The sequence below is a fragment of the Stenella coeruleoalba genome, assembly GCF_951394435.1.
Source record: "Stenella coeruleoalba genome assembly, chromosome: 1".
NCBI classification, from domain to species: Eukaryota; Metazoa; Chordata; class Mammalia; order Artiodactyla; family Delphinidae; genus Stenella; species Stenella coeruleoalba.
The window spans coordinates 18,760,770-18,882,216 of NC_137169.1; the positions used below are offsets into that span (position 1 = coordinate 18,760,770).

The 121,447-nt window shown below is 45.7% G+C and overlaps 2 protein-coding genes across 8 annotated transcripts; one reads left to right on the forward strand and one right to left on the reverse strand.

Moving 5' to 3' along the window:
* Positions 1-4,665: 4,665 nt before the first annotated feature.
* Positions 4,666-57,832, reverse strand: STPG1 (sperm tail PG-rich repeat containing 1). The gene is made up of 11 exons (XM_079933540.1): positions 57,699-57,832; positions 56,967-57,167; positions 53,907-54,025; positions 46,353-46,493; positions 38,581-38,699; positions 29,234-29,335; positions 24,714-24,884; positions 19,663-19,771; positions 15,748-15,913; positions 7,352-7,551; positions 4,666-5,566 (listed from the first exon to the last, which is right to left on the reverse strand). Exons 4-11 carry the CDS (start codon positions 46,423-46,425, stop codon positions 5,490-5,492), a joined length of 1,017 nt encoding a protein of 338 aa, XP_079789666.1. The 5' UTR covers positions 46,426-46,493; positions 53,907-54,025; positions 56,967-57,167; positions 57,699-57,832; the 3' UTR covers positions 4,666-5,489.
* On the forward strand, positions 53,981-107,785 carry NIPAL3 (NIPA like domain containing 3). 7 transcript variants are annotated; one of them, XM_079933487.1, is made up of 14 exons: positions 53,981-54,090; positions 54,776-54,874; positions 59,024-59,167; positions 61,193-61,525; positions 79,767-79,835; positions 81,418-81,589; positions 84,152-84,211; positions 86,982-87,127; positions 90,777-90,873; positions 93,429-93,564; positions 95,462-95,550; positions 97,585-97,648; positions 99,370-99,464; positions 103,903-107,785. In XM_079933487.1, exons 4-14 carry the CDS (start codon positions 61,433-61,435, stop codon positions 104,100-104,102), a joined length of 1,221 nt encoding a protein of 406 aa, XP_079789613.1. In that variant the 5' UTR covers positions 53,981-54,090; positions 54,776-54,874; positions 59,024-59,167; positions 61,193-61,432; the 3' UTR covers positions 104,103-107,785. The 7 variants fall into 7 exon arrangements, with proteins under 7 accessions (XP_079789613.1, XP_079789612.1, XP_079789610.1 ...); XM_079933486.1 differs by lacking the exon at positions 53,981-54,090 and having other exon boundaries at positions 54,592-54,874; XM_079933484.1 differs by lacking the exons at positions 53,981-54,090; positions 54,776-54,874 and adding an exon at positions 58,043-58,135.
* Positions 107,786-121,447: the final 13,662 nt, after the last annotated feature.

Here is a 121,447-nt window from a genome sequence, read left to right on the forward strand (position 1 = left end):
CACCCTTTGGTCAGTTGTTAACTTGAAAACACTTGATTTCTAGTGCAAATGACTTTTGAAAGACACTGTAGTGGATATACTCTCCTCATAGATGTACTTCCTCAACACCAGACAGCAGTCAGAGCCGGCCGACTGGAACGAAGTGGCCTCGGTGTAAGACGACCGCCGTGCCTGCTCACTACTGTACACATTTCTTATTTACAATTTTCGTTTATGTTTTATATATATAAGTATATATTGTGTATATAGGCAACATTTTATATTTTTCATGGATATGTTTTTATCATTTCAAAAAATGTGTATTTCACATTTCTTGGATTTTTTTTTAGCTGTTATTCAGTTATGCATTTTGTATACTCGTATGGTATTTAGTAATAAAATTCTACGTATGTATTACTTCAAATGCTACACTAGTTCCTTTTGTGAAAGTCTTCCAGAAGGAGAGGGTGAAAGCAAACAAGGCCTCCCTCCTTCTCTATCCTGTAAGTGGTTTGCCTCGAACTTGAAGGGTGCTGGTAAGTGCTGGGCCCTGGTGAAGCAGAGATGCCGCCATGGAAGGCGGCCGAGTCCTGATGCCCAGCCTGTCCTGTGCGGCCCGTCCTGTGCGGCCCGTCCTGTGCGGCCCGTCCTGTGTGGCCCGTCCTGTGCGGCCCATCCTGTGCGGCCCGTCCTGTGCGGCCCGTCCTGTGTGGCCCGTCCTGTGCGGCCCGTCCTGTGTGCTGTCCTGTGTGGCCCATCCTGTGTGGCCCATCCTGTGTGGCCCGTCCTGTGTGGCCCGTCCTGTGTGGCCTGTCCTGTGTGGCCCATCCTGTGTGGCCCGTCCTGTGCGGCCTGTCCTGTGTGGCCCGTCCTGTGTGGCCCATCCTGTGCGGCCCGTCCTGTGTGCTGTCCTGTGCGGCCCGTCCTGTGTGGCCTGTCCTGTGTGGCCCGTCCTGTGTGCTGTCCTGTGCGGCCCGTCCTGTGTGGCCTGTCCTGTGTGGCCCGTCCTGTGCGGCCCGTCCTGTGTGGCCCATCCTGTGTGGCCCGTCCTGTGCGGCCCGTCCTGTGTGGCCCGTCCTGTGTGGCCCGTCCTGTGTGGCCCGTCCTGTGTGCTGTCCTGTGTGGCCCGTCCTGTGTGGCCCGTCCTGTGTGGCCTGTCCTGCGTGGTCCCACAGGCTGAACGTTATGACGTCGGGATCACTGACTCTGGAGGGGAAGAAGTCCCAGGATGCCCTTGCCAAGGACCTCACAGCTGGGGCAGTGGGCAGAACCCAGGGCCGGGAGCCGTGTGACCACACTCTCCTGCCAGTTCTGCCCCCATGCTCTCGACCAACTCACTTTTCCTGTTGCCGGCTCCTACCCACTCACAGACGCGATCCAGCCGTCTCTCCCCGACTCTGAGGTCAGTGACGTCCTGTCGGTATGTTGGAGGGAGTGTTTACACCGCAGGAATTGACAAATGCTACAAGTCAAGGCCTTATTTTCCCTAGAGAACAAATGGCAAGTCAGAGCTTCCTCCCTCCCTCGGCCCTTCTGGCTTACCAGCACCCCACCAGCTCTAGTCCTCAGCTTCTTTGGCTGTAAAATGGGTCATTGGGTAGCTATCATCTTTGGAGCCCCACGGTTCACTGGTGGGTCTCAAAGGCCCCTACAATGTGGGGGAGGAGACAGCAGGCAGCCCTTAGGCATCCTCCCCAGACTCAGTCACAGCAGCTCTGCTTTCCTTCGTTTATACACTAAGATTTCTCGTATTAACTTTTGTCTGAACTAAACTTAAAAAAAAGAAGTATGAAGACCGTGGATGTCTCCAAGGGCCTTCCGGCTCTGATAGGAGGTCTAGAGTCCGAATTCTCAAGGCCCTGTGGCCAGGATTCAGGTCAGGCAAGAGAGGCCCTAGCCTCAGGCACAAAATTAAGAGGAGCCAAAGAGCTCAGTAACCAAGTTAAGTCACAGTCCAATGCGATGCTTTTTGAAATTAAGGCCCAAAAAACATGATAAAATATCAAAACTTTGACGTGAGGGTCAGTATTACTGATGTTTCCTGTGGTCTCTGACTCCAATACAGCTTGCCCGGCACTGCTGGAGCGACCCCACGGAGCACCCAGAGCTGCTCTGCCCACTCCGGGCCTCGCTGCTACGTCCCCCTGGGTGCCGCATGAGGGTGAAATGGCAGAGCGTATGCAGAGTACCAACACGCGGCCAGGTACGCAGAGGTGTTCCGCGTCTGTCCGTTTCCTTCCAGAGCCTCCAGAAGCAGGAAGGCGATCTTCTCAACCTTGACTGCACGCGGGAATCACCTAGGCAGCTTTCATCCCCACTGCCCAGACCACACCCTGCAGCAATTAAGTCAGAATTTCTGGGGTTGGGGCCCAGGCCTCAGTGCTTTTCAAGCCCCCCAGGTGGTTACCATGTGCACTCAAGGTCGAGAACCACTGCTCTATGGCCGTCGTTCCATAGGCCTTGCTGCCTTTGCAACCTGCCAGTGTCTGGCTGACTAATGCACACAGGGAACTATGGGGGCCAGTGCAAAGCCTGCTGCCGAGCTCAGGGGTGGGGCCTGCAGCTCCACATCCACCTCCACCCACGGCCTCCAGCCAAAATGCCAGGGCCCGCTTCTCTCCCCTCCACACGAGCAGACAACAGATGAGGCCGTCTATGGCTAGGAAGGCCATTTGGACCTCAAGCAAAGAGAGCTCTGAAAGGCTTGAGGAAATTCTGTCCTGCCCTCAGAGAAGGTCGGGGAGCAAAGGGCAGCTCCTGAGCCCGACAGCAGCCATGCCGGGGTTGTCCTTCTTCAAAGAGTGGAAAGGTGAAAGGAGTGAAGGTAAGTCCTTTCCAAACGGGGGTCACTACAAACGCAGCTGGTGGCAGGAGGAATTGCCATCCCCTGCCTGCAGGTAGCTTTGCACGGTAGACAGCGAGGGAGCGAGGGGAGAAAAGGATGGATGAGGAACGCAGGAGTGAGGGATGAACAAACAATGAGGAGAAAGAAGGAGGGAGGGAGGGAAGGCTAAATAGGTTGACAGGCAGTTGGATGAACACATGGAGAGCCAGATGAAGAGCTCCACAATCAGGTGTATTTACTAGACCTTTGCTGCTCTAAGTGTGGTCCATGGGCCAGCAGCATCAGCTTCACCTGGGAGCTTGTTAGAAACACACCTAAAACCAATACAATGTTCTACTTCAATTATATCTCGATTTAAAAAAAAAAAGAAAAAATACGTAGACTCTCGGGCCCCACCCGAGATCTTTTAATAAGATCTCCAAGTGATTTGTATGCACATTGAATTTAGGAAAATACTATCAGTACATCCTAACCCTAACTAGACACTTTGCAATCACACCAAGAATGTTAATAAAGATACCACTGCCCAGACCCTACCTCAGATCAGAACTTCGAGGGTCGGGCCTGGGCAGTCTCTATAACAGCTCCCCAAGTGATCCTACCATACAGATGGGGCTTGAGAACCACAGGGCTGGACAGGGCTGTGAGCAGCCTATGACATCTTCAGAGAGGCTGGGTACAACCCAGACAGACCCTCTGAGCTCAGGGCCTCAGCTCCAGCCGTGTCTTCTATGGAATACCCCGATTCCGGCTGGCCAAGAGCAGCCCGGCCATCCTCTTCCCAGACTCTCCACTTTCCTGACCCCACTTGGAGGGGTTTCTATAGAGACAGACCCCACCTGCTGGTGCTCAGCCCAGCTGCCCCAGGGAGGAGCGGCCTGTTTTGTTTTCTATGCAGTCCCGCCAGCCTCTGCCTGCAGTGATCCCAGGGCCGGCTGCTTCCAGCCCAGTGGCCTGCTAAGGTCTCCTAGGGTCAGAGGGACCTAAAAGCCAAGGCCTTCAGGTCTGGCCCTATTGTCAAGAGTCTGGGTTCAAAGAAAGGTGCAGCTTCAAGTGTCAGCCTTAAAGGGGTCTTCCAGAATTTCTAGCGCCGAAGTGGACAATTGATGGTTAGCAGAAGAGTTTCCTTTAGCCCGAACAAAAAGTTTTTAATTGAAATATGGTTGTTAACATCTCCAATCAAGAAGTTTCACATTTTAAAATTTCCCAGGTTCTTTTGAAAAATCTGCAGATCTGGCAATAGGTAGCTGGCCTTTAGATGGGCAGCCTCCTCAGCTCCTGGACCTCCTCTCGCCTCACCTGTTTTGCTCCCTTGCCTTGCCCACCCAACCGTGGAAGTGCTTGACCTTGAACCTCCAAATTCGGATCCGACTCTTGACCTCTAGGAGAAGCTAAGGGCCTGAGCAGACTCAGCACAAGGTGTCCACCTTTAGGTCCAGACCTTGGTCGCTCTTGGCGCCATGCTCCAGGCTGCCTCCCGCTCATCCCAAAGCAGTGGGGCACTTGCAGGAATATGAGGTTCACAACAAGGCCAGCTTTTGTGAGAAATGAGAACTCTGTTTAACTGGACCCGTTGTGCCATCCTTCTCCCTCCCTCTCCCTCACCCGCCCCTCCCTGAAGGGAGAGGCAGTCATCGGCCAGTTCTGGACTAACAGTCACGGAGGAAAGTCCAAGGAGAAAGCCAAGGGCAAGGGAGGGACACGCGGAGGGGAGGGAGGCGGTGCAAGAGGCTTCCACTTACAAAAGCCCAAGACACGTGGATAGCTGGGGAAGGAGGGGATGTGTGGTTAACTGCAGTTCCTCTTGGTTCTCTGAGAATCTCATCCTCTTGCTGAGGGGGACCGACTTGGCAGGCCAGAAAGGATCCATTAAAGATCATATTGGACTTGAGCATGAGGTGGGAGGGACGGAGACCAGGCCAGGGAAGGGGAAAGGCCGGGCAAAAGTAAGAACCTGCAGGCGCCCCTCAGAACCGCTGTGCCCAGGGCTCTGGCCCCAGAGGGTCCTGCCCACATCTGCCCTTTGTGCGCGGAGCCAACAAATGGATGTGGAGCCCTCTCCTGAAAGTGGGTGATGAGCTCACGTGACCATGGTGACGCTGCCATGCTCTTCCTAGGGCGAGACACGAGGCTGAGCTGGGGGCGAGGGCAAGGCAACCCCTTCAGGTCCCTGTCACAGTGCCTGTGGGCCTTCCCGGCTCCTGGAACTCCGGGAGGAGTCTGGAGGTCAAGGCCAGAGCATGGGAGTGTGCCGGGGCCGCGGCCTTGCGCTGCCCACCCTGTGACCCCAGAGCCCTGGCTCAGCAGCAGGCTTCCAGACGGGGCATCTGCCATCGGCCACCACCTCCTGGATCCTGAGCTGCACGAGCTCTGAGGGCTGAGGGCAGGCGGGCCGAGCCAGGCCGGAGGGCACGTGACCAAGTAACCCGGGGGGCTCTGTCTGCTCAGGAATCCAGGGGGGTCCGTGGGGTGGGGGTCCATGCTCCAGGGGGCAGCTCAGGACAAGGACAAGCACGGCAGGCCAGCTGTAACACCAGGCAGGGGGCAAGGACGTCCCAAGTCATCAGCCGTCACACACGAGATGGGCGCTCTCTGAATGACCGTCCGGGGTGCCTGGGGTGACAGCTGGTGGCCGGGGGGGTCTCCTTGAGCTCGGATGAGGTGACTACAACACTGGGATCCATTTCTTGTCCCCATTGTAGAGAAAGGACTGCTTTCCGGGGAATTCCGGCTTGTATGTGGCTGTGAGAGGAGAGAGAGAGAGAGACAGTGTTGAAAGAGAAAAGGCCAATTCTCAAGGTCCTGGCACTCGGCGTTGGAGCGGGTGAGGCCAGCGGGACCCCTGCACCTGACATGTGGGGAGTCAGGGAGGGAGGGACTGGGCCTAGGTCATCCGGCTCTGAACTGGCCCAGGCGGGACTCGAACTCCGGCTGCCCACCTTCTTCAACTCACTAACTTTTTTAACAGAAGGAAATTTACAAAAGAGTTTTGTAGGAAATTTGAAAAGAAATGAATAGAGCAACACTCTTATAGAAGCAAGGTGTCAGCTTAATGCGGGTTTGCTTTGATTTAGTTCAGAAATTTCGGGAAAACTGAAAGCCATCACAGTAGCGGCCAGGACCACGCAGGGCTTGGGAACCACAACCTGGGGTGGCTGGAAGCTCTCACGCTGATGCCGATTTGTTCACGAGGGCCGCGCACGGCCTCCGGTACACCCTCAGGAAGCTGCTGAGGTGTCCAGGTAGCTCTGCGCCCACTGGAAGCCACGAAGGCAGGTGTTTGCATGTACTTACTCTGGGAGGCCCTCAGGGAAGCCCACCTTGGCCTAGGTGATCACAGCAGCAGGCCCTGGCCTGCACCTGCCCTCCAGGTGCCCGCATGGAGAAGATGCTTGGAGAAAGCTCCTGGAGGACTGGGCCAAACAGGGTCAGACGAGGATCCGGCTGGTCTCTGGGGTCCTGGCCCCACCACTCCATGGGGCATTCGTACATTTGCGGGACCAAGCTGAGTTCTGCCTGGACTGACCAGATGACCCGTAGGTCAAACCTGTGCCATCTTATTGGCTTATCACTACGTTTCCAAGGACAGAGCCATGAGGATGATATTCTCCCTCTCCCGCCTACCTTACATGTTACTCACCTGTGTGTGTGGAGGGAAGGGGACGCCTCGGGGGCCAGCACTGAGCCTCAGTCATCTTTGCCTCCGCAGGGTGGGAGCATCAGCGATGCTCATTGAGAGCCTGACTTTCACAGGCCTGCTGGTCACCTCAGCTCTTGCCTTCCCCCTCCCACGCCACCAGCCCATCAGCGCACCTGTCATTCCCCAATGCCATAAACTCTGGCCAGTGTCGGGGGTGGTAAATAGCTAGGGGCTCCAAGTAGGCAGGGGAGTGCAGGGACCACCCCCTGGAACAAGTCCCTCAGACTATCAGCTCTCAGGCAGATCCTGGGGGTAACTATATGGCTTGAAACAGTGGCTCGGGTGGAGCCCTGTTTTATTTCATGACAGACAAGGCGTCGAGGCGAGAGAGTCTCGGCCTCTGCCCTCCGCTCACCCTCTGCAGGGCTATGACACCTTGCTCTCCGGGCCTTCCCCATCTGGGAGGTGACCCCGCCAGACTAGACCTACGATTTAAACATTCTTAAGAACATGAACTTTTTAGACAAAAGCTGTGGCTCTTTTCCACAGAAAATAATATCTGCACGTTCCAAATTTGCAGATGATTTCAGGGTCACAGACCTCCTGGAGCCCAGCTTTGTGTCTCTTGAAACATTCATGGTCCTCAGTTATAAATCCCTGACCTGGATCATCTCTAAGAGCCCTTTCACCTTAAAAAAATAAATTAAAACAAAAACAAAAACCCACCTTTCATACTCTGACAGTGTAAGCCGAAAAGTCTTCTAGATCCACTCTAACCCCTGTAAACTGTTTGGCAAACAGCCTATAAATCAGTGGTATTTGATGGCCCAGGAATGACAAACAATTCCAGGTTTGGTTTTTACAATCACTGAAAGCAATCCTCTGACCTGGGCCAGGCGAGCCGGGCAGGCCTGGCTGGGACGGCGCCACTGTCCACCAGCTGGTGTTGGACACGAAGGATGCACTGGAGACGAAGTGCTTGGGTGGCCCCGTGTAGTCCACGATCTCATACTGCCCAGGGCCTGGAAGAGGCGGCTTCGGGGGCAGAGGCAAAGGCTGGGCAGAGAAAGTTAGGATGGGGTTTCTCCTTCAGAAAAGACAAAAATGGGAAGATGTCCCTAAATCAGTCTATTGGAGAAATGGCAGTTTTTCGACATAGCCAGGACCTGCCCAGTGCCCAGCCATCTGCAAGAGGACTGGACGAGGCACTGGGAGACCTATTTCCTCTTCCGGCTCCACTGCTAGTGATCTGGGGACCCTGGACCCCAGTCTTCTTGCCTGCACAAGGGCAGTCATAATGGCACCTACCCTGTAGGCTTGTTTTCAGGGTTAAAGGAGATGACACACCTAAAACACAGTAGTCAGGACAGGGCCCAGCACAAAGTGAGAGCCCAGTACATTCGTCGTTGTGGATGACGGATGTCGTTGAGCTAATCAGGAATGGCAGAAGACATCGATGCCATGTGCCAACTCTGATCGCTTGGTAGTGCCTGGCTGGAGCGCCATGTAAAGAACTGAGGCCTCGTTTGGGCTCTATGGGAAGAGCATTGGTGAGCCACTTGTGATGTCTGCCATGGCCAGGAAATGGGAAGAGGAATCCCAAATTCCAAGGATTTGCCATCCCAAGACTAGTAGATCTTTAGAGGTCATTCTAGCACTGACATCTCAGAAACTTATTAAACATGTTTTTGGCAAGGCAGGAGGTAGGAGTGGAAAAATACTGGGCTGGAAGTCAAGAGACCTCTGAATAACGATCACCACTTAGATTGCAGTTGTTTTCAGGTCTGTCTTCCCCCCCTCAGGAAAGGGAGTCTTTTAAGCCTGTTCTTGAGAGAATAAATGAAAGAGAGAACCTGTATTCGAGCCCTCACTCTGTTACTAATTCACTCTGGGACTCAGTCTCCCCATCTGTAAAATGAGGGGGGTTGGACATGACGACCTCTGAGGTCCCTTCCAGCTGTGACCTCCCATCTGGCCTTGATTCAGAGAGGTCCGCTGGGTTGCCCAGGAATCCTGGAATTGTTAACAGGAAATGTCCTACCCTCCTGGCCATGCAATAGAAGGGCTGCCCACTTCTGCCTCACATCTGAAGCTTCTTCTAAGGTCTTTCACGAAAATGAAAGAGAGATTTCTCAGAACCTTGAATGGCCCCAGGAGACTCACCACAGCTCAAAGGCAACCCATCCAAACAGAGGAGGGAACTGGGATGCCCAGCCCCTGGAACTCTACTGCCCTTTGGCCAACATCTTCTGAAGCAGAGGTATTCTTAGACTCGGAGAGCTAGAGGAGACCTAGAGATGTCTTATCCAACATCCTTGTTTTGCTTAAGAAGTTGGTGCCCAGAGAGAGAAAGTGAGTCACCCAGTGTCACAGAGCAAGTTCATGGTAATGCCAGCACTGGAACTCAAGTCTTGGTGACTAGCAAGATGGGGAGGGCATTGTGGCAGAGGAGAATTTTCGAGTTTTAGAGTCACACAGACCTGAGTCTGAATACCGGGCAGCCAAGTCCCTGGACCTCTCTGTTCCTGGCAACAAGGAGTAGTAACACTCACTCCTTATATGCGGGTTGATGACTGGAGAAAAGCTATGTAAGGTGCCTAGCAGAGCGTCCGAACACAGTAAGTCCTCAGTAAAAGCAGTGTTATTACTACGATCCCTTGCAGCACCACCATCCGCTGCCTGGACGGGCAACGGAGCCTCAGGAAAGTGAGGTTAGGGGGCCTCTCACCAGAGTTACCTTGGGGCAGGGTGGACACTCCCACTGCCAGCGGAGGCTGCTGGCAGCCATCGTAAACCTGCGAGAGGCTCACGTCTTGGGATGGAGGAACAGCTGGCTTGGATGTATATATTTAGGATAAAGGTGCCCACAGGAAAATGGGGGAAAAACGTTGCCTCCTTTCTTTCCCTCCAGTCTGCGTGGAAGAACTGGTTACAGTGTGTGATCCACCACTCTCCCCTTACAAATAAAAGCTGGCGTCTCCTTGTTCCGGCTGCGACACCCCTTCAGAGCACCCTCAGAAATTTGATCATTGAGAGACAGGCTTGACTGCTGGAAGTTAGAGGTGGAAGGAGCCAATCACCGCATGAGGTTACTCAATGGGTCCGGGTCACCCTGAGTCTTTGAGGAAACTGTGAGATGTCTACTCTCCTGACCAGGGACAGCCTGCAGGGAGCTGGGCAGGGGGGGTCAGCATCTCACCAGATTCTTTTTTTTTTTTTTTTTCGGTACGCGGGCCTCTCACTGTTGTGGCCTCTCCCGCTGCAGAGCACAGGCTCGGGACCCGCAGGCTCAGCCGCCATGGCTCACAGGCCCAGCCGCTCCGCGGCATGTGGGATCTTCCCGGACCGGGGCACGAACCCGCGTCCCCTGCATCGGCAGGCGGACTCTCAACCACTGCGCCACCAGGGAAGCCCATCACCAGATTCTTGCTGAGAGTGAGTGAGACAGGTCCCTCACCCTCCCCTCCATCCACATGCCCAGGAGAGGCTTTGCCCCACCAACTCAGCTCTCCGGATCTTCGGACAGTGTCAGCCCCGTGTGCAGCTCTGTGCCAGGCACTCTGGGGAGTCCAGACTGTTCTGTGCTAAGACACAGACCCTGAATGCCCCGGAGGGCTTAACAATCCACTGCCAGTGACAATCATGGCCGGTGACAACTTACAGGCTTTGCACTCAGACAGACTTGAGTTTGAATCTCTGCTTCCCCATCCACCAGCCGTGCATCCTTAGAAAAGCCTCTTAATCTCCCTAGGCCTCAGTTTCTTTATCTGTAAAACGCTGGATAATAATACCTGCCTCCCAGGGTTGTTATGAAGATTAACGAGTGCTTTACTGGTACCATTTTTTTTTTTTAACATGAAATGTTAGAATATAGGTGAGAGAGACTAATTCTAACTGGGTGAATCCAGAAATCTACCTAGAAGAGGTAACATTTGCTCTGAAAGGTAAGCAGGAATTCTTTGGGTAGAAAAGGTGGAGGTGGGGGCATTTCCCACAGAGGAAACAGCAGGGGCAAAAGCCTGGAAGAGGGACAAGCTGTGCTCCATGGGGCCGGGACTGGGGCACAAGGAGCCAGAGGCTAAGCCCCTGGACCGCCTTCAAGCCTCCTTCCACCCGTGAATTCTGGGCTGTTCGCTTGGGTTTCCGACCAACCCCCGTTACAGGCCCTGAGGAGGAGCTAAAGGAAAACTACCAGTGGCCTCTCAGTGAAGCCTAACTCCCAGGTCACCTCCCAGAAACACCCAGCACAGGGACTTCCCTGGTGGTCCAGTGGTTAGGACTCCATGCTTTCACTGCTGTGGGCCCAGGTTCGATCCCTGGTGGGGGAACTAAGATCCCGTAAGCTACCCTGTGCGGCCAAAAGAAAAAAAATGACCAGAAATACCCAGCACAGCGTTGTCCAACGACTCCATGCCTTTGCCTTTGTTCCTTCTGCCAGGAGCACCTCCTTTCCCTGCCAACTCTGATTCCCTCTTTGCTTCTCACCTCCTCCAGGGAAACTCCCCGGGCCACAATCCTTCCCCTTCCCCGCCTCCCTTCCTGGGCTCCATAGAGGAGCATGGGTTTTGGAGTCAGGTGGACCTGAATTCCACCCTCTGCTCTACCACCGGGGAGAGTCTGCATCCCCTGTAAACTCTATGTAACAATCCTGACCCGTGGGAGAGCTGGAAGATGAAGCTGTAGGAAGTCTGTGAAAACTCTGAGGGCTGGAAGCTGGCCCCTCAATACACTGTAGCCATTCTTCTCTTCTCTGCACAAAACACATTACTTTTCTATGCTGTTTACTTGTCTAGCTCTTTAATGCAGGGGATGGTGTCTTATCCATCACTGAGGCCCTGGTCCCTATTCCCAAGGACATTTGCCTAACTGCAGAGAGGAGGAGAGGGGTTGAAGCAAGTAGGGGAGCCCAGGCATCTGAACCCCACCTGACAGTTTTATCACCACCCGGGGATGGTCCTTCCATGTCCTCATGGGGCTGGGCAAATCACTGAGGTCAGACTGAATCAAACCCGGGGCAGCCACAGTGCATTGTAACCAGGGATTTTTATGAGCCTCATCGCCCAGTTTTAAAAGCCAACCTGGTCCTGCCCCGTGGAAAAAAACATCTGTCAAAGGCTCTGACTTGGCCACAACTGGATTAAGTTGTGTTTGCAGCTTCCAGTGTGAGCTGTTTGCAAATCACCAAAGAATAATGAATGTCTCAGAGGACTCAGCAGGTCACCTGGGGAGGGCATCCGAGACCCTCGGGACACTCCCAGGCACAGATTCACTCTGCCTCAGGGATTCCCAGGGTTGGGAGGGATAAAGGGGCAATTTTTTTCTCATCATTAAAGGGCAGCCGATTGCCTCTGGGGTGGAATGCGGTATCTGTTTAACAGGGGAGTGGGTGACAGATTACAGCTGCTTGGGAAGAAGCATCCCATATCTAATTGAAAATCCCAGGGGAACTTTAGGTGGGTCCAACGTAATTACCCAAATTGGAGTGGGGCCGATGGGGCTCTGGCTGTGACAGGACAGCGTGTCTGAGCAAAACCAGTGGTTTAAAAACTCCAGGAAGCAGATCAAGGGTTAGAAAGATGTCAGTGGGTGTTTCACCTCCCTCCTGGCGTGAGTCGGAAGGCAGCGCCTAGGAGGAAGTATTCTGATCTCCAAAAGCCCTCCCCCTGACTCACCCTGATCCGTTGAGTCAGCACTGTGACGGATGCTGGAGACCTACAGAAGTGAAACCCCGGCTGATGGCCTCCTCCAGAGACCCCCGGAAGCTGGTAAATCCTCTTAGCTTTCGAGTCAGCAACGTGGCCATAACAAAGACACTCTGTGATGCGTTCTTCAGCCGAGGAGCCCAGAAACGGCCACGCCAACGACCCTACAGCCCCTCACCGCATCTGTGCCGCAGGGCCACTCAAGAAACATCGGGTGAGTGCAGAGGGCTTGCTCACACGTTTCGATGAAAGTACAAATCACGCACATCAGAAGTTTACAATTTGCCAGTTATGTGAGTCATCTTTTTTTATCCTTGCAAGCGTGTTGTAAAGTGTGCTTGCCCCAACTCACAGAGGATGAATTTGAATTCCCAGGGAGTTAAGTGACACCCCCCCACCCCTACCCCCAGCCTCCCAGGGCTGGTGAGAGGGGAAGGCAGGAGTTTCAGCGGCCTGACGACTCCCTGCCTGTGCTTATGCCCTCGGTGCCACCGGCCTCTGCAGCCGGTTCCCAGCTCAGGAGGCCAGCAGGGGTCGGTAACACGGCACCAGTGACCCCAGCGAGAATTAACATCTCCCCCGTTCTCCCTGCATCCTGAAGAAAGCAGAGCCGAAATACCATCTTTGCAAACTGGAGCCCCACCCGTGAATGGGGAGCCACACACTTCCAAGCAAGAGAAACAAGGGCAGGCCTCACATCCTGTTACATGCGTGTGACGCCTGGGCGGCCCGTGCTTCCACAAAAGAAACACTGTGATGATTCTCAGATTCTCCACCACTGCCCCATGCAGCCCCCGGAGATCTGAGTATGATTAGGCTTGATGTAGACAGAGTCTCAACACATCGATGGGGAGGAAACAACGCACACCTTCTCCGGGGCCTGACAACCCCAGGATGGGCCCTCAGGTGCTCCTGCCCCTCTCCTCCCTCCAGCGTCACAGGAAAGGAAACAGAATTTGAATTTGAGAGACTGGAGTTTGGATACTCCTTCAATACTACCACATTCGCTGTTTCTCTTCTTTGTGTCACATCCCTTTCTCCATCGTCCCACATAAACAGATGGATGCTACTTTGGAATAACCAACAGCACACTTTAGTTTTATCTCTTTGCTTTTAAATGAAATTACAGATTTCTCAACCTCACCCTTTCCATGCCAACTCAACAATATATACTGGACTTCCTCTGTGGGTCCTGCCTGCCCCCATGTTCACTGCCTCCGTATGCTCTCCGAAGTGACATGGTGAGCAAAGCTGGGGTCACAGAGTGTGAGAAATGGAAAGATTTCCCCTCTTTTCACAAATGGAGAAACAAAGGCTCAGGGAGGCGCTGAGAGCAGCCCCAGACCACAGAGCCTGCCGTGGAGGCTGGGGCACTGTCCACTCACCAGGGTGAGCCCAAGTTTAAGAGACACTGGGTTTGACAGGTCTCTTTACTGCGGACCTTCTCAGAGCCTTTAATAAGCTCATGTATACTGTGATGCACCCGGGGGCAGAGGGATTGTATGCAGTGCTTCCTGGGTTTATTAACCCAGGAGCCACCATTCACGAAGCATCACAGAGAGCCAGTGCGCCCCAGATACCCCCAGACACACCAGCACTACTGCACTGCTCCCATCAGAAAGCTGGCGCCCTTGGTGGGGGAGTGTGGTCATGCAACCTTGGGGCCCAAAACGATCCGGCGTTTTGTGGCACGTTCCTCTGCCTTGCTCTGGAGTTGTTGCCAGGGGAGCCTGAAGGTATGGATGGTGCTCTGTCCATGTGAGCTCCCCCATAGCCCTCAGCACAGCACCAGAAACCTCCAGGGCCTGCTGACTGACGGATGCGAAGGCCATAAAATGAGGCTATTTCAAACCACTCATCCAAACTCGGACGCAGGCCAAATGACACCGCTCTGGGGAAGGCGGTTAAACACTGAGTGCCCCTCACCCTCCTCTCATCGTTTCCCTGAAGAAGCTTCCAGAGTCAGGGTGGGGGCTTGAGCCTCCATGCCTCAAACAGCTGCATCCTCTATCGTCACATAGCCTCTCTAGGATATAGAATAATAGCTGCTGTCATAAGAAGAGTGAGAGCTATTTTCAAGCACTTTCTCATCTAATCCTCACAGAACCCCCATGAGATAAGGTTCTTATCTCCACTTAATACATGGAAACATGGAGGCTCAGGGAGGAGAAGTCTCTGCTAGAGACAGAGCTGTGACTCTCACTCAGGTCTGCTAACCCCAAAGCCCATCCTCTCTCCCACTCCATTTGGGGGCAGCATAGGGAAAGGTTGTGTGTAGTGGTGCCCAAGCCAACCCAGAGGCAGGAAGTCCCTGACGTTTGGAGAGAGCCTGTTCCTGGAGACTTTCCCGCCCCGGTCCCGAGTCCCGCAGCCTATGAAAGGTCAGCCTGCAGAACCCCAGATCCGAAGGGCAGAAGGGACTCAGCTGGTGGACTCCATCTGAGGTCTGAATCCCTTCCCCAGGTCCTGGGTTGGACTCAGCAGGCTCATGTCTTGCTCCTCTCCCTTACCCCTGACCCCTTGCCCTGGGCTCATGGTCCGAGTAGACCCAGTTTGCCAGCCTCCCCGGGCCACCCAGCCTCCTGACCCCCTGTGGCTCTGCGCCCAGCCAGCTGCCTGACCTCCCTGGAGGCTCCCAGGTGACCTCTCTGGAGGCCCCCAGGTGGCTATACCCTTGGTCCCAGCCCTGCTGGTCCGCCCTCACAACAGCCAATCCTGTTGAGAGTGACAGGACGGCTGACCTTCACGGCACTTAGCTCTAGAAGTTCTAGACCCATTTGAGGAATATTAAGCCCCGTGAATTTTTGAGCCTCTGAGGTGAAAGTAACATCAAATGTACAGGAGATTAAAAACAGTAACACAAATCCCTGTCTTTTAAAATTTGTGTTATCGACTCACTATTTGTACCTACTATATCAAATATATTTTTTAAATCAGAAAGCAACGTTCGGATAAATTATCCCCACTTTACAATCGAGGGCATACAGGCTCAGAGGGGTTAGCACAGTGCTGACGGTCACACAGCATGAATATAGCAGAGCTGACGTTCAAATCTAGCAGGGCTGACCAACTCCAAAGTCTAGGCTGTTAACCTATCAGTAGAAAGCTATGAGAGTTTCACCGCTTTCGTATATCCTGCCACCCCAGTGGAGATTTTATATTATAAAGATAGAAGAATACCAGCACCAGGAGAGTACAGCATCATGGGGAATGTTGGAAGATGCAAACAGTCCTAAGCCTGAGTCCCAGGTGCATCTCAAGTTAGCTGTGTGGACTTACGCAAGTCTTTCAGCCTCGCTGAGGCCTGGCTTCCTCCTCTATGAAGTAAGAATAATCATCCCTACAATAGAGTTGTTATGATCATTGAAGAAGATGTTAAGTTCCTGGCATACAAGAGTTACTCAGTAAATACTATGTATTCAACAAGTATTTCTTGAGCACCTGCTATGTGTCAGCAAGGGCCCCAGGAGAGCAACTCGGCCTGTGTCTGCCAAGCTGTGACACCCCTTCCTTTTCTCCCCAGGTTCGGGTCCTTCCCCAGAATACCTTTCAGAAGAAATATCAGGATGATCAGGACTCACGGGATAAGAGTCTTTTTTTGAACTTCGATGTGACCTCCTGGGTTGTAATAACCGGGTCCTGGGCCTGTCGACATCAGTTTTAATCCACGGCCAGTTTTTGATTTAAAACAAGACATTAATATCTTCGGCGACTGCTTCACAAGGGATTCGTTGACATTATAATGCCCTGAGCAGAAAGAAATTTTAAAACAGAATAAAGAGCTTCTCTCAAAAAAATAAAAAGCAGTAAGAATACATTTAATGACTATAAGGCAGTATCACTCCAGGATGGTCAAGTAGAAGGGGCCTGGAATAACTGAAAATAACGCTCACCGTTTAGAGAACATGTGTCCGTGCATCACATATGTGGCTCATTTAATCCTCACGGCAGCCCTGCAAGGTGCGTATTAGCACCTCCATTCTAAACATGAGGAAATAGGCTCAGAGATACTCAGTAATTTGCCAAAGGACATTCATCTAACCAGGGCCTAAGCCCAGCTTCCTCCTCCATAAACTAAGGATAATAATTCTTCCAACAACTGGGAGGCTATGGTAGAAAAAGAACATTTTAGGTTCCTGGCACATGGTAGCTGCTCATTAACTATTATGTAATCAACAAATATTTATTGAGCACCTACTATGTGGACCCAGACCCACCTTTCTCCAAGGTCCATGCTTCCCCACCATGCCTTGTCTCAAGAAACTGTCAGAATATAAGTAATTTGGCTGTGCACAAAGCTTTAAGGAAGAAGAGAATGATCTGAGCTGGGGTAAAGAGGGAGCAGTCTCACCCTAAAGAGCAAGTAACCCTGTAAATGGGGGCAGGCATTTTGGGGTGCAAAGCGGCAGTACTAGGCAAAGGCTTTCAAGACGCTGCACACTTTGACCCTGGCTTCCTATTACTTGGAAGTTAAGGAAATTATTCAACATAATGGAAAAGCTCTAAGCCTAAAGATGTACACAACAGCAGTAGCTACAGTGTGAGAAACGATGAATAGCCCAAAGGTCCAAGTACAAGGGCACAGTTATGGGAAAACAGCCTAATGTGGTGGAATGTCAGCCCTGAGGGTGGTAAATGCAAAGGCCATGAAGCCTATGGCAATGTTCTCAAAAATAAAGGTGAGTGAGAAAAGTAAAATAAAGCCTAACAGTCTATACTGTATACACTATGAAGTCAGTGTGCAAATGGATACATGTGAGTAAAAATAGGTGGGAACCCAGAAAAGTGGGAAAAACTATATTAATGGTGGCATTGTGGGTGGGAAAAATATTTCAAATTTTCTAACCACTGTAAAGTTAATTTTTAAAAAAATAAAATCGACTTTTTCATTGCAAAAGCACTGAAAACAACAATATGGGACATATTAGCAAGATTTTATTGAAATGGTAATACTCATTGATGGCAAAGGTGAGGGAAAGCATATTTCCCATAGAAGCAGGAGGATAAATTATCTCTGTGCTGAAGGGCAATTTGGTCACAAATATCAAAAACCTTAAATATTTTACATACCTTTCGACTTAGCAATTTCACATTAGGCAATTTAGGTAAGGAGGTAATCTTGATTGTACACAAGTTGTGAGCTATAAGGATGTTTGCTCCCACACTATTTATATGAGTGATCCATTTAAAACAACCTAAATGCCAGCAAGAGGGCATTTGTTCCTTAACTGATGGTACCACCAGATAATGGAATACTATGCATCCATTAACAGAAGATGTTCTAGGAGGATTTTTAATAACATGAAAAGATGGTCCCAATATATGCTAAAGTTAAAAAAAAAAAAACAGATGTCCAGTTAGCAGCATTTATAATACTGGTATATATCTCTAAAATTATCTTTCTGGGTTTTTTACATATACATATATTTATTTTTTATTTTTATTCCCCCTACCAAAAAAAATAGTTTAAAGCAACGCTTGATTATAAAATGTTAAAAAGCAGAAGCAAGGGGGAAAGGCATTCATGCTCTCAAGGCCCAGAATAAACCAGGGTTGAACTCTCTGCTGTATTTACCCTGGTCTTTCCATCGTGCACTGGACACTGTCTCATGGTGTTGGGCCCCCAGAGTGGATTCGATCGTGTCACCCACATTTTTCAAGTGACACTTTACCATAGTTGTTTCCCCATGATCTAATAACTTTTTTGTTTTGAAGGAAATAGAGAGAAGGATGTTGGGGAAGTGCTTGGCCTTGTGTTTGATGCAGCCAGACTAGAAAATCCAGCCAGCCAACGTGTAAAGGTGAGCATTTTGCTCAGAACTGAAGGCAGACCAGACCCGGCCCTCAGCCCCTGAGCCTGGGCACTCTGGGTGGGCGGAACCCAGCAGGGATGCCAATCATGGCTCCACATCTGGTTTCTTCCCACAAGGGGGAGAAGCAGAAACCACAGCGTTTTTCTGAGAGGTCAAAGCAGATTGTTTCTCTCAGAGAAGCAGATTCCCCGGGCTGTGGCCCCTGGCAAATGTGGGGGATGCGGGGAGAGTCCTGAAGGCACCAGGCATCGAGCTGGATTCAAATCCAGCAGTGGGACCCTGGACTAGTCACCTGTTTTCTATATATCATTTTTGCCTGTAAAGTGGGGATATAATAATATTAATAATAACCCCCGCTCTCGGAGCACATATGTGCCAGGCAACCCTCCACGGGGTTTTGAAAGCTCCTGGCACACAGTAGGAGCTTAAAACATGCTGGTGCCCACCTCTCCCCTTCCTGCTGTGTTACAAGGGGCCCCTCGGGACCCTCCCAGAGGGAGGAGCTGCCCACTGCCCAGGGGCTCTCTGGTGGAACCTCTGGCCAAACCCCAGGGATGCTGGCTTTATTCTCCTGTATAAACAAACAAGGTGGGGTTTTGCCCGTGGTGATGCAAGGCAGGGAGCTTTAGCCAGGCTTAGCCTCCTAATTAGGGCTGGTTTTGTTATTCAGCCTCAGACTGATCTCAACTTTAATCTGGATTTGCTGAAATCTGACATGCGCTGCGATTTTGCCCACACCCCCATCCGAGAAGCATTATTTGCAGAGGTAAACCCTCCCTGCTCCTCCTCTGGGCTCTGGGGCCCAGAGCTCCCTCGGGGGTCTTCTGGACCTGTTTGGGAAGGTCTAGTCTAACCAGTGGTCCTGGAGTATGGACTGCTATGTCACCAGACCCCTCTGGAAAATTTTCACTAAGGCTGGGGTGGGGAGGAGGTCTGAGGGCACAGAACAGGTGCAATGCCTTTCCCCAGCCCAGCAGGGAAAACATCTGCAGGTGAGCCCTTGTGTGTTCCTGAATCCTGGAGGCTTCAGAAGTCACACTGGGATGACAGGGTTGAGAGGTTCCTCAGTCAGACACCTCTGGGCTTAGGCCGGCCATTTATTAGCTGTGTGATGCTGAGCAAGTTGCTTCAACTCTCTGGACCTCCATTTCCTCACCTGAAACACAGGACTAAGAGTGGCCCTATGAGGACAGATGTGTGAGGACCGCGTGGAAAAACGTAGCACTGAGTAGGCGCTCTGTAAACAGAGCTATTTCGCATCATTTGATGATAGATGATGAAGTCGCTTTGTAGACATGGGAGGAGAGGAATATTGCAGCCGAGTGTCCAAGGATCAGAGCGTATTGTGTGCCCCGCCTCCCCCCAGCGCCTGGGAGGGCACCTGGGGTATGCGCATGGGCACACTTCTGGCATGAGAAGCCCCTCCCCAGCTGGCTGCCCAAAGCAGGTGCTCTGGGTCTGGAAGGCAGGCCGCCGTGATAGGCCGCCCTGGGGTCCATTTCCAGAGCCGCCGTTCTTCCCCCGAATGGGGAGCCAGGCTTCTCCTCTTTGTACAATACCTGCCTGCACCCCCTCTTCCCTCAATGCCTAACTCCTTCCAAAGAGACTCCCTGAGAAGTGCCCTGCTGATCAGATCTGGTACAGGAAGACTTAAGTCAAGGCCAGTGCGAGGCAGCTGCTTACCTGGGGCAGGTCCTGTTTTAGTAATAGTGAAAAGTCCTCTCTGGGTTTTGGACATGAACCCGGCTCGGGCACAAACGTTGTTTGCCTGTTTGCAGCAAGAGACAGAGGCCTGGGGGAGAAAATAAGCACGGTGTGCTCAGTGTCTTGCCTTTCTTTGTCGTTGTTGTGTCTGGACGAGGGGCACTTTGGGGTTAAAAAAACAAACAAATTTAAACCTGTCTTCAGAAAATGAGCGCACGTGAGTGGAAAACGTCACACTGGCTATGCCTTCCCCTTCACCGCAGCTGGACTGGCGGAAGAGCTTGTCATCGCTAGCCAGTGTCTGGGGACCCAACACAACACGGAGGACGGTGGCCTGAACCAGCCGGCGGCCCTGGCTTCCGGGCTCGCTCCCCGCACACAGGGCAGCGTATCCTGCTCAAACGGATTAATTTCTCTGAATTTGAGTTTTCTCATCTGTAAAATGGATCAGATAATCCCTGCTCCACTTGAGGCAGAGTGCTGTTGGGTTGGGGGTAGGGGACAGCCGGTCAACACAAATCATCTGTTTTTCTAAAAAGTGTGTAACATTACATAGGCAAATTATTTTCATCATGTTTTCTACGATTTTCATTCTTTTCAGAACACTTAGTCCTACATATCCCCACCCTGATTCCTCACTGCTCAGATAATCCTTCAATACATGTGGGATTTAGGACACACAAAGAAATTGTGTAACTTAAGATTAGGATCAGATTGTAAGCACTGTCTTGACTTTTCTGGGCTGACCAGAAATTTAGAATTTTGGTTGACCCAGGCAATATACATTAGAGAGTGTCCAGTGAGTTCAGAACGCTAAAAATAATTTTGGAAAAAAAAAAAAAAGAACCCTGAGATCATTCTTATGATGAATCATAAATATTTTAAAGGCTAATTTGCAGTCAGTCTCCTGTATTCATTAGATAAAAGATGCAATAAAAATTGTGCCTGCAATGGCTGGAATATTTACTGAATGAGTGAAACTATTTGCTGAGGCCAGGATGCTTGATTTTCTGTGCTACTCCTTTGTCAAAAAAAATGTTTCTCGAGAAATGCAGATGGCATTTTGATTTTGTGTTGACAAAGGCAGAGGAATTTCGCTTTTCCCAGGGTCCTGACGGCCAGACTGCCTGCCGAGAGGGCAGACAAAAAGATCAGGTGGACCAGGCTAATTACTGGACACGGGGAGAAGAGCCAGGACGCCAGAGAGGAAGTAATAACAGGTACCAAGGGAAAGGCTTCCAACAGAGAAGCGGGGGATCGCAGTAAGCAAAGGTAGAGAGGTCTTGACAGCCTCAAAGCACAGTGTGGCTAACAGGATTACCGCATTTCTGCTCCTCGCCAGTTGACTCAACCATTGTTCTCCAGGTCTGAAAAAAGCCTCCTGTAGACAAAACACTACTTCAGCTTTATTCCTCGCCCAGACAGAAAAGCAACAGAAAAAGGGGGCATTTTTGTATACACTGAGTGTGGGTGTTGCTGGAAGATTTCACCATTAGACTAGGAAGAGTCAGCTCCACTGGCAGGTTAAAAAAGAACGAAGCAGATTCACTGTATTGCCATGGGCAAAAACAAATCCCAGATATAATTGAGTAGAAAACGCACGCATACTGTGGACAGCATAATCCCAAAACCAAGGGAAGGACCACTGGAGGAAGAGAATACGAATGATATTGACCCCGTTTTTTTTTTAATTTTTTTTTGCGGTACGCGGGCCTCTCACTGTTGTGGCCTCTCCCGTTGCGGAGCAACAGGCTCCGGACGCGCAGGCTCAGCAGCCATGGCTCACGGGCCCAGCCGCTCCGCAGCATGTGGGATCTTCCCGGACCGGGGCACGAACCCGTATCCCCTGCATCGGCAGGCGGCCTCTCAACCACTGCGCCACCAGGGAAGCCCTGCCCCCGGTTTTTGATGTTTGTTTGCAGAGCAGAATGATGAGGGACTTCCACTTTCTGGCTCATGGGTTTCTGTGATGTTCGAAGATATTTTATGATGAGCATGTATTATTTTCAGAGCCACATTAAAACAATAATGAACAAAAAACATGCAAACTAAAATTGATCTGGTGGCAGAGTCCTGACATGGGGAATGGTCATTTCTTGATTAACAAAGGAAGTTATTCCTTTGGAGTCATAAACATTTATTGCATGATTACTGCATGCCAGGACCTGAGCTGGGCCTCGGAGATAGGAAGCCAGGGTGAAGGAGCAGTGGGCTGGGGAGGTGAAGGCACAAAGCACTAACACCACAGTGCCCTTCAGCAGCCCCCAGGAGGACGCAGAGCGGGCGCTCACACGGAGACAGCCTGCACTTGTGTCTGTCTCCCAAGGAACCCAGCCCTCTCTCAGGAATGGCGACGGCGCAATGGCCAAGCACATTCATTATCACTTGCCTGGACCAGACCTCGACCTCTCTTTTGTTATCATGACAGCTTCCTAACTGTTTTTTCAAAATCCACCCTTAACCCACACTGCAGTCCATTCTCCACACAGCAACTGGAGGGATCTTTTTTAAAAGGTACATCAGAAGACATCACTCCACACCTCCTATCCTCCTCAAGGAGGGCTTCCCAGCACACAGAGAACAAAATTCGAACTCCCTCCCTTTAGGGCCTTGCATGAACTGGTCCCTGCCTATCTGTCTGGCCTCTCCTCGTCCCCTCTCCCCCGAGCCCCCCTAGTTCATTCTACTTTAGATACTTTGGTTTATTTTTGGCTGCGTCACACGTCTTACAAGATCTTAGTTCCCTGACAAGGGATTGAACAGGGGCCCACGGCAGTGAAAGCGCCGAGTCCTAACCACTGGACCACCAGGGAACTCCCTCTAGCTACCTTCTTACAGTTCGCCATGGGCTAAGGTGTTTGCTGTCCCAGGACCTTTGCACATGCTGTTCCCCCAACTCTGGCTCTTCCCTCAATCCTTGTCTCAGGACCTTCTCTGACCACCCAGTCTAAAGTACATGGTATTGCCAACCTCCACACCCCACACATACTCTCTTTCTCAGGCTCCAACTGTTTGTCTCCCTCAGAGCTGGCCACACAGTAAATATTTTGTTTGTCTGTCTCCTAGTTCTCATCTTGAGTTCCCCACTGGGATCTAAGCTGTATCACTGGTCTGGCACAGAGCAGCCACAGGATTTATGAAGGGAAGCCCGGCAGGGCTGGAACATGGGGACTCTGATCGCTCCCCAGCTTTATACCTTGGCACCTGCCCGTGCTCACCGATGTGGGAACAGTCCCTTCAAGCTGGGTAACTTTGGGCAAGTCCCTTCCCCTCTCTGAGCCTCAGCTTCCTCTTCTGTAAATTGAGAATAAGAGAATCCACTTCCTGGGTTCTTGTGAGTATGAAATAAGCGAGTACACAACTCTTAGAACAGCACATAGACCGTGAAAAGTGCTTCATCATATCATCATCATTCTTATTTTCAGGCTCTGATTACCCTAAGAGAAGAGTATCTAGAGCTATACTACCCCAAACAGTAGCCACTGGCCACATGAAGCTATTGAGCTCTGCAAACACGGCTGGTCCACATTCAGATGTGCTGCAAGTATAAAATATACACTGAATTTTAAGGACTTAATATGAGGGAAAGAATGTAAAACATCTAATTAATAATTTTTATATTGATTAGATTTTGCCATATCTTGAATATATTGGGTTAAATAGAATCTATAATTAAAACTAATTTCACCTGTTTCTTTTTACTTTTAAATGTAGCTACTAGGAAAACTTAAATGATGTATGTGGCTCCTGTTATACTGATATTCCTTTTGGACCATGCTGGCCTAGCAGGCACTTGTATTGCTTTGAACATGTTATAATAGATTGGATTCATCATAGAAGGTAGGCAGGGTCTTTGCACTCAGAAAAATCAATATTATTTATAAATATTATAAAAGAAAAAGGAAATTTAAAATGAATTATTCTAAGACCAAAATATTCTTAAATATAGTATAATAATATTACTACCTTATGTACAATTCATGTCTTAGGTATTTCAGAGTGCTTTCATATTTGTAGTCTCATATGCTTCTTATGATAACCCTGTAGGGCAAGTATAATTAATTCCCTTTTACAATTGAAACTCAAGAGGTAACGGGGCTTCCCTAAAGACAGTTCTACCAGTTTTCATGTATTGTAGAGTCCTCGTGCACCAGATATTGTGCTAGGTAAGCACTCAGCCTAGACTATCTCATTTAATGTTTATATTAACACCATGGAGTAGACATATAACCCCACTTTGCAGATCAATAAACTGAGTCCTGAAAGGTTAAGAGACTTGCCCAAAGCCATACACAGTTAGAAAATGGCAGAGTCAAGATTTGAACCTGAGTCTGTCTCTTACCTGTTAACCACACCATTCTGCCTCAGTCACTACAAAGTGAGGGGAAATGGTGAACCACTGCTGTTAAAAAAAATCCAATTTTCTGATATGGGAAGACAGAAGTTTATTTTCCCTGCAAGAATAAAATAGTGTCAGGGCTTCCCTGGTGACGCAGTGGTTGAGAGTCCGCCTGCCGATGCAGGGGACGCGGGTTCGTGCCCCGGTCCGGGAAGATCCCACATGCCGCGGAGCGGCTGGGCCCGTGAGCCATGGCCGCTGAGCCTGCGCGTCCGGAGCCTGTTGCTCCACAACGGGAGAGGCCACAACAGTGAGAGGCCTGTGTACCGCAAAAAAAAAAAAAAAAAAGAATATAATAGTGTCTGCAGATAAAGTGGTACGTAATATAATCATTGCTACAGATGAGAAAACCGTCCCAGAAAACTTATGTGATAAGACTAATTGCAGTAAGTATTTTCCGGGGCAGTGGTCTTCCCACTGCTCTATACTGACCTCCGTGTTGCCCACATTTTTCTGCAAATTCCCTGTGAGAATTTTGCCCAGCCTCACGTAGCCATTGGGTAGTCAGCAAATGCTAACTGGCTTACCAATTGCAGTAAATGCTATTCCCCAAAGCTCCCCCCTTCCTTTCTTTTATTTTAGCAAACCATTAATTCAATATATATTTAAGAAGCACAGGCAGTGTTCTTACATTGTAATGGTTTGGTGCGGGAGTTTCAAATTTGAGAACTTTCACGAAGCTTGGCAACTGGAACATGCTGGAACAGGAATTACTGAAGTCTTTCTTCGAAACAAAACGTGATGGTATAGTGTACGCGTTAGCTGCAGGGTATTTAGAGACGATGGTATCCAGTCGGTCACACTGTGAGGAGAAAGTCAAGGGAATCCACATCATCACATATCTTATGGCTCCGAAGGGCCGATGTCAAAAAGATGGTGCCCAGCACCAGGTCTAAACACATTTTATAAAAGGTGAAACCCTGGCAGGTAACAATGATAAAATGACCTTGGGCTTTGAGAATTTGCTCTTGGAAAATGCAAGTTCAGACCTGTGTTAACTTCTGTAAACTAACTCTAATTATTCATCTTATGTTTGGGACTTGGCAAAGATAATTCTTCCATAAAAGCATTTCCACCCAATCTCATTTCAGGACACTTATACTTGACTCATCAGCTGGTGGGTGATTTATATGATGGGACGCTTTAGACTTGCTTCTTCCAACCTTGGTTTTCCTTTGAGTAAAACCCTCACTTTTTGTTTCTAAGTTTAAATAATCCAAATTTCCTAAATAACAAGTTTGCTTCTAACATCTTAAGGGTACAAGGCTCCATAGGGCTTGCCTCCCACCCACACCTCCTATCCACCACCTAATCACTGATTTCATAAAACTCTACGATATTTTTGCTGTTTCAACAGAAACCAATACTACTCCCTCCAGGAAGCCATGATAAACTATTTTCAGTTAAAAAAAAAAACAAACAGAATCAATGTTTGCCAAATGAACAGGGACAAAAGCCATAAAAACTCAGCGATAACATCACCTTACCCTGGGATAGTATGGCAAGTATTGAAGTCTGATAAGACAACAACAAAAAAATGTCATTATTTTATGGGTAAAAGCTTGAGAACATTGCCCTGGGTTTCCTCCACTTGACAGGGGTCAATAAACAAGCGCAGACAGTGGGGGAGGTGTGGGAAGGCATCAGCCCCTCGCCTGACTTCACTCTGTACGTGGCGGCAATGGTCCTCACCATCTGGTTCATGGACCACCAGTAATGTGGGTGGATGTGCCACCAGAAGCAGGAGTGTTCTTTCCAGAGTCTTAGCTGTCCTGAGTCTAACCTGGGTTCGAGTCCCAGCTCCACCTCCTCCTAACTGTAAGGATTCATTGATGTTCCCAGAAGTAAGGTCACCCCAGCCTTGGACTCACCTTACCTTTGCATTTGGGGCAATAGTTAACCCAGTACTTTGCAGGGGCGTTGCATTGGATCCTCATGACAACCCTGGCTCGAGGATATTATGAATATTCCCACTTTACAGATGAGGACCCTGAACTTCCTCAGCTAGCGAAGTGTCGGAACCAACATTCTCGCCTCCATGAGAGGATATGGATCAGATATCCATTCTGAAGAAGAATGAGCCGAGAGGAGTCACAGCAATGCGTTTGCATCTACAAGACGAACAGCTGATAAATGCCTGTGGGAGGTTTTAGCTCTGGAAGAATCACTACCCGAAATCTGCTGTGCCCGACGGGGCAGACACACCTCTGCTCTTTCCTTCTCACTTCCACAGAAGAAGGGTGGCAAGGTCAGACCTTCCTCGGTGCCGCCATTTGTAGCGTGTCTATCCTGAGTCACCCAACAGAGTGGGCAGAGGGCGTTCTTCGAAAGCGCTAGTTCCCAAAGTGTGTTCCTCGGCCTTCCAGGTCTGTGAGATAAGGTTGTGTTGGTGGTAGCGGCAGCAGGGAGAGAGTTCCAGGGTCAAATAAATTTGAGAAGTTTCACACCATGTTCCCATTTTGAAGATTCATAACACACGTTGGTGTAGTAAGTGCTCTGGGAAGGTCTGCAATAAAGAAACCTCTCTAGCTTTGGGGTTTTTTTTCTTTTAATATTTATTTATTTATTTATTTCAGTTGCACTGGGACTTAGTTGCAGCATGCAGGATCTTTGTCGTGGCATGTTTAGTTGCAGTGTGCAAGCTCTTAGTTGCAGCACGTGGACTCCTTAGTTGCGGCATGCACGTGGGATCCAGTTCCTGGACCAGGGATTGAACCCAGGCCCCCTGCATTGGGAGTGCGGAGTCTTACCCACTGGACCACAAGGGAAGTCCCATGTCTAGCTTTGTTTAAACAGCCTTCCCCAACCTTTCTCCATCATAGAATCTTTTGGCTTAAGATACCTACTAACATACCCTTTGGGAAAAACTGTACTAAAAAATTCCTATTTGAGGCAAAGTTTCATAAAGCATTGCAGTAGAATTAGTCTGAGTCTAGTTGAAGTTGACGGTCACTCAACAACCCTCCCCGCCCCTTGGCTTTCTTTTCATTGCCAGGCCTCCGGTCTCCAATTTGGCCACATGCTGGCATTTATGAACCTCTGTCCAGCTCTTCCAGAGCCGCTGCTGCCACCACACAAATACAGAAAGGCCATGGACGCCTCCTCCCACCTGCCCCATTTAACTTCCTAGTCCGTCCCGTGAATAATTCTGGAGCAAAGCTTTGGAATACCGTCGTGACGCTCTTCAGATGATTTGAATTTAGGCGGATGACAGGTCCTCTCAAAAGGCTGGGCGCTGTTACTCCAAGAGTCATCAGGAAGTTTTTAAAGCGTGTTGACCCCCAGAGTCTCTTGGTCAGCCTCACCCAGAGAGACATGCTCCTGCTGGCCATGCTGGCTCCAGTAAGGCAGACCTTTCTCTGATGGGGACTACTTTTAATTCCCTCAGGGAATTGGGATCCGGAAACAAGAGGCACTGAATGTGAAAGGCAGCAAAAGAAGGGGAGGAGGAATGAAATTCTCGTCCAGTTTGGGAAGGAACGAGGCGAGATGTGGGGATCTCCTGACAGACTTCCACCAACCACTTAAGGTCCCTTCCCAAGGATATAGGAACTTATGTGTTTACAAACAGAAATAGAAACCCCCATATCCATCACAGCGGGCAGAGGAAGCCTCAACAACTCACCTTCTGCCTTCTTTTGGGTTTGGTCTGAATTTTTTAAAGACCTGATTAGATCCTGTCATACACAGGATCCTATCACACACAGAGCTTCCCTTGGACCCCTTCTTCTCCAGGTGGCCCAGCCACGTCATTTGGAAAGTTACTACATGTAAAGCCTAGCAGGGAACTGATGGTGTGCTCTGATTCAGTGCCTTCTCTGGCACCAGGCAGGGATGGGCAGTGCCATTATTTGGCAACATCTCAGAGAGAAAACCTAGGTGCTGCAGGAAGTCTTGTTTGTGACTCAGGTGGTGACAATCGTAACATTCAACATGTTTATAATGCTCTGCAATTTCAAAGTCTATTTTACTCATTGCAACGTCAATTTGCCCATCGCCTCCAGGGAGTCTCCACTCGATGAGGCAACTGGGACACAGAGGGTGACGTGCTTGAGGTCACATCGAGAACCCACGGCTGAGTCAAGATTGGGTCTCAAGTCCTGTCTCCTGTGCCAGGCCATTGGGAGGGGGCACTTCTTCTGCAGATCGCTTTGGAGTCTCTTTACTCACAGGGCTTGGGACAGAAGGAGAAGTAGAGGCGTGGTTATTCTGTGAACTCACTGGGGGCACGTGTAGCCTCAACGTCTTTGTTAATAAGGAGTTAACTCCAAAGTCGGTTTTCTCCTTGAGTATTCAACCCTGCCAAGCTTGAATTCCAATAAGTGGCTGCATTCAGTGTGTCTTAAATGGTCTCTTTGTGTGTGGTTTTTTTTTTAAAAAAAATCAATTCCAGTGTCAGGTATCGTAATACATTTTTGCAAGAGATTATTATAAGTTTTAAAGGGACAGACGGCATATGTGTTTTGTTAATGCTGGAGTTTGGGTTTGCTTTCCTTTTCACTTTCCTCCCTCAGCTAGTCTTACCCTACTTTGACCCTTTCTCCTTGTTATATCTATTTTTCTTGGCAACTGAGAGGTGTTCAAATAAAGACTATCCTTGCCCAGGTCTGGTCAGAGACATTGGAACTTCGTTTAGCTACTTGACGGTTGTAGCCTTCCACAAAGATAAAGACCCACATCTTACAAAGGAGAGAAATGGGGAGGAGAGGAATATCACTAAATTACCTGCCTGCTGCCTGTTTTCTTTTTGGTCCCATCAGATTTCTCAGTAACTCGAATAACCCAATTAGATTAAGCAGTGTAAAAAGTCCTATTAGGGCAAGATGTATAATAATAACTTTTTTCCTGGTCTGCCTAAAAATCTCAAGAAAACATCTGTAAGTCCATTCCACACTGACAACATTGGTTTTGGATGATCAGGTTCTGAATATTCTTCTAGCTTCTCTTCCCACTCTGGCAACACTAGCAGTGGGGAAAAAAATTCCTTAAAGACATAGGCTCCAGTTTACCTGCAGGAAATTTGAGGAAGCAGTTACTCTCCTAATTAGAACCACGGGCCTTTGGAGAGAAGGGACCAGTTGTCCAATGTATGATTATGCAATGAATGAAGGAAAGTACCGAGCAGTTAATGTTCAGAGAAGGGGTTCTCACCATAGAGGGAAAAGTACACGTCCCTTTCCTAGACAACGACACACTGTCAAACACAGGCGACTGGTGAATGACGTTGTAGAACCCAGGACCTGGGATATCATCCTGAAAGGGAAGAGAACGTAGTGTCACTGGGATACTTTCAATTCCATGGTGCTTTTCTGCAAGTTTTACATCCATTAACACTAAGCCTTACTGTAACCCTCTGGGACAGGCAGGGATGCCACCTCGTGGATGACAGCCGGGCTCCACCAATTCCTGACCTGCCCAGTCACCATCTCAGTTAGCAAGCGCTGGGGCTGGAATTCCACCCCGGGTCTGGGACCCGCCCCCACCCCAGGGCCCTTGCTCTTTCCACAGTGCTGTACTGCATTCCAGGAGAATGCTGTTGCTTCTTTGTGCCATTAGAGATATGAGCAGAAAATGCAATCCTGAGTGCGGCAGTGGCTGTGCAGTGTGTGTGTGCAGTGTGTGTGTCAGTGTGTGTGTCAGTGTGTGTTGACTGGGTTCACCAAACCCACGGCGAGGGAAGGGTGACCGATTTCATGTTCACCACACCCCACCTGACTCAGCTTCCTCCCCAGCCTTTCAGAAGAGAAACCAGGGAGTGTTTCTGTTTATAAAGCAAAATGAAACAAAAACAACCTTCATCCCAAACAAGACTATTTCTAACTCTCAGACAAAAAGAGGCGGGTTCATGGGGCTCAAGTCCTAAGTGATGCCCGTACGTTAGAGAGGAACAAACAAAAGCTTGATTTCTAAGCTCATTTCTGCCGTCGTCGCAGTTAATTGGGCTTGGGTCTCATTTCCCATGCTAGTTACCAGGGGGAAGTAAATGTTGACAAAAGTTGGCCAGGCAAGTGACATGAAATGATAAGGATGCCCCCCGTCTCGAGAGTTTACCGGGTGCCTCCTTGGTGCCAAGAGCTTTTCAAAGGTTGTCTCGTTTAATCCCCCGGTGAGAAAGGGATGCCCCCATTTTATAGATGGAGACACTGAGGCACGTAGACATGAACTTGCCCGAGGTCCCACTGCTGTCCGTGGCAGCACCTGAATTCAGCGCTTCATGATGGTGTACACAAGCCTATTGCAGTGGGGCTATCAGCAGGTCCATTTTAAGGAAAGCGAAGCCCAGAGACGTTGGGGCCGCAGCTAGTAAATGGTGAAGCGCAGATTTAAACCCAGGCAGCCTGACTCCAGAGCTTGCTACCTCCAAGACCTGCCACCCAGGCTCCTCCTGTCCCCGCCATCCCTACTACCTTCCTCAGAGCAGAGAGAGAGCTCAAGGCACCATCAGGGCCTTCAAGGACTCTCCAGTGTGGCCCAAGCAGTGTGTGATTATGGTTTAATCTAAGGGCTATTAACAGGTTCTTCTGTGCTGAATTTTAAATGCAGTGAGCCTTTGAGCCTTGCAGGTGGAGGCAGGGGAGCTGATTCCTGCCTTGTAGGTGATTATGGTCCCTGGTGGACAGAGGGGGAGCTGACTACCAGGAGAGTGAGGCAGGAGATGCAGGAGATGCAGCCTGACCAGAAGAGCCCTGGCACGTGGGTGCAATTTGAGGTGCTACAGGAAGGAACAGAAAGAGGTTTTTCTAGGCGGCTGTTTGCAGGACTGGCATATGTTTTTTTTGTTGTTTGTTTGTTTAATTTATTTATTTAATTTATTTATTTTTGGCTGCGTTGGGTCTTCATTGCTGCACGCGGGCTTTCGCTAGTTGTGGCAAGTAGGGGCTACTCTTCGTTGCGGTGCACGGGCTTCTGATTGCGGTGGCTTCTCTTGTTGCGGAGCACGGGCTCTAGGCACGCAGGCTTCAGTAGTTGTGGCACGTGGGCTCAGTAGCTGTAGCTCGCGGACTCTAGAGCGTAGGCTCAGTAGTTGTTGCACACAGGTTTAGTTGCTCCACGGCATGTGGGATCTTCCCGGACCAGGGCTTGAACCCGTGTCCCCTGCATTGGCAGACGGATTCTTAACCACTGCGCCACCAGGGAAGCCCGTGGCATATGTGTATTGATGGTCACTGCATGCCGGGCACTGTTCTGAGTACTTTATACACACTAGCTCATTTAATCCTCATTTTAAAGATGAGAAGACAGGGCCCAAAGGGATAAGGACCAAGGTCACGCAGCAAGTAACAGAGCCAGAATTTGAACCCAGGCAGTGTGAGGACAGTCGACTCCTGACCACTAAGCCAAACTAACTCTCAGACGAGTGCAGGATAGAACGTGCAGGATGAAAGGAAAAACAGTCCCGCTGAGTTTTGAATTAGGATTCTAGCATCAGTGCTGACACTAGCTAAGTAACCTTGATCTAGTCACCTCTCTAGACCTCAGTTTCCTCGTGTAAATCGAAGAGGTTGCACTAAATGACTTCGGGCACCTTTTAGCTTCCAGAGTCCCTACAGTGAGGGAAAGCTGAAGCAGGAAGTGTAACTGCGACGCTTCTAGGTTGAAAGAATAAACAGTCTTGGACATCTCCAGCCCCCAGACTGCTGCCACACTCCCAAAACCAGCATCAGCCCACAAGAATTTTCTGGGCACCTATATGTGTCTGAGGATCTAGGGCTGCCAGATGAAACACAAGCCTGCTCCATCCCACCCTGCCCAGTTAAATGTGAATTTCAGATAAACAACAAAAAGCTATTTTAGTATAAGTAGGTCCCAATCAATATTTGGGATATACTTATACTAAAGTGGTTTGTTATTTATCTGAAATTCTAAATTAAGAATCCTGTATTCTTATCTGCTAAATCTGGCAACCCTACTGGACCTTAATCACATTTTAATTCTGCCACATTGCAAACTGGTTTGAGTCCAGGACAAGTAGGAAGAGAACTGTCACCTCTTAGCCTGGAGGGAGAGCATGCTGCCTGTTTGCTCTTAATGACTATCCAAGAAGGGTCCTCCAGGCAGCAGGATGCTGGGGCTTGCCAGTGGTGGCTCAAGAGGGCGACTGTTAAATATTTTCAGAAATGTTGCTCGTGGTAGCTTGAAATTGACCAGGTTGGGGGGCGGTATTTACACCACAGAGCTTGGCCGATGCTCTAAATCAGAGCTTTCCTTGTGGAGGAGAGAGCTGGTTTACCAGCCCACCACCACCTGCACTCCACACCAAGTAAGTTTCAAAGCTGCCTGGAGGGAAAGGTCCGGCTGTAGGGGGTTCAAGCTTTCTCCTGCAAAAGCTAGAGGTGGTGGATGGCTCCCTGGGAGGGCAATAAAAGTCCAGCCTTTGGCCTCTGGGATAACAGCTCATGTGACTAATGTTATAGGAGGTTGATGAGTTCTGGCTTCTCAGCATCTCCCAGAGAGCGAGAATCCAAGTCGAAACTGGTGTGAACTCAGCCAGCCCTCGGCTTCCTGGCCGAGACCACCCCAGAAGGCAAAAACCAAATAAACCAACCAAATAAAATGGGTGTGGGGAGGGAGAAGGGAAGAGAACTATTCATTTGAGCTCTGCTGACTGCCTGTTGCGTGTTCCACGGGGAACTCTGGGCCAGGGCTACACCCATTGTCCCCTGTGCACGTGAGGACTGAATGAGTCAATGCACGTCCCACCGGCCTCATCATTACCAGTCCTCAAGTTGCCACAACAGCCTCAAGGGAGCAGGACCTTCCCTCGGCGATTAAAGGCCCTCAGAGTGGGATGGAGCAAGAGATGATTGATGTTGCTGGGCAACAATTGGTGGAAATGCACTTTGAGAGCTCTCTTGAAGGATTAAAGTCCCAAACGGGCAGCACGTGCCAAGGGCGGGGCACAGATTGACATTCACTTGACCTTGGGATAGGTTTAGAGAGGTCATGAGGAGGAGGGGAAGAGAGGGAGCAGGGCACTTACCCCCTCACCCCAGACAGCTCCTTAGGGTACGGCAGGGCCTGGTGTCCACAACCTGGACCCGGTCACATCTGCACACAGCCTGGATTTTCTAGTCCCGATTTCATAGATTCTGTCCAATTAAGACTTTCAGGTCTGTCAACCCATTTCCGGGTTGGAAAATGCGGTCTCTGCTGGACCATTGGCCAAAGCCCACAACACTAGAGCTGCCTTTTGACTCTTCAGGGATGTTCCGCTCTGCTTTGGTCTCTTATGGGGGCGGCCAGCTGGGGTTCTCAGGAGTGCACAAGATGAATGAAAACTAAGTCTGCGGAAGGGCGAGCGGTATATTACAGGAGGAAGACACGCCTGAGGTGGAAACAGAGCCCTGTCCTGTGGTTAACCCACTGGCACAAGTGCCCGGGAATTTGGGGTTCCTGCGGGAACAGTTTCCTTTTACAAACACCTCTGGTCTTAGGGTCTCAGGACAAGGCATCCATCCACACTTCTCTCAGGCTGATGTGGCCAAAGTGGTGATAGCATGGGCCAGTGTCTGCCCCCAGGGCGCGTCCCCTCACTGGGCCTCAGCCCTCCCATCTGTGAACCTGCAAAGAGGCAAGTGCGGGTGTGGAGAGCTACAGTTTTCAACCCCACTCCGGGCCTCCATGAGGAACTCAGGGAAAGGGGGCCCGATCGGCAGTGGCTTCGAGCAGCAAGTCCCCTTTACCCGCGCCACCGACGGGCCTCAGCATGGGATGCTGTCACAGATGGGGCCCCTCTGCTGAGCCCAGGGATTTCGGGGTCACTGAAGCCCTTCTGGTTCAAACTGTCTACAAGCCTGAGAAGTGCCCCTTGTAAGACGCCCTTCCTCCTTTCTGCTTTCTCCCCTCTCCCCGCCCCAGCTCCATACACTCATGTCTGGCATCAAAGTTTCCACGCCTCTGATAGCAGAGGAGAAGGGAGAGGCAGGGAGCGTACTTCAAGCAAGAAAATGACACTTTTTTGTTCAGAATGGGGATCTCAGAAATGAAAGATCCCTGGGCGCCCTCAGGGAGCAACCAGGAAAAGCGGGATGAGTTCTCCTGAGGAGATTGTTTCTTAGTGGCCCAGGTGAAGAGCAGGTGTGGGGGAAGCCCAGGGACACTGGCCACCTGGGCAGATGAAAATGGGGACCAGGTCTTTGCCCATCGCTGGTCTGGCTGGGTTGGAAACACAGTCAGACAAGAGAAGCCAAACCTGCATTTTCAAAGCATCGGCTTACGTCAGTAGCGTCCCTGAGCACCCATGGTCCTCTTTGGCCGACCCCTCCTCTGTTCACTCTGGCGTCAGCTCATTAGCAGCCCTTGGAAATCCCCTGAGTGGAATGTGCGCCAAGACTCAATTCAACAAGCACACACTGAAGTCTGCTGTGGGCCAGGGCCCGGGCGGGGGCACCAGGATACAGGCGGTTGGCAGCTTAGATGTTCTAGGAATGGGATGGAGGAGACGCAGCAAAGCAATGCAAGATGGGTGGGACAAGTTCCCGTGGCTCGTAGACTTGAGTTGGGATCATTCATTCGACCCACTTTTGAGGGGCTTTGGGGGTCTGGAAAGGACAATGACTGCTGCCCGAGGAGTTCCGGCTGGGTGGAGACAAGATGCGCGTGCCCATTACCACCCTGCCAAGCAGGAGGTGCTCGGGCATTCAGGGGAAGGTGTGCTGGCTTCCACCCGGGAGACGCGAGGAAACAGTATGGGAGCCTGGAGCTGCTGCCAGGGTCGTCCTCACTCTGCCTGACCCTGGCTGTGCCACTTACTCAACCCTCTTTGTGTCCCAGAGTCATTACCTGAAAAGTGGGGATAATAACGGGACTTAGCTCCCAGGGTAATGGATTATGGGGATTAAATGAGTTCATAAAGGCAACATCTTCAAGGGGAGCCTGGCACACTGTCTGTGCCGCCAAGTGTTTGCGATTTCCACCAGCGTGTCCTGCAGACCCCTGAGGAAGGGGTGCTGGTGACTGATATGGAAGTGGTCAGGCTCCTAGAGCAGGAAGGTCGGGCAGACCCCACTGTGGTTCAAACACGCAGCTGAGCGCACATGTGGGGAAATTATCCCCCTGAAGGTGGCGGTCTCTGCAGACTGAACTTCCTTTCATTGAAAAAGCTCTGACATTAAAAAATTCATTTAAAAATATCCCTGGTCTGGTGCCTTATCAAGGCAATAAGTGAACCGTATTAACTTTGTACAATTTCACCACAAATTAAACACTGTCCTGCTTACCGCTGGGGAGGGTGGATTTGCTGTCAGGCTATGTCTGAAATTAACATGTATTTTAAAATTGTGCATCTAGAGGAAAGGGTGTCTGTATCCTACCAGTATCCTTTCATGTGTGCCTGGAAGGGATTAATCAGGTTTAGGATCATGGAATAGTCATCCCTGGCAAGGGCCTACCTATTATAACATCCTTATTTTTAAGATGAGGAAACAGAGATGCAAAGACTTTAAGGGAGTGTCCTTAGTGTTACACAGCTTGGGAAATAGTGACCACAATCCAGGGTGGCATGGGGACAGAATCGGGAGGTGGGGGAGGAAAGTGTCCCTTGGGTGGCTGGGCTATGCTCTGTCCCAGATTAGGCATGTCTCTTCATGCACCCAGTGTCAGCAGCACATCTGTACATAACTGTAACATGTTCAGGGAAGCAGACTTCCTTTCTAGCAGCCAAAATTGCCAGCCCGGACACCGAGCCCAGTGAAGGATTCCTCGTACGCAGCAGTCAGAGTCTCATGGGGAATGGGAGCCGGGCAACGAGGCCCTGAAGTTTCTCTCCAAAGTCAGCCTGATAAGGTAAGTGCACATTTCAGAGGGCACTGATTCTCTGTGTTAAAGGTGTGCTAGATGGGTCACAGAACGAATGTGAGGACACAACCAAGTCATGAGATGAGGCACAGGGTGTGTACGATTAATGTCATAAGAAGGGTGGTGAGACACCAGAGTTTTAAAATCTGCTTTTAATTTGTATTGCCTCACTAAATTATTGGGTGATGTTAAACAAAATTCTTAACTTCTCAATGCCCATTTCTCTCAGGAAGAATGAGAATAATGAGGAGGCAAAAAGACATTTTCTTCCTGTTTTTATAGCTTGAAGAATCTAAAAAAGTATAATAATCCAAATTGTACATTTCAGTTGAGGAAATGAAGCCCAGAAAAGTCAAGTGATTAGTCTAAACCCGGTCAGCTAGTAACAGAGCAGAAGAAGAAATGGAGGGAGTCCTTCAGGCAAGAGAAAAATGATACCTGTTGGAAATCTGGATCTACATAAAGGAATGAAGAGCTCTGGAACTAGTAAATACGTAGGTAAATGTAAAATGTAGAACCCTGAGTATAAATTGATGCATTTAGATATAAACATGAAATTTTATATCTAAAAATGCATCTAAATTGATGCATTTAAATATAAACATAAAATTTAAATCATTTTTTAAATAATTGACTATTTAAAGCAAAAATAATAACCCAGGGGCCAGGGTTTATGGATCCCATGCCCTTTCTAAAAAATTCCATACTTATTTACAAAATGCTTTCAAGTGCTTAGATGAACGTTTTCACATCGTCAAACCAACGCAACCACGTTTGAAAAGTACTAATCAAATTTCTGAGCTATTTCTCTCTGTATCGGATGCTGCCTATAGCTTTGGCTGGCTGCCACCTTGGTTCCTTCAGCAGAAAAATTTCTGAAAAGTAATAGTCGTTTAAAATGCAAACTTCAAAAGCCAGACCATTCAGTTTCTGGATTTGAGTCTTCAGAACATGATCATGTAGAATGGGGTCTACACACACGACATCTTCCCCTATCTTGAGTTTGGTCTGTTTGGCGGAGGCATTTTCAGAAACGCACTCGCTGACTTTCATAGATGGACTTGATGGCTTTGGGGGCCACAGAGGGAGGTGTGGTGCCAGGTGTGGACAGAGCATGAGGCTTAGGAGTGAGCCGGGCCTGGGTTTGAGGTCTAATTCTTTCAACATTGATTCAGCAGATATTCATGTGGGGCCTCTTATGTGTCAAACCCTGCATTGTGAGACCTCGGGTGGGTCAGTCATTTAACTTCCCTAAGCCCGGGTTTCCTCTTCTGTTAAATTAAGGTATAAACCCTTCCTCTTAGCATTGTTCAGAGGATTAGAAATATGGTCTAAAACTGGTTTCACACATAGTAGGGATCGGTAAATGGTGGCTGTCATTATTTTTATTGGAGGTTGGCTGCAGATATCTGAGAGATGGACAGTATATTGTCGGTAAATTGACAAATGGAAAACCAGACAAAAAAGAGACAGAGAGACAGACGGACAGTTAAAACATAGAGAGGAGACACCTGAGCGGATAGCTTATTTCTCACCGTTGGAGAAAACCTGCAAGTAATTAAAAATATATGTATGTGTGTACACACACACTATATTCTTTACTATTTGCTTTCTCGGAATCCTAAAATATCAGAAGTGGAGGGAACTTAAACATTCTCTAGCTCAGCGCTCTTATTTACAAAGGAGGAAACAGGCCAAGGGGCACAGGGCTTGCCGAGGACTCACCTGCGTCCAGGACCCAGATCTCCCCATCCCCTCTCGCCATCTTGGCGAGGGGGTAGGATGAAAAACATTTTTAGAATGCAGCAAAAGGTAACTGACATGATGACTCCCCAAAAGAATGTTATTCTAAAGGTCCTAGTTAAACGAATAAAGGAACGAAGATGTTAAAAGACTCTTGCGTCTGCGAGTTGCTTCCTCCCCCTGCTGGTGAGAGGGGAGAACATCAGACCTGGGCTTTCAGCCGGTGAAATTACAGAAGTTAGGTGAGGACCCACCAGGACCCAAGCAGAACGTTCCAGATCAAAGAGAAAAAGAGACACAGGTATTTGGGGAAGAGGGTAAGGAAGGGGGAAATGCAGGAACAGTTCTAACACATTGTCAAAGGAAGCTTAAAAAAGAGGGGGGTGTCATCACAAAGGTAATTTTACGTTTATTAGACTCGTTGATTTTTCCTTTTATGTTATTTGAAGAAAGTTTTGTTCTTCCTGTCATGTTTTGAGTGAGGCTGGGGGCAGGGGGAAGGATTTTTATCTTTTACTTCATACGTCTGGGATTTTTGCATTTTTGATTTTTATAGTAATTTTTAAAATACATTTCTTGTGAAAAAATGTTTGGTTTCAGTGTGGCCCCATAAGTCCAGACATGTTTTCCACTGGATGTAATATCTTTCCAGCTCATTCCTACAACCCAGTCAGAGCGCACAGCTGGAGAGGGTGCTGCAGCTCCTTGGATGACACTGCCCTCTACTGGTCACAGAGACAGACGCACCAGCCAGACTCGCGTGTCTGTCCCCTGAGGCTAAAATCCAGACTAAAAGTAAAGCATCTCTAAGACAATGCCATTACCTTTTTTTTTTTCCCCTCGGTTTTAAAAACTCATTTAATGTGTTACTTTTCGATACAAAACATACCACAGGCTAAATTGATACAAACAACTACTACATTTGATTTTAACGAAAACGCCAAGAGGCGCGCCATTACCTTTTTATGGTAAAACCTCTTGGCTTGACTATTAAATCCTTTTTTTTCTGATTCTGGAATTCTGGAAGGCTGATATTTAACAGGAATGGAGGATTGTGCTGTATACACAGCAGTAAAACCTAAACAACAAAAATAGAATAAAAAATAGCACAAAACAGAGAACTGACGAATGCACAAAACACAGAGCTATCTGTTAACATTTTATTTTAAATGGAATAAAAAGAGAAACTTGCCTTTTGACAAGAGATAAACATGAAACTGGGTTGTTTTTTTTTAAAGACCCTCTTGGTAATTTATTGGTTCCCGCCCGGCCATTCACCCCACCTTTCCAAGCACCTCCAGCTCTTAAACTAGTGAGACTTGGTCACACAGCTGAAGCATATTATCAAGGGAAGAGGAAGGATCCGACAGGAAAGGCGTTCTTGCCAAGGAGGAAGGGGACACAAAACCATTTGGAGCAGCCTTGGAAGAGAGCCAGGCAGGGGAACAGAGCAAGAGACCTCACTCATCCTCAGCCCAGAATCACAGATCAGCGAAGCACCGTAAAGATACAGAGAGGTCAGGAAATCCCAGAGCAGAGTGGGGCTCGCTCTCATTCTTCAGGACACAGTGCAACACAAGTGTAAGTTTAGGTTTCTGAGCAGACCTGGGGTGAAAAAGCAGAAGGATCATTTATAGAAAATCAAGTTAAAATTTTATATGTCTGGGTTGTGATGTATAAATGATATACAAACTCCCCCTTTTACATTCCTTCCAGTGAATGGTGCAGAGAACCAGAGCAAAGAGAGCTATACAGAGAAAGAGTTCCGGAGACGTGCACTAGGTTCCCCTCAAGTAGTTTCCTGAGTATCAATCAGCCCAGGCATGTGAGAAAACTCCCCAAGGCTGGGGAAAGATTCACCTGAAAAAGTTAGGGTAAACAATACCTGAACACTGGGAACAGGAATAGCTCCTGTTCCCACAAGTCAGAGTGGAAAACCTCATAATTCATGGGACACAAGGAGAATATGCAGAAAGGTTTTGCCTCAGAAATAGGGTAAAACTACCCTTAGGCTAAATGCTTCTCTGGTTCCAGCTAACAAAGCTTAAAAGCAAGACTTGAAAAGATCAAACTTCCCAAGTAACTTAACTGCAGCCCAGAACAAAGCACAAGAATTCATAGGACTACTAAAATGTACAGCACCCAACAGGTAAAAATAACTGGCATTTGATAAAAAATTAATGGGCATACAAAGAAGGGAAAAAATACAATTCACAACGAGGAGAAAATAAACAATCGATCAAATCCAACTCAGAAATGATAGAGATGATAGAATACAAGGACATTACATTACAATAATAATTGCATTTGATACGTTCAAGAAGCTGGAAAAAAGACTGAACTTATTAAGTAGGTGCATGGAAGATATAAAGAAGATCCAAATCAAACTTCTACAGATGAAAACTAAAAAGTCTGAGATTAAAAATACACTAGACACTACAGAAAAAAGACTAGTGAACTTGAAGACATTGAAATACAAACCAAAACAAAACACAGAGAGAAAAAGGACTAAAAAATACAGAGTATCAGTGAGCTTTGTGAAAACTTCAAGGAACCTAATATACGTTCCAAAGAAGAGAGGTGGGAGAGAGGAAATAGAAAAAAATCTTTCAAGAAAAAAGTGGCTGAAATTTTCCAGATTTGATTTAAAAAAACATAAACCTGCAGATCAAAGAAAGGCAGTGAAACTCAGCACATGACACAGGAATTTAACTCCACCAAGGCACATAATAATCAAATTGCTTTTTGTTTTTTTACTTTTAATTTGTTTTTTAAAAGTTTTTGGCCTGGGCTTCCCTGGTGGCGCAGTGGTTGGGAGTCCACCTGCTGATGCAGGGGACGCGGGTTCGTGCCCTGGTGCGGGAAGGTCCCAAATGCCGCGGAGCGGCTGGGCCCGTGAGCCAGTGAGAGGCCCGCGTACCACAGAGAGAGAAAAAAAAAAAGTTTTTGGCCTCACCACTGTAGCATGTGGGGATCCCAGTTCCCTGACCAGAGATCGAACCCGTGCCCCCTGCAGTGGAAGCACAGAGTCCTAACCACTGGACCGCCAGGGAAGTCCCCATCAAATTGCCTTTTTAAAGTGATAGGAAGTCATAAAATCAGGCAGAGAAAAAAAGACACATTACACACAAAGCAACAAATGTAAGAATAACAGCAGATGACCATCAGAAACAACGTCTGTTAAGGTACCAGAAGGGAAAAACTATCGCCCTAGAATCCTGTACCCTGTAAAAATATCTCTCGAAGATGAAAGCAAGATAAAGACTTTTGAAGATATACAAAAACTAAAAGAATTAATCACCAGTAACCTGGAACTACAAGAAATGGAGGGAGTCCTTCAGGCAAGAGAAAAATGATACCGGTTGGAAATCTGGATCTACCTAAAGGAATGAAGAGCTCTGGAACTAGTAAATATGTAGGTAAATGTAAAATGTAGAACCCTGAGTATAAATTGATGCATTTAGATATAAACATAAAATTTAAATCATTTTTTAAATAATTGACTATTTAAAGCAAAAATAATAACTCTATTGTGGCATTTATAACGTATGTAGAAGTAAGATGTTTGACAGCAACAGTGCAAAGGCAAGGAAAGAAAAAATAAAAAGATACAGTTGTAAGGTTCTTCTACTATATGTGAAGTGTAATAATATCACTTGATGGTAGAATGTGATAAAATTAAAGGTGTATGTTATAAACTCTGTAGTACAGATCAGCAAACTTTTTCTATAAAGGGCCAGATAGTAAATATTTAAGGTTTTGCAGGCTATATTGTCTCTGTTGCAACCATGCAACTCTGCCATTATAGAGTGAAGGAGCCACAGACAACACATAAACAAATAGAGGTAACTATGGTCCAATAAAATTTTATTTATAGAAACAGGCAACAGGTCAGATTAGGCCCAAGGGCCAAAGTTTGCCAACCCTTGCTCTAAAGGAACCATGAAGAAAACATTGCAAAGAGTTATTCCTAAAACGCCAACCAAGTAGACAAAATAGAAACACAAAAATATTCAATACAAAAGAATCCAGAAAATGTAAATAAAGAACAGATGGGACAAATAGAAAGCAAATAGATAGATGGTAGGCTTAAACTCACACACCAATAATCACTAAATTTAAATTTAATGTGATTATTAAACACATTATTTAATTTAATGTGATTATTAAACACACTAAACATCCCAATTACAAGACAGAGGTGGTTGGATTGGATAAAAAAGAAAGACCTAACTACATGATGTCTACAAGAAATACACTCAATATAAACCCAGGGATAGGTTAAAAGTAAAAGTATGGGGAAAAGATACACTATGCTATCAAAAGAAAGCTAGGTATTAATATCAGACAAAGCAGATTGCAGAGCAAAAAATATTACCTGCAATAAAGAAGGTAATTTCATAATGATAAAGCGGCTACTTCCTCAAGAGAATATAACAATTCTAAGCACTGATATACTCAATAACAAGAAATTCAAAATACAGGAAATAAAAACTGATAGAACTGCACGAAGAAATAGAAGATTCCACAAAAATTGTCAGAGATTTCAAAATCCCTCCCTCAGTAATTTAAGCAAGTAGATAGAAGATCAATAGACATACACGACTTGAACAATACTATTACCTAACTTGACCTAACTGACATTTATAGAACACTCCACCTATCAATTCTATACAATCTATCCTAGAAAACTGAAGAGAAAAAGACATTTCCCAAATCATTCTATGAGGCCAGTTACTACCGTGTTACCAAAGCCAGACAGAGTCATTACAGAAGGTGAGAGGGAATCACTATAGATCATTAACCCTCATAAATATACGTGCAGAAATTCTTATAAAAATGTTAGCAAATTAAACTCAACAATATATAAAAAAGATAACACATCATGATGAAATGAGGTTTATCCCAGTGATCCAAAGATAGGTTAACATTTGACAATCAATGTAATTCACCATATTGACAAACTAAAAAAGAAAAACTATATGATCACGTCAATAGAGGCAGAACGGAATCATACAATATGTACTCTTTTTTGTCTGGTTTCTTTCACTGAGCACAGTTATTTTGAGATTCATCCATGTTGTTCAAGTATCAATACTTCATTGTTTTTTTATTGCTGAGTAGCATTCCATTGTATAGAAATGTGACAATTTTTTATCCATTGTTGATGAAAATTTGAATTGTTTCTAGATTGGAAGTATTACAAGTAAAGCTATTAACAACATTCAATCCCAAGTCTTAAAATGGACATAAGTTTTCATTTCTCTTGGGTAGATTCCTAGGAGAGGAATGGCTGGATCATACTTTAACTTTTTTGAGAAGCTGCCAAACCCTTCTCCAAAGTTGTTGTATCTTTGTATATCTCCACTATTAGTGTGTGAGAGTTACTGTTACTTCACATCCTCAACAACAATGGGCAGTCTTTTTTTTTTTAAATTAATTAATTAATTTATTTTTGGCTGCGTTGGGTCTTTGTTGCTGCACGCGGGCTTTCTCTAGTTGCGGCGAGCAGGGGCTACTCTTTGTGGTGGCGCGTGGGCTTCTCATTGCAGTGGCTTCTCTTTTTGCGGAGCACGGGCTCTCGGTGCACGGGCTTCAGTAGTAGTGGCTCATAGGCTCAATAGTTGTGGCTCGCGGGCTCTAGAGCACAGGCTCAGTAGTTGTGGCGCACGGGCTTAGTTGCTCCACAGCATGTGGGATCTTCCCGGACCAGGGCTCGAACCCGTGTTCCCTGCATTGGCAGGCGGATTCTTAACCACTGCGCCACCAGGGAAGTCCCATGGGCAGTCTTTTTAATTCCAGCCATCCCATTAGATGTGTAGTGGTATCTCATTGTGACTTTAATTTGCATATCTCTAGTGACTAATGATGTTGAGCATCTCTTCATATGCTATTTGCTACCTGTTTATCTTTTTTTTTTTTTTTTTGGTAAAGTGTCTGTTTAGTAGATGGAGAAAGCACTTTGTAAAATTCAGTGTTCTTTTATGATTAAAAGAAAACCCTAGCAAACTAGAAATAGAAGCAAATTTCCTTAATCTGATAAAAGGTATCTATGACAAAAGCCTACAACCAAACATGATACTGAAAGCTTTCTCTTGAGATAGAGAACAAAACCAGGTTGACAGCTTTCATACTTCTGTTCAACATTGTACTGAAGAACTCTAACCTGTACAAAGGCCAAGAAAAATAAATAAAAATACATAGATCAGAAAGGAAGGAAATAAAGCTGTCATTATTCATAGACAAGATTGTATATGGAGAAATTTCCAAAGAATCTATAGATAACCTATTAGAGGTAATAACTGAATTTAGCAATGTCAATATACAAAAATCAATTAATTTTATTTCTATGCCAGCAGCAAACAATTAGAAAATGAAATTAAAATAGTACCATTTACAACAGCATAAAAATCAAATGCCTAGAATAGAGATATAGAAGATATGCAAGGCCTCTACATAGAAAACTATAAAACATTATTGAGAAAAATTTAAGAAGACTTAAATAAAAGAAAGGATACACACGGGTTGGAGAACTCAATATTGTAAAGATGTAAATTATCCCCAACTTGATGTCTAGAATCAATGCAATCTAAATCAAAATGACAGTAAAGATTTTTTTAGGACATTAATGTGATGATTCTAAAATTTATATGGAAATTCAGTGTGGCCAAGAGTAGCCAAGATAAACATAGTACATAGCTGAAGGACTTATACTAGATAAGAAAAAAACTTGTTATAGAGTTACAGTAATTAAAGGTGGTATTTGAACAGCATAAAGAATCCGGAAGCAGACCTGCATATACATAGACATGGTTCACAACAATGATAGCACTGCGGAGTAGCAGAAAAAGAACACTCTTTCAACAAATGGTGCTGGGCAATTGGATATACATACTGAAAACAATAGATTTGGACATCTTCATACCATGCAGACAAACAATTCCAAGTGAATCGTAGGTCTAGATGTGAAAGGTAAAATAATACAGTTATTAGAAGAAATTATTTTGGGATAGGCAAAGATTTCTTAAACAGGACAGACATTATACACTAACTATAAGGGAAAATATTGATAAAATGGTCTATAGTAAAATCAAGAGCTTCTCTTCATTAGCACACCATTAAGAGAATGTAAAGGAAAGTCACAGACGGAGGGAAGATATTTACTTTACCTATAGCCAACGAACGGATACATTTCTAGAATGTTTTCAAGAACTCCTAAGAAAAGAAAAACCCAATAGAAAAAATGGGTAAAAAACGGGAACAGTCACTTCTCCAAAGAGAATATCCTAAAAGTCAGCCAACACATGAAAAAGTGCTCAATCTTTTTGATCAAAGGACGATGCAAATTAAAACCCTGATGAGCTAAAAGTGTTGGTGAGGATGTAGAGCAACTGGAATGATCATACATTGCTTGTAAGGAAGTAAAATTGGCACGCTCACTTTGGAGAACTAGTTGTATCAACTGAGCTGATCATAGACACACTCTATGACCCAGCAATTCTCCTAGGTATAGACCCAGGGAATGTATACATACATGTCCCAAAAGACATGAACAAGAATAGTCATAAAAGCTTTTAGTCATAGTACCTCAAGACGGGAAATAATCCAGATGTCCTTCAATAGTATAATGGATAAACTAATTGTGGTACATTAGAACAAAGAATGCTATGCCATTTTACGGCAATGAAAATGAACTAATCACTGATACATGAAACATGAAGTTAAATCTCTCAAACATGACAGAAAAAAGCCTGAGAGAAAAGAGTTCATATTGTATGATTCCAATTTATATCAAGTTCAAAACAGACTAAAGTAATTAATGATATTAGAAGTCAGGATAGCCGTAGTGTTTACCTTTGCAGAGAAGGGGGGTAATGCCCAGGAAGGGACAAGACAAGGGCTTCTGGGATGCTGGTGTTTACCACGGGGTCTGAGAAGTGATTCCATAGGTGGTGGTTTCTTTGTGAATATTCATTAAGCTGTACAATTATGATTTATTTTCTGAATATATATTAAGCTTCAATTTAAAAGTATTAAAGAAAAAGAGAGAGTACTAAATCAAAAGATGGGAGGAAGAAAGAGAGGTTCAGCTGTGGGTTTGAGAGCAGCAGGGACTCTAGAGGCCCACCAGGGAGGTGGTAATACCCCTAAAAGAAAAAGCAGTGGAGTGAGGATCTTGGAACGAAGTTTCCAGCCTCAGCAATGATTCCCCAAGCCCAGAGGTAGTCCCGGATTAGTGCATACTAACAAAACCAAAGGAATACATGGGCTGAGACAGTGGAGCTCTCACCTGTCTGCATGGATGACCCATGATCTGAGTACCTCTCCCCTCCCTCACCCAGACTCCCATCATCACATCACCTTTTTCTACTGAGAAAGGTCCAAAACTTGAAATAAGGAGGAATAGCATTTGTGCCAGTAATGGCTAGAGTTTAACTTTCCAACAACCTGGCAGAATGGGGGCTTGGGTTAAGTTTTAGGAAATAAAGTAAGATCTCTTCCTCCTTCTCCCACCCCCCCACCATCCTTTCTTGTCATAGTTTCTTCCCAATCATCACCCTAGAGGCAGTGGGAGGATGACCAAAGCAATCTATTTGATATACTTAAGAGTGGCCTTGTGGGTATAACCCAGGATTTACTATATCCCCCTAAAATTTGCTCTTATGTACTAAAATGAACATATGTCAGGAGCTCTCGTCCCCAAAGACCTCTGTTATAAAATTCACTAGACCTTTCTGTACTTTGTCAGTCTTTCTGGAATATTTTTTGCCAGAGTGTTGGTCTTTTTGCATGGAGTTGTCCATCTTAGCAAAGTTCTGTGATATATTCCATGTGTTTGATGAAAAACTTGACTGCGTGTTCTTCTAAGCACCTGAAACAGCAAAATACAGCATTTGTAGGGACCACTTCACAATCTTGGTAAGTATGTTGATTGGGTTCTGTTGTATTTGCAGGATAAACTGAGAAATCTTGTGGGTAGAGGCTGAGATTTACCAAGTTCCACGACCCCAAATCCCAAACACATTGCACTGCTTGTAGTAGGAACTCTGTAAGTGGTCTCTGTTGATGTTGCTCACAGAGCTCCTGTAGGCTTGAATTTTATAAATTTATTTCTACTGAGATAATTTACATACAATATAATTCATCGGTTCAAAGTGTACAGTTTTAAGTTTTGGCAAGTGTTTACAATTGTGTAAAATACCACAACAATTAAGATATAAATATATCCATCCTCCGCCTCCCCAAAGCTCCCTATGTCTCTTTGCAGTCAATACCCTCCTAACCCTGGCATCTGGAAACCACTGCTTTTCTTTCTGTCACAATAGTTGCCTTTTCTAGAATGTCATATATGTGTAATCATACAGTATGTATACTGTTTTGTGTCTATGTTTTTTCACTTAACACAATGCTTTTGATATTCTCCCATGTGGTAGCATGTATCAATAATTTGTTCCAGTTGCTACACATTCTCACCAACACATTTGGTAAGTCTTACTAATTTTAGGCATTCCAGTGATTGGATAGTGGTATCTCATTGTCATTTTAATTTGTATATTTTCATGTGCTTATCTGCCATTTGTCTACCTCCTTTGGTGAAGTGTCTGTTCAAATCTTGACTACTTTTTAAACAATTGGGTTATCTCACTATTGAGTTATAGAAGTTCTTAATATATTCTGGATACAAGCCCTTTATCATATATGTGTTTTAGAAATATCTGCTCCCAGTCTGAGGCTTGCCTTTTCATATGTCTTTTCAAAAGCAGAAGTTTTCATCTTGATCAGGTCGAATTTATCAATTTTTTTTATGGTTTGTGATTCTTTTTTGTCTTGTCTAAGAAATCTTTGCCTAACTCAAGGCCACAAATATTTTCTCCTATGTCTTCTTCTAGAAGTTTTATGCTTTTAGCTATTATGCTTAGGTCTAAGATTCATTCTGAATTAAATTTTATATTTGGCATGAGATATAGGTCAGGTTTGTTTTATTGCATTTAAATATTCAGTTGTTCTAAGCACCATCTGTTGAAAAGAATATCCTTTTCTCTATTGAATTATTTTGGCATAGTCATCAAAAGTCCAAGAATTCTGTTCTTTTGACCTATATGTATACCCTTATACCAACAGCGCACTATCTTGGCTTTATAAGTTTTGAAATCAAGGTAGTTGCAACTTTGCTCTTCATTTTCAAAATTATTTTGACTATACTAGTTCTTTTTAAAGTTATTACTATATAAGTTTCAGGAGTACAGAATTGTAATTTGACATCTGTGTACACTACAAAATGATCACCACCACAGGTCTAGTTACCATCCATCACCATACAGTCGATGCCCTTCACACATTTCACCCACCCCCCCAACACACTTCCCCTCTGGGAACCATTGGTACTAGCCCTTATAAGTTCTTTCGAATTACCATGCAATTTATACAACTAGCAGGTCAATTTCTACCAAAAAACCTCTTTGGATTTGAATTGGGATTGCACTGAACCTATAAAACAATTTAGAGAATTAATATCTTAACTTTGTCGAGTGTTATGATCCATTAATGTGGTATATTTCTCCAATTATTTTCAACATTAAGTATGACGATGTTAATTGTAGGTTTTCTTTTTTATTTATTTATTTTTAAATTTTTTTTGTGGTACGCGGGCCTCTCACTGTTGTGGCCTCTCCCGTTGCGGAGCACACGCTCCGGACGCGCAGGCTCAGCGGCCATGGGCCACGGGCCCAGCCGCTCCGTGGCACGTGGGATCTTCCCGGACCGGAACACAAACCCACGTCCCCTGCATCGGCAGGCGGACTCTCAACCACTGCGCCACCAGGAAAGCCCTGTAGGTTTTCTTATAAAAGCATTTTATCACTTCCAATTCTAGTTTCTTCAGAGTTTTTAACAGGAACAGGTGTTGAATTTTATCAAATACTTTTTCTGCATCTATGGAAATGATCCTATTATTATTCTTTTTGAGTATTCTAATGGGATTATATTGATTGATTTTCAAATGTTAAAACAACCTAGTATTTCTGGAATAAATTCTACTTGATCATGATATACTATCCATTTTGTATATTGCTGAATTCAAGGCAGGCGGACTCTCAACCACTGCGCCACCAGGGAAGCCCAGTGGGAAGGTTTTTTAATGACAAACTCCATTTGCTTGTTAGATATAGGGTCTTCAGATTATCTATGTCTTCTTGAGTGAGCTTTGGTAATTTGTGTCTTTCAAGGAAGATTTTCCATTTCATCTCTGTCGTGTAATTTATTGGCATTAAGTTGTTCATAATAGTCCCTTATTATCCTTTATGTCTGTAAGTTCTGTAGTAATATCCCTCCTTCATTTCTGATATTGATAATTTGCATCTTATATCTTTTTGTTAAGACTGGCTAGAGGTTTATGGATCTTTTCAAAAGAAAACAGCAAGGGGTTTCATTGATTTTTTTCCCATTTCTGTTTTCTATTTCATTTATGTCTACTATTACCATTATTATTTCCTTCTTTCTATTTACTTTAGGCTTCATGTGCTCTTCTTTTTCTAGCTTTTTAAGGTGGGAGCTTAAATCATTGAATTTAGACCTTTCTTCTTTCTTAATATAAGCATTTAATACTATGAATTTTCCTTTAATCCCTGTTTTAACAGCGTCTCATGTATGTTGAAATGTTGTGCCTTCATTTTCTTCCTAAACTAGCTTCTATTTTCTTATCTTTTTTTTTTTTTTTTTTTTTTTTCCGGTACGCGGGCCTCTCACTGTTGTGGCCTCTCCCGTTGCGGAGCACGGGCTCCGGACACGCAGGCCCGGTGGCCATGGCTCACGGGCCCAGCCGCTCTGCAGCATGTGGGATCTTCCTGGACCGGGGCACGAACCCGTGTCCCCTGCATCGGCAGGCGGACTCTCAACCACTGCGCCACCAGGGAAGCCCCTTATAATATCTTTTGACATATGGTTTATTTGGAAGACTGCTGTTTAATTTCCAAGTCGCTGGAGGGATTTTGAGTTTTTCTGTTGTTATTGGATGGAGGTTTTTTAAAATAAATGTCAATTAGGTCAAATTGGCTGATAATGTTGTTCAAGTCTTTTATATCCTTATTGATTTTCTCTTTATTCATTCTATCAATATGGAGAGAAAAGTGTTGAAATCTCCCACATTATATTATTGGGAATTTGTTTATTTCTTTTTTAAGTTTTGTCAGTTTTTGTTCCATGTATTTTAACGCACTGTTTGGTACATGCACATTTATAATTTTTACCTCTTCTTGGTGAATTTCACCTCTTCTTGGTGAATTGAACCCTTTATCACTGTGAAATGCCCCTCTTTATCCCTGGTAATATTCCTTGTTCTGCAGTCTATTTTTTCTGACATTAATATAGTCACTCCAGTTTTCTTTTGACTACTGTTAGCAAACTGTATCTTTTTGCATCCTTTTACTTTTAACCTATCCGTGTCTTTATATTTAAAGTTGGTTTCTTAAAGGTAACATATAGTTGAGTTGGATCTTGGTTTCTTAAAATCTGTTCTGGTTATCTCTTTTTTTTTGAAGAAGAAGGAGTTTATTAATTAATTTATTTTTGCTGTGTTGGGTCTTCGTTTCTGTGCGTGAGCTTTCTCTAGTTGTGGCAAGTGGGGGCCACTCTTCATCACGGTGCGCGAGCCTCTCTTGTTGCGGAGCACAGGCTCCAGACGCGCAGGCTCAGTAGTTGTGGCTCACGGGCCTAGTTGCTCCGCGGCATGTGGGATCCTCCCAGACCAGGGCTCGAACCCGTGTCCCCTGCATTAGCAGGCAGATTCTCAAACACTGCGCCACCAGGGAAACCCTGGTTATCTCTTTTTGATTGGAGTGTTTAAAATTTTTACATTTAATGTAAAAATATATATGGTTGGATTTAAATCTACCATTCTCCTATTTGATCTTTGTTCCTTTTTTCCTTCATTCTTTTGGATTAAATGAGTATTTCTTATGATTCAATTTTACCTTCATTGCTGATTTATTAGCTATACCTATTTTATTTTTAGCAGTTGCTTTAAGGTTTAGCGTTTACATCTTTATCACAGTAAAAAAAAAACACCACTTCACATATAATGTAAGAACTTTACAATAGTATACTTCCATTTCCCACATTCCATACTTTTGTTGAGATACATTTTAGTTCTACATATATTATGAATCTCATGTTATTATTTTTTTTAAAGACTTGTTTTCATTTTATTCATTTTTTGGCTGCATTGGGTCTTTGTTGCTATGCGCGGGCTCCCTCTAGTTGTGGCAAACGGGGACTACTCTTTGTTGTGGTGCACGGGCTTCTCATCGCGGTGGCTTCTCATTGCGGTGGCTTCTCTTGTTGCAGAACTTGGGCTCTAGGCACGCAGTCTTCAGTAATGCAGCACACGGGCTCAGTAGTTGCAACATGTGGGTCCTAGAGTGCACGGGCTTCAGTAGTTGTGGTGTGGGGGCTCAATAGTTGTGGCACACAGTCTCAGTAGTTGTGGCACATGGGCTTAGTTGCTCTGCGGCATGTGGGATCTTCTCATACCAGGGATCGAACTCATGTCCCCTGCATTGGCTGCCACCAGGGAAGTCCCTCGTGTTATTTTTCATTTAAACAGTCAATCATTTTTTAAGGAGATTAAAATAAGAAAAAATGTATTTTATATTTACCATTGTCAGTGTTCTTTAATTCTTTGGGTTTATCTAAGCTTCTGTCTGGTATCATATTCCTTCTGTCTGCAGAACCTATTTTAACATTTCTTGTAGTGCAAGTCTTCTGATAATGCATTCTCTAGGTTTTTGTTTGCCTAAAATAATCTTTTTTCCTTTCATTTTCTTAGTCATTTTTATTGGTAATAGAATTCTGTGTTGACAGTTTCCCTCCTCTCCCCGACTTTAAAATGTATTACTCCATTGTCTCCTAACTTGCATAGTTTATGATAAGTGATCCACTGTAATTCTTATCTTATGTCCTAATATATCTTTTTTACCCACTATTTTTAAGTTTTTCTGCTTATCACTTTTATTCAGAAATTTGATTTTGATGATGACTTTGCATCATTTTATTATTTTCTTTATGTTTTTACTATTTTGGATTCATTGAAATTCCTGAATCTGCAGATTTATAGTTTTCATCAAATTTGGAAAATATTCAGCCATTATTTTTTCAAAAAATTTTCAGCCTTTTGCCACCCTGGCTTCTTTCCTGGAGCTACAAGTATACGTACATAGATTACTTAATATTGTCCCACAATCACTGAGATTCTGTTCTTGCCCCTCCCCACCCACTTTCATTTGGACAGTGTATATTGCCTTTAAGTTCAATGATCTTCTGTAGTTTCTAATCTGCTGTTAATCCCATCTATTATATTTTTATTTCAAATATTGCATTTCTCATCTCTAGAAGTTACATTTGGGTCCTTTTAAAAAATATTTTCCATTTCTATCTTCATTATGTTCATGTTTTCCTTTACATATTTGAGCATTTTTATAATATCTGCTTTAATGTCTTTTTCTACTAATTTTTTAAAATTTATTTATTTTTGGCTGCATTGGGTCTTCGTTGCTGCACACGGGCTTTCTCTAGTTGCGGTGAGCGGGGGCTACTCTTCATTGTGGTGCGTGGACTTCTCATTGCGGTGGCTTCTCTTGTTACAAAGCATGGGCTCTAGGCGTGCAGGCTTCGGTAGTGGTGGCTCAAGGGCTCTGGAGCATAGGCTCAGTAGTTGTGGTGCATGGGCTTAGTTGCTCCGCGGCATGTAGGATCTTCCCGGACCAGGGCTCGAACCCGTGTCCCCTGCATTGGCAGGTGGATTCTCAACCACTGTGCCACCAGGGAAGCCCCTTTTCTACTAATTTGATGATCTCTGTCATTTCTGGGACTGCTAATATTGACTGCTCTTTCTCTTGGATATGTGTCATATTTTCCTGTATTTTTCATGTCCAGCAATTTTGTACTGGACGCTGGACATTGTGAGTTTTACACTGTTGGGTACTGGATTTTGAAGTATTTCTGTAGAGTGTTGCATTTTTTTTTTTCTGGCACAATTTCCAGTAACTTACAGACCCATATGCTCCCTTCCAGCTTTTTAAGCTTTGTTATAGTGAATCCAGAGCAGCTTTTATTCTAGGAATAATTTATCTCCACTACTAAGACATGATATTTCTATAGACTCTGCCCAATCCATCCTCATCTGATACAGTGTCTCTCTATTCTGGTTTATGGGACCATGAAGTAGTCCCAGTTCTGTGTAAGGCCCAGAAATTGTTCAGCCTACTGCTTTCTGGTGGTTCTTTCCCCCGTCTTAGTTTCTTCTCATGCATGTGCCCATCATTCCTCAGCCAAAGACTTAAGGAGAACTCTCTTCCTATTTCTGAACTTTTTATGTGCAGGTCCCTCCTTTATGGTGTTCTACCTTGTAAATTCCAGCTGCTTTGGTCTCCCTGAACTCTGATTTCTATCTCCCCAGCTCAGAAACTGAGGTTTCCCTCACCCTGAACTGTGGCCTAGAAACTGCCCCCAGCACTAAGCTGGAGCAATTGTGGAGCTCACCTCGTTTTTCTTCTCTCAGGGATTACAGTACTGGGCTCCCTGTTGTTCAATGTCTAAAAACTATGTTTCCTATATTTCTCTGTTTTTTCAGTTGTTAACAGCAGGAGCATGATTTAATTTTCATAGAAGTTAATCTTTCATGAACAGACTTGAGTTTTATTTTGCTCACCTTTTTTCCTAAGGAACTTACATCATTTATAAATACTAAGGAATGAAGGATTGAATAAATGATGTTATGCTCTACCAATCCTTTGCTCCTTCAGTATTTACTCTTCACTTTATTCTATCACCCTCACAGCAGCAATTCTCAATCATTTATGGTGGACAATCTATACTAAAAACTTAATATTTAATATAATTATTGGCAACACACTCAAAGAAATTAAGAAATCAAAAACAACAGAAACAAGTCAATATCGATCACAGCACAATCACTACTCTAGTATAAGAATGTCTTTTAGGATCTATAAACACAGCCACTATTCACTTATCACATCTCAGTGCAGTGTTGTTGTCTTAGAAATAACCATCTACTTCCCTAGCTGCAATAAAGCTGTTATTTTTTAAATGCATTAGTGTGCTAGAATTATGAGTAATTAGAAAAGGTTTAAGCTTCCTATTACAATGGTTATATGTACATATTGTCAAATTTTTGGAAAGATAAATTTAAAAGATTTAAAAAAACAATCCATATTCCTACCACCCAAAGACAACACTATTAATAATGTTTTCCAGCCTTGTTACTGCATACCTGTGAAGCCAGGATGAGAGAAGGTACAGCCCAGGTGTGAATGGAGCACTGTGCAGATGTGCCTCACTGGTGCACTTGCTTGTATAACTGTTCATGACAGGATGTCGTGGGCCTGGAATCTAAGAAAGAGCAATGAAGATATACTAACTTCCTAATCAACAGCATATGTTTAAGCAGTTCCCAGGTGAGGGCCAGTGCCGTGATCAAGAGTATCCAGTCCTCTGTTCAAGGTTAATAGTCCTGGGTTCTGCCACTTAATAGTTCTTATTTGGATGAGTCACTTGACCTTTTAAATCCATTTCCTCTTCCATAAAGGGAGATTGGTGATAGTACCTTCCTCTCAAGTTGCTTGTGAGGATCAAATACGATGATCCACAAGTAGTAGTTAATGCTGCCTAGCCTACAGTAGGCTTTTATTAATATTAGATTTTAATACATGCACGGGGATAATGTATTAACAGCTTAAAATAATAGCTGTCATTTCTTGAGCCCTTACACTCCTAAATGCCTTGTATAGAATACTTCACGCAACCCTTACAATAATCCAGTGAGGTATTATCCCCATTTTACAGATGAGAAAACTGAAATTCAGAGGGAGGGGTTAAGTGACTTACTCAAGGTCACACCAGAAGTAAGAGGTGGGATCAGGCTTTGAACCCAGGAAGTCTGACTTCTGCTTGCTCTGAACCACTATAATAACCTCTAAGGTAGCACACACTAAATGTTAACATGCTAAATGTTGACATTTACTATCCTTGAGTATGTATGGTTGTTTTTTTAAAAAATTAGGACATTGCATAGAGTCCTATGCAATGTACTATGCAAATAGAGTCCTATGCAAATATTTAGGCTGTCTTGAATTTTCACAGGATGCTGGGGGTCCCCAGAACTCAGTTTGAAAATTCCTGAGGCAGTTCACTGTTGGGTAGTTCTAACTGCTAGAAAGTTCCTGCGTGAATCAGCTCAGAGTAAGTCTCACTCCTCTTCCACCTTGGTGAGTTCTGAAATGCAGGTCATAGCTTGTAGCCTTTTGTGAAGCTTTTATGTGCATGTGTATGTGTGCTGGATCACAATATAAAATGCGTTTCTTACCATGGGTCACAGTCAAAAAGTTTGAAAGCCACTGTTATATATGACTATTCTTCAGGTATTTGAAGGCAGCTGTCATAACCCACAACCTAAAGACTAATCCTCTTCTCCACAAGGGACCTCTTCAGCTTCTGCAATACCCTTGTAACATGGGGATTCCTCCCTTATACTGGGTACCATCCTCTGGCCCTGTCACCAGATTCATCCGGGCCTCTCCTCAAATTGCCTTTGGGATGACTTCCTTGACCACTCTCTCTTCGGAAGCACCACCTATCTCTCTCTAGTCCCTGACCCTGTCTTATTTTTCTCAAAGCACTTTTTTACTACCCAACATCATAGTTTATATGTAATATGTAAAATATTTTTTTATGATCTTCATCAATAAGATGTTCATCACTGAATCCCCAATCTGTTTCCTGGCACATAGCAGTTGCTCAATAAATATTTGTGGACTGAATGAATGGATGAATACTAGGAGTAGACACATTTTATCCATAATGTATATAGATGTACTCATAATATTAAATACAACTCTTTCCATTAGGAGCTACATTCGAGAAAGCTTTAACTCACAAAACTACAACTGTAGGCATGTTTTCATTCTACCATCTCTATGTTTTAAAAAACCCTTATTATTTATCTTATAGTATTATCACATATTTCATATATTTATGCATGTATTTTACTGTACAAGTATATCAATATATACTACCTCGTGTATACTGTTACCTTTATGTGGAATTTTATGGGACTTGCATGAGTAGTTTTGACTATATGAGATTTTTATTGATTCAGTTACAATGCTATGGTGCATCTTGGAAGTATTTTACATTTTTCAAAGCAATCTTGGGTAAATAATCTATTTGATATTTTTCTGAAGCCGAGAAAGTGTGTCGGAGAGCTGGAATAAACTTCCGCTGGCTGCCGGCTAGTGACCTCTAGATTCCAATCACAGCCTTTCGTTTCACAGATGGGTAAACCGAAGCCCCGAGCAGGGAAGGAGATGGAGTGGACCTGGGATTAGAATTTAGCTCTTTGTGGTCCACCTGCTGCCAGACGCCCCCAAACGTTTGTCCACTCGCCGGGGCTGAGGCAGGGGAGTCAGATGCCCACGCCCCTCACCGGAGCTCTATGAGGAAGGGATGCCCTGGTTATTATCACCACTTTTCAGGTGGGGACTCTGAGGGCACACCTCCAGGGAGGGGAACCTCCAACAGTGGCTTCTTCCGGCCCTCAGGGGACCACCTAGCTCGGCAGCGGAATTCCGCACGCACCGGGTAGGCGGCGGTCTCAGTGGGCGTCCCATGCGGTGCGCCGGGTCCTCCTCCCCACGACCCTGGCATCCGTCCCCCAAAAGGGACATCTTCCTACCTTGTCGGCTCCCCCAGGGCTGAATCTGGCCTGTCAACCTCCCTGTCGCTATGGCAACCACAGGCCTAAACGTTCTAACTTCCACCTCTGCCCGCTTCCGGATGAACTCGAGCCAATGGTGTCTTCCGTTTCTTAGGCGTGAAAAGTTGTTGGCCAATGATCAGAGGCATTTCAAAAACCGCTGGGAAGCTGCCAGAATTTTAGGGTTCGGGTTAACTACGTCAGGATGGGTGGGGAACCTTAACAGGGCTTATCTAGGCAACCCCCCAAAATCTTGTGATAGACCCAAAGCCTTAGACTTTTGATCACCCAGAAATCCTACTTCAAGGAATAAACCTAAAAGAACTAACATTCATCGAAGCCCTGTTTATAAGAGCCAAAGAAAAAAGACTGAAACGGGCAACATACGGGGGCAGCCATGTAGTGTTCCAGGAGCCCCTCTTTACACACTTAAGAGCAATCACAGTGATCTTGTCATTCGCTCTCTTAGAACACTCCAAGGGCTCGCCTTTAAACTTAGGATGAAATCCAAACATCTTCATAGAAGCTGTCCCTTGCCCGTCCCGCTCCCCCTTCCCACGCGCCAGAAAAATCTCGCACCAGCCACGCTGTCCTTTGGGCAGTTCCTACAATATGTCAACCTCGTCCTGCTCTCGGGTGTTCCCTCTGAGTTCGCTTGGTGTCAGGGTCTGAACCACAACTGCCTCTTTCTCATCATCGAGGTCTCTGTCCAAATGTCATGTCTTCACCTGTATAATGGGCATGAGCCCAGTGTCTCGCTCAGGGGGTTGTTGAGAGGATCTGAAATGAAATGCACGTGAGTGAAAAAGCAGAAGCTCCATGCACGTACTAATTATTTTTTAAATACAACTCATTTTTAAAAATTTTTAAATTGAAATATAGTTGCTGTACAATATTATATGTTACAGGTGTACAGGACAGTGATTCACAATTTTTTAAGGTTTATACTCCATTTATAGTTATAAAATATTGGCTATATTCCCTGTATTGTACAATATATCCTCGAGGCAATCATAATTATTACACTTGTACATTACGGAAGCATTCAAGTGCTGGGCTTACTGGTGGACCTTAAGTATTGCTGAGCTGGGGACGCACCGGGAGGGTTGGTATATTGTGCTGCCAACAGGTGTTCCGGGAGGATAGGCAAGGAGAGACTTTTATGCCCCGCGGCTTTGGGAGGAACCGGGCCTTGAAAAATGTGTAGGATTTGAATACCTGGTGAGAGCGTGGGGGTGGGGCAACAGCAGAAGCAAAGCCTGGGAGGGGGCTCTGAGGATAAGGAGGCAGGACACCTGTCAGGATGCCCACCTGTAGGGCAAGTGGAGTGAGCAAGTCACCGCAGCTTTCCAGACACAGCCCGAGGAGGGAGCGGAGTTTTGTTCCAACGTCTTTCCTGTGGCCGCTAGAGGGGACCCTCTCCAGGCGAGCGCAAAGCTCCTGCGGGGCGCCGCCTCCTCAAGGCTCTCCCCCTACGCTTCAAGCAAGCTTCTCGGCGGAGCCAATGCCGGAGGTCTGTCCCGCCCACCCCCTCCTCGCAGCCACTCGTCTGCACCAAATGCCTGCCAGCTTTTGACTGGCAGGCTGTCTGGCAAATCAAATCGCGGCCTTGAAAGCAAAACACTGCAGCACTCGGGCAGCTCTGGGTTGGGGAAGGAATCTGGGAGGCTGTGCCTCCGGGTTGCGCGAAGAGTCTAAGTCATTGCTCAGAAACCTCTGATAGGTGGGCCTTAGCGGAAACGCCGCCGGTGAGTAGTGATTAAGACTAAGGGCGGGGGAAGGGGGAAGGGGGACTTGAATTCACCCTTCGTTTCAGGAAAAGCGAATGCACTTGTGATCATCTACCGTAAATATCTTCCTTGTCATTTTGGGTCTCATTGCCTCAGAATGCCTTTTCCATTTTCGCATCGAGGAGAGGGGCATGGATTTGCCTTAGTAAAGGTGATGCCAGGCGTTACCAAATCAGGAAGTGAACTAGAGTAACTTCGCCTGAATTGTACCTATACACGCCGGCTTGGGCGATAGCAGACGGTGGAGTTATCAGGTGGATGAGAGAAGGCCTTCTTGATCCATGTTGGCCTCTGGCAGTTGTTTCCTGCGCATTGGGTGGGGACTTTAGCGTGTAACCCTTCAGTGAGCCAAAGCCCAGGAAAGGGAAAGCGCTTGGCCTGTAACTGGCACTCAGCAACCGGAAGCTGAATTTGCAGGTGTTGGGAAAGGGCGTGTTTGAGTTTTTCAGGCAGAGCCAAGACCCGACTCTTAGCAGCCACGAGCTACGTTTCTCTAGGCTGGGAAACCGTATTCTGTGGGTCGGTGAAGTAATTCATTGAGATGAGGGCTGGGGGATGGAGTGGAAGCCATCACCTAGTGAATTATCTTTCCTTTTTTGAGTCAGCGACCCTGTGCTCACTGGTGGCTGTGAGGGGCCTCAAAATTAAGGGGTGGCTGGCAGCACAGAGTTGGCTCCTTGCCTCTAGGGCATATGTTAGTCCTGGAAAAGTGCTTTGAAGTAAGGAAAAGAGAGTCGCTGGGCAAAGAATGTGTGCCTTATAAGGAAGGGCAACTTGCAGAGAGTTCCTCCAAGGCTTTTAGTCCCAACGGCTACCCAGCTGAGGGAGAGTTTTCTGTCTTTGCAGGCCATGATGCCTCAGAGGCCTGGGTTTCCTGAGGCAGAGAGGGAAGCTGCTTTTTCAAAGCGAATTAAATGAGAGTAACCACAGACGCTACAAAGGAGGGCAAAAACAGAAACCCACCTGGAGGAACCAGCTGATGCAAAAGAGGTTAGTTAGGGGCCTGGATTCCCATCAGCCTCTTGGCACATCCCTGAGGTCTCTCTGACGTGCTGTGGGCGGGGCTGGCTATACGGGCTGTATCTCTGGAGTCGTGGTTGGTTAGGCCTGAGTAATCCGTTCTCTTCTTGCCCGTGAAGCAGCCACGGTGCACCAGGTGCTTCACAGGCCTGTCTATAGCCAGTCAGCAGGTACGTATGGAGGTCACCGTGCCAGGCTTTGGGCTAGATCTCGGCAGGGAGCAACGGAGCAGGGGATTCAGCAAACTGCTTCCCAGAATTTGTGCTCCAGTGCCCCTTCACCTCCAGGCCGAAAGCCTCTAAGAGGGTCTCAGAGATCAAGGGAACCCTGGGCCACCCTTCCTTCTTAAGGCATAAAAGTAGAGTGAATAATAATTACGCTTTTCACAAGATTACAAACAAATATTCGTAGGGCTTTACAGTCAGGGAGGTCTGGTTATGGGATGTGAGTTACAAAGTTGTCTGATGAGTGTACTTCAGGTATATATATACTGAATATATAACCTCATCTAGAGGCAGAAGCAATCATTTAACTTTGAGGCCCTTTGACAAAGTGAGACCTGGGCTACATTGTCTAAGTGCTGCTCCTGTGCTAAGCCCTGCATCTGATGTCTCCTAGATACTGGACTCAGTGTTAGTCCTATAACATAAGACTGTGCTGTTCACACCAGGAACCAGAATTCCTGGGCCTAGGGCTAGATAACAGAAGGAACTGGAAGCTACAGGAAAGATAGGAGGCAGCTTTCTGACACCTTGAGGCACAGCAGAGACTTTGTTTCGCACGCAGTAAGCCCTCAAATATTCGTTGCTTGAGAGAAAGAAAGGTGTATTCATAGGCAAATTAAATAATTAGACCGATAATAAAATTAATACTAATAATAACTGACATTCATTGACCATTCACTGTGCACATATTTTATATGCATTATTTCACCAAATTCTCAAAACACATGGGCTTCGAATATCCATATTTCACAGCAGAGGAGACTGGCTGAAAAGTTAAATGACTTGGCCCAGGTAAAACAGGTAGCACATGGCGGATCAAAAGTAATTTAAAATATTTTTATATTAAAATAAACATAGGGCTTCCCTGGTGGGGCAGTGGTTGAGAGTCCACCTCCCGATGCAGGGGACACGGGTTCGTGCCCCGGTCCGGGAGGATCCCACATGCCGCAGAGCGGCTAGGCCCGTGAGCCAGGGCCGCTGAGCCTGCGCGTCCGGAGCCTGTGCTCCGCAACAGGAGAGGCCACAACAGTGAGAGGCCCACGTACCGCAAAAAAAATAAAATAAATAAACATAGACTTTGCAGTAGAATCCAAATTTGTATTTTTTTTTTTTTTTTTAAATATAAGAAGACGTCAAAGAAACCCTTAGCACTTGCAGAAGGTATTTTGGCCATGCTTCCTGTAACACTAAGGGCGTACTTCCTCTTTCTCTGTTTGGTAGAAAAGCTTGAGATGCCCTGAAAATATCAGTCCAATGAAGTTAATGGGAATTACCGTCATTGCTTGTTTTACTTGAGGCCACATTTTACCACTGTTCTACAGATGAGGCAACTGAGACTCCAGAGGCAAAATGATCTGGTCACTTAGGTCTTACCCCTCCTGGTCCAATGTTGTATCACCTGTGCTAGGCTGACCCTCAGAAGCAGGACAATTCTTCCATCTTCCATGGAGATAACTTTTCTTCTCATTCTTTCTTTCCTGCATCAGAATGTAGATGGTTCCTTTTTTATGGCAGTGGGATTTTTTTCTTTCTTTGGAGTCCTGGAGAAGTAGATGTAGGTAGTGTTCTACTTCTTATGTAGGGGAGCCTATAGAAAAGTAGCATTTAAATTAGGATATGATGGAAGGAAGGAAGCAAAGGAGGCGAGGGATGGGGTTTTTAAAGGGCCGGGAAAAGGCTTTGAGGCAGGTGAGCCATATCTTTATTTGAGATGATAATGTTTCAGTGTTTCCTTGTACATGCATTTTTAATGTTCTTCCCCACCCTCTAGAGCACCGCGAGAATCAGGAAACGCATCCCTGTCTGTGTGCCTGGGAAGAGACCTAGAAACTGGCACGTCTCTGAGGGAAGATGAGGAAAAGGCTGTAAATTGGCCAAAAGAGCCTTGAAGTACTTCTTCCGCGTGGGAAAGTGATGGCTGGTGGAAGGAGGCGAACCCCGCAAGGAAAGATGGCTTAGCAGCAGCTGCAGCTGCCAAACCAGGCCCGGTGGGATGTGCCCTTAGACCACCATGGACGGAGCCCACAGAGCAGCCCTGCAGCTGCAGCAGCTCCCGCCCGCGAGCAGTGCTGACCCTGTGAGTGAGGCTTCCTTCTCCTACAAGGCAAGAGCTTTTATTTTTTTGGTTTGGGAATTTTATATTTTTCTAACAAGAAAGTAACACGGGGCAGCATTGGCTAACAGATAGGTCCAGGGTCCGCGTGCCTATCGCTGGCAGAAACAGGCAGACCCTCCACGCGTACAAGAGAATGTGTAATCAAAAGAAATGTTCATTAAAATACATAAAAATAGGAAGGTAGAGAAATATTTTAAAAGGAATTCATTCCTTGATTTTTTTAAAAAATCACCTGCTCCATTACTCAGAGACAACCTTTGTTCATATTTCTGTGTATTTCCTTCCTGTCTTTTTCTGGTATTACAGATTGGGGATCAGATTGTACAGAGAGTTTTGTTTCTTGGTTGTTTCCCTTAACCTTATTTGTGGACTATTTCCCCACGTCATTGAGTAGTGATTGAAAGCATGCTTTCTGAATGATTGTGCAGTAATCTGTTGAGCTGCTGTATCAAAATTTGCTGGAAAGACCTCCTATTGTTGGATGTTTAGGTTGTTTCTAATCTGGGATGACTGTAAATGCTGCAGTGAACATCCCAGAGATCATGCCCCTTTGCTATCTCTAAGAATTGGATAGGGCTTCCCTGGTGGCGCAGTGGTTGAGAGTCCGCCTGCTGATGCAGAGGACACGGGTTCGTGTCCCGGTCCGGGAAGATCCCACATGCCGCGGAGCGGCTGGGCCCGTGAGCCCTGGCCGCTGAGCCTGCGCGTCCGGAGCCTGTGCTCCGCAATGGGAGAGGCCACAGCAGTGAGAGGCCCGCGTACTGCAAAAAAAAAAAAAAAAATTGGATAGCCCTGGAAGAGGCAGTCTCTCCCCAGCAAGCGAGCTCACAAATGCCAGTGCATCAAGAATACAGAAAATAAGAAAATATAGTTGATATAATTGCCCTTGTGGTGAATGGATGCCAAATGGACACAGAACACTCTCCCTCATGAGGCGTCTAGTAAGTTTCCATTTTAATCACAAATTTTATTCAGTTACTTATTACAGAAGTATCTTCAGAAAAGGTAAATAAGTCATAGTGACTCTACCAAAGAGCTTAAGAAGTGAGGTGGCAGATAGGCATGTGAACAAAGGGTGATGGGCTGACGGAAGTACCGGGGGAATAAACGGAAGAAGGCTAGGCTTCAAATCCCTACCTGTTCCTATCCAAGTGATTAGATGTAGGGCTTAGGTAACCCTCAGAGCTTCTCTTACGGGTAGGATGGTAGTAGCAACACCTCCCTCCATCCCTCATCCCTCCTCGGCTGCATGGATCAATGAGAAAGCACATAGCCCAGCGCTAGGCATGCAGGAGGGGCTTGACTCACCGCTTGACTCAGAAATGTCTCGTGGTTACAAACAGGAACAGATGAAGGTGCACAGAGCAGAGGAAGGAGTAGTTAATTCTGCCTGGGGGAAGGGGAAGGGGTTCTAAGGGGAAGCTGTCTCTTTCCTCTTTGATTTTAAGGCTATTTTGGTTGCAAGGAATAAAAATCCGTTTCAGAGACGCTGAAGGGAAAGGTAAAATTATTATAAGGCTACAGGGTAGCTCATGGAACCCAGGGGCAAGAAGGGCCGTGGGGCTTGAAAGGTGGTAGAACTCTTAATCACACGTTCAAGAGAGGGAGGATCTGATTGGCCCAGCTTGGGTCAGGTGTCTACATTCATCCAATCAGTAGTGGCTGGGGGTGGGGTCCTCCAGCAAACATGGTGTCTCCACACTGTGGGCTTGTGGCTGGGTGGGTTTTCCTGGAGGCATCTCCTACCTTTGGGGAAAACATTGAGAGGCCCCAAGTCCACGTTGATGGGGGATGGCTAGAAACAAGCAGTTTGCCCTGAGTTACAGCCCCACCCTCACCCTACCCAGCAGGGAATGGATTCTGGTTGTTGGGGGAAGGTGGTCTGTGAGACCAACAGGCTGAGCTGCCCGAGGGTCGGCATCCCTGCGGGTCTCTGACACTGGAGGCTCTGCTTCAGCCTGCAAGAGTCGGGCCTCACTTCTATGCAGCAAACAGGTCTCTCAACTGAGCACCTGCCATATACGTGCCTGTGCTGGGTGGGGCGGGAGCTATGTAGGTAATTGAGATATCTCCTCCCTGAAGGAGTCTAGAAGGGTGGCGGGGAAGCCATTTCCACAAGTATCTACCCTTTAGGACAGAATTTGGCACAAAAAGAGAGATTCAGCAGGGTGTTAAGAGCATGACCTTTGGAATCAGGGAGACCTGGCTTCCAGTTCCAGCTCTATCACTTTGTAGCATTATAACTTGGGGAAAGTCATGTAATTCCTCTGCACATCAGCATTAAGTTCATCCTATAGGGTAGTTATGAGGATGACCTGAATTTACAGAAAAGGAAACTGAAGCTGCCTGTACCATCTCCAGTTTTCTGCCTGTGGTAATCCTACCCACCCTTCCAGCTCCAGCTCAAATATCACCTTTTTCATGAAGCCTTTGTCAGTCTTCCTGGCAGGAAAATATAGGCCCTTTATCCACACTTTTATAGCCAATTCACAATTACTATGGTAATCATCATCATAATAATAGCAACTAACATTTGTTGTGTTTACTATAACAGGGACTGTGTTAATCCTCACAAAAGTCCCATAAGGTAAGTACTATTATATCCCCATTTTACAAATGAGGAAACTGGCACAGAGACGTTAATTAACTTTCGCAAGACCACACAGTCAATAGGTCATAAAACTGGAATTTGAAACAAGCCTGTGCTCTGCCAAAGCCCGTGGTTTTATCCACCACTTCCTCTTGCCTACATTGTGCTGGGCACTCTGCAACGCCCCTTCTCTCCCTGCTACTGGTTATTAAGTGTCGAAATAGCAGTCTTAGATAAGGTAATGCCTTACCTGCTGGAGAAGGTAAACGTCAGGGAGCTGGCCTGAAGCCAGGTCACGGGTGTAGCAGAGCCTATTAGCCAGCCTGCTGCCTCCCTTGTATTTGAATATGAGTAACCCTCAGAGCAAGCCAGAATGCAGTTTATACTTAACTGTTAGCATTTTAAGCCCAAGGGACTGAGAGTTCAGTTTAAATAGCAAGTGATGACAGTCTTGTCACTGCGGTATGTAAATAGATGCTGTTGTTGGCAGATGTAAAGCAGGCGCTGGAACAGGAGATCTGAGCTGAGGTTTCACTTGGATACCAGTATCCAAGGTTTCCTGCCTCTGCGACCTGTGGCTGCTTTTCTGCGAACAGTTTCTTTTCTTTCAGAGTTGTAACTGGTGAAAGATCAGTTCTCGGATCAGAGAATATCAGAGCCAGAAGGGTCCTTAGAGCTGTTGCTAATGCTAATGATGATGATACAAATAAAAATTGTAAAAATAATAATGGTAGCAGCTAGAATTGTTTTAATATTTATTACATGAGGGTTTACGGTCAGCTTCATTTTTCAGAGGGGAAGCTGAGGCTTCAGAGTGATTGCCCTGAAGTCACACAGCAGTGAGTGGCAGAGGCAGGACCCCAGCCCAGGTCTGCTGGTCTTCAAAATCTGTATCGGTTACCTGAAGCAGAGAGGGAAGTGACTTTGGGTCTGCTGCCCCCTTCCCTTGAGGGCTGGGTCTGTTGGAGCCATGGCTTGAACCTGCCCCTCAGTGGGAGCACCGGTGTTTCAGTCTGCACCTTTTCGTAAGGCACAGAGTCATTGATCCCAAGATCGAATCCCTGTCCTGGGTTAGCCGTCCACATGTACTTACGAGCACTTAACACTTTGAATAACTTTGGTGAAAACCCCCGGGTGGTTCCTCAGCCAAAAGCAGAGCATGCTGGGTCGAGAAGTCTCCCAGCAGAGTGTCCAGAGCTGGAGTTTCCCGTTGCTGTCCTCCTCCCTCCCTGCCAGTAGACCTGGACACCACCATTTCACAGTTTCCAGTGCTGAGGTTTGGAGGAGGGACTTAACGTCAGGAGCCCTGCTGCTTGTCGCCTCAACTCTGAATTGCCCTCCACCAGGCACTTGAGGGCGGCTGGTAGGTGTGTGTTCAAATTGTGTAACCCCTGGGCTGCTGGCAGCTTCCTTGCTTGACTTTAAATGCTCATAAAATTGAACCAACCACCACATCACAAGGGTTTGGGGCATAATTAGCATTGACGAAGCCCTTTGAAACCCTTGGATGAAAGGGCGTGAAGTTGTATTGCGCTGTTACTGTGTCTGTAGCCAGTCGTTATGAGTGGAGATTAATATGCTTGAGGTAAAGCCTTTTAAAAGAAACCTCAGCTTCCTGTGTCATTAGTGGGAATGTAGCCCTTACAAGGTGGGGATCTTTTTTTCTTTATCTTGCCACCTTTGAAGGACACCCCAGAGAATACAGTGGGACACAGATTCTCATCAGGAAACTGGAAGTCAGACCTAAGTTCTCCCATCCTCACCTTGGACAGGTTATTTAACTACTCTGAGTCTTCCTTCGTTCATCTCTAAACTCCTTCCAACTTGTGTGCTAAAAATAGGACTCATAGTAGTACCCACTTCATAGGGTTATTTGTGGCTCAAAGGTGATGCATAGAAAGGGCTTAGTGCCATGCCTGACATCTATATATATAGTACATGTGATATTATATATAAATGCTCCATAAATATTATTATGGTAACCTTTTAACCTTGTTTTTGTTTTTGTTTTTTTTTGTGGTACGTGGGTCTCTCACTATTGTGGCCTCTCCCATTGCGGAGCACAAGCTCCGGACACGCAGGCTCAGCGGCCATGGCTCACGGGCCCAGCCGCTCCGCGGCATGTGGGATCTTCCCGGACCGGGGCACGAACCCGTGTCGCCTGCATCGGCAGGCGGACTCTCAACCACTGCGCCACCAGGGAAGCCCTGTCAGGCGGATTCCTAACCACTGCACCACCAGGGAAACCCCCCAGCCCCATTTTAAAACCCTGACTTAAATGACTCCATTTTATGTCACATTTCACAGCACATTCTCCAGCAGCCTTGTGGATTCAGTCTCATCAGAGGACAGCTTGGTATCTCTGGGTAATAATAATGTAGTGGCCATCAGTTGTAGGTCGAACCAAAAGAAACTACCACTTTTGTAGGTCAAAACTGGTTGGATATTGGCAATTTTTATGGTTCACCCTAATTCTTATTTACTGAGTTAAGTGTTTCTTCCAAATGATCTCAAGAAGTTCATGTACCAGCTCTGACAGAGGGGCACCGTCATCCCAACTAGGAGAAGAGAGCGGAACCGAAGCTTAGTGAGGCAGATCTCAGCAGCCTGCCGACCCTGAACCTGTAGCTGTCCTCTGAGCAGCCCCTGCTCAGGTCTCCGTTTCTGCACAATTCCTGGGGCCTGTTTCCAGCTCTCCCCTGTCTCCCACTAAGGTGTTAAAGCAGCTTTGAAGTGTTTTTGGAGCAGCAACCGGAGTCTTTTTGTCTCCTACCTGCCGAAGGCAGTTCCTGCAAAATCACTGCCACTTAACACTTTGTAACAATTTACTCATTAGCGTAGGTAAACTGAGTTATTAGGCAGAGTGCCTGCCTGGCCCCAAGTTCTTTGCCTCCCATGAGGTTGAGGTCCTTGCTTTCAATCCTTAGGAACCACATGTAGTGAAGGGCTTCCTTTGAGGTCCTCAAACTTGCCCCTCTAAGGAAACACTGTGTATTTCCTCACACTTTCTTTTCATTGACATCTAAAACTTATGATTACAAGTTTAAATATTCACAAAGTATGTAATTCCTGACACATTTAAATTATTTTTTTTAAACTCTTACACGTACTTAACTAAAGCCCCCAGAATATAAAGACCATTGATCCCTACCATCAGACTTCTGAAAAGACTCTTCTTTAACAGTTGGAAAGTTTACATCATTCCTTTTCCTTCTTGAATTTCTATTTCCCTTCCATTTCCCCACAGAATTTTATCCCAAAATTGTGTCAGCTTAAAGAAAAACACACAACCTAAGAGTTGTGACTTAAGTTTTTTTCAGAGACCTTACTGAGGACTATAGCCTGGGAGACAGACGCTCAGTAGCTCTGAGGAAGCTGTTCTGAAGAGGTTGAGGGGGAAACCAGTTTATACGTATGTGATTTTTGGCTAGGAAATACATGCGGTAAAGTATACATCTTGGTAAAAGACTACTGCCGGTCACAGAGAACAGATATCTCAAGTTAATGATTTAGTGCTTTTTTTAATGTGTGGGAAGATGCAAGAATCTGGGTTCATTAAAATTCTTCCTGAGATGTGCATCTAACTATCTAAGGGGCCTGCTTGTCCAAGCACAGAGCATCCTGTCATTGTCTTAATTTCCGTTCAGAGTGTATTGTCGGTTATCGACTGCAACAAATTACAGCTTAATCCTTGCAGAATTGGGTGGTGAGCAAAAACGCTCTTGTTCTTCTTTGTTTATATGTATCTGTCTTTCAATACTTAAAATTTTTACGGACATCTATCATACTTCTCTACAAGAAAGAATGTAGAGTATGTAACCAAATTTCTTTTTTAAAATTTCCTTTGATATAAGGTTCATAGATAATGATTCGATACAGAATTTTTTATACAATTGAATAAAAGCAATTGATTAATGCAGTATAAATTTTTATCATCATTATTGAACAAAAATAACTTTGTATTAGAAAAATGTATCTGAAAAGATTTGGACTTGATTTTCAATATTCAAGGTAAATATTATTAATTGGTAGAATGAGATAGGGTTTAGCATCAATCCTGTAGCAAGCTTTGGTTTTTATGGCTAGAAGTGCTGAGTCTCTTCATGTACCCCGAATGGAAGAAGTATTGTTACAGCAGTATCACTGAATTCTTTCAACTCCTTCCAAGTTATGTGCTAAAAATCATGTAGTGATAAACTAGTTTTATTGACCTATCAGCTAACTGTATGATTAGGACCTCATTCATTTTTGTTCAAAGCAACGTACTAGACATACTTAATTTAGAACAGGTTTTGTTTTTGCTTTTACAGTTTCCATGAAGTTTACCAAAAAAGCATGATCAATTATGCCGGTCACTTTTTTCGCTTAGAGGCACATTGGGTTAATCTCATATATCCAGAAAGGATTGGGGAAATTGAAATATGATTAATTTTACTACACCTTTGCCCTTACTGTACTGTAATACATATATTTTAACTCTAGAATATAATGCAAATATTTACTATAAATATTTGTACATGTATTTATCCCTAGCTTGAATATATTTTTTATCAAAACTTACAACTGTAGGTATAACCTAATTAACAAAGCTAGTTTTTATTGTACAAACATCAGTTAAATCAGACTTTCTGATTTCAGAATATGTTAACAAGGGCCAAGTTATCCCATTCTGATATCTGTCATGGCTTACAGGAATACGTATGAGAGGGGGAGAGAAAACAGTTCCTAGAATGGGCATTTATCACTAAAGAAATCTCCCAGGAAACAAAATTTCAAAATTCCCCTGGGTTTCTTAGTGGTTTTACAATTTGGGGCAATGTACCAGAGTAAGATTCCACATGAGTGAAGGACAAGCCTTTCTTTGATAAAGTGGGAGGAAGCTACAGAGAAAAGTAAGGAAGGGAAACAATGGGAAGCTAGCAAAGGGCACAGGTGGAAATGAGGATATGGTGATTGAATCCCTTAAAACTGTCAGTATCAGCAAAACCTTTGTAGAAGAGAGTCTCTGGGCCCCCCAATCTGAAGGATATGGCCTTCTAGATCCTGCTACCCTGATTTCTCTTTTAGAAACAGTCCTAATGACATCACTCAGAGCCTCCCTATCATCTCCAAGCCCAAATCCAAACCCTTTGAAGTAGAGAAGCCCCCTCCCAATCTGACCAGCCCACCCCTAAGCCTTATCCCTGTGCACTCACGTTTCTTCTGTCTTCTGTGGACCCTCGCCCAGCTATATAGAAGCCCTCATTGGTCCTCAAGCTCTCACACACACATCCCCTTTTACCTCTCAGTGCCTTTGAGCCCACTTCCCCCTGGGTCTTACCCCTCCACATCACCTTCTTTCCATTCCGCAAAGGCACCGTGCTCATTCCCACCGTGGGGGCTTCCCACCCCACCCCCATCACTCTGCGTCTTCAGATCTCTCTCTGAAACCATTCTTCAAAGATGCCTCCCTGACTTCCCTTAATCCTGGGTCTCTCACACACTACATCAGGCATCTGTGCTTCTCCTAGGTAGCTCTAACTGAAGTGGGCTTAAAAATAGTCAGGTGTTTAATATATACTGCATGAGGACCGGGACAGCGCATGGCACGTTGGCAGTCAGTGCATGGCACACACTAGGCACTGAATAAGTGTCTGGAATGCTATTCTTCCCTCTTCTGTAAAGTGTCTGTATTCTGCACTAGCCTAGGAACCTTTGAGTCAAGAACCAATTCCCCAGCCCTTGATAATAGCTACTAATTATTGAATGCTTATCCTGTGTCAGGCACTGTTCTAGAGCTTTAAATATTCCATAGCTTGACATACTAGTTAAGAGCATAGGCTCTAATGTCAGACTCCCTGGGTTCCAGTCCTGCTTCATCCACTTACCAGCTACCTCATATCCTCTGTGCCTCAGCTTCCTCACTGTAAAATTAGATAATAATACTACCTACCTTATAGGGTTGTTATGAGGATTAAATGAGTTAATATATATGAAGTAATTGGAATAGTACTTGGCATGTAGTAAGTGCTCAATAAGTACTGTTGTTTGTCATTATTGCTGTCATGTTTATTTCTAATATTTACAACAAACCCAGTCTGTCAGTTTCCAAAGGCTGAGCTCTCTCTAGTAGAAGAGCTGGCCAGCCATGTAAAAGAACTCAGGCTGGGACTTCCCTGGTGCCGCAGTGGTTAAGAATCCGCCTACCAACGCAGGGGACGCGGGTTCGACCCCTGGTCCAGGAAGATCCCACATGCAGCAGAGCAACTAAGCCCATGCATCACAACTATTGAGCCTGTGCTCTGGAGCCCGCAAGCCACACTACTGAGCCCACGCACCTCAACTGCTGAGCCCATATGCTGCCACTACTGAAGCACATGCCCTCTAGGACCCGTGTGCCGCAACTACTGAGCCCGCGTGCTGCAACTACTGAGCCCGCGTGCTGCAACTACTGAAGCCTGCACGCCTAGAGCCCATGCTCCGCAACAAGAGAAGCCACTGCAATGAGAACCCCATGCACTGCAATGAAGAGTAGCCCCAGCTTCTCTTGTGGCCTCTCTTGTGGCGGGATGAAATGAGAAATTAATAACAGAAGGAAATTCACAGCAGCAAAGAGGGAAATTCACAAATATGTGAAAATTAACCCATGGTCAATGAAGAAATCACAAGGGAAATTAGAGACAAACTGATCCTAAAATTCTGTGGAAATGCCAAGGACTCCAACTAGCCAAAACAATCTTGGGAAAAGAAGAACAAAGTTGGAGGACTCATGCTTCTTGATTTCAAAAATTATTACAAAACTACAGTAATCAAAACAATGTGGTACTGGCATAAGGACAGACGTACAAATCAGTGGACTACAATACAGGGACCAGAAATAAACCCACACATCTGTGGTCAATTGATTATTGACAAGGGTGCTAAGACCACTCAATAGGGAAAGAATATACAGTCTTTTCAACAAATGATGCTGGGACAACTGGATATCTACATGTAAAAGGATGAAGTTGGACTCCTTCCTCATACCATGTAAAAAAAATTAATTCAAAATTAAAAAATTAATTCAAAGACCTAAATCTAAGAGCTAAAACTATAAAACTCTTGGAAAGAAACATAGGTACAAATTTTTGTGACCTTGGATTAGACAACAATTTTTTAAAATGATGACACCAAAAACCATACAAGAAACAAAAGAAAAAAATAGATAAATTAAACTTAATCAAAATTTAAAACTTTTGTTCATCAAAGCACACTGTCAAGAAAGTAAACTATAACCCTCAAAATAGGAGAAAATATTTGCAAATCGTATATCTGACAAGGGTTTAGTATCCAGACATATAAAGAAATCTTACAACTCAATAATAAAAAGACAACTCAATTTAAAAATAAGCAAAGTGGGCTTCCCTGGTGGCGCAGTGGTTGAGAGTCCGCCTGCTGATGCAGGGGACATGGGTTCGTGCCCTGGTCCGGAAAGATCCCACATGCCGCGGAGCGGCTGGGCCCGTGAGCCATGGCCGCTGAGCCTGCGCATCCAGAACCTGTGTTCCGCAATGGGAGAGGCCACAGCGGTGAGAGGCCCGCGTACCGCAAAAAAAACACAAAAATAAGCAAAGCGTTGCACAACATTGAAAATGTACTAAATGCCACTGAATTGTATACTTTAAGATGATTAATAGTCAACTCTATTATATGTGAATTTTTTTAAATAGACCAAGGATTTGAATAAACAGTTCTCCAAAGAAGATAAACAAATGGCCAATATATACCTAAAAAGATGCTCAACATCATTAGTCATTAGGGAAATGCAAATCAAAACCACAATTAGATACCACTTCACACTCTTTAGAATGGCTATCGTAATTTTTTTTTTTTTAAGGAAAATAACAAGTGTTGGCAATAATGTGGAGAAATGAGAACCCTTGATTGGTGGGAATGTAATTTGCTGTAGCCGCCATAGAAAACAGTTCGGCAGTTCCTCAAAAAGTTAAACACAGAGTTACTATATGACTGAGAAATCCCACTCCTAGTGGAATATACCCAGGAGAACTGAAAACATATGTTCATGCAAAAAGATGTACACAGATGTTCATAGCAACATTCATGATAGACAAAAAGTGGAAATAATTTACATGTAACTGATGAACAGATAAACAAAAAATGGTATATCCATATAATGGAATGTTATTTGGCCGCAATAAAGAATGAAGTACTGGTTCATGTGAACCAGTTCTTAAGGCTCCTATGAACCAGTTCTTAAGGTTCATATGAACCTTAAGAACATTATGCTAAGTGAAAGAAACCAGTCACAAAAGACCATATATTGTAGAGTTCCATTTATATGAAATGTCCAGAATAGGCAAGTACATAGAGACGGCGAGTAGACTAGTGGTTGCCAGGAAGTGAGGGGAGGGGAAGCAGGGAATGAATGCTAGTGGGTTTGGGGCTCCTTTGAGGAATGACAGAAGTGTTCTGCATTTAGATATCGGTACGGCACAACTTGATGAAATCTGGACGTTTTCAAGGTTATGTGGCAGCTCCGGAAATCAGATCCACACCCGGCCTCCTGTTTGTTGTTGCTGCTTGTTGTGGTTTCTTATTGTTTGCTTGTTTAGTGGTTTTTCTCAACTCTTTTTGTAAAGTCTGTGTTTTCTGTTGTGTGTGGCCTATCCAAGTCTGTGTCTGTTAGCTCGGTGGTCAGTTTTGTTTTGATAGTTTTGTTAAATACCTAGAGCCAAAAAGAGGAAAAAAGAAAAAAGAAAAAAACCTCTCCCAGTCTTTGCAGACTGGCTCTGTGCTGGGGCACTACTCCATCGTTTACCAGTCTATTTACAGCTCTGCCTTCACTTTTACTTGCTGCTCTGCCCAGCCTGAAGGCCACCTGAGGTGAAGGCTTAGCATCTTCTCAAGTGTTTTTGGAGCACGCATCCAGCCCTGGGTATATGAATAGTCTTGATTCCCCAGGATACACCGGAGCTTTTAAAAGCCCTCTCTCTCTCCACCCCGCACCCCTGTATCTTCTTTCCCAGCTCTTCCTGCTCAGGCTTTTCCTTCTGTGTACTGTGCATCCCAGTGCTGTCCCTCGCCTCAGGATGCTGCAGCCAACACTTATGACTTTAAATTCTTTCAGCAAAAGCATCCCGGAAGCTGCCCCCGCCCCCCAGCCCTGGTACTGCTCCAAGTCAGGCAAAATAAAGGCAAGCCCTTGTGCTGTTCCTTCAGGGAGCTGCCAGACAGGTTGGAATCCACAACCTCAATTTTTTTTTTAATTTTAATTTTATATTGGAGTATAGTTGATTAACAATGTTTTGTTAGTTTCAAGTGTACAGCAAAGTGAATCAGTTATACATATACAGGTACCTATTCTTTTTTTTTTTTTTTTGCGGTACGTGGGCCTCTCACTGTTGTGGCCTCTCCCGTTGCGGAGCACAGGCTCCGGACACGCAGGCTCAGCGGCCATGGCTCACGGGCCAAGCCGCTCCACGGCATGTGGGATCCTCCCGGACCGGGGTACGAACCCGTGTCCCCTGCATCAGCAGGCGGACTCTCAACCACTGCGCCACCAGGGAAGCCCCACAACCACAATTATTTTTTAAAAATAAGGTCCTTATTGCTCCCTCTGCCCTCATGACTGCCATAGGTCTGGAGTGTAAGGGATGGTTGGCAAGCAATTTAAAATGCCACATTGCTTTCTGACCATAAGGCAACTGCTTCTTTCTTCACCAAGGCTTCCTCTTCTTATTATAAGTTTTTAATTAGACTCCAGAGTTCTAGAAAAGTTGATTCAGACAGTGTTTGCCAGTTCATTCATTGTTTTACTGGAGGGATGGATCCCTGGAGTTCTTCTCTATTCCACCGTTTTCAATGGCATCACTTATAACATTGTGAAGATACTAAAAAAAAAACACTGAAGGGAACACTTTAAAAACGTCAAAATGCTGACTTTTATGATTTTTGAATTTGTCTCAATGAAAAAGGTAGTGACACATTAAAGAAAGATATTCTGAGTTCATAGAATGGCCTTAAAGAGCATTTAGAACCAGGCATTAAGATGGGAAGACATTAAAATACCTTAACTGAGCAAAAAAGGGGGGAGATGACCAAGCAGTAGAGTGATCCGTACTCAGATCAGATGGACGATCAAAGCCGCCCACTAGTAAATGTCTGGAATAGAGTCACATCTTGAGTCCCAGCCAAAAATTGCTGGATCATTAAGCAACGTTGGTCCACTGAGAAAGCACGTCAGTTAGCTATTGCCGGGTAACAAACCACCTGAAAACCTAAGTAGCTAAAAACAACAACCATTTTACTGCTCACAATTCTATGAGTCAGGAGTCTGGACAGGATCTAAAAGAATTGAAATCAAGATCTCGAAGAGATAGTGGTACTCTGTTGTTAATTGCAGCACGATCAACAGTGGTCAAGGTGTGGAAACAACCTAGATGTCCATTGATAAATGAAGAAAGAAAATGTGGTATATACTACAATGGAGTATTACCCAGCCTACAATGGAGTATTACCCAGCCTTAAAAAAGAAGGAAATCCTGGAACATGCCACCACATGGGTGAACCTTGAGGACATTACGCTAAGTGAAATAAGTGCTAGACTGAATGTGCCTCGCCTCCCCCCCCACCCCAAATTCATGTATTGAAGTCATAATCCCCAATGTGATGGTATTTGGAGATGCGGACTTCGAGGGGTAATTAGGTTGTGACGGTGGACCTCATACATGGGATTAGTGCCATTATAAGAGAGAGACAGAGCTCTCTTTCTGTACCATGTAAGGACACAGCACGAAGGTGTCCATCTGCAGACCAGGAAGAGTCTCTCACCAGGAAAAGAATCAGCCAGCGCCTTAATCTTAGACTTCTCAGCCCCCAGAACTGTGAGAAATGAAAGTCTGTTGTTAGCATCCCTATAGCATCCCAAATTGACTAAGGCAGTCATCCAGTCACGGAAGGACAGATACTGCATGGTTCCACTTACATGGGGTATCTTAAATAGTCAAACTCATAGAATCAGAGAGTAGGATGGCAGTTGCCAGGGGCTGGCAGGGAGGGTGACAGTAAGGAGTTGCTAATCATTGGGCGTAAAGTCACAGTTATGTCAGAGGAATAAGTTCTAAGATCTGCTGTACAACATTGTCCAGCAGTTAAAAATACTGTATTGCACACTAAAAATTTATTAAGAGGGTATATCTTATGTTAAGTGTTTATGCCACAGTAAAATTTTTTTTAAAAAGAAAGAATTCGAGCAGAGCTCAGCAGTGGTGGCCTTTGCATCTTTGCTTGGCTGGGGCTGGAGCTGGAGAATCCAAGAGGTCCTCACTCATGTCTGGAACCTCAGCTGGGATGGGTTAAATCAGCTGGAGTGGGCTGAGGTGGCTGTGCCTCTCTCTCCTCTTGGTGTTGACTGGGCCCACTCATATATCTGTTTGGCCCTCCACATGACCTCTCTCTCTTTTGGGGGACAGGCTGGGCTTTTTTACATGTGCCTGGGTTCCCCTCCGAACAAAAGCAGAACCTGTAAGGCCTGAGCTCGGAAATCCCAGAACTTCACTTCTCTCTCATTCTGTCGACCAAAGCAAGTCACAGGCCAACCCAGGTTCAAGTGATGGGGAAAAGACCCCACCTCTTGAGGGGAGTCATAGCGCATGCATACAGGGATGGGAGGAATCGTTGGCAGCTGTCACTGCAGTTTACTACAAATGATAACCCCAAGTTCAGGACAATATAATTGTGAAAGTCTAGTGGGAAGAATCTTGCCTCTCCACCAGGCCTCCTCTGATACCACCACAGTGGGGAGGAGAAGGGGTGCTTCGTGACTGCCAGGTGGGGCAGAGGTCTAGTCTCCCTGTGGTCTCTACTGACGCTGGGGGGAGGGGGGTACCGCCTCATCGCTGGCCTCAGCTGCCCACTTGGCTTTCTCTGATAGTCCCAGCAGGGGCGTTGGGTTGCTTTGTTACAGCCTCCAAAGGGTGGAAATCTAAGCTCCCTACTTGGCTTATGCTGGCAGGGGCAGGGTGGAGCCTTTTTTTTTTTTTCCGGCAGTGTTTGGAGCACATCAGTTATTGTCTAAAAGCCTTCTGCCTGGCCTGGCTGCTCCTTTCCTTATTCTCCGACCAGAGTGCAGGCTTTTCTTGGGGCTTTTTTGGGTCACACCTGTTGCTATTTCCAAGTTGCCAGTTTCTTCAGCTCCAAGTCTGGATACATGAGGCAGAAAGAAAACTCAAGGAACTCCCTACCATGTGGTTCCTCAGATCTCAAGCTCCTTAGCCTGTCCGCCTTGTTCTGTCCACCTTTCAGTCTTCTTATGTTTGTTTTATATATAATGTCCAGGGTTTTTAGTTGTGCGTAGCAGGAAGCATAGGAAAAAGAATGTCTACTCCGTCTTACTGGAAGCAGAAGTCTTTTAAAGTTAAAGTTGTCAGAGAATTTTATTGTATGTGAGCAGCTGAAGTATTTAAGAGAATTTCAGTTTCCTTATATTCATAAGTGCAGTTTGTTAGACTTATAAGAAAAACTTAGTTCGTTGTTAAGGTTTTGTTTCCAAAGAACCAGATCAGGAATCTATTATTTTAATAACATATATACTTTTTTAAAAAAACAAAGTAAATGCACATAGCCTTTTTTGTCCATAAAAGCTACCCCGTTTTTGTCTATAAAACTGAGGGGGGGACACATACTTACTAGGAGTTGGACTAATAATAATAAACATATTCCCAAACTCTGTTCTGTGAAGCCTTGACTCTATTAGGCTCTTTGGTTGCAAGTAACAGAAACTAGCTCGTTAGCAAAAAAGATTGTGGGGCTGCTTCCGGAAAAGAAGGAAGAGCTGGAGAAGCCAGCTTCAGAAGGTCAGGAACCAGGAAGGCTCCAGGGGTCTGACTTGGCTAAACCTCACCTCGGGCAGGAGTGAACCAGCCTTTTTCCGCCTTTGTGTTTCTCAGTCCAGGATTTGGACCCCAGAAAGAGAGCTTCTGACCTGCCTGGCTTGGATCAAGCGTGGGTCACAGGCCCATCCTTGTCTAGGAGAGGAGACTGGAGCCCTTTGAATGACAGTCCCAACAGGAGTATCCAATGAGGAGGCAGGGGGGAGGCAGGGAGTCCTCCACAGCACAATCGGGGTGCTGTTACCAGAAGGAAAGGAAAGTGATTAAAATGTCAGGCTGGTGAGAATCGCAGAGGTACTACAGATGCCAGTGGATGGACTCTAAGCTAAGAGCTCTAGAGCCAAATGGGTTTGGGAAACCTGAGCTAGATAAGGAGAAACTGCCTCTGAGAGCCTCTACTGGGCCACTGCACTGGATGGAGGATACAGCGTTTTGCAAACTTATCTAACCACATGATGCCTTTTGCCTTGGAACCCCATTGACGTATCTAGGAACCCTGGCCTGATTGGCCTCCAGTGACCCTTTTAGCTCTGAGATTCTGTGATCCTGCAGGAAGGACATGGCTTCTGTTTAACTGAAAAGAAACCAAAAAGCATGAAACAGTGGAGATGGAGAAGGACCGAGCCAGTGCAGCTCAGGCTGAGAGCCGTATTGGGAAGCAGTGGAAGCCAGCTCCTTTGGGTCCCAGGAGATGCCGCCAATAACCTCCAGTTAATGAGCTATTTTATGTGAAATGAATTGGTCGGCTTCTTGTCTGGCATGATCATCACTTGGTTTCTCTGAGCAGTCTGGCTGTGACCAAAAGCTTGGGTCAGGGCCGGAGGGGCCCTTAGCAGTCGTCTGGGCCAGCACTTAGGTCATCCAGAGAGGACACACAAGCCTGGTGAGGGGAAAGGGACTTGTCTGAGGCCATGTAGTGACGTGGTAGCAGAGCTGGGACCAGATCCCAGGTCTCTGGGCACCCAGCTCAGCATCTTTCCTTTATGCTGCAGCACTGCACCTTGAGGGGGAGAAGTCGGGGACAGCCACGGTGGTTTCCATCAGCAGGCCTCCTCTGCCCTCCTCCCGCCCTATCCCACAGTGACTGCCCCTTCTCTGGGGAGGCCCCCTCAGCTCTATGGGCCCTCAGCACTCTGGGAGAGGGAAGGAAAGAGGGGGGCAGGAGGCGGGATAGAGGGTTGACTTTATCCCCCTTACTGCTTGCTGATTATCTGTCCTTCCAGAGGGATTGAAGGACTGCGTTTGTCTTTTTTTTTTTTTTTTAATTAATTTTTACTGGACTGAGTTTGTCTTGATGTTCACTGCTGGTTCACTTGGGCCTGGCCCAGGCCTTGAAGAACATGCAGATTTCACAAGGGAGGGCACCAGTGGTAGGAGACTCTTTTTTTTTTTGCAATACGTGGGCCTCTCACTGTTGGGGCCTCTCCCGTTGCGGAGCACAGGCTCTGGACGCGCAGGCTCAGCAGCCATGGCTCACGGGCCCAGCCGCTCCGTGGCATGTGGGATCTTCCCGGACCGGGGCACGAACCCGTGTCCCCTGCATCGGCAGGCAGACTGTCAACCACTGCGCCGCCAGGGAAGCCCAGGAGGCGACTCTTGAGCAAAGGAGGAGTTGGGAAAGCCCATGCTGGGAAGAGAGGATTCCTATTTGGTTAAAATGATGCATTCCTTTGGTGTTTAGCAGGATAATGCTGGAGGGTGTGTTGAGCACATAACACAGTGTGCTTTAAATGCTGGGCCATGTACGCTTTGACCCAGCAGTCCCACTTCTAAGAATTTATCCCAAGGGATTAATCTTCATAAATGCACAAAAATGCATGAACTAGGATGTTGGATCACAGCATTGTTTTTAAAAAAGGAAATAGCCTAAGTATCCAATAATACAGAAGCAATGATAGAAATGCACATCCAAATGGTAAGTTATTTTGACATTTATTAAAAATGGTGAATTAGATATGCCTATCAAGAGAATGTATTTATAATATCTTAGGTAAAGGAACAGGTTGTAAAACAAATTATAATATTATTTTTATAACAATAAATTAACACTGCCATTGACATCAAAATTCATGGACAGAAAAAAATTTTTACAAAAATCAAAATGTTTGCAGTAACTATCTCTGGGGGTTTTAGAGTGACAGATGGCTTTTATCTTTTTTGCGTTTTTGTTCTTTTCATTTATATTTCCTAATTATTCTACAGTGAATATACGTTTGGTAATCATTGTATAAAGTTTTAAAAAAAATGCCGTGCTAAGGAATCTGAACCTCATTCTTAAGGTGACATAAATTAAATTTTTATAAATTAAATAATTAAAAGTGCCCTAAGCAACTTTGCCACTTAAAGGAGCCTCATTGAGACCCCTCTGGGAATAGGAAGACGCCATTGATTAGATGGCAAATAGTATCCCTGCCTGTGTTTTTCTTGTAAATTCTGATCTCTGAACATTGCTTTTCTGCGCAAGACCATACCAAGTCAATACATTAAGGGAACTGGAAGAGCAGATTTAGGCCTTATCAAGTCCTTGTGACTGGAGGACAAAGGATGGTGCTTTCTGGTAGTGTCCCATCGCAGGCCGTGTTCTGTAAACCAGCAAGGCAGCCAGAGTAAACTCGGGTAGAAAAATTCCACTGGAGTGTCTGGGGGGCGTGGCTTTGTGAGGGATGTTGTTGGTTTTGTTTTGGGACCACAAACAGTTGGATTCCAATGTGTCCTGGGGCCCTTTGGCTTAGGCCCAGCTCATGTCTGCTCCTGTGAACTTTCCTTACAGGAAAACTTGATCGGTGCCCTCTTGGCGATTTTCGGACACCTTGTGGTCAGCATTGCACTTAACCTCCAGGTACGTTTCAGTCACCAGCACTGCCTGGGGCAGAGATACAGCCGATGGGTATCTGGTGCAGGCCCGGCTGCCTCCTCTCTGGGGGACATTGCCTATTCCATCCCAGGGCTGGGACAATACCTTTTAGGTTGTTCCAGAATCTCTCTTGATTCTTTGCCCCTGCTTCATCCCCCATCACCCCTCAACTATGAAGATAGTGCTCTCCATTACTTAAAAGTCTCTGGGGGGTGCCTTGGAGCAGCTGCTGTGTACGCCCTGCCTCATAATTCCTCGGCCTAGTTGAGCTCACAGGCAGCTGTGGTTTAGAGCCAGTTGACGACACCATGGGAACTGGCCCCACTGGCTGCAGGTGCCGCTGGGAAGCCAGCTGTGTGTGTTGGGCGCTGGTGGCGGTTGTTAATGCCCCGGGGCAGCCTTCAACCAGTGGGGGATGGGAGTCAGTGGATAAATGCTCCAGGCCCCCGTCCTTGGGTAGGATGGTTCTGAGGGGAGTTCACAGGGTTTCTCAGAATGACTGAGCCCCAGTTGCCCAAAGCACTAACTCACCGTGAAAGCACCCTTCACTGGCCCTCCTCCCTTCCCTGTCTCACTTTCCCACGCCCTGACTTATGCTTCCTGGAATCACCTCCCAAATCAACTCGCTGCTCCCCAGCCCTTGTTTCAGGGACTGCTTCTGGGAAACCCAGTCCAAGACTTGACACCTGCCAGCAGGACAAATCCCACAGCACACTGGCCAACGCTTTCCCCCAGCGCTGCACAGCTTCCAGCTTCGGCGAGCCGCTCTGCCCCTCTGGAGCAGGCACGTGAACACTCTGCTTCCACATACACACACGTGTGTGTTTCTGTGTGTTTCCGAGGCTGCATGGTCTCTTAGCTCCTATGTGGTTCCCTCTCTTCTCTCTGCAGACCAGCAGCCCTCATCAAGATCCTCCCCACATGGCAGCCTTGACCCTCTAAGTCAACATGCCTTTCTGGCTTTCCTTAGTCACTGCCTCAGGGTCTGTGTCCCAAGTTCACATGTCCAGAACCAGGAATATTGTCCATGCTTGGGCCAAGTATCCACCCGAGGGAGAGCAGCGTCCACTAGCACCCACAGGGCTGCCCAGCAGAGCAGCCAGCATCTCTACGGAAAGGAGTGTATCCAAGTGGGCACACTGGACACGGGGACTCCTGGGCATTGCTATTAGAGGGAAAAGTCAACCCAAGGGCCAGGCTAAAGTGGGGGTCCTTAGATCATGGCTTCCACCCCAGACTGCTCGTTGCCTGTGATGTGCATCAGAAATGCACATTTCCAGGCCTCACCCACATCTCCCCGCTGAGGGTGAGGCCCAGGCACATGTATTTTTTCAAAGCTTCCCAGGGAATTTAAGGCTTCCCAGCCAATTTGAGAACTACTGTCTCAGAATAGCAACCTAAGGTTTAGATCACTACTGCTTTACTCTTCTCTGAGTCAGAACTCCAAAAACACTTGACAGGTCTCCCCAAACTATTTTTAAAAGTGGGGAGTGGATTTAGGATTCGTGCATCTTAGCATCTTTTTCCTGGAGATCTGGACAAATCGCATTCTTTCTCGGATTTCTAGAAGTACTGTCACATCCGCCTCGCGGGCTCCAAGGACCCTCGGGCCTATTTCAAGACCAAGACATGGTGGCTGGGCCTGTTCCTGATGCTGCTGGGCGAGCTGGGCGTGTTTGCCTCCTACGCCTTCGCCCCGCTCTCGCTGATTGTGCCTCTCAGCGCCGTCTCCGTGATAGGTAAGACCCAGCTCCCACCCCGCCCCTCCCCTGGGACTTGCCTACCTCTGTGAGCAGGTCACCGCCAGTATCAAAGAGACTCACCAAACCAGCTTTTGCTTTGCTAGTAATGCCTAACACTTACAAAGCGCTTCATACTCAGCAGGACTTGCTCTAAGCACTTTACAGATAGTGATTCTTCTAATCCTCCTGGCAGCCTTTTGAGGGAGATACTGTTATTATCCCCATTTTACAGATGAGGAAACCGAGGCACAGAGTGGTGAAATTACTTTCCCCAAATCACACAGCTAGCGAGAAGCAGGGCTGGGATGCAAACTGGCGTTCTGCCTCCAGAAGCTGTTTAAGATTCGGAAAGTTTATCAGAATTGCTTTTTATTTCTACTGCAGAAGGAAGATAAACCTTGACACATTCATCCTAACACTGTCAAGATAAACTAAGCTTTCAGAGTTCAGGTACTTCACACCTCTAAGAAATGCACATTCAGCTTATCCTCTGATCTTTTTACATCAACTGATACCATTTTTAAAACATCACTAACTTTCTCATCTGCCATTTTTCTATGATTTCTGTAATCACTGAACCAGTGTTTCAGAACGTTTGAACCAACTAGAAGACAAAGGAGTTTTAATATCCATGAAGTCACAAATAAAATAGAATTAGAAAAAAATTCTTTTCTTCTTAAGTAAAAGATGTTAGTAGATTAGTGAACAATAGTTTTTTGTACATAGGAGCAGGGACAGTGAACTTGCTTTGAAATGTTTCCTTCCATCCTGCTGGTAAGCATTACAGTGCCGAGAAGCTCTTCTCTGCTCTTAAAGGAGAAAATCCTATTCTGAGTCTTAATCCTCCTGGAATTAAGAGGGCCTCTTCCATACAGGGATGGCATAGGCATGGCATTTATGTGCCCCTGCAGTGCCCAAGGCAGATATCACTAATCAATCATAGTGAGCCTGGATGGGCCCTCAGAATTCTCAGAGCTTCAGGCAGTCATTACCAATTACTAGGAGTTGGCAGAGGAGCGGAAATCTATTTACTTTCCCTGATCCTATTTATTGAAAGCCCCTCTTTTTTTCGACCAGGGTTGGTAAACAGGCAGCCTACAAGATGACTGAGGTCCTCAGGCATGCTGTGTTCTTTCCCACCCAGTATCGTTTCAAAATGTCATTTGAGTGCCTTTAGTTGAGGCAAGTTGTCTGCCGTAGTCTCAGCTTCTCTCTACTGTCTTACATCTGGCCCGCTTTCTACATCTGTGTTGTTGCCCAGCCCCAACAGGTATTTAGGTTTGTCCTCTGCCCATTGCTCATCTATCCAAAGGGCTCTCAGAACCTTTATTGACAATGAGGAATATGTGACTGAATGACTAAGTACTTTAAATCTTAGTCTTTGAATTTTAATAAGGATCAAATAACCAAATTCTTAAAAATGGGCTGAATTATAATGATGGGACTTCACATATCATCCCCTAGAAATTAAGGGGCTCTTAGAGTTTCTTAAGTCACCAAGTGAAAAATAATATTAAAAATAAATATTAAAATAATAATCACCATTTATTGGGTACCTATTACTTATTAGTTACTGTTCCAGGTACTTTAATAATAATAATTACTCAGTTATTGAGCATGTACTAAGTGATTTGCCTATATTATCTCATTTAATTACCCCTATGACTCTGAGAAGTAGGTATTTTCAGTGATATGCTGATAAACCAACTCGAGAGAATGAGAGAAGAAGAAAAAGAAAAGAAAGAGGAGGTGGAGGGAGGGAGGGAAGAAGGGAAGGGACAGAAAAGTGGAAGAAAAAGAAGACCTGATTTTTAATGTTTCTGATGTAAGGGTGTAAATACCCACACTGTCACTGATTCCAAGCTGCCAATGGTTTCCTGACTATTAACCCTCAGCAAGCTGGTGAAGGCTGGATCCAGCACACGATTTCAGAGACTAGGAGACTGACTCTCAGGTGAAGTGACCTACCCAGGTTACCCAGCCAGAGGAGGCGGACCTGAGATAGTAACCCTGGTCTTTTCACGGTGAATGCCAGCCCCATCCTTTAGAACAGTCACAAGAAAGTTTGAGTACATCTGCAAACGTGGAAGAGTCAGGGAGTGAAAAGAAAAGAACCAGGGGGGAAATGTCAGTGGTAGGCATTGCCTTCTGAAGGAGCAAGAGCCCTGGCCTCCAACAGTCCTAGGTTTGCGCCCAGCCTTTCCTCGCCAGCTGCATGGTCTTGAGCGGGTCCTTTCCCTCTCTCAGCTTCAGTGTCCCCATTTTCCACATGGAATCATAACAGTGCCCACCTCAAAGAGCAAACACGCCAGAAATAACTTGTGTAAGTTGCCTGTCACACAGCGAGTATTCAACCCCCGGTGTTCCTTGTAGGAAATCCTCAGGGAGGCTCAGAGAGGAGCCTCTGTTTCTAATAACAAGAGACAGCTCTTGGGAGCATGAGTGAGAGCTTAGGCAAGCTCCAGCGCAAATGAGCCAACCCAGAGGGCACTGGCGAAGGGACTCCATTTGACTGATGGCAGCCTCAACGCTCTTCTCCCTGTGCTTCTTTTTTTATAGCCAGCGCCATCATAGGAATCATATTCATCAAAGAAAAATGGAAACCTAAAGACTTTCTGAGTAAGTTCGTGGACTGGAGCTCTGTTCTTAATTTTATGCTTGTGTTTTTTTTCATTGTGAAACCAGCTCACCCCAATGTAGAGATCATTTGTCTCCTTCTCCCCGTGTGGTTCTGTATCCCACCCTCATCGGGCTCCTGAGAGCTGGGTCTTTTAATCAGTGGTTCCCAAACTTGGCTACGCATCAGAACCATCCGTGCAACTTTTTAAAATGGGCTTTCATTTATTCCATTCAATCAATATTTATTGAACATCTATTGCTGGGATTTTAGGAGGCCCAGGAAAAGGCACCCTCTTTCCCTAACTGAGTTTTAAAACAGTGAGAACTAAATAAGGAAGTCAAACACAGGAGATCAGAAGTTATGCTTTATTACTAATAAAAGCTAGATTAGAACATGCAGCCACGTGAACTTGCTTACGCTCTCCCCGCAGTGCGCTCCAGCCCACAGCTAGACCTTGGGCCAGTCTCCCAAGGAAATATTTGGGTTTACAGAATGGAACACTTATCCAGAATTACTGCCGTACATATCCTGGGACAGAGAAGGGAGAAAAAAAGATCAAAGCCTGAGTGTTTAAATTCTTTCGATAGATTAACTCCATTTCGGTCGAGAAATGCAGACCAATGGTGCAAGAGGCAGAAGTGTCGGTCCATTGGAGCTTCCTCCACATAGAAACCCAAGGAGTGGGGAAGAAGTTACCTACTGAGTGCCACCCTCTGTTGTAGGTGCTGGAGATATAGCAGTAGGACAGATGAGGATCCTACTCTCATGGAGGTTACTGTCTAATGTATATGTGTGTTGGAGGGGAGAACATACAGTAAACAAGTTAACTATATAACTAACCAAATAAAATAATTCTAGATCTTAGCGAGTGCTTCAGAGAAAGTAGAATGCTTTTTGTTGGGGCACTGGGGATGTGGGGATGCTTTTCCTAGACTGGTCAGGGTTAGACTCTCTGAAGACGTGGGACCCAGACCTAACTGATACTAAGGAGACTACCAACGCCAAGGTCTGTGGGCAGTGTTCCATGTAGAAGGAGCAGCAGGTGCAAAGGCCCTGAGGCAGGAATAAGCTTGGCGTGTCCGGTATCAGTAAGGCCAGTGTAGCTGGAGGGTGATGAGTAAAGGAGGAAGCAGGACATGAGAGCAAGGAGGCATGGAGGAACTGGATGATGCAGGGGCTTACGAGCCATGCTAAGGAGTTAAGGAGGGACATGATGGTGGGTCCAGGCTCTATCCCCAGAGACTTTAAATCTGGGCTGGGGCCTGGGCATTTGCATTCTCATAAAGCTCCCCAGGGTGAAGTATATTAGTCTGCAACTTGCTTTGAAATGTATCCAAAAATAACCTGGCTTGATGATTGAGTGGAGGGATGAAGAAAATGGATCACGATATGGGATAAAGCAAGTATAATAAAATGTCAATTTAGAATCTAGGTGGTGGGACTATGGGTGCTTACTATTAAAGTTTCTTTTTATATAAATTTATTTTTATTTATTTGTTTTTGGCTGTGTTGGGTCTTCGTTGCTGTGCGTGGGTTTTCTTTAGTTGCGGCGAGCGGGCTTCTTATTGCAGTGGCTTCTCTTATTGTGGAGCACGAGCTCTAGGCACACAGCCTTCAGTAGTTGCGGCACGCGGGCTCAGTAATTGTAGCTTGCAGGCTGTAGAGCTCAGGCTTAGTAGTTGTGGTGCACGGGCTTAGTTGCTCCACAGCGTGTGGGATCTTCCTGGACCAGGGCTCAAACCCGTGTCCCCTGCATTGGCAGGCGGATTCTTAACCACTGCACCACCAGGGAAGTCCTTGTGTCCGAAAGTTTTTAAACACAAAATGTCAGGGAGAAGAAGCTCCCAAGATGCTGCAGACACACAGCCACATTTGGGAATCACTGTTCTGAATCATTGGTGTAGAGTAACAGCAAGATTGGACCAGGAGGTGGAAAAAGAAAAGAATCTTACACTGAAAAAAGCAGAACTACTGCTCAGCAAACAAATGATGCCACAAAGACCGAAAGATTCAGAATGATTTGTAGTAATTCTGCTGGGGGAGGGGCGGGGCGGGGCTGGTTCTGAGATCAGTGTAGAGGTTTATGTCCCTTCCAGGGTCATGCTAGGTGGTCCTGGAATGAGAGGCATGCCCTATGTGAATTAGAAAAAGATGCCCCTCTGGGCATCTATAGTTCTGTGGGCAAATGCCTTGGTGAGCAGAGCATGGGCTAGATTTTAGCCCTCTTCACTGCCCTTGTGCAGTGAGCAACCTGCACAACTGTACCTGGCTGCCCTGCTTAGAGTTCTATTAAAGTTCAGCAAACATTCACCCAGTGCTAGACCTTTGCTGGACAACGCAGGTATATTGATGAGTAAGACCTGTCCCTGCTTACGGAGAACTTAAGACAATAGACTTGCACAGAACTTACCATGTTGAGTTTAACCATGGTTCATTCATTCACTGAGCAATTTTTAACACTAAATGTATCTTTAAAAAATGACATTCAGGGGACTTCCCTGGCGGCCCACTGGTTAAGACACCACACTTCCTCTGCAGGGGGCACGGGTTTGATTGCTGGTGGGAGAACCAAGTTCCTGCATGCCTTGAGGCGTGGCCAAAAAAGTAGAAAAAAAAAATGACATTCATGAAGATACTCTGTTTTTTTTCAAGTAAAGAAAAACCCCAAATTCAAGCAATAGCAGGTCCCCATATGTTACCCTAAAGACACATGCTGGCCTGGGGCGGGCACTTGCAGTAAGCCCTGTGATGGCCTCCCTCTCCCTGCAGGGCGCTACATCTTATCCTTCGTTGGCTGCGGTCTGGCCATCGTGGGCACCTACTTGCTGGTGACATTCGCACCCAACAGTCATGAGAAGATGACAGGCGAGAACATCATCAGACATCTTGTGAGCTGGCCTTTTCTCCTGTACATGGTGAGAGAAGCCTCCGGTCCTTCCACCTGAGAGGATGGGGGTGGGGATGGAGTCCTAGAAACCAGAAACCCAAATTCCCAGCAAGACGGGGTTCACGGGAATCATGATGTATTTCACAGCGCCGAACACCACGCTCGCAGAGAGCACGTAGTTCCTGGGGAAGTGCTTTTTTTCACTTGTGTCCTGAGTAATGTCTAAAACTGCATGTATAGTGTGATAACTTGATTTTTTTAGAGGTATTTGTAGGTCTGTACGTTACCTGTAAAAGATTGGATAGAAAAACAGAAACTCCATCAGTAGTTGTCTCTGAGAGATGGAATTATGATTGTGTCTTTATTTCACCTTCGTCTTTACATATTACCCAAAATTTCTACAGTGAGCATTTAAAACTGTTATGGTAAGAAAAAAAGTTAAAATTTCTAACAGTTAAAGAATGTTATATATATATTTTTGCCCGCTATCACACAGCTGATAGAAGCTGATAGAAACACGGGAGACACTGCAGACTTTATCTCCTAAACCCCCAACCAGAACTAATCAAGGTTACAAATAGATTACCACTGACTAATTGTAATCTAAATTGATTACAAATAGACTAATCAAGGAAAACATCTAAGGTATTTGGTAAAGCTTATTCCTGCTCCCCCTGCGCCATGTTAAACACTTTTTAATGTATTATCTATCAACAAAAATAACCAGTAAACAGAGGAGTTTTATTTGAGCCAAACTGAGGACTATAGCCTGGGAGACAGCCTCTCAGATAACTCTGAGGAACTGCTCTGGAGAAGCATGGTTTTCAGCACAGATTTATATCTTCTCAGGTCAAAGAACTTTAAACAAGTCAGGGATACATTCCTTAAAGGTATAAAACAACAACAACAAAAAACAGATCAGCATGTACACAGCAAGTCGGTTTGTCCTTGGTACCTGGGAAGGGAATCTTATCATCGCAGGGGTACTAGCATTGGCATCCCATGAAGGGAGGCATTTAATATTTATTTTTAATGTGAACATTCTTTACTTCTGGTCAGTGTACCCTTTTCTTTAATAATTAAAGCAGGTGTACAATGTATGTTTGAAAGGCCACAAATAGGCCGTTTTAGTTAACATAAAATTTTTTTTTAAATTTCTCCATTTTAATCTTTTTTTTTCCATATTTATTTATTTACTTGGTTGCACCAGGTCTTAGTTGTGGCAGGTGGGCTCATTAGTTGTGGCATGCAAACTCTAAGTTGAGGCATGCGTGTGGGATCTAGTTCCCTGACCGGGGTCGAACCCGGGTCCCCTGCATTGGGAGCTCGGAGTCTCATCCACTGCACCACCAGGGAAGTCCCTGTTAGCATAAAATCTGAGTTAAATCATGTAGAAGCCAGAATGACTTCCCTAGACCTCAATGTGTGAAGATTTGTTTCATCACATCTCAGACTCCCTCGATAGTCCTATAACATAGGTGTTTTTCTCCCCATTTTATGGATGAGAAAACTGGATCTCAGGGTTAGCAAACTTGCTCAGAGTCCCGTGAGAGCCGAGCTGGACCTGAAGCCTGCCTGCCTGGCTGGCCTCACGTGTCACCACAGCCTGCTAACGAAGGTGTTCACTGTTTTGCCTTGACTCAAGAAGCCTGGGCCTGCTGTAGAGGCCCCGAACATCCTTTTTCCTCAGATTGCCCGTGAGGCAGATGATAGATTCCCCCAAGGTTGGGGCTGTGTCATCTCCCTAGTGCCAGCCAGCCCCAGCGTTGACCTGTAGGCATGGAGAAGTGTCTGCCGGGCAGAGCCAGAGACCCACCTCTTCAGGAAAAGCTTAACCCCAGAACACAGGCTTCTCTTTCAGAGAGTCCTGGGCTCGAGTCCATTGCATACTGTGTAGCCGTAACCAAGGCACTTAGCCGCATGCTCTGCCTCCTTCTCTGTACGTTAACTGGAGGGGTCACTGGACCCGGGGTGGCTGTCAGGTCCACCCAGCACGTGACGGATGCTCAGTGACCAATTCAGTTTGGCTTCCTCCGTCGTCACTGTGAGGCAGTGCTGCCAGCTGGAAAGATTTGGCCAAATCAAATTCAATAAATATTTATTGAGTGTCTGCTATGTGCCAGACACTGTGGGTATAAAAGCTAAACGAGACAGGCTGACAGAACCCATGGTCCATCAGGAGGCACCAACACATACGCAGCCATCTCACGACAGAACGCCAAGTGCTCTCCCAGCGTGCGTTTAAGCATCATGAAGAATGGTGGGGAGATCGGCCACTCCCACCCCCCTGCCCAAATGTATGCACATCATTTGGGAATGTTGATGAGTAACTACATCTGCTTGATGGCGTATTTTGCAACAATTAAAGATAATGATGACAACTTCATAAAACATGAAAATTGTTTACGGTAACGAACAACGGCCCAGCACAAAACTGTGCTTTGACTGTGATGACAAGTAGATAAAATATATATTCACTGTGACAAAGACGGGAAGAAACAGGAAAATGAACGCAGCTGTGTTTTATGATCTCTAATTCTGAGGAATTTAACAATTTTTTTCTTTTTAAAATGCCCATTAATGTTTCTGCATTGGTTTTTGTGATAAATGAACTTCGGGAGGAGGTTGGGATAGGCAAACAGAGCTGAGCCGTTGCTTTAGTTTTGCCGGGGGCTGGGGCTGGCTTCACTCCTTGGGGAAGTATTGCCAAATGTCTGGACCTTTAAGGAATAGAAGGGACGAGCTGTTGCTGCGAAGGCAGGGAACTTCTCAAACTTCGGTTTTCAAACTTGCTGTTGTCTAGTAAGATTCTACTGATGGAGCACCTTCTGAACACCAGGCACTGCGCCCCCATCTGCAGGCTGTGTAGCCTAGTGGGAAAGCGCATGGGCCCTGGAGCCAGGCTATCCGGGTTCAAATCCCAGCTCTGCCTTTTGCTAGCTTGAGATTCTTCATAGAATTATTATGCTGATTTAGTGAGTTGAGTAAAGATAAAATGCTTAGAATAGAGCCTGGCAGATTTATGAGTTCACCAAGTATAAGCTGTGATTGTGGTCCTCTAAGTTAAGAACACTTATCCCTGTTTCACAAAGGAGGTAACTGAGGTTTAGAGAACTTAAGTGACCTGGCTAAGGTCACACAACTAGTTTAGAAGGAGATCCAAGCTCATAACTGGGCCTCCCTGACTCCAGAAGTCCTCTTTTTTCCGACTCTACCAAGCTGCACGCAGTGGAGGCTCGGTTAGCAGGCAAGTGGTATATATACTTATATACTTAACCAAAGAACTCTTCTCCTCACCAAACAAGCAGCTCCCTCTTTAACCAACTCCCAGTTTTAGTGGGGGTTACCGTGGAGCAGTGAAATGGGACACCAGCTCAGCCTGATGAATCTTGACCATCCAAGGCAGGGTGGCCCTGAGGCCAGCACAGCGCCCTCAGAGCCTCACCGCGAGGTGAACTGCTCCTCAGTATTGGGAGTAGAGAGATTCAGCGTTCCCTGCTTTCCTGCAGGGTATGTATCAGCGGTGTGGGAAATACTGGCTGTTTCAATTCCCTTTCAACTCTGAGGGCCTGTGACTGATGCAATCAGCAGCATAAACTCCAGCCCAGCCCTCCAGGGTCTCCTGGTCTTGCCTGTGGCCCCCGCTGACCTCCCCCCTCCCTTGCTGCTCTCTGTAGCTCGTGGAGATCATTCTCTTCTGCTTGCTGCTGTACTTCTACAAGGAGAGGAACGCCAACAACATTGTTGTGATTCTCCTCTTGGTGGCGTTACTTGGTAAGTGAGGGTCCTGGGGATTGAGTTTTGCCACCACTAAGTAGCACCAAAAGGAAATGTGGGTTTTGTTTACTGAGCTGTGGCATCTGGACCCAGGAGCTGCTGGAGGCCGCTTCAGGCTGGTCCCTCTGCATCGGCGGCTGCAGGAGCTGGGTCCCTGCTAACCAGATGCAGGCCTTGTCAGTTCCATCGTGTTGCGGACGGCATTTGGTATTCTTGAGCCAGACAGACACCCGTCCCCTCAGGGTGCCACCCATTCGAGAGGGAGGAAATGACAGTAAACGAGTTGACAAATACATAGATAGTATAAGTCTGGGCAGTGACAATTACAATGATGAAGAAGAAAGCAGAGTAAGGGTAGGGGTGGGGGGTTAAGAGGTTATTTCAGAGAAGTCAGGGGTGGAACAGGTTCCAACAAGTGAACCCCTAAGGGTCCGTGTAAGACCTATCAGAGGTTAAGACTTAATTCTGGATTCAAAGGCAAGAATTGATTTTGATTTTGCTATCTTTTTTTTTTTTTTCCTTTTAAAGGCATGGGTGCAATGGGGGAAATGGCTCCTAAATCAGATTGGGGCAAGGTTCTAACCCCACATAGAGTTAGATTCACTAAGTAGAGCTGTGAGAAGCACCCCTTCTTCCTGGAGAGGGAGAGGTGGGTGCGGCCCTGCCGCTACCTCCTAGTGACTGTCCCTGTGTCAGCCACGCTGTCCTCTAAAAATGGGCCTAAGAGAACACCCAGATCTCGGGGGGAGAGGCGATTAAATGAGATGAGCACCGGTCCCCAGTGTGTGTTGTTTCCTTCTGTCCTTCCGACAGCAAGCCCCCGTTCCAGCGACAGGCCATAAAACACACAGATATGTCATCATAGGACAGGGCTCCATTTTTTTGTTTTTAACAGCTTTACTGAGATATAGTTTACATACCGTAAAGCTCACCTGTTTAAAGTATACAATTCAGTGATTTTTTTTGTGTGTGTGTGGTACGTGGGCCTCTCACCACTGCAGCCTCTCCCGTTGCGGAGCACAGGCTCCGGACGCGCAGGCTCAGCGGCCATGGCTCACGGGCCCAGCCGCTCCGCGGCATGTGGGATCTTCCCGGACCGGGGCACGAACCGGTGTCTCCCGCATCGGCAGGCGGACTCTCAACTACTGCGCCACCAGGGAAGCCCCTACAACTCAGTGATTTTTAATATATTCATAGAGGATACAACCATCATCATAATCGAATTTCAGAACATTTTTGTCACCCCAAAAAGAAACCCTGTGCCCACTAGCAGTCACTCCCCATTTTTCTATCCTCCCAGGCCCTGGCCAATCACTAATCTACTTTCTGTCTCTATGAATTTGCCTTTCTGGACGTATTACATAAACGGAATCGTACACCATGTGGCTGTTTGTCCCTGGCCTCTTTCACTGAGCATGATGTTGTAGAGGTTCATTCCTCTTGCAGCATGACTCAGTGGTCCGTTCCTTGATGATTTTGTTTGCAAAGTGGATTGGAAGATCACGGTCCCAGAACGTTCGCTCCTGGTGAGTTGGAAGGTCAGAAGGTTCTGAGGCACGTTGGCCAATTCCTTTCTGCCCCCTCCTCACCAACAAGGACAGCCTGGAGAAAGTGCTTGACCTAACTGCCTGCCGATGTTTGAAAACTGTAGTCTAAGTAGCTGAGGAGCCCAGAAGCCACTGTGTCTGCTGGGCTGTTGGCAGGAGAAGGCAAAATGAGCGGACGCTGAGAAAAATAGGAAAGCAAAGCATTTCAGCCAGAACAAGGAACTTCATTTGTACCGTACTTGGGAGTTCCTTGTAATTCCTGCTCTGGCAGGAAAATCCAGCAGTTTAGAGTTACAAGTCGTTTCTGCAGCACTGGGTAAAGCAGTGGTCTCCATAGTGAGGTGGGTGTATGGGAAGAAAAAATATTAGAACTGGTATTTATTTTTATCTCCACCTTTTAAGTATATTTCCTACACATGTTTTATGATGTATATACCATATAAGCACAGGGTTACATGACTATAATTTTTAAATAAATGTATATATATTTGAAAAGTATATACATATGTATAGGGGTATGCATTCCAAAACATGTGGAGACCTCTGGTCTAAAGAAATGTTTTTAAAAATACCAGTGAGTAAGCATTTTAATAGACCAAAAAAACAACACAAAAAACTCCTGAGCTCTGTACACACCACATTTTTCTTGTGATTGCCGTGAGAATGATACTCAAAAGAAGTTCATTTATACATTCGATTGTTTTGACCTTGCATTGTGTTCCAGACACAGTGCTGCCACTCTGGAGTTCAGAGTGAACTCACTACCCTTTCTTGGTAGAGTTTAGAAGGGTATTTGGAAATACCCTTTGGAGTTTTGCTTTCCTCTCTGCTCTCACGGGAGGGTACAAAAGAACCAATGCCAATAGGATCTTCTCACCGTGTAAATCACTGGCTGGGCTCTGCCCGTGTTCCCTGCGTTTTGGTCACTTTGTCCTTTGAGTTTATAAACTGTCCCCCCCACCCATGTCTCTGAGGCTGCCACACATCCTTGTTAACCTTCTGCAGGCTCAATGACCGTGGTGACGGTGAAGGCTGTGGCCGGGATGCTCGTCTTGTCCATACAGGGGAACCTGCAGCTCGACTACCCCATCTTCTACGTGATGCTCGTGTGCATGGTGGCGACTGCTATCTATCAAGCCGCGTGAGTTGCAGATTCTTTTCCTGCTGGGCTTCCCCACAAAGGTCTCTTCCAGCTTCTGGGCCTGATGACAATCGGTTTTGAAGCTGTAGGGCAGGTAGAACATGCAAATGTTCTGTCGCCAGGGTTTGGCATCCACTGTGGAGAGAGAGGGGTCGCTAATTTGCTGAGTTCTCACATGGAGGGGTGCCGTGCTGCTTGAAAAGCCTGGAGTGGATGTATTTTTCCCTCTGCCTCAAAATGTGAGAAGCACACAATCAGAGGCAGCCTCGATTCCCATCTGGACCGAGGCAGGTGCCCACTTCCGGGGCCTCAGAAGAAGCTGTACCGTCCCCGTGAGGCACCTGTCTGTCTGCCCGGTGGAAGACAAAGTTGTCTCCAACTTGCTTGTCCTCAAGAAATCTTTCCAAGTAGAAGAGCAAGGTGATGGTTTCTGCCTCAGAAGCAGCAGTTCTGAGGGTAGGCCTGGGCCTTGCTCATGTCAGAGATCCGGTGCCCAGCAGGGGGCCTGGGCGAGCATGTGGCAAACCTGCGTGGGGACGGAGGGTGGACAGTGCAGGTTTCAGTGTGGTGCATGGGGCCGGTTCACCCCGGACAGGTCAGGCCCTGGACTCCAGCCGCCGGGGCTCACCATCCACCAGCGGTGCCTCCGGGGAACACAGCGGTGACCGCTGCCACCTGGGTGCCCAGTGTAAGCTGTGCTCTCACTGCCTTCACAGGAACTTGAATTCATTTGGTCCCCACGACAATGATATCCTCATTTTGCATGTAAGGAACTGCTGCGAGAGGCCAGGAACTGCGGAGCTGAGACTGGAACCCCGGCGTCTGTCTCCCTCCCCGTCCCGCGCCCCTCACCCCTCTGCTCTAGGCCTGCTCCTCAGCTTCTCCAAGACACAGATTCCCCGTGTGCAATGGCAATAGCAACAGCCCCTACCTAACAGGACCGCAGCAGGCTTTAGTAGGATCCAGGATAACGTCCAGTAAATAGTAGCTTCTTTTATGATTTTTGTTTTATTATTATGCTGAGTATGACTATGCTTAGTCCTCCTACAATGGTTCTGGTCATCACCCCTGAGCCCCTGTCCAGTGCAAGGCTCTGTGCTGTGCCCTCCAGGGCTCTGTGCTGTGCCCTCCAGGGCTGACAAAGATGATCAGGTGCCCCACCCTCCTCGGGAAGCTTCTCACTCACACATCACACATTCATCAAGGCCTGCTGTGTACCGGGCCCGTGCTGGGCCTTCCACGCACAGAGACATGAGCGATAGTCACTGAACTCAAGGTGCTCACAGCCCTGGTCCAGCCGGGTAAACAGACAATTACAGTTGGGTGGGAAGTGTGTTATGGTGTAAGGAACTTTGCGACAATAACCAAAATGCTATGCAGAGAATAGACAAAGGATACAGTCCTAAATGATGGAGTGTTTATCCGCAGTGGAGAGGTTAGGAGTGACTCTAATTTACTCTCTCGTTTTCCTATATTATTGCAGTGAGAGTTGAATTAAGAAGAAAATTTGTTTAAAAGAATAATTACAACACGAGGCAGGATGTGATAAGCGCTACAGGAGTTTCTTGGAGTGTTAAGGGCCCAGGAATGGCTTTTTAGTGGGTAGGGGATGCAGGGGACACAGAGGTGAGAAGGGCATTGCGGTGATAAGAACTATGTGGTCAGAGGTGTTGGACGGGGAGAGGGATGGGCCTCAGGCTGTGTGTCTAGAGGAAGAACAGAAGCAGAGCGTGGACCCCAGCCCAGGAGACACACAAGGCTGGCATGCTTATAATCCCAAGGAATATTCCTTCATGCCTCATCTTCGTATTTTCAGACCAAGCCTGCGGTCATCGGCTGTCACCTCGGCCTTCCGACATCCCCACAGCCCACTGACCAGAGTGCTTTTGTGTTGAAGGTTTTTAGGTCAGGCCTCACAGATGTATGACTCCTCTCTGATTGCCAGCGTGGGCTACATTCTATCCACTACCGTGGCTATCACAGCAGGTAAGGGTGTGGTCGCTAGATTTCTGTCTTCTACCTTGACAGCAGGGACATTACCCCAGTGTGGAGGGAAGGGGCGCTGCCTCTGTCAGAAGGCCAATTCTGCTGACTTGTTCTGCCTGTCCCAGTTGTAGATGGTTTTGTGGGGAAAGCGCAGGATTTAGAGCCAGAGAGGCCTAGGTTTGCACCCCAGCACAGACACGGAGCTGTGTAGCTCTGGGAAAATCACTTCACCTCTCTGAGCCTCAGTTCCACATTCATAACATGGGAGTAATAATACTTTCCTCCTAGAATTGAAATATGTATAGTCCAAATGTCCCCTACTTTGTACTGCTTGTGTTAGGTTTCTTTAACAGTTTTTACCATCATCTGCTAACTCCACAGCCTCCACTGGCCAAGTGACCACACATTTCTTCTGTATAATTTTTAGAGATCATGAGTATGTACATAACACGTGCTCAGTAAGTGATCATCGTCTTTATTACATTCCCCTTTTATTCTACTCCACCCCTATATGTTTTTTCCTTTTCTTTCTGAGGTGGCTTCAGAGGCTGCAAGCATATTTGTGTGTGTGTGTGTGTGTGTGTGTGTGTGTGTGTGTCGGGTTTTTTTGTTTGTTTGTTTTTAAATGGCAATGGTGACTAAGATTTTCAGAGTAAAAAGACCAGTAACAACCAGTGTGCCTCCCTTTGAGGAAGGCCCAGCCGGAAAGCCATATATTTCGCACTGCAGTTTGGACGAGTGGTGCCCAAACTGGTGTTCACAGAGGTTAGAACAAGAGGGCACACAGCCTGCCAGGGCCTGTGCCGTGAGCGGGACCAGGGATTGAGCGGGGCTTGACCCAGAGCAGCCAGAAAGCTAACCTCATGCAGAGATTTAAGTCATGGTCAACAGCTTCGGTCCAGGCAAGATTGAAAGGGATAGAAACACCGTGGTTGAGTCCGCAGTCAGGCAGGGAATCAGGAGCTCCGGGCAGGGTTGGGGTGGTGGGGTGTGAAGTGAGTCCAGACAGACGCTGGCTGCAGGGTGAGGGCGGCAGGCCTGTGGCACTGCCACACTGCAGGGTGTGACATCTGCCAGTCTCATGAGGTTAGAAAGCTCCGGTGACTTAACCATGAAGCCTTGGTTTTCCATCTTAAGAAAGATGGGGGGAAAATGTGGTACATATATACAGTGGAATATTACTCAGCCATAAAAAAAGAATGAAATAATGCCATTTGCAGCAACGTGAATGGACCTAGAGATTGTCATACTGAGTGAAGTTAAGTCAGTGAAAGACAAATATCATATGATATCACTTATATGTGGAATCTAAATAAAAGGTACAAATGAACTTATCTACAAAATAGAAATAGAGTTACATATTTAGAAAGCAAACTTATGGTTACAAGGGGGTAAAGGGGAGGGGAGGAATAAATTGGGAGATTGGGATTGGCATATACACACTACTATATATAAAATAGATAACTAATAAGGACCTACTGTATAGCACAGGCAACTCTACTCAACACTCTGTAATGGCCTATATGGGAAAAGAATCTAAAAAAGAGTTGATACATGTATATGTATAACTGATTCACTTTGCTGTACACCTGAAACTAACACAACATTGTAAATCAACTATACTCCTATAAAAACTTAACAAAAAAGAAAAAGAAAGAAAGATGAGGGAGAGGAGTGTATAAAAACTGGTAAGTCTCTAGTTTAGCTCATAGTGTCGTTTCACTGGGGGAAGCTGGGCACAGGGTACGTGGGAATTCCGTACTATTTCTGTGCATCTAATATTATCTCAAAATAAAAAGTTAAGAAAAAAAAGATGGAGGTAAGAGGGACCTAGGTGGGGGAGAAAGAGAAGACAGTCTATTCCCCCCCAAATGGCTTTTATTCCATTCTGCTAATCTCTTACTAGGTGCAGTCGTAGTATTTTGGACCCCTTTGGTATTCTGTAGGGAAGGGAGCTTCGCCAGATCCTAAACAGACTGGCAGGTAGGTGATTTGAAAACAGCTCACCCGCATTTTCCATTCTTTGCTGCTCAGGCGCCATCTTCTACCTGGACTTCCTCGGGGAGGACGTGCTGCACGTCTGCATGTTTGCACTGGGGTGAGTCCCATCCTGCTCCCTGGCCCCGAATTCCAGGCAGGGTGCCCCTCTCTCCCTACCCCTGCTCCAGCCTCTCAGGCAGTCCCTTAGAGCCAGAGGAGCAGCTGGCAGTGGGAGCTTTGTCCCCAGAGGTGAACGTTTCATTCCCCATAGGGCTTTACTTTTCCTTTCTTCTCTTTTGGGCTTTAATCTCCTTGTCATTTTGAACACATCACAATTTGACGCAGGAAAGACTCTCAACCTCACCTCAGATCAAAGGCATGGATACTGAAGCTGAACGAGATGCCATCATTTTGCAAAACCTAACAGGAGGGGTAATGTCCCATGTTGGCAAGAGGATGAGGAGCCCAGCTCTCTGCCACAGTGTGAGAAGTTCTTTAACGTGGGAGGACAGTTTGGCGATAACAGTGAGATTTTTAAATGAGCTTCTTGACGCAGCCTTCCATTTCTAATCATTTATCTTGGAAAAGTAAATGATGGACGTAACGCCACATGTATGAGGGTGTTTGTTATTTTTTAAATTAATTGTATAAGCAAATAATTGGAAACAACCTAAATGCCCATCAGTAAAATACAGGTTAAATACATTACACATCTTCGTATAATTAAGTACCATACTGCCATTTTGAAAAATTGAGGTCAGTCTATTGGTACTGACGTAGAACCATGTCTAGGATACGTTGAATGAAAAAAGTTACATTTTTTAAAATGTATAGTATACCCTATGAGCCAGCAATTCCACATCTAGATATAGACCCAAAAGAAATTAGTTATATATATATTGACAAAATGACTTGTACATGATACTTACAGTAGCTTTATTCATTATATACCCAAACTGGATACAACAGGAGAGTGGAAAACAAGTTCTGATATATTCAGACAATGGATCAGATAATGCGTTCCACACAACAATAAAAAAATAATGAACTACTAATGCACACAATGAAGTGGATGCATCTTAAAAACATTTATCAGGCGAAAGAAGTCAGACATAGAAGAGCACACGCTGCATTGTTTAACTCACAAGAAGTTGAAGAACGGGCCAGTCGATTCTGAGGACGTCAGAACAGTGGTTTCCTCTGGGGAAGGGTCTGCATGAATGGGGAAGGGGCACAGGAAACTTTCTGTGGGTAAGGGATGGAAATGACTCCTCTATTGACCTGGGTGGTGATCCCACGAGTGTGTGCACAGGTAAGATTAATCGAGCTCCGCATTTAAGGATTGTGCGTTTTATTGCCTGTAAATTATGCCTCAGTTTTTAGAAAGTGTGCTTGTTTATCTAAGCTCTGGAGAAAAGAGCAAAACAAAAAAAGACTCTGGAAGAATATACACCTATAGTGGGGCCGAGTACAGGGACTTCCTAATTTTTACTTTCTCTGCTCCAGTATTGATTGAATTTAGGCCATAAAGAACTTTTTAATTAAAAAAAAAATCTTTAAAGGCAGGGTTCTGAGATGCAGCGTAAGTGGAGGTGAGGGTTTGGCCAAGGATGGCCTGATTTGTTCTGATTGAGGCTTGTGTGGGCTGCAGGACTGTTATTATTTATCTCGCATCTGCTTCCTGCTGATCCCAGGCTCGGCCGCCTCTCAGGGCCGCTCAGCAGTGAGCCCACCTCCGCAGCCTGCCACCCTGTTTTCCCCTTTTTCCCATTACTCACGTTTGAAAGCATCCCTCCCAACCTCACTCTGGCCTTGTTTCTCTTCATCTGTGTTTGCCAGGTGCCTCATCGCATTCTTGGGCGTCTTCTTAATCACACGTAACAGGAAGAAGGCCATTCCCTTTGAGCCCTACATTTCCATGGATGCCATGCCAGGTAACATTCAAATCCAGCTGGCCAGCCCATCCACGTAGAATGACTGCTACTTCCTGTTTAAAAAGACACAACCAGCCTCTGGGTTTGGTGCAGGGAAGGTGTGCTGTGCTATTATGACGTGACTGTCTCTCTTTTTTTTCTTTCTGTTTTTTTGTGGGGTTTTTTTGGTTTTTTGTTTGATCTCAGTTTGCAAAAGAGGAGGCAATGGCTGAGGCACCTCGATTGGTTTTTGCGCACATCTTGCCAGTTCTCATGTCAATTTGGGGATCTTTTAAAGACAATTCTGATTCACACTGGATATAATTCTCATCTGCAGCACCAGGCTTCATGCCTGCAAAAGGAAAAATCCAGTTCATCTCAGTGGAATGGAATGATCAGAGAGGGGAAGGAAAATAGGGTGAATGAAATTCAAATACCATAACCTCACTCCTTAGATTCCACAAGGGAGTGGATTGTTCTGGAGAGCCTAGTTCCCCAGGGAGCTCAGGGTTCACGCTGAGAAGCACAGGTTCAAATGGCAGGAACGAAAATGTGTGAATCAGCTGAGTACTGCACAAAAGGGAGTGATGGGGCTTGTAGAGGATTGGAGAGCACTTTCCAGCCTCAAGGGATTCAGATGAGAAAGTTAAGATGTTGGGCAGCCCCGTCTAGATTTGCTGACCTAAATTCTATAGGATACTAGCGGCCCCTAGCTTTCACTCTTTAACTCAAATTTAATTTTTATTTTAGATATATAAAATGGAACTCTCTCCAAAGCATAATCTCCCACCCTCCATTAAGACAGTCTTGTGAACAAAAGACAATCACAGTGATGGAGTAGAGTACTACTTAATAAAGTACTCGGGAGGCAGGTGTGTTCTCAGGGCTGACCGAGGTGCCCATGATTTAAATGGCCCCAGGGTTTATGTGTCTACTTTTTATATTATTTCTTCATCTCTTGCTATTAAGCTGTTGTCTGTCATTCTTGCTGTTACCAGCCTGCCTGTGTGTAGCAGCTCCGTGTCAATCTTCTCATTTGACCCAAGTTGTTCGAATCATGTATAAAGTTAAAATAAATAAGCTCTGAGTTGGGGCCTTAAGGTTTCTCCTACGAGTTAAGTGCATGAGCTTTAGTGCATGGACTTTTGAAACATCTAATCTGGCTGCTCAGATGCCTTTTTTGCTTACTTCCTTGTTTCTCGGCTGTGTTCCGGATAGATGAGGGCGCTGGATAGCTGAATTCCAGATAGGTGAGGTGTCAACTCTGTGTGTGCAAGTATGTGTATGTACGTGTGTGTTTGTGTGTTTATAAACCGTGTATGTGTGTACATCTACATGAGTATTTGCGTATATGCAGATGTGTTTTCTGGTAGAAGATAGAAGGTAACCTAAGGTAATCTTAGGTATCCGCGTTCTGTGATCTGTTTGTGGACGTGGCTCTCGCTTCCTCTTTGTGCCTCGTGACCGGTGGGAAGTTGGATGTTGGAGAAAGGAGACCTGCCCTCGTGCCGTGGCATGTCAGGACTTCTGAGTAGGCCTGGCTTCTGTACTTTGAAGCTGAGCGTGGGCTTGGAGTTCAGATGACCTGGATTCAAATCCCAGCTCTCAACCACCTACCTGCTGAGTGACCTTGGGCGTGTGCCCGGACCTCCCAAGGCCTCTGACCCTCGCTTGTAAATTGGGATTCCTTTTCCCAGGGTAGTGGGATAATATGTTAAAGGCCCCTTGCACAATGTCTGGGACCTGGTAGATGCCTGGTTGAATTTGGTTTCACGTTGTTTTTACTTGAAAAAAGACTGTGAAAATTTCAAACACTTGTTTGACCTGATGTCAGGTAAAATAAGAAGAAGAAAACTCTTAAACAGAGACGCTTTTCCAGCTGCTTGGTTTCCCTGGTCAGCATCAGGGCCTCCCTGGCTTTGGGTCTAACCAGATTGATATCTTCACAACCGACTAGTAGCCACGGTTCAAGAGGCATTCAAGTTCTGAAAATTAACTACACGTCACAGTTAGGAGAGGCTTGAAATAATTCTAGCACCTGGAAGACTTCTAGAAAATGAGAAGGAGAAAAACAGTCCCTGGCAGCGAGGAGCTGGCCTGGCTCTCACAGCTGGGCCTTGGTGTTCCTGGCTGAACATAGACCATTTCACAGAACATCAACATCACACAAGGTCATTCTGGGACTGTGAGGGATCAAGACACAAACAGGACCATGCCATTGTCATGTCCAAACACAGACAAACATGAACATTGTCCAAACCATAGAAAGACCAACCATCCCCCTCACATGAGTGACTGCTGCTTCTTTACCAGTCACAGCTTTAGTCTCCATCTAGTCTTCTTTCCTTCTAGATAACAATCATTAAGATCCCCAGTTATAGAATTATCCCCACTTCCTGACAGCATCTAATTGAAAGCAAAGCCCTGCTTCCTTAAACCCTCCTGAAATCACCTAACACAACCCAAATTCTGTAGTAAGTCCTTCTAATACCCTCTTACTGAAACAGCTCCCCGTGACGTACGCCTCCTTCACTGAAATGAGTCAAGAAACCCAAATTTGTTAGACTATAGGTGTATTCCTGGTGGGTTTTGGCTGGGGAACGTTGACAAAGTTAAACTATACCTGGTAAGCCAACTCTCTTCCCTGAGGAATAGGCAACCCCTCATCTCCTCCCAATTCCCTCCCCAAAATCTAAACCACAGACTCTTAAACTGTACCCTTCAAATTCCCGTCAGCCGGGCTTCCCTGGTGGCGCAGTGGTTGAGAGTCCGCCTGCCGATGCAGGGGACACGAGTTCCTGCCCCGGTGCCGGAAGATCCCACATGCCGCGGAGTGGCTGGGCCCGTGAGCCGTGGCCACTGAGCCTGCGCGTCCGGAGCCTGTGCTCCACAACGGGAGAGGCCACAACAGTGAGAGGCCTGCGTACCACAAAAAAATTCCCATCAGCCAAGGCTTGTGCAATGTGGAAGCAAAGGCCCTTCCACAGATTGGGTCTTCCCAGGCCATTTGCAGAGTAGATAAGAGCATGGGCTTCGGTGTCAAATCCCAGCTCTGTCTCTCATTAGCTGTGTGTCCTTGAGCAAGTTACTTTACCTCTCTGAATCTCTGTGTTCTTCTCTGGAAAAGGAAGATAGTAGCATATTTCTGTCGTAGGATTTGGGGGGATTAAGGTCTATAGGGAGCCCACACAGCATTCTGGTTAAGAGTGTGGGCTTCAGAATTTAAACCACCTGAGTCTGCACCCCAGAGCTGCCACTTGCTAGCTTGGCGACCTCAGGCAAGTTCCTTAACTTCCAACTGCCTCATTTTCCTAATCAATAGTTGTGCGAATCAAATGAGATAAAACTTTATAACTCTTGGGCTTCCCTGGTGGCGCAGTGGTTGAGAGTCTGCCTGCCGATGCAGGGGACACGGGTTCGTGCCCCGGTCCGGGAAGATCCCACATGCCGCGGAGCGGCTGGGCCTGTGAGCCATGGCCGCTGAGCCTGCGCGTCCGGAGCTCTGCAACGGGAGAGGCCACAGCAGTGAGAGCCCCACTTACCGCAAAACAAAACAAAACAAAACAAAACTTTGTAACTATTTAGAACAGTGTCTGCCCCCAACTAAATGCTCAGTCCTCATCAGCCATTATCATTACTGCTGTTGTTGTTACTATTACTATTTAAAGCACTTAGCCCAGTGCGTCAGGCATAAGAAGCAGTCAGATGTCAGCTGTTATTATCATCATGGTTTCATGGAAGATAATTTGCATTCAGCGTTTTTATTACTCAACCGGGGGCAAGAGAATTTGAAGGGTCTTAATTCCCTACCAGGAAAAGAACTGGCCTCAGAGGAGGCCAGGTCCTACGTAGCTAGGGGAATTGTAGACTACATTTAAAGGAATTAATGACTAAAGTCTTTGCCCTCAAATGTAAGTAGAAATCCGACATCAGTGTGCCCAGAGGTAATAAGCAAAATCGCACCTTACTCCATATGTGGATCAGGGATGTTAACGTCAAAACTCTCCCTCTGAGCATCATAATACATGTGTCACCATCATGTATCCACGACACAAAAGTTTTCGTCTTCTCTCAACAGTATAATGAAGTTTTCTGGATCCTGATTCAATTCAGCGAAAAGTGTTGGCATCTACCACGTTCACAACACAGTGTTGGTTCCACTTGCCCTGTGGCCCGGACATTCCCACCTCATTCTAAGCCAATGGTTTCTTTTGACAGTGGCTGGTCTGTGTGCTTATTTCCTGAAGAGTCATCCTTTGTTGCTTAGCAACTATAATATTTCTAGTGTATATTTATGGGTGCTCTTTTTTTGTTCAATCCAAACCATTCAGGAAGTTGACAGTGCACATGCTTAGCTCCTGAGCACTGTGATTAGTCTGTGGTGGGATAGAGGAGGATGAGATGCAGCCTCCTTTGGCCCCATTGCATAATGACTTGGGGGAAATGAATTTCATTTCAGGTATGCAAAACATGCATGACAAAGGGATGACCGTCCAGCCTGACCTCAAAGCTTCTTTCTCCTACGGGGCCCTGGAAAACAATGACAACATTTCTGAGATCTACGCTCCCGCCACGCTGCCCATCATGCAGGAAGAACACGGCTCTAGAAGCGCCTCTGGGGTTCCCTATCGCGTCCTGGAACACACCAAGAAGGAGTGAGCCCACCTTGAGGGAGACTCACCTCCTCTCCATTTACAGCTGCTCAAGCCATGCTGATAGCGGTTCAACCCTTAATTCTAAAACTTGCCTTTCAAGTCTTATTTTTTTAATCCAAGAACTCTGGGGACGGGGATCTTGAAAAGCCTTCGTCTCTGGCAAAGGGCAGATTATCTTGGTCCTGGAAGTTTCAGATGATGAGGGTGGGGCTGGGGTGGGGGGCTGAAAGCAGTACTCTAGGTGGGCAGTACAGAGTTCAGCCTCTGCCTGATTTAGCCCAATGAGATTTGGAAAGCCGTTGTCATCCTTGAGGATGGGAACTGGGTTTCCCCAGTCAGTGACCAAAGGTGACCACATTCTTTAGAGCTAAAGCAAGGCAGAGATTCTGCCCTTATACTTTCCAAATCCATTGAAAGGCTGGAAACCTCCAAATCTAGTCTTCCCTCACCTTATGTGCAGGCCTGATCTCTACCCACCTCCCTCTTGATTCTGTACTTGAGATAAGCTTTGTGTCGCCTTCACACGGCATGGTGAACCAGCCCTGGGTGTAACATCCTGTCACTTGCCTGTAGGAAATGCACATCTGCTTTCTGATGGTCTGTGCCGCCCCAGTGAGGGTGTGCTTGATGTGTTTATACTGGGTCCACTCTGAAAACGAATTTGGTTTTGGTTCTGTGAATTACTTGGTTGCTTTCTTTCCCCCCGAAGGAGCTGAGAAATTAAGAGAAGAAGGGGAAGAATAAGAAAGACAGGAGCAGGGGTCATGAGCCTTCAGCCCATAAAGGGAGAAAAATCCCTTTTCATTTTGCAAGAGGTGATTGCATCACCTATAAAGGACGGACAGACAATCTGGCTGTTGTATGTGTATTTTCCTGCACACCAGGGTCCTCTGGGAAAACCAGGGGTGCTCATTTCAGAGACAGCCTCACTCAGCTCTCCTCTCTCCTCTCCCTTATAGATTGACAGACCAAGCTTGAGTCATTGGTTAACTTCCTTGGGGTCGATAGACTCTTTGGGTCCTCATCCCCGTGCACGTACATCTGGAAGTAGGCATTCTCAGAAATGGGGCTGCTGCTGGCTGGCTGGCTGGCTGCGTACACGATTGTCTTCCCCTAGACTGACTGTATGCTTTTGAGAATGGCAGGTAAAGGTCTGCAAACTTTAATGAAAATAAGGATCCCCTAGGGAGTTTATTTAACATACAGATTCCTCCACCCCAACCACAGGTACTCTGATTAAGTGGGACTGGGACCGGGCCCAAGAGTCTGCATTCTTAACTGGCAGCACAGGTGATCCTGAGGCAGGTAATCCTGCCTGTATCACACACCTTGAAAACCTAATAACTGAGAGAGACAGTCTGCTGAAACCCTGACACACCCCTGCTGGAAGGTTGGAATTACCATTCCTTGTCTCCTCTTGGGGGTTCATTTGGCAGGCCGAATATTCCCCGTAGGATCCAGGGCATTTCTGCATCCAGTGATTACTTCTTAGAACTACACTTCCTGCTTCCCTAGGCGGCCTTGAACTAACTGGCAAGATAACAGTGTTAACAGACCCGTGTTGATAGATCATTAACCTTTATGGATTTGCTTCATACTGATTTGATTTAGTACCTTGACTTCAAAACTGATATCTGTTGCCTGTGATAACCACTTCTGTATTGTGTCTTACCTGCCTAAGAAGGCAACAGACGATGACTTTTTTTTCCTTTAGAATAAGTATCAAAACAGTATTTATGAGGCACTTACTATGTGTTAAGCATTTGGACAGTGAGGGCTACAAGTAATAAGACCTGGTTTCTGCACTCCAAGCCAGCCGTGAGAGACACAAATACCTGGTCAACTATGACAGGGCGGGCCGAGTGCAATAGCGGACCACAGAAAATGACGGTTATGGAGGTCCTGCTAAAGGTCAGGCCCTGAGCCCGGAACTGGGTATTCAGAATTGGAGATGATTTAGGCTCCACTCATGGATGGGTGGCAAATCTAGCTAAGATTTGGGCAAAGCATAGAAAGTAGGGTGATCACCCCCAGGCAGCGGGGCCAGCATTTGCAAAGACACAGAGATGGGTTGAGGCGGGTGGCAAAGGAAGAGCCGGGGTAGGTAATGGGAAATGAGCCTGGAAAGATAAGCAGTGGAGGTAGAATCATGGAGGGACTGGAAGGCCTGGCCGAGGAGTTTAAACATATCCTAGAGAACATGGGAGCCATTGATGGTTCATGAGGAAGAGAGTGGCAGGATCCGCACTGATTGGAAAGGAGGCCCTATGCAGTTCGGAGGAAGACTCTGAAGGGGTAATAAAACTCACTTTTCAAGGTCAGGCTGCACAGCTGCAGGAACAAAACACAAAAGGGGAATTAAAATCCAATTTCGCTGCTATTCACATTTTCCCAGTGATGTTTCTAATGTGGGCCGGGAGGGGGTGTGAGGGCAGAGTGGATAAAGGGAAGGTGAGCGGGGAGGCCATTTAAATGTGTCAAACCCAGGTGATCATTTGGTATCTTATGTGCTCCCAGCCTTACTCTGCCCCCTTCCCTTGGTTTTGTGTTGGGTCTTTTAACCTGGAGTCAGGCAACAGTGATGAATGGATTGAAAGCACATTGTAATCTCAGGTCAGCTGACAGTCATGGGTTCAGTGCCACCCAGGAGCTGCCTTCAGGTTTGGGGCAACAGCGCCATCCCGTGAGGCTGAGTACAGGAAGGTTGCGCAGGGTTGCATGGTGGCTGCGGAGTGGAAGCCAGGGTAGGTCACCTGGGTCCCGGGAAGAACGGCTGATGTGGCGCCATGGTCCCCAGAATTCTGACTCTGTCTTGGGCTGGCATCTCCCAGTCTTTGTCCCTGAGTGTAAATGGACGGTTTGCTGATGGCAGATGAGCAGCACTTGCTGTTAGGGTGGGGCACAAGGACATCAGCTTTCCACTCACAGCCCTGACTCTTTATTTTCTCATGGCTCTCACGTCGCCAAGCCCTCTCGAAGGCTCCAGGCAACAATACGTATCCTGCCGCCATCTCCCTTCTCACAGCAAGGTCACCAAACTGGGTTTCAGCTTTCCACTTGTTCTCTGGCTTCCTCTCCCCACCCCACTCTGTTCCCCTCTTCTAAAGGCTGGGATTCTGGGGTCCCTAATCAGACATTAAAAGCAGTTCTTCACAGATGGGTGCCTGCAGCTTTTGAAGGGACCTAAGCCCCATTCCACCCGCCCCCAGCCCTCCCACGAAGCCGCAGGTCTGACATGCCATCACGTGAAGTCTCAGATCATGCGAGGGTTTTGCAGGATGGAGTTGAACACTGGGTAGGCAAGGGAGGATTGACATCTCCATGGCTCTTCTGGTGGAAATGAGGCGGCTTGATGGTACAGTGTGGAGACAAGATGTCCCTCAGGGTAGTGTTGGGGAATCTCCAACCCGCAGCCTTGTGAATTCCAAATCTGGTCCAACACTGGCTGACAGACAAAAAATTTTACTGTGTGTTTCTCTGAGAAGCTGTGTAAATCATGTCACCTTAGGATATATTCTATGTGGAAGCCCACATTTTGTTGATTTAGTGACTAAAGTATGGCATGTCTTATTTTTCAAAAAAATGTATGTGCTATGTGCAAATAGCATTATGAAGTGGTATTTAATTAAAGAAAATCCATGTGATGCCTGTTGAGTTTGAGTCTTTTATGTTTGGTTAATACTTTCCAGAGTTATCTACGACAGTGCTGTCCAATGGAACTTTCTGCAACGATGGAAATGTTCCATGTCTGTGCTGCCCAAACGGCAGCCACTGTCCACGTGTGGCTGTTGAGCACGTTAAACCTGGTGAGTGCAACCTAGGAATTGGATATTTAGTTTTATTTAAATTCAATTATCTTAAATATCCACATATAGCTAGTGGCCGCTGTAGAAACCGTGCAGATCTAGAGATGCCCGTGATTGTACTTAAGGCTGAATTAAGCACTTTTTCTTTCCCCACTGCCGTGGTGAAGAGTATAGACTCGTGGCCGCACTGCCTAGGTTTGATTCTTGGCTCTACTACTTAGTAGCTGTGTGGTCTTGAACAAGTTGTTTAAACTTTCTGTGCCTCGTCTGTAAATCCGGGATAGTAATGGTCACTTCCTAAGGGTTATTATGGGGATCAGGTGAGTTAATAGCTGTAAAGTCTTAGAACTATGTATTGCATCCCATCAGGACACTGTATAACACTGAAGCAATGGTTTCCTTATTTACTTATTTATTTACTTATTCACTTTGAAATTGTATAATGAACACTTGTGATTTTTCTTAAGTAATTCTAAGCAAATGTGTCTCTCTTCATTCTAAGTTTCCAATCTACAAAGACAGGTGTGGAATAGAGCCTAAATCTTTATTTATACACACACACACAGAATAATGTATACATACTCAGACATTTAATAAGCACTTATTATATGCCACACACACTATACTAAGACTTCACGTACATCTCAATTCTCCTTTATAACAATTCCATGAGGTAAGTTTTAATATTATCCCCATTTTACAGATGAAGAAACTGAGACTCAGGTCATATAGCTGGTAAATAGCAGAACTGCTATTTGAGCCCAGATCTGCCTGACTTCAAAACCTGAGCTCTTCATCCCTCTGCTGTGCTGCCTTTCCTGGTGTGGTTGAATTTCCATGGGGTAAGTTCACCACACATTAGGATTTCACCTTTATCTGACAAATAAAAAGGATGTACAGTGTCTAAGAAGGATGCAGACTTAAAGAACAGAATGCCCCCTGCCCCCAGTTCATATGTTGAAATCTAATCCCCAGTGTGATGGTTTTTGGAGGTGGGGTTTTGGGGAGGTGATTAGAACATGAGGTTGGAACCCTCATGAATGGGATTAGTGCCCTTATAAAAGAGACCCCAGAGAATTCCCTCATCCCGTCTGTCCAGTGAGAACATGGGAAAAAATACCCTACTATACTATTATTTCATTAAAACAGGACATCAGCACCCAAATAGTAAGAGCAAAATCTCAAAACAAAGGATAATCCTTGAAACTGAATAATTTAGCTTTATGAAAAATATAGGACAGTCTCATTATTTGCCTCATTTTCTTGCAGGCCTGTAAGATGAAACCAGCATTAGGGAACCTAACCTGGTTTGACACAGCTCAAACTTGGTATTACTTGTGAGGAAAGGGGGGCTAGTTAGCTGTAGACACAGGACTAAAACCATCTTATGAGCTCTAGTCCGTCCCCTTTCCACTGCATCACTGAGTCGTGCTATATCCTACATCCTACATCCACCCCATTCATTGAGTTTTAACTCTGTGCCAGGCCCTGTGCTAAGGACTTTACATCCATTATCGCATTGTATTCTTTCAACAGCCCTGCAAGGAACCTGTTCAATCCCTGATTAACAAATACAGAAACTGAGACTCAAAGAAATTCAGTCATTTGTGTGTGTAAGCCGCAGAGCCTGGATTCAAACCCAGATATAACTGATTCCAAAGTCTGTACTTTTTCTTTTAATCCCATCCTCGATATGTCAATAGACAATACTTTTGTACCTTTACATTCTTTGTTCATTTTTAAGCATAAAATGCAACTTTCTCTGAGTCTGGAGGAGCACAAGAGCATTAGCTTTCAATCTTCACCGTTGCCCTGGGCCAAGGCATCTTTCGTTCCTTTGGTACACTGAGTATATGGTATTTTAGGCAACTATTGTATCAGTCAGGGTGCAGTCAGGTGACAGAAACCACGCCAGTTTTTAGAACAGAAATTTTAATATAAAGAATTGGTAACTAGGAATGAAGCTGTTCACTAGGCAACTGAAAGGGTACAGAGAGACCGCTAAGTGTCATACAGATAAGACACAGCTCCCACCCCGAAGGCTGGGGGGAATAAAGGAAGAGGTTGGAATGATTACAACTTAGATGCCTGGAGGAGGGGCCCCGCGGAGCTGAAACTCAGAGGAGCTGAAACAGAGGCTGATGCTCTGCCTCAGCTTGGAGGAAGACCCTGGAAAACTGGGACCCAGGCCCACGAGCCTCTGGATAAGCCCTGGAGACCACAGATGAAGAAGCCACACTCTCTGAACTTAAGTGGGAGAAAACAAAATTTAGTTACGCCAAAAATATCTGTTAGAGTTTCCCATTCAATATGGAGCCTAAGCACACGCATTCACCTCCTCTCCATCCCAGAGCGGCTTTGGGCTTAAAGTCAGTAGGTATCAAGAACAAGAGTGCTCTGGGCAGCAATCCGAGGGATTGCCGTGCCGACAGGCACAGAGTAGCTGTGCCCCAGCTGAAGCTCTAAGAATTACTCTAAACAGTGGAAGTGATTTGGCTGTAGAGGGCCCACGGTAAGGATACTGCGGCGGGGGGGGGGGGGGGGGGGGGAGGGTGTCAAGATGGAGCTGAAGAAATGAATGGACCTCTAGAATAACCAGGAGGAGAAATAAGGAAAGACAGCCCTGTGCAGGCATGATAGACACTGAAGCTCCCTACCCTTAGAGTCAGTCTTGCTTATTTTTGCCTGCGTCCCCAGGCAGCCTGCTGGCTCCACACTCACACGCCTGAAGGGGAAGCTGATGGAGAGACCCCGTTCACTTCCTCAGAGACAAAAATTACCCCTCCCACGGAGGGGACCGTAAGCCTTTGAATAAACAAACCCACACGACTGCGAAGGAAACCCACCCAACTCTCTGCAGGAAGCAATATAGCTCTTCATTCATAAGTGGGAGTTGTCCACCGAGATGCAAGGCATTTGAAGAAATCCAACAACACGAAAGAGAAAGACTAAAATTGTTGAGGTGAAACAAGAATGGCAGGATAGTGTAGTCAAAGCCGGCAATAGTCCACAAGGATTCATTAAATTGTCATCTCTGTTTTTGTGTATGCTTGAAATTTTCATAATAAAAAGTGAAAAAGTGGTGTTTTGAGCACTTGTCATGTGCTAAGTACATACATACAGCAATGAAAAAAAGAGAAACTCCATACAAAGGAGTCAGAAAACGAAGCAAACAATATAAAGTGTGATGGTTAATACAATTGAGGGACTGATGATGAAATTTCATGGGGCCAGGACTAAGCAGGAAACAAGAGAACCCAGAAGGGGAGACGGAAGCTGTGGACATGGCCCTGGGTGCGGTGGAGAGCAGGCACTGTGTCTCGGCCCCGGAGCCCGGGCTGAGCTGGACCCGGAGTTCAGGAGAAGGCGGAGACGACTTTTCAGTCCAAACGAAGGTATCTGCAAGGCCAGCTACATAACATCCAGGGCCCGGTGCAAAACGAAAGTGCAGGGGCCCAAAAAGTGCCATTAAAGGGACCATTTTTTACCCTTCATTTTTGTGTTATGGAATACCCATTTTAAACGCAAATATAAGAGCACTAACTAATAAGGAAATCACTGATATGGCACAATTCGTATTTCATTGCTTGTACATGAATAAGTATTGTGTTCTTACCTGAACGATGGAAATCCTACACAAAACTAACTCAACTGTTTTTATTTCTTAATGGGTGTACACATATCCTACCAACATTCTCAGCCTTCAGCTTATTGATGAGTAAAGAAATAAAAAGAGAAGGAGCTGTGGGTGGCCTGAGCTTTCCCTTTCCATCTAGGTCGTCATTTTCAGCGGATGTGGTTGTCTGATAGGCTGATACAGGGAAGTAACACGTGTAAGAAGGACGTGATGGGGATCCTTGTCCGTTGCCTCCTTCCTGCATTGGAAGAAAGTTTCAGTTGGAATGGAAAGTGTAGCCTCTCTAGAATGTCAGCCCTTCCCCACTCCCACCCCTGCCCCCACTGTCACCTAGGATTTGCGTTGAGCACGCCTGATGAGGATATCAGGAACGCTACGTGCAAAGAACACCGCACACACGTTGCTTTTAACTCCTCTGCTCACATGCATGTGGCACCCATCATACCTTGCTGACAAACAGAAAGATGTTCAAAGATAAAATTATTAAGAACTTCAAGATGGCAAACACAGAGCATTAAACCAAGTGTGAGGCCCTTTTGAGCGTGGGGTCGTGTAGGAGTGCACAGTTCACCCATGCCTGGAAAGCTGGCTCTGGCTCTCTAGGGGCTTTCCCAAGACCCCCACGCGGTGCCCGCGTATGTGGACTCATAGTAGCAAACTGATAGGTCCTCAGTGTGAAAGCTGCCCTAAATCCAGGTCAATCTGGGTCTCATCTCATGAACGACAGCAAACTCCTTTTACCAATCTGGGTTTTTGGATTCTTTAATCAATAGAAATTGATGAGGCCAGACAAGGAATTCAGGTAAGGCTTTATCGCTGCGGCACAAGGGAGCAAAAACATGTAACAGGTGTCCTTGCGCACTCCCTGAGGGGGTGACAAGCTGGTCCCTTAAATGGGGTGGGGGGGGTGGATCGGTGGGTAGGCCAGAGGGGCAGCTTAGGGGGTCTGCCCACCCCCTTGTAGGGACCATGCGCAGGACCCCGCCTTTGCTCCTGGCACCTCAGAAGTGGCAGCTGGGTTTTGGCCTTGTTGTACCTCATTGTTCATATTTTGCCCCAACTGCACATGTGGGCAGTTATTTTTAGTTCCTTAGAGTTTCTTGTATTCTGCTGGTCGAGGAGATATTCGTCCAGGTGCAAGTACTGCAGCAAAGGGTCCCAGGTCCCAGGTCCCAACCTGTAATAGGAATAGAAGAGAGTTTTACTTGAGCCAAACTGAGGACTATAGCCCAGGAGACAGCCTCTCGGATAAGTGAAGAACTGCTCTAGAGAACCATGGTTTTCAGCACAATTTTGTATCTTGTCAGGACAAAGAAAACCAAATAAGTCAGGGATACATTCCTTCAAGGTTTAAAAACAAACAAACAGATCAGCACATACACAGTAAGTCAGGATGGCCTTGGCACCTGGAAAGGGAGTCTTATCATTCAAAGGAGTACCAGCATTGGCATCCCAGGAAGGGAGGCATTTAATCTTTATTTTTAACACGGACAGTCTTTACTCCTGGTCAATATGTCCTTTTCTTTAATAATTAAAGCAGATGTACAATGTTTGTTTGATAGGCCACAAACAGGCTGTGTTAGTTAGCATAAAATCAAGTTAACCTATGTATAAGCCAGAATGACTTCCCCATACCTCAATATGTGAAAATGTCTTTCATTGCTCTTAAAAGGTGTTGGTGTCCATTCTGACTGAAATAAATCTCAGATTCAAAGAAAGAAAGATTCAAAGAAAGAAAGAAAACAAACTCTACTGTGTGGGCATTTCCAGTGTGCTGCTGCCACTTTCAAAACTGAAAAACTGTAAATTCAGAAAATGGTCAAAGCTACCTGGGATACTTTTTTTTCTTCCAGTTTTATTAAGATATAATTGACATACGACACGGTATAAGTTTAAGATGTACAGCATTTGACTCACACACAATGGAATGATTACCACAGTAAGTTTAGTACACGGGATACTTTTGAAGTAAAAGAGCAAGGTAGGTGCCTGAGTCAATTCCCCTCAAGTCAAATCACCTAAAGCCTAAAGCCGACAGCTTGATTTATTGGATAAATGTGCTTATCTAATTTACATTTCAACTGTAACCCATTCAACCCGGGCCTCACCAGACCATGACTTTGGCTAATAATACTTTTCCTTTTTATACCCAGACTGTTATAGCACAAGCTTCTAATAGCTAGAAATTAACCACTTCAATGTGACATTCTCTTCCCCAGCCCCATCTTCTGCTTTTTTGAGAGATTCTCAGGAAACATTTCAAGTGTACTGTGTGCTCTGTAACATCTCTTGGGTTTTCCTTTTTTAATTACTCTTCTTGCCATGACCTCTGCTCTACCAGCCACTTTGAGACCATCACTGAGCTGGGTCAGCTGCCCCCTGCTGGTGACCTCCCACTGATATATACTCTCCCTACCCTCTCTGGTCCTGACTGTGGGCCTCCCCCTCCAAAGCATGGGTCAGGCCTTCAGCAGCCCCTGGAAATAGCTTCTTGTGAGCCCACAAGTCCAAACAGAACCTCAGGAACCCTTCAGAAGCAGGACTCTCATCTGGTTCCAGGTAGGCCTCCACACCATGGGGCTAGCTGCCCATCCCCTTTCTCCTCCACCAGGTTTCTCTGAGCACCTGAGAACCCAGACCTGACTAATCCCACTGAGCCCTGAAAGAACAAGTCTTTCCTCAAGAATTTGGCTTCATCAAAAGAAAGCCCAACTCAGTGGTCCCTCCCAGAACTGAGGCAACTCAGCCTGGTCCTTTAGACACTGGCAACATCAAGATGAATGCTCGTAGCATTTGAAAACCACTCAGTGGCCACACACATTGTAGTACAACTGTGCACATGATCTCTGGTCTGGTCGTTTAGGCGGGGTTTTTTTAGTGTCTTCTAGATCTCCGGTGATATTGCTCCCTGACTGAAGGAAGATCACATGGCCTGTCCAATAATAGCTAAGAGAAGCACAGAGCAGGACACAGGGAGGCAGCACAGTATCAAGGCTAAGAGTACAGGCTCTGGAGCTTACTTTCTCTGAAACCTTAGGAAAATACATAACCCCTCCAAACCTCAGTTTCCTCATCTGTAAAATTGGCATGGTAATACTGCCTCCCTTGCAGTTTGTTGTAAGGATGTAATATACAACAATGCCTGGTACTGAGTGACGTCTAAATAACATTAGCTACTGTTATTATTTTTCTTTAAGCTAGGGAGCAGTATAAATAGAGGCACAGAGCCACAGGCCAAAGTCAAAGAGCTAGGTGCTTAGATTTTGGCTTCTTGCATTGTATTTGGGGCTTGGCCACCTTTGGGAGGCCTTTTGAATAGACATGTATCTCATCTACTCATGAATGGATTTTTACAAGTTTAACCTTATCACCAAGCTTGTGGGTATCTTTTTGAAGACGCCCTTGCATACACAGTTTCTAAAACTACAAAGCTAGTCTCAGTCATACCTAAGGATAAAATCTTCCGGTTACCAAGGTATGCAAATGCAATGGACTGAATGTTTGTGTGACCCCCAAATTCATGTGCTGAAACCCTAATCCCAATGTGATGGTATTTGGAGGTGGGGCCTTTGGGAGGTAATTAGGTCATGAGGGCAGAGCCTTCATGAATGGGATTAGTGCCCTTATAAGAAGAGGCAATGCCAACAAATTGGACAACCTAGAAGAAACGGACGAGTTTCTAGAAACCTACAGCCCACCAAAACTGAATCAAGAAGAAATAAATAATTTGATCAGACCGATCACTAGAAGTGAAATAGAATCTATAATAAAATAAATTCCCTGCAAACAAAAGTCCAGGACTGATGGCTTCACTGAGGAATTCTACCAAAACATACAAAGAAGAACTTATACTGATCCTTCTCAAACTCTTGCAAAAGACTGAAGAGGAGGTAACACTCCCAAAGCCATTCTATGAAGCCACCACCCTGATAAATATACTACCAAAACCAGACAAAGATACTACCAAAAAAGAAAATTACAGGCCAATGTCTTTCATGAACATAGATGCAAAAATTCTCAATAAAATACTAGCAAGCCAAATCCAACAACACATAAAAAAGATCATAGACCACAATCAAGTTGGGTTCATCCCAGGGTCACAAGGATGGTTCAACATACACAAATCAATCAATGTGATACACCACATCAACAAAGGAAATGACTAAAACCACATGATCATCTCAGTAGATGCAGAAAAAGCATTTGATAAAATTCAACATCCATTCGTAATAAAAAAAAAAAAAAGAAAAACGTTACCAAAGTGGGCATAGCGGGAACATATCTCGACATAATAAAAGCTATTTATGACAAAACTACAGCCAACATAATACTCAATGGTGAAAAGTTGAAAGCCTTCCCACTAAAATCTGGAACAAGACAAGGATGCCCACTCTCACCACTTCTATTCAACATGATACTGGAAGTCCTAGACAGAGCAATCAGACAAGAAAAAGAAATAAAAGTTATTCAGATTGGAAGGGAAGAGGTAAAATTGTCATTATGTGCAGATGACATGATACTATATATGGAAACCACTAAAGACTCCTAGGACTTTAGTGGTTTCCATATATAGTATCATGTCATCTGCACATAACACAAAAACCACTAGGACTGACAAACGAATTCAGCAAGGTAGCAAAATACAAGATTAACATGCAGAAATCTGTTGCGTTTCTTTACATTAACAATGAAACATCAGAAAAATCCTTTTTAAAATCACATCAAAAAAGAATAAAATACTTAGGAATAAACCTGACCAAGTAGGTGAAATACTTATACACTGAGGACTATAAAACACTGATAAAAGAAGTTGAAGGTGATTTAAGGAAATGAGGCTATGGGGGGGGGAAGGGTAAACGGTGACAAAGCGATAAAGAGGCATGGACATATATACACTACCAAACGTAAGGTAGATAGCTAGTGGGAAGCAGCCGCATAGCACAGGGAGATCAGCTCGGTGCTTTGTGACCGCCTGGAGGGGTGGGATAGGGAGGGTGGGAGGGAGGGAGACGCAAGCGGGAAGAGATATGGGAATATATGTATATATATAACTGATTCATTTTGTTGTGAAGCTGAAACTAACATACCATTGTAAAGCAATTATACTCCAATAAAGATGTTAAAAAAAAAAAAAAAGAATATGTTCACCTTCAAATGTAAAAAAAAAAAAAAAAAAAAAAAAAAAAGAAATGGAAAGATATCCCATGCTCTTGCATTGGAAGAATTAATATTGCTAAAATGGCCATACTACCTAAAGCAATCTTCAGACTTAATGTGCTCCCTATCAAATTACCCATGAAACTTTTCACAGAACTATCGATAGAACAAATAATCCTAAAATTTACATGGAGCCATAGGAGACCCAGAACTGCCAAAGCAATCCTGAAGAAAAAGAACAAGGCTGGAGGCATAACCCTCCCAGACTTCAGACAATACTACAAAGCTATAGTAATCAAAAGAGCATGGTATTGGCACAAAAACAGACATATGGATCAATGGAACAGAAAAAAGAGCCCAGAAATAGACCCACACACCTATGGTCAATTAATCTTTGACAAAGAAGGCAAGAATATACAATGGAGAAAAGATAATCTCTTTGGCAAGTGGTGTTGGAAAAGCTGGACAGCCACGTGTAAATTAATGAAGTTAGAACACACCCTCACACCATACACAAAAATAAACTCAAAATGGCTTAAAGACTTAAATATGAGACAGAACACCATAAAACTCCTAGAAGAGAACATGGGCAAAACATTCTCTGACATAAATCAGAGAAATGTTTTCTTAGTTCAGTCTCCCAAGGCAATAATAAATAAAAGCAAAAATAAGCAAATGGGACCTAATCAAACTTATAAGCTTTTGCACAGCAAAGGAAACCATAAACAAAACAAAAAGACAATCTACAGACTGGGAGAAAATATTTGCGAACAATACAACTGACAAGGGCTTAATTTCCAAAATATATAAACAGCTCATACAGCTCAATAACAAAACAAACAAACAGGGCCTCCCTGGTGGCGCAGCAGTTAAGAATCTGCCTGCCAATGCAAGGGACACAGTTTCGAGCCCTGGCCAGGGAAGATCCCACATGCCATGGAGCAACTAAGCCCATGCGCCACAAGTACTGAGCCAGAGCTCTAGAGCCCGCAAGCCACAACTACTGAGCCTACGTGCCACAACTACTGAAGCCTGCGTGCCTAGAGTCCATGCTCCACAACAAGAGAAGCCACGACAATGAGAAGCCCTCGCACCACAACGAAGAGTAGCCCCCACTCACCGCAACTAGAGAAAGCCTGCACACAGCAACAAAGACCCAATGCAGCCATAAATTAATTAATTAATTTAAAAAACAAACAAACCAAAAAAACAACCCAATCAAAATGTGGGCAGAAGATCTAAATAGACATTTCTCCAAAGAAGACACACAGATGGCCAACAAACACATGAAAGAGTGCTCAACATCACTAATAATTAGAGAAATGCAAATCAAAACTACAATGAGGTACCACCTCACACTGGTCAGAATGGCTGTCATTAAAAAGTCTACAGATAATAAATGCTGGAGAGGGTGTGGAGAAAAGGGAACCCTCCTGCACTGTTGGGAATGTAAATTGGTGCAGCCACTATGGAAAACAGTATGGAGGTTCCTTAAAAAACTAAAAATAGGGACTTCTCTGGTGGTCCAGTGGTAAAGAATTTGCCTTCCAATGCAGGGGACGTGGGTTTGATCCCTGGTCAAGAAACTAAGATCCCACATGCCGCAGGGCAACTAAGCCCACATGCTCTGGAGCCCATGCGCCTCAACTAAAGAGAAGCCCATGTGCCACAACGAAAGATCCCGCATGCTGCAACTAAGACAGGATGCAGCCAAATAAATAAATAAATAAAATATTAAAATTAATAAAAAGTAAAATAAAATAAATATTTTTAAAAAAACTAAAAATAGAGTTACTATATGACCCAGCAATCCCACTCTTGGTCATATATCAAGAGAAAACCATACTTCGAAAAGATACATGCACCCCAATGTTCATAGCAGCACTATTTACAATAGCCAAGACATGGAAGCAAACTAAATGTTCATCGTCAGATGAATGGGTAAAGACATGGTATATACATACAATGGAATACTACTCAAGCATATAAAAGAATAAAATAATGCCATTTGCAGCAACGTGGATGGACCTAGAGATTATCATACTAAGTGAAATAAGTCAGGATAAAGACAAATACCATATGATATCACTTACATGTAGAATCTAAAATATACAAATGAACTTATTTACAAAACAGAAACAGACTCACAGACATAGAAAACAAACTTATGATTACCAAAGGGAAAAGGGAGTAAGGCGAGATAAATTAGGAGTTTGGGATTAGCAGATACAAATGACTGAATATAAAATAGATAAACAACAAGGTCCTACTGTATAGCACAGGAAACTATATTCAATATCTTGTAATAACGTATAATGGAAAAGAATATGTATAATTGAATCACTTCACTGCACACCAGAAACTAACAACAACAAAAAAAGAAGAGGCCAGAGAGCTGGCTTGCTCTCTCTCTGCCACGTGAGGATACACAAGACATCTGTAAACCAGGAAGAAGGCACTCACCAGAACCTGATCGTGATCTTGGACTTCCACCCTCCAGAACTGAGAAATAAATGTCTGTTGTTGAGAAGCCACCCAGGTTACGGTATTTTGTTATAGCAACCCAAGCTGATTAAGACAGCATGTCATTAAGATTTTCTCTCAGTTCTAAACCCACACTTCCAGCGGATGGCTTTGGGGTGCCGGGGCTGAAACCGCCTTTCTGCTTTGCCAGCTGCTCCCGGTGAGGGAGACAGTGAGGCTGCACGAGGAACAAGGACTTACTCCTTCCTATTTCTTGTTCGTAAGTACGTCACTCAGCAACACTGCTTCACTCTAGCGCAGCAGCAGCTGAATCTGGTTTTGCAGTTCTTTCCAGCACTTGGACAACCAACTTCATAGCAACCCCTCAGAGACATCAGCACCCCCTCCTCAGAGGTCTGGGGTCCAGGTCTGCTGTGCCCTCCTCTTACATATTTAACGCCCTTATTGACATAATTCACATACCATACAATTCACTCATCTAAACTGTACAATTCAATGGTTCTTAGTATATCCATGGGTATGTGCAACCATCACCACCATTAATTTTAGAACATTTTCATCACCTCTAAAAGAAACCCTGAAAAGAAAATACTAGGTGGACTTTCTCACCTGAGATGGCCCACACTCTGTCTGTGGAGTGCATTTCTCTCTAAATAAATCCACTTCTTACCTATCACTTTGTCTCTCACTGAATTCTTTCTGCGATGAGACATCAAGAACCTGAGCTTCGTTAAGTCCTGAAACCAGTTGTTCTACAGGAACTAAGACCCCCATACTCACGTGGAGGGTGGCAACTACCTGCTGAGCACAAGCACGGGACCAGACTGTTCAGAACCAGAAGGTTGATGATTAAGATTCCTAAAACACCACACTGTTAGTTCACAACCAATCAATGAGAAGAAAGTCATGAATCCTTCAGCCTTCCCTCCCAAATGTTGCCTTTAAAAATGTTCCCCTGGGCTTCCCTGGTGGCGCAGTGGTTGAGAGTCCGCCTGCCGATGCAGGGGACGCGGGTTCGTGCCCCAGTCCGGGAGGATCCCACGTGCCGCGGAGCGGCTGGGCCCGTGAGCCATGGCCGCTGAGCCTGCGCGTCCAGAGCCTGTGCTCCGCAGCGGGAGAGGCCACAGCGGTGAGAGGCCCGCGTACCACACACACACACACAAAAAAAATGTTCCCCTGAAAGCCATTGGGGAGTTTGGGTCTTTTGAGCATAAGCTGCCTGTTCTCCTTTCTTGGCCCTGAAATAAAGCTTTCTCTGCTCCAAAAGAAGAAAAAAAGAAAATAACAGGTGTTGGTGAGGATACGGAGAAACTGGAACCCTGTGCACTGCTAGTGGGAATGTAAAATGATGCAGCCACTATGGAAAACGGTATGGTGATTTCTCAAAATTTTAAAAATAGAGTTACCATATGATCCAGAAATGCCACTTCTGGGTATATACAGAAAAGAATGGAAAGCAGGGACTCAAACAGATATTTGAATACCCACATTCACAGCAGCATTATTCATAATAGCCAAAAGATGGAATCAACTCAGTGTCCATTGACACGTGGATAAACTCACAATAGCTAGGTCATGGAAGCAACCTAAATGCCCATCGACAGATGAAAGGACAAAGAAGAGGTGGTACGTATATACAATGGAATAGTACTCAGAGATAAAAAAAGAACGAAATTGGGTCATTTGTAGAGACGTGGACGGACCTAGAGACTGTCATACAGAGTGAAGTAAGTCAGAAAGAGAAAAACAAATATTGTATATTAATGCATATATGTGGAATCTAGAAAAATGGTACAGATGAACCGGTTTGCAAGGCAGAAATAGAGACACAGATGTAGAGAACAAACGTATGGACACCAAGGGGGGAAAGCGGGGCAGGGTGGGGGTCGGTGGTGGTGAGATGAATTGGAAGATTGGGATGGACACATATACACTAATATGTATAAAATAGATAACTAATAAGAACCTGCTGTATAAAAAATAAATTTTTAAAATTCAAAAATAAATAATTTTTTAAAAAATGTGGTGTATACATACAACAGAATATTATTCAGCCTTAAAAGGAAGGAAATTCTGACATATCCTGCAATATGGATCAAACTGGAAAACGTGCTAAGTGAAACAAGGCAGACACAAGAGGACAAATACTGTATGATTCCACTTACATGAGGTACTTAGAGTAGTCAGATTCATAGAGACAGAAAGCAGGGAGTGGTGGCTGCCAGGAATGGGGGGAGGCGGGTGGGGAGTTGACCGGGTAGAGAG

Excerpts from the sequence above, each read along its gene's own strand:
- STPG1 (XM_079933540.1), bottom strand. The coding sequence starts at position 46,425 with ATGGACAACTCCATGCAAAAAGACCAACACTCTGGCAAAAAATATTCC. Across the intron at positions 38,700-46,352 it reads GACTGACAAAGTACAGAAAG|GTTTTACTGCTGTGTATACA; the intron begins GTCTAGTGAATT and ends TTTGTTGTTTAG. Across the intron at positions 15,914-19,662 it reads TAAAACAGGACCTGCCCCAG|GGCATTATAATGTCAACGAA; the intron begins GTAAGCAGCTGC and ends CTTTCTGCTCAG.
- NIPAL3 (XM_079933487.1), top strand. The coding sequence starts at position 61,433 with ATGGACGGAGCCCACAGAGCAGCCCTGCAGCTGCAGCAGCTCCCGCCC. Across the intron at positions 84,212-86,981 it reads GAAACCTAAAGACTTTCTGA|GGCGCTACATCTTATCCTTC; the intron begins GTAAGTTCGTGG and ends CTCTCCCTGCAG. Across the intron at positions 90,874-93,428 it reads CCTCTTGGTGGCGTTACTTG|GCTCAATGACCGTGGTGACG; the intron begins GTAAGTGAGGGT and ends AACCTTCTGCAG.